We start from the raw sequence: 144,179 nt of genomic DNA, 5'->3' as shown, positions 1-144,179 counted from the left end.
TCACTTACCTCACAAAAATCTTCGCTGCTCAAGCTACTGCAATACAGCGAGCGCCACTACTGCCAGCTAAATCAAAGATTCAAACTATGGAAGGCACTAACTACTGATAGGGATAGTTAGCAAATGAAAGATATTAATAGAGAACAAACAATGTATTTACCTTGATATCATCATATATATAGCAGTTCATGACAAATTACAAAACTCCGCCATCTCTCTCCCCACATCCACCACTGCTGGCGGCTCACCTCCAACTGCGCAACGCTACACGCTGTTCACAGCCAGCTGCCTAACACTACAATGGCGAGTATTACAACAATGCAAAGCAGCCACAGGCTGCACACAGCACAGCCAGTGATTTTCATACAGAGGTGGCGTTACCAATAAAAAAACCTAAACAGCCTACTTACACTCGTACCTTCTTTAACAGCGTGTCAAACGCTTTCCGAAAACCTAGAGATATAGAAACTGCTTATTGTTCTTCAGGCATAATTCGCAGCATATCGTGTGAGAAAAGGATACGCTGAGTCTCGAACGAGTGATGCTTTCTAAAACGATGCTGATTCTTGGACATAAACTTCTCCGTCTCAAGAAAATTTGTTATATTCGAACTGAGAATATTTTCAAGGATTCTGCATCAAACCAATATTAGGGATGATACGGGTCCGTTCTTTTGTCCTTCTTATACACAAGAGTCATCTGCAATTTTTTCCAGTCTCCTGGGACTTTGCGCTGGGAGAGAGATTCTCGATAAATGCAAGCTAAGTAAGGGGCCAATGTCGTAGAGTAATCCTTGAAAAACCGAACTGGGGTTCCATACGGACCTGCTGACTTAATTATTTTCAACTCCTACTGGAACTAAGTGATGTCAGTTCTCTATCTATGTGAGATGTTAGCAACTGCTTATCTGCTCTTTCTAGGAGAAATACTCTCCCAACCTTCTTGACTGATTTATTAACTTTCGTAATTATAGTTGCTATAATGACACCATGATCGCTAATTCCCGTTTCTATACTGACATTGGCAATAAGTTCCGACCTATTTGTAGCTACAAGGTCTAAGATATTTCCATTGGGTGTGGGCTGCCGAACAAGCTGCTGGAGACAGTTTTCAGAAAATGTGCTCAAACGTACTTCGCAGTAGTGCCTTATTTTACCCGCTGCAATGAATCGACATCCCAGTCTTTACTTGGTAGACTAAAGTCGCCTCCAACTGACCACGCATTATCTGGATATTTACGTGCTACATCCAACAATTAACTTGGCTTCATCTAGATCTGTTATACGCAACCAGTTAACTCCACTGTCTCACTCAATTTCGATCTCAATAGAAACAATATTTTTGTCAGCTACAATGAACACTCCTCCTCTTGTGGCCTCTAAATCTGTCTTTCTGAGCCGGCTGCAGTGGCCGAGCGGTTCTAGGCGCTTCAGTCTGGATCCGCGCGACCGCTACAGACGCAGGTTCGAATCCTGCCTCGGGCATGGATGTGTGTGATGTCCCTAGGTTAGTTAGGTTTAAGTAGTTCTAAATTCTAGGGGAGTGATGACCTCAGATGTTAAGTCCCATAGTGCTCAGAGCTATTTGAACCATTTTTTGTCTTTCTGATACACGTTCCATGACTCGTTAAATGTCTCAGAGCTTGGCACTTCGGGTTTCAGCCAGCTCTCGGTCCCGAGAATAATTTGAGCGCGAGTACTTCCCTGGAGGGCTGTAAATTCGGAAACTTTGTTACGAATACGTCGATAATTTACCGACAAAATTTTGACAGTCGATGCGCCTTTACTCTGAACGTGGTCGACCTCTCATGCTGCGTATCGACTGGCAAGTGTTCATCAGAGTAACTTAAACTACCGCCTAGTCTAAGAAACCCTCATGTGCACTCCACAAGCACTCCGCTACCCGAGTAGCTACTTCTTTCTTGTAGTGCACCCCTGACATATCAAGGGCAGTTCTACTACTCCCCAATCGATAACGCAGGTGTAGAAATCTGATGCCAAGAGAGTTGCTGAATCGTTTGGGTGAGACCATCCATTTGGCTCCAAACGGAAGGACCCCATTCAGCTCTAGGAACAATGCTGCAAATTGTTGAGCTCTGCTTGCACCCCACGTGCGAGGCCAGCAGCCTTCACCACTTCCACCAGCCGCCTGTATGACTGAGGATGGCCTCAGAACCCATGCGACAGGCGTCATTGTTGCTGACGTAGTTCCTGTAGTTCCTTCTCTAGATTGTCGCACAGATGACAAAATGGTAGATATCGAAATAGACGACAGAGGGATAGAGAAACAATTAAAATCGCTCAAAAGAGGAAAAGCCGCTGGACCTGATGGGATACCAGTTCGATTTTACACAGAGTACGCGAAGGAACTTGCCCCCCTTCTTGAAGCGGTGTACCGTAGGTCTCTAGAAGGGCGTAGCGTTCCAAAGGATTGGAAAAGGGCACAGGTCATCCCAGTTTTCAAGAAGGGACGTCGAACAGATGTGCAGAACTATAGACCTATATCTCTAACGTCGATCAGTTGTAGAATTTTGGAACACTTATTATGTTCGAGTATAATGACTTTTCTGGAGACTAAAAATCTACTCTGTAGGAATCAGCATGGGTTTCGAAAAAGACGGTCGTGCGAAACCCAGCTCGCGCTATTCGTCCACGAGACTCAGAGGGCCATTGACACAGGTTCACAGGTAGATGTTGTGTTTCTTGACTTCCGCAAGGCGTTCGATACAGTTCCCCACAGTCGTTTAATGAACAAAGTAAGAGCATATGGACTATCAGACCAATTGTGTAATTGGATTGAAGAGTTCCTAGATAACAGAACGCAGCATGCCATTCTCAATGGAGAGAAGTCTTCCGAAGTAAGAGTGATTTCAGGTGTGCCGCAGGGTAGTGTCATAGTACCGTTGCTATTCACAATATACATAAATGACCTTGTGGATGACATCGGAAGTTCACTGAGGCTTTTTGCAGATGATGCTGTGGTGTATCGAGAGGTTGTAACAATGGAAAATTGTACTGAAATGCAGGAGGATCTGCAGCGAATTGACGCATGGTGCAGGGAATGGCAATTGAATCTCAATGTAGACAAGTGTAGTGTGCTGCGAATACATAGAAAGATAGATCCCTTATCATTTAGCTACAAAATAGCAGGTCGGCAACTGGAAGCAGTTAATTCCATAAATTATCTGGGAGTACGCATTAGGAGTGATTTAAAATGGAATGATCATATAAAGTTGATCTTCGGTAAAGCAGATGCCAGACTGAGATTCATTGGAAGAATCCTAAGGAAATGCAATCCGAAAACAAAGGAAGTAGGTTACAGTACGCTTGTTCGCCCACTGCTTGAATAGTGTTCAGCAGTGTGGGATCCATACCAGATAGGGTTAATAGAAGAGGTAGAGAAGATCCAACGGAGAGCAGCGCTCTTCGTTACAGGATCATTTAGTAATCGCGAAAGCGTTACGGAGATGATAGATAAACTCCAGTGGAGGACTCTGCGGGAGAGACGCTCAGTAGCTCGGTACGGGCTTTTGTTAAAGTTTCGAGAACATACCTTTACCGAAGAGTCAAGCAGTATATTGCTCCCTCCTACGTATATCTCGCGAAGAGACCATGAGGATAAAATCAGAGAGATTAGAGCCCACACAGAAGCATACCGACAATCCTTCTTTCCACGAACGATACGAGACTGGAATAGAAGGGAGAACCGATAAAGGTACTCAGGGTACCCTCCGCCACACACCGTCAGGTGGCTTGCGGAGTATGAATGTAGATAGATAGATAGATAGATAGATAGACGTGAGCCATAACTTGAAGACGACTGCATCCTGCAAGCTAGATAGGCGCAGGCAATGCCGCCTGCACATCTCGGAAGAGGCCCCCGCGGCGGACGTACCGAGTGCACACTGGCTTTCTTTCCAGCTCTGAACGTTATCTGCCGAAGAGGCTCCATAACGCACCTAACGTTGGACCTCCAGATATTTTCATTTTTTTCATAACCACAGTCTATTATCTGAAAAGCTAAAATAGGCCATACAAACCATATTTCCTTAGATAGTAATATCTTATCTATTAATTATTTATTTATGATATTTAATTATGTATAACTACTTCTACTACTACAAAACTACTTCATTATACCGTTAACCAATTACCCAGCTACTAATCTACTACAAACACTACAGAATTTGTTCTCTGTTTGTTTATTTATTACGGTGCATTTAACTAATAGATGGTGGTCTCCGCTACTGGATCCGCTCTCATGCTACCCCGGTCAACAGCCATAGTCTGCTGTATTCCTTCAGCGTCGGACAGTGTGTCAGCAGCGTTTCCACCATAGCAAGTAATTCCACCCATCATTGTTACTTCTTAAAGTACACACTTCCATGATCACACTGTACGTTCTGGGGACAGCATTTCTCTCGGTGGCCGCCGACCTCAGTTATCTTCTGTCCATCCGCAGAGTATGTTGTCTAGCCTGGATGGCATCATGATGACTTATGGTTGAATGACTCGCGAAGTCTTCCTTGGCGTTAGATTAGATTAGATTAATTATTCATTCCTGGATACTGTGGCTGCAATGTCGTCCAAGATGCGCCAGGTCGACTCTCTCCTTAGTGCTACTTTGGGATACCATAACCTTAATACCTGACGTCCATTACCCGCTGCATCTTCATAGAGCGTGCAGACCCACAATATGTGTTCTGGTGCGTCCACACTGCCGCAGGCGCTGCTGTCATTCACCTGTCTTCTGATTTTGTATAGGTACGTGGCGTAAGGGCCATAGCCATTGAGGTAATGTATCAATGCACTCACTGGACTAAGAAATCTCATTTTTAATCTCTCCCTGATGTTAGGGAGAAATTCGTATATTCTCCTGCCTGTGCCTGAAGTGTCCCATTCATTTTCCCACAGTTGTAATATACCATCTTTTATTGCCTTCTTCGAAATGGCCTCAGTTGCGAGCACCCTTCGTACATCCATTTGATTGCCTTTCTTTAACCAGTAAAAGGTTCCCCTTTTCCTAATTTCCACGTCTAGTGGGCATATTCCTAGAATTACTAACAAATCATCACTCGGGGTAGTGCAGTAGGCGTCCGTTAATCTTAGTAGCATGCGTCGTTTAACTCTTCTCACTACTGAGGCTGGCTTCACTAGCCGCAATCTATGAGCACAAACGCTCGCACTATATCCTACGACTGATGCTAATATAGATTGGTGCTATACCCTGATTGTCTTCAAGGGAAGCCGAAACTGCCTATTTACAATGTTTATAATTTTATTCATCACGTTTGTACCTTCTCAGCTTTCTTCCTCTACAGGATGTGCAAAGTTAAGGCGTTTGTCCAGAAATACCCCCAGATATCTCGTTAATGTGCTTCTAATCATTACATCATTGAATTTAATTTTAAGGTTTCTTATTAGGTTCCCTTTCAGCAGGGGGTACGTTGTTTTGTGAGGTGCTAGTGGAAATTTGAGACTTCGATACCAGCCCTCAAGTTCATGGAGGGCCGCATTACATTTGTATTCTATAATTCTTCTGGAGTCACCACTTACAACGAACAACACATCATTTGCAAATGCCACCTGTCCGCTTATGTTGTCGTTGTCATGTAACTTTTGTAATATGGGCTCCAGTGCTACATCCCAAAACTCCGGACCACACACTGACCCCTGCGGACAGCCTTTTGTTCAAATGGCTCTGAGCACTATGGGACTCAACATTTGAGGTCATCAGTCCCCTAGAACTTAGAACTACTTAAACCGAACTAACCTAAGGACATCACACATCCATGCCTGAGGCAGGATTCGAACCTGCGACCGTAGCAGTCACACGGTTTCGGACTGAAGTGCCTAGAACCGCACGGCCACCGCGGCCGGCTCAGCCTTTTGTTATTGTATTCGTTATTTTATTTCTGGTCATGTTAAAGAAGCATGTCGCCCGTGGCAGTAATGTTTCAGGCTATTATACAGCGCTTCTGGACACTGAAAATCCCTAAGGCGAACAAAGAAAACCGGCCACCCTAGTTTACCGAAAGCGTCAATAATATGAATCGTTAGAGCGTACGTAGAATGAGTATCTGTCGTTAGCGAGATCGCCTTATTAATTGCTTCTTCAGTTGACTTGCCCCCTTGCCGGCCGGTGTGGCCAAGCGGTTAAAGGCGCTACAGTCTGGAACCGCGTGACCGCTACGGTCGCAGGTTCGAATCCTGCCTCGGGCATGGATGTGTGTGATGTCCTTAGGTTAGTTAGGCTTAAGTAGTTCTAAGTTCTAGGGGACTGATGACCTTAGAAGTTAAGTCCCATAGTGCTCAGAGCCATTTGAACAATTTGACTTGCCCCTTATAAACCCGTATTGGTGAGGGCTCATCCTGTGTAGCAGTCTGTGATCCTGTAATCTTTTGCATCTTTTGAAATATCTTTCCGAGAAGGTACAATGGACAAATTGGTCTGTAGAATGTAGATATCATTGGACCCATATCTTGCCCTTTCCTAATTATTACTACATCAACGTTCTTGCACGGGTCAGGGACCGTTCCTTGCAAGAGACGCTCATTGTACAGATCACACAAATAACTATCTTATTTGTATTACTTTATTTATTTATTTATTTATTTATTGTTCCGTGGGACCAAATTTAGGAGAAGTCTCCATGGTCATGGAACGAGTCAATACATGAAATTATAACACGATATTAGAAACAGATAAAATGAAATAAAAAAAAAAAACATTCAGGTGACAAGTCGTAAGTTTAAATAAAGAAAATCAACAATGTAAAACTGGAATTTGCTTAATTTTTTAGCTCTTCGAGCAGCTCCTCGACAGAATAGGAGGAGTGAGCCATGAGGAAACTCTTCAGTTTAGACTTAAAAGAGTTTGGGCTACTGCTAAGATTTTTGAGTTCTTGTGGTAGCTTATTGAAAATGGATGCAGCAGAATACTGCACTCCTTTCTGCACAAGAGTCAAGGAAGTGCATTCCACATGCAGATTAGATTTCTGCCTAGTATTCACTGAGTGAAAGCTGCTAACTCTTGGGAATAGGCTAATATTGCTAACAACAAACGACAGTAAAGAAAATATATACTGTGAGGGCAATGTCAGAATTCCCAGACTATTAAATAGGGGTCGACAAGAGATTCTCGAACTTACACCATATATAGCTCGAACAGCCCGTTTTTGAGCCAAAAATACCCTCTTTGAATCAGAAGAATTACCCCAAAAAATAATACCATACGACATAAGCGTATGAAAATATGCGAAGTAGACTACTTTTCGTGTTGAAGTGTCACTTATTTCAGATACTGTTATAATGCTAAATATAGCAGTATTTAGTTTCTGAACAAGATCCTGGACATGGGCTTTCCACAACAGCTTACTATCTATCCGAACGCCAAGGAACTTGAACTGTTCTGTCTCGCTTATAATATGCCCATTCTGTCTGATCAAAATATCGGTTCTTGTTGAACTGTGAGTTAGAAACTGTAAAAACTGAGTCTTACTGTGATTTAGCATCAAATTATTTTCCACAAGCCACAAACTTATTTCATGAACTACATTATTTGTTACTGTTTCAATATTACACACAAGATCCTTCACTATCAAGCTGGTGTCATCAGCAAACAGAAATATTTTTGAATCACTTGTAATACTAGAAGGCATATCATTTACATAATAAGAAACAGCAGTGGCCCCAGCACCGACCCTTGGGGAACGCCCCACTTAACAGTGCCCCATTGGGAATGATCATCACTACCACTCTCAATATTGCGGAGAATTACCTTCTGCTTTCTGTTCTTAAAGTAAGAGGCGAACCAACTGTAAGCTACTCCCCTTACTCCATAATGGTCCAACTTCTGCAGTAATATTTTGTGGTGAACACAGTCAAAAGCCTTCGTTAAATAAAAAGAAAACACCTAGCGTTCGCAACCTTTTATTTAATCCATCCAAAACCTCACAAAGAAAAGAGAATACAGCATTTTCAGTTGTTAAACCATTTCTAAAACCAAACTGAACATTTGACAGCAAATTATGTGAATTTAAATACTCCAGTAACCTTGTATATACAACCTTCTCGATAACTTTAGCAAACACCGATGGCATAGAAACAGGTCTCAAATTGTCAACATTATCAATGCCTCCCTTTTTATAAAGTGGCTTCACTACCGAGTACTTTAATCGGTCAGGAAACCGACCACTCCTAAAGGAAAAGTTACAGATATGGCTAAGTACTGGGCTAACATACATAGAACAATACTTCAGTATTCTGCTAGATACCCCGTCATATCCATGAGAGTTCTTGGTCTTTAGTGATTTAATTATTAACTCAATCTCCCTCTTGTCAGTATCATGGAGGAGCATTTCAGGTAACAGTCGCGGAACACATTTTTCTAACAGCGCTATATGATTCCCTGTTGGGACTAGGTTTCTATTTAGTTCACCTGCTATATTCAGAAAGTGATTATTAAATAGTGTACATACATGCGACTTATCAGTAACACGGACATTCCCACTACGCACTGATTCTATATCCTCGACCTGTCTCTGCAGAGCCCGCATCTCGTGGTCGTGCGGTAGCGTTCTCGCTTCCCACGCCCGGGTTCCCGGGTTCGATTCCCGGCGGGGGCAGGGATTTTCTCTGCCTCGTGATGGCTGGGTGTTGTGTGATGTCCTTAGGTTAGTTCGGTTTAAGTAGCTCTAAGTTCTAGGGGACTGATGACCATAGATGTTAAGTCCCATAGTGCTCAGAGCCATTTGAACCATTTGTCTCTGCAGACCAGCCACTTCCTTTACGACTGACCATATGGTTTTAATTTTATCCTGAGACTTAGCTATTCTATCTGCATACCATATACTTTTTGCCTTCCTAATAACATTTTAAGCTCCTTACAATACTGTTTGTAATGGGCTGCTGCATTTAGATTTTGACTGTTTCTAACGTTTTGATATAATTGCCAATTTGTTCTACAAGATATTCTTATCCCTCTAGTCAGCCACCCAGGCTGCCTGTTTGTGCTAGTACCCTGTTTTGAACGTTCTAACGGAAAGCAACTTTCAAAGAGCATGAGAAAAGTCTAAAGCATTATATTTATCGTCTACTGTATCAGCGCTATAAACATCTTGCCACTCTTGTTCCTTGATAAGGTTTACAAAGGTCTCTACAGCAACTGGATCAGCTTTCCTAAATAGCTGATGAGTATATTTAACACGTGTTGCAGCACAAAAATCTTTTAGAGTTAAAATTTGTGCATCATGATCTGAAAAGCCATTCACCTTTTTGCTAACAGATTGCCCTTCTAGTAATGAGGAATGAACAAAAATGTTGTCTATGGTTGTTCTACTGTTCCCTTGCACTCTCGTTGGAAAGAATACGGTTTGCATAAGATTATATGAATTAAGGAGGTCTACCAGCATCCTCTTCCTTGCACAATCCCTTATACAATTAATATTGAAGTCACCACATATAACTAACGTTTTGTATTTCCTATAAAGTGAACCAAGAACCTCCTCTAGCTTTAGCAAAAATGTTGTGAAATCGGAGTATGGGGATTTATAACTAACAACAGTTAGAAGTTTAGCTCCGTTATATTTAACCACACCTGCACAACATTCAAACACCTTTTAAGGGCAGTACTTTGAAACATCAATACCTGTTGAGTTGCAGGCCATGTATAGTGAAACCCGTTCTGCTGATAGACTCCACCGACACCACTGAATGTGACCCATGCTTTCTGTCATCAGCGCACCCCCAAGTCTCATGTTATTACGCCTGACGGCTGTATTAAGATGAGGCCGATCGTGACGCTGAAACAGTTCCACGAAATGCACATTCGTGTTGCCAGTCTGAGTGGCTATCTTTTCCAGGTCACCATCTATGTTATACTCCCCATCCCTATCAATACTATTACCAGCCCCACCCACAATCACTACCTGATCCTCTTTAGTAAAATCCCTACATAACCCTCCCCCCCCCCCCCCCTATGTTAACAGTCACCTGAGCCAATCCTGCATTAGGCTTCACAATGCTGGTGACCTGGTACTCACTCCCCAGCACTTCCTGCAACTGCTCTCCTACACCTCTGCTATGAGAACTACCTAACAGCAGAACCTTCTTCTTCCTCTTCAACTTTGCAACTGTTCTAGCGACTGAGGTCTGCTGCATACTTCCTACATCTACAGCTACTAGAGATTCCTCTCCACTAGACTCTGACAGTTGGTCATATCTGTTGTAAACACCAATAGTAAAACTATCTTAAAATCTTCTTCTCCTAGCAGATCTCTTGCCAACAGCCGGCTCCCATTCCCCAACCCCCTTCTCGCTCCTCATCCTATCTAGCTCCTCTTGTGCGTTTTTCAACTGCACCTGAAGGGCACAGATCTTACGCTCCTGCTCCTCTATCAACTTACTCTTGCTACATAACCTGCAGTTCCGGGAGAGGATCTCACCAGAATGCCCACTGGCTTCCCCACCGCAATCCCCCCAGTGAAAATACTTCGAACAAGTCTCACACCGCAATCCACTACTCGCGAACCTACGGCAAAGCCCACACTTCTCACTCATGGTAAAATTTTACTTTTTCTAAGTTCCGCTACTACAATAAGAAGATGTTAAAAACCTGACTACAACAATCACAAACTTACTCTACAAGGGAAGTAACTACTTTTATTAACAGTATTAATAAACCACAAATGTGAATATAACAAAAGACTATTACAGAAAGAGAATCAAACGTCTAATGACACAGTAACGAAGCTGAAAACAGTTCCCGAAAGGTTCTTCTGAAATTATTTCACCAGAAAACACCAAGAACACCGGGTGAAGACTACTAAAGTTCCTAAATAAACCACTATACACAAACAATTAATTAGTACTTAGCTTTCGATGCGCCGCTACAGCTGCAACTGGTCAGCGCGGAATGTAAACACAGGCAAGAGGTTAAGTTGTTCGATACGAAACACTCACAAATATCAGGTCACAACACAAGAAAGGCAGAGGTGAATGAAGAAACCACTAATACGTCACTTTTATAGTAAATATTATCACAAAAACCGTTAAAATATGTATCTGAAACCTAAAAATATATAAAAACTTGGAGAGCGATCTCAGACGCAGTCACTCGCTTATGACGTCACACCAAAGGAATCCTGTCCGGTCGTCGAGATTTTTTCTTTTTCAGTTTTACAATTATTTACCCAATTTCTTCTTGTGCGAAGGGGTACACAAATTTATTGTTTCTACATTCGTGTCGTAACCTACGCTGATCATCCATCTCGCCCTTCTCCGACATCAGGAAGTAGTGTTTCGATTAGCAGGGCAGTTGACTGTTCCCAACTGCCTGTTACCGTCCCATCATTCCTTTTACGTGTGGGTAAGACTTTTGGCTATCGTATTTTCTCGCAGACTGTTTTACAAACATAAAAAAAAGTTTTGCATCACCCCGATTCCCAGAATTCGTGAAGACAGACGTTGACTGTGGATATTGTATCACAGACACAGTCCCTTCGACTGTTAAGAAATGTCACTAAACCTGCCCAAAGATGTAAACAACCAAGCATGAAAAAAATGGTTCAAATGGCTCTGAGCACTATGGGACTTAACTTCTGTGGTCATCAGTCCCCTAGAACTTAGAACTACTTAAACCTAACTAACCTAAGGACATCACACACATCCATGCCCGAGGCAGGATTCGAACCTGCAACCGTAGCGGTCGCGTGGTTCCAGATTGTAGCGCGTAGAACCGCTCGGCCACTACGGCCGGCAACCAAGCATGAGCAGCGCCTATTAGACAGAGGGGGTCCGACAGCCGATCATTTCCAGTTATTCGACCAGGAAGGAGGTACACGGCACGTGTTGTCTGTAGTTCAACCATGCCTAGACGGTCAATACTTCGGTTAGATTGCGTCCGCATTGTGCCAGGAAGGGCTCTCAACAAGGGAAGTGCCCAAGCGTCTCGGAGTGAACCAAAGCGATGTTGTTCGGATATGGAGGAGATACAGAGAGACAGGAACTGTCGATGGCAGGCCCTGCTCAGGCCGCCCAAGGGCTACTACTGCAGTGGACGACCGCTAACTACAGATTATGGCTCGGAGGAACCCTGACAGCAGCGCCACCATGTTGAATAATGCTTTTCGTGCAGCCACAGGACGTCGCGTTACGACTCAAACTATGTGCAATAGGCTGCATGATGTGCAACTTCACTCCCGACGACCATGGCGAGGTCCATCTTTGCAAAAGAAACACCCTGCAGCCCGGTACAGATGGGCCCAACAACATGTCGAATGGAACGCTCAGGATTGGCATCACTTTTTCTTCACCGATGAGTGTCGAACATGCCTTCAACCAGACAATCTGGAGGCAACCCTGTGAAGTTGAACGCCTTAGACACACTGTCCAGCGAGTGCAGCAAGGTGGAGGTTCCATGATGTTTTGGTTCAAAATGGTTCAAATGGCTCTGAGCACTATGGGACTTAACATCTGTGGTCATCAGTCCCCTAGAACTTAGAACTACTTAAACCTAACTAACCTAAGGACATCACACACATCCATGCCCGAGGCAGGATTCGAACCTGCGACCGTAGCAGTCGCGCGGTTCCTGACTGAGCGCCTAGAACCGCTAGACCACCGCGGCCGGCTGATGTTTTGGGGTGGCATTATGTGGGGCCAACGTACGCCCCTGGTGGTCATGGAGGGCGCCGTAACGGCTGTACGATACTTGAATGCCATCCTCCGACCGATAGTGCAACCATATCGGCAACATATTGGGGAGGCATTCGTCTTCATGGACGAAAATTCGCCCCCCCATCGTGAACATGTTGTGAATGACTTCCTTCAGGATAACAACATCGTTCAACTAGAGTGGCCAGCATGTTCTCCAGACATGAACCCTATCGATCATGCCTGGGATAGAATGAGATTTTCACTCTGTAGCGGAGTGTGCGCTGATATTAAACTTCCTGGCAGATTAAAACTGTGTGCCGGACCGAGACTCGAACTCGGGACCTTTGCCTTACTTTCAGGAGTGCTAGTTCTGCAGGGTTCGCAGGAGAGCTTCTGTAAAGTTTGGAAGGTAAGAGACGAGGTACTGGCAGAAGTAAAGCTGTGAGGACGGGGCGTGAGTCGTGCTTGGGTAGCTCAGTTGGTAGAGCACTTGCCCGCGAAAGGCAAAGGTCCCGAGTTCGAGTCTCGGTCCGGCACGCAGTTTTAATCTGCCAGGAAGTTTCATGCCTGGGATAGTTTAAAAAGGGCTGTTTATGGACGACGTGATCCACCAACCACTGAGGGAGGGATCTACGCCGAATCGCCGTTGAGGAGTGGGACAATCTGGACCAACAGTGCCTTGATGCACTTATGGATAGTATGCCACGATCAATACAGCATGCATCAATGTAAGAGGACGTGTTACTGGGTATTAGAGGTAGAGGTGTGTACAGCAATCTGGACCACCACCTGTGAAGGTCTCGCTGTATGGTGGTACAACATGCAATGTGCGGTTTTCATGAACAATAAAAAGGGCGGAAATTATATTTATTTTGATCTCTATTCTAATTTTCTGTACAGGTTCTGGATCTCTCGGGACCGTGGTGATGCAAAACTTTTTTTGATATGTGTGTATGGTACGCCCCATGGATTGGTTTTTAAGCTAGTCTCCAGGAATTTCTCCCATCGTTCCACTTTTCCTTTAAACATTGTTAAATGTATCAGTATCTATGCAACCTCCGGACTCTTTCGTCGTGGGTCACGCTGCTCTGGTATAGCTTACCGGCGCTTCTTGTTCCGTATGTTAATTTCTGCAATGTCTATGCCCAGATGCGTCGTTGACCTCATACTTGCGCCTTATGAGCACGTTTTCCGTGGCGTCCCGGATTTCCCTTACAGTGATGGTACAGTGTATTTTATTGTGGTCACTCGATGTCTTTCCACTCACAACCTTCCAGCCTTTCACACGGCGCGCCGCTGCCATATTTGCTAAAGTGACGTCAACATTTGACACTGGTCCGACCCTCCCTTCGTAGGTTGGCCGATTGTGAGGTTCATTCAGTATCTGTAGATTGAGTTCCATAATGGCTTCTTCTAGTTGTCTTCCACGGTCATCACTTAGGCGACCACGCCACAATACCGACTGCACATTTGCATCAATGGAGTACACAAGAGGCTTAGATCGTCCTAGGTGACTAATATCGTTTAGTATTAGCAGATACTAAATTGAGAATACATGGCCGGCCGGGGTGGCCGAGCAGTTCTAGGCGCTACAGTCTGGAACCGCGCGATCGCTACGGTCGCAGGTTCGAATCCTGCCTCGGGCATGGGTGTGTGTGATGTCCTTAGGTTAGTTAGGTTTAAGTGGTTCTAAGTTCTAGGGGACTGATGACCTTAGAAGCTAAGTCCCATAGTACTCAAAGCCATTTGAACCATTTTGAAAATACATGGAAAGCAGGATGCAACTCTCCCTTCCGGTTAACATCTCAACGCAGATTACGTGTACTGAACAGTAATGTGATAATTTTGTCACTGGTATTCCCTTGTTAAGTATTATTAATGCCACCACAGGACGTTGCCCCTGTGCGACTACCTGGGCAGTCGTTGACACGCTTGGGATCTTTCCTGCCTTCGTATACGGTTCTTGGAAGCACAATACATCTAACTGAAACTATTCTGCCACTCTTTTAGTCTCATGCAATGCACTGACACTACTCATGGCATTAAGCTGTCCTATCTGTCTCCATTAGGTGTGACGGGTATATATTCGACACTCATGCACTATTCGCCTGTAATCGAATGCTATACTACCTTGCGTCATCACAAAGTGCTTGTACAACGTGTCTAAGGGAAATGATTCACTTCTTCTGGCAGAAAGCTGCTCCAGTAACTTCTCCAGTTTTTCCAGTTCGGGTTGACAGTTTGTTCAGTCTGAGATGAATTCTGAATTCTGTTTACGAAATCAGGTACAGGAAAAGTAATATACTCCCCTTGTGGATGCTTATACCTTACTAGATGTCTTAACGCTGTAGTAAGCGTCATCGGCTCCTCCAGTCCAGTGAGTTGCACAACGTTTTCTATACTTATTTAAATCTGTCGCTGATCTGTTCCGGCTTTTGTTTTATTGTTAACCAGTGAACCGCTCCCCCGTGTGCCTGCTCGGACCTTGCAGAAGGAGCGGCCAAATGTCCACTCACAGGGTGAATGGGTGAGGCCAGACGATCAATCTCGACATTGGACTTCGCCTCGAAAGACGCGAACGTGTTACCACCCGCGACTCACTCTGCTGTGAGGGTGGATCCACATCATCGGTTACACTGGGAGGTGCCTCAGCAGCAGAGCCCGTGGGCGAAAGACGCGACACCTGAGATGTCCATTGCGATACGTCAGCTACACTCCGAGGCGCCAGCCTGTAAGTGGCTGACCAGAGCCAAAACCACGTTTAATTGTTCGCGAACTGCGTCCAGCTCCTCCTGCGTCCTCACACAGCACACATCCTACTCATCCTAGCAAGACTGAAAACGTAAACTAAGACTAACTGAAAAAGTAAACCATAAAAGTAGACAACTCCTAGATATGGAACTTGCTATCCTCCTCATGTGTCACCAATGGACGCTGATGCCTCAGTGAGCTATGTACCTGGCTGCTCAGAAGAAATTGAAACTGTGCTACAGACTGCCCTAATTGACACTTACTTAAGGCGAACTTACCTCTCTTAAGCGGAAGCACGCACGAAAATTTTAGAAATACACTACGACGAAAACATAGGGAAAGATAAACACTTAACTTGCTGCTCTCTAGATGTGTATCAGTCGAGAGCTGTAGCCTCACTGGAGTATTGCGTAACAGCTACTGCAACGGCACTCACAAGGGGACACGACTTCCGGCTCAGGAATTTACTTTAACCTTTGTACGCTTTTAGTAGTCTAAGAGGACAAAATTATGTGCTAGTAGTAAGCCGTACTACTTGGGCGATTTCGAGAAAATCGCAAGAGAAATCTTACGTGTCAGTGATGTACCGGTGCGTTGCGATCCTGAGCACGAGCTGGCGGCGGTCATGTAGTTAGCATTCAAGCTGCCGTCAAGCGGTAGCTCAGCGTATTCGAAAAAAAATAACGCTGGTTCGAGTCCCACTTATTTTTAAATTTTTTTTCACATTTTCGAATTTTTATCTCGTTATAAAATTGCAAATTTTATAATGAGATAAAAAATTTATATACATATAACTTATAAACTCACATGGGAAGTATTTTATTTTATTTTTTAAATATAATCTTCACTGGTGGAAAATGTTAAAATTTTTACTTGCATTACTTCAAGATCTAATAAAATCGGTAATTTTTTTATATAGAAGGCTGTGGATTTCTGTGTTACAAAGGTTAAATTACGTGCTTGTATTGGTAGCACTGTCGAAAACAGTATCGTATCATTTCATAGTATAAACACGCGTTGTATGTCGAAGTGCTAACGTTTTTCCGAGGAAAAGTGACGAATAGATTGGTAAATGGTTCAAATGGCTCTGAGCACTATGCGACTTAACTTCTAAGGTCATCAGTCGCCTAGAACTTAGAACTAATTAAACCTAACTAACCTAAGGACATCACACACATCCATGCCCGAGGCAGGATTCTAACCTGCGACCGTAGCGGTCGCTCGGTTCCTGACTAGCGCCTAGAACAGCACGGCCACTTCGGCCGGCGATTGGTAAATCTCTCAAAAAGTAAAGCATGACACCAAAACGAGGTGTTTTTAAGAAACGTGTGTTTCATGGTAATAGATTTTCGAATAAAGGGAAACATTGTGTTCAACATGTGGCGTGTGAAGTTACAGACAATGAAATACAGGCAAACTCGTCAGTATCTAGAGAAACACACATCAGTGCTTTGAAGATTAAAACAAATCGTTGTCATACACAGTTTTCTCAAAACGAAAGTGATGTAAAGGTAGGTCAGGTTTTATTCTGATAGATTTACACATCCTAACAAAGGGGTCATGTGAATGTGCGTGTTGTAAAATATAAGGAGGGCCAGTTAGTTTACATGAAGACAGTGAGGTATCAAATAGACTAGCCAGAAAGCTTGTCATTAATTGCGCCAGTTGTAAATATACTCATTCATTCTGGAATTCTGATAAGTGTAATGATAAATACTTTGAAGTAAATGTTAGGTGGTTTTATGGATTGAGAGCTATTGGCGAAGGACACACTGCTGCAGAAACAATGTGTGCCGTTATGAATATGCCACGCCCACCTTGTAAAATCGACAAATATGTGGGATTTATTGGAGCTGCTGTAGAATCTGTTGCATGTGAGTCAGTGAAGGGTGTTGCAAACGAAGCTGTTGAAATAAATGATGGTATGACTGACATACCAGTAGCTTTCGATGGCACTTGGCAGAAGTGCGGCTACAGTTGTTGGAATTCTGTTGCTACGGTGACCAGTGTGGATCCTGGAAAGGTAGCAGATTTTCGGATTTTAACCAAACATTGTTATAAGTGTAAATATGGGAATGAAGAAGGGCATATATCTGTGACAGAAATTATGAAGGACTAAGTGGTGGTATGGAGGCCTCTGCAGCTATTGAAATTTTTAGTCGATCTGTGAACGAAAGGGGAGTGTGTTACATTAAGTTCTTAGGTGATGGCGACTCAAAAGCATATAACAGTGTAGTAGCCGCTCAGCCTTATGGTGAGAAAATTATCAGAAAACTGGAATGTGTTGGTCATGTCCAGAAGAGGATGGGCGCCAGGCTAAGGAAGTTGAAACAAAGTTTGAGAGACAAGAAACTTTCTAATGGTAAAACCATAAGAGGCAGGCTGGCACACAAAATGATTGATGAACTACAGCAGCATTATTGGATGGCCATTAAAACAATACTGAGAATTTGTTGAAAATGAAAAAGGCAGTATGGGCTACCTTCTTCCACAGACTGTCAAATGATGAAAAACTAGTACACCACCTTTGCCCTCCTGGACCTGATTCATAGTGCAACTACCGCAATGCCCAGTACTCAAACAGTTCATACAGCCATAAATATTCCATCCCAGCAACAGTCATGGATATCATAAAACCTATTTACAGATATCTCGCAAATCCTGCATTACTGAAGAAGTCTCTGTACGATCAGACTCAAAATCGCAATGAGTCTTTCAGTAATCTTATATGAATTCGCTTACCAAAAAACCTTTTAGTTGGAATGAAGACACTAAAGTGGGGGTCAGTGATGCTGTTATTGCTTTTAATGATGGCAACATTGGTAGGGTGAAAGTACTACAGCATATGGGAATGAATCCTGGAGCAAACTGCATCAGAGAACTTGAATGGATGGACAAAGTTCGCATTGATAAAGCAGAGTATGCAGCACAGTTGGCCACTAAGGAGTCCAGAAAGAAGAAAAGAGCCGGTCGGAGTGGCCGAGCGGTTCTAGGCGCTAAAGTCTGGAACCGCGAGACCACTACGGTCGCAGGTTCGAATCCTGCTTCGGGCATGGATGTGTGTGCTGTCCTTAGGTTAGTTAGGTTTAATTAGTTCTAAGTTCTAGGGGACTGATGACCTCAGAAGTTAAGTCCCATAGTGCTCAAAGACATTTGAACCATTTTGAAAGAAGAAAAGAAGAAAAAAAACTTGGAAAAAGGTCAAGAGAATAATATACAGTATGGTGCAGGGTGATTTCGAGTGACTAAAAATAAAAAAAAATTAAGCATATATTAAGTGAGTTACAGTCTTTTGAAACTTTAGAAGCCGTTCGTGAAAATTTACATTTTCTGTTACATTTTTTCCTAAACCTCAGAAACCACTTCAAGTACAGTATTCAAATTTTCAGGGAGTAATAACATACATATCCTGAGTCTACTGAACTAGAAGAAGAACATAATGTTATGTATAATTAAAATTATTTAAGATAACGTACAAAAAGGTACACAAAACTTTAACAATGTAATTAAAAATTGTATTTCCAATAGCAGTGACTGAAATGCAATTATTGTAGTTCAGTAGACTCGGAATATATAGTTTAATGTCCAGTAAAAGCTTCATGTCAATGGATACAGTGGCTCCTGAAATACAGGGAAGCCAAGTCACTAAATTTAACATTGTCGGGATAGAGCGTTCCAACTCCCCTTACAAGTGCCTAAGAGAGCTGTTAATGGCCCAGATGGAATTATATATGACTCTTTTAGACAAGCTGAACATGGTGCAATAGCCTACAAGATCCAAATTACGATTCCACAAAATCAAGACTAAGAAAACGCACAAGAGGAATAAAACATAATGCTACAACACGGGGAAGATTTCAGGAGAACAACACCAACGAATAACCCTATTCTAACTAACCATGCTGAAATCAGGAACATAATTACGAAAAAAAACAAACAACTCTGCACCAGGTAATTTTAAAGCCATAGTACTGCTAACGAGATATATAAATACTGTGGTCAAAATATATTTTGTATATTGCTTTATTGTCAATACTGGACATAACAGAAAACAAGCCTTGCCACGGTTCGCGCGGTCCCCCCCGTCGTAGGTTTCAGCCCTCCCTCGGGCATGGGTGTGTGTGTTGTCCTTAGCGTAAGTTGGTTTAAGTTAGATTAAGTAGTGTGTAAGCCTAGGGACCGATGACCTCAGCAGTTTGGTCCCATAGGAACTTACCACCACATATAGAAATCAAAATCGATTCTGTTATGCCGGCCGAGGTGGCCGAGCGTTTCTAGGCGCTACAGTCTGTAACCACGCGACCGCTACGGTCGCAGGTTCGAATCCTGCCTCGGGCATGGATGTGTGTGATGTTCTTAGGTTAGTTAGGTTTAAGTAGTTCTAAGTTCTAGAGGACTGATGACCTCAGAATTTAAGTCCCACAGTGCTCAGAGCCATTTGAAGCAATTTTTTGATTCTGTTATGCCAGGTACAGTCACAAGGAAACAAAAATAAGGAAGATAAACAAATTCCCACTTGATAAACACAAACAAAAACACAAAAACGAAACCTTACAAAAGATTCCACTGCAAACACTACAGTTTCTTGTCACTGTCGTCTTGCATAACACATTGTATGGGAACCATTTGGCCATCCTCGTAATTGCTGACACTTCTGAAAGCGTTTAGGAATACTCCTTAGCAAATTGTCCCGATAAGTCTGTAGGATATTGTGCCATTCCTCCACAGCGGCCTGAATGATGCCCTGTAAAGTCTCTGGTGGGACAGGAAGATTGCAAGGCCCATAGATTCTCAATGCAGTAGATATCTGGAGAACGTGGAGGTCATTCCATCCGACTATTTCTGTGCTCTACTAAGAAGGTGTTCACAAGATTATGACGATGGGGGCGTGCATCATCGTCCATCAGCCAGAATTTAGCTCCAATAGGTTCACCAAATGGAGCGACATACGTGTAAGAATGTCGTCCTAGTACTTCTCACCAGTCATTCTCCCATGTATTGGCGCAAGTCGTTTCATGCGACCACACATATTTCCACCACAGAAATGACTGAACCACCGGTATACGATACAGTTAGGTTGGAGACGTTGTCCTCGTTGCCTCCACACACGAATATCAATATTGTCAGGGTGGATATTGTTAAGCGTCTCATTAGAAGAGAGCGTTGTGTTTCGCGGCTGTATAGTACACAACGAGTAGCTTCGTGCCCATCTAACACGATCCCTTCTTCAAACTCGATTTAGAGGAGGAAGCGTGAGATCTTTTCTGGTACGTAATCCCTGCTCATGGAGCTTATTTCGTATCGTTTGTGGTGACATCTGCACACCTATAATTGTTTTTTGGAACTGGCACTGAAGACGTGTAGCTTGTGTTGAGGCTTTCTGCTTGCTGTTATATATAAATATCGGCCCTACACACCTGTTGTTTTACTTCCTCGACCACTTCTGTGACGATCCTCAACAGATTCTGTCGCTAGAAAATTGTCCCATATTCTAAAAACATCACTTTGACTCAGAGCGACATTCGCTGCGACGCCTGCCTAGCTATCTTATTCTCTGCGCCATTAGAGTGACTATACGGCGCTTCAGATCAGACGTTATTGTTGTCGGAACAATCATGAAGCAACACAGCTGTCGTAATGACACACAGCAAAAGTACAGTAGTGTTTACAGGTGACATGGTTGCCATACACTGCACATACTCTCCCTCACGATAGAAACAATGACCGTTTCCGCTAGAATTACAGCAAGCAAACCAATGTATTAATATCATACCCTATTTTTGGATCGCATCGTTCAATATTAAGGTCTCGTCATTATGCAACATTTATTTTGATCACTGTAGTTGCTTCGTAAGCGAGTGCTTCCCAGAGCTATAAAAAACAGCTAAGATGATCCTAATGCTCAAAAGAGGAAAAAAGATTGATATAACAAGTATCTCTCAGCCAATTACGCACACATTGTGAAGAGAATGACGCCATATGACTAGAAGAGTTAGAATTTGTACAAATTGACAGCGGAAATTCATTTCCTTCGGACTACCGAATTTAACAATAAAAACTCCACTGCAGTTTTCTTACATGTGGGCAAGGCACATGGGAAAGTCTGGAGGCAGAACTATGCGGTAAAGTCTCCCTTTCTGACTCTTATGTATCGAGCGAGGTGGTTAGCAGACTGAACTCAGATGCGGGAGGACGGTGGTTCAAATTTCCTAGCCTGTCACTCATATTCAGGTTTCCTGTGATTTCCCTAAATCGTTTAAGCCAAATATCAGTATGCGTCCTTTCAAAGGTCACGGCCGATTTCTTTGATTATCTTTCCCCAATTCTGGGCTTGTGTTCCGTCTTTAATGATCCCGCCGTCGATGGGACGTAAATCCAATTTTTGTCTTTCTTCCGGCTGTTGCGTTGAAACTCTAAGAAGGAAATTTTTTGTGCAAATAGACAAAAATAAATGTGATCCGTGAGATAACCACTGGTTTTCGACGATGAAAAAGTTTCTGTTAGAATGCCGTACAGTCCAAAATCTGTATGCCAATCAGGCAAAATCGCCGTGAGCATTGAGACAATCATTCCACCGTCGCACCAGGTTGAAGATAAGTGTTTGGAAAACACCGTGTCCTGTTGCGTGAAGAAGTCCTTAACGGTCTGCTACACATTCTCGTCAAGCAGGGGTCGTTGACCCTTCAGTGCTTTTTTAAGGGACCAAAGGCATGATAATCGCATGGGGAGAGATCAGGACTATACGACGGATGTTTGATCGTCTCCAACTTGAGTTGGCGTAACTTCTGCGTTAAGAAATTTGCGATATCGGGACGTGCGTGATCATGAAGCAGCAATAGCCCATGTCGCAGTTTTCCCATGTTCGTCGTTCTTTATTCTCCGATGGATGTCCACGGGTGCTAATCCTTCAGTAGCCAAGAAAAGAATAACAGCACTTTCGTCTTGTTTGGATACATGTGGTAATAACGGCATCATTGTTCACGATTCCACATTTACCGCACGCACGTCGAAAAGATCCGAATGCCGTACTAATCCCTTGCCTACTTGTCGGTGCTTATATACCCGCATCGGAGTCGCACTGTGTTGCATATACGCTGCAGAAACGCTACCAAACGGAAAATATTTCATCACCCTTTACATATTAATGATTTCCCAATCATATGAAGACAACTAGATGACGTGAGACAATAAACCAACGAAGGAGAAAAAAATAGAAAAATAAATAAAACTGCAGCAGTACTAGTCCCGAGAAACATAGCAAGCACTAGAAATCTGCGAGTAGAAACGAGAAAAGAATCTATCTGGAAAGATTAAAAATCACAAATGGGAATGAAGTCCCATGCTTCTTGACACAGCGTAGGGGAACGATGCGGGAGACCCTCACCGCCATACTAGGCAAGGTCCTAATAGAGGTGGTTTGCCGTTGCCTTCCTCCGACCGTAATGGCGATGAATGATGTTGATGAAGACGATACAACACCCAGTCATTTCGGGGCAAGTGAAAATGCCTGAATCGAACCCGGGACCCCGTGCTCGGGGAGCGTGAACGCTACCGCGACACCACGAGCGGCGGACAAAACTGACAAGGAAGAAGTAATTAAAGGTGTCATAAGATAATGAGATAAAAGAAATTATCCAGATAGTTATGGGAGAGGAAAATTTAATTGTGATGGCCGATTGGATTTCGGTAGTAGGAAGAGATAAAGATTGAAAAATAGTGGGACAGTATGGACTGGTTGAAAGGAATGAAAGAGAAAGTCGCCTGGTAGTATTTTGCGCAGGATATAATTTAATCTCAAATGGAAAATTTTTGATCACTCTTTACAAATGGTTCAAATGGCTCTGAGCACTATGCGACTTAACTTCTGAGGTCATCAGTCGCCTAGAACTTAGAACTAATTAAACCTAACTAACCTAAGGACAGCACACACATCCATGCCCGAAGCAGGATTCGAACCTGCGACCGTAGTGGTTGCTCGGCTCCAGGCTGTAGCGCCTAGAACCGCACGGCCACTCCGGCCGGCTTCACTCTTTACGTATTAATGATTTCCCAATCATGTGAATACAACTAGATGACTTGGTTTCAGAATCATGATAGGAGGTTAAATATGTGGAGAAGACTAGGAGACACTGGAAGTTTTCAGATTGATTATATATTGATAAGACAGAGATTTCGGAACCAGATTTCGAGGGGGAAGATTAGCACTCTGACTGCAGTTGATTGGATATGGACTGAAGATTAAAACTGAAGAATTTGTAAAAAAATGAAACTTGGATAAATGATTAAACCAGAAGTTTTTAACAGTTTCAAATTGATTATTAGGCAACGATTGACTGAATTTGGGAAAAGAAACACAATAGAAGACGAATGGGTAACTTTGAGAGATGAAATATTGAAGGCAGCAGAGGATCAAATAGGTAAAAGGACAAGGCTAGGCCGGCCGGCGTGGCCGAGTGGTTCTAGGCGCTTCAGTCTGGATCTGCGCGACCGCTACGGTCGCAGGTTCGAATCTTGCCTCGGGCATGGATGTGTGTGATGTCCTTAGGTTAGTTAGGTTTAAGTAGTTCTAAGTTCTAGGGGACTGATGACCTCAGATGTTAAGTCCCATAGTGCTCAGAGCCATTTGAACCATTTTGTAAACCAAGACCACGCACACCTCATGTATTGACGGGCAGTGACCCACCGTGCACTGGGGATGGTGACTGTAGGTTAACTGCATGCAATCAACGGAAGCAGTTACAAGTTCCAAAGTGCTCCCTGTAGTTCAGATAGCACAATGACTGTGCGAAGGAACTTAGAATGGGGTAGAATAATCAAGCAGCTCTTCAGAAGTTACTCCTTTCAGTCGCCAATCCTAAGTGGTGCTTGAGGTGGGGTAAAGAGCGACGCCACATGCCAGTGGAGGACTGGAAATGAAATTTGGAATGGTATACGTTGTACCCTGTGGTAATCCGGTGGAAGGATTTGGGTTTGGCGAATCTTGGATAACTTTACCTGCCATCATGTTTAGTGTCAACAAAGAAGTACGGAGAAGGTAGTGTTACGATATGGGTGTGTTTTCCGTAGTTAGTGTGTGGTCCGCTTATTGCGCTTAACGAAACTTTAAATGGGGTAGGATGTGGACAAATTTTACAGAATTATGTACGGCTTAGAGAAGAGGTACAGGCGGAGCGTGACAATTCACCCTGTTCTAAAGCAGCATCTTTGAGACAATGGTTTGTGGACAGTAACACTCCCGATATGGGCTAGCCTGCCCAGAGCCCTGCCCTGAACCCAATGGAACCCGTTAGGGCTGAATCAGAATGTCGACTTCGCTCCAGACCCCACCGTCCAGTCTCTACCTGTTTTTTCCACTACTGAGGAAGAATGAGCTGCCGTTCCTCCACAAACATTCAGACACCTCATTGAAAATATCCCCAGTGGAGTTGAAGTCGTAATGAAAGCGAAGTGTGGACACATTGCATATTAATGTCCACTAATGGGTGTCTGGATACTTTTGATGTGATTGTACATTTCGTCAAGGACATTTCTGGGGTTAAAATTTCATTGTCTATGAAAGATCCTCCCTTCCATTTGCTCTCACCATCTTTCTTTTGGTGGTAGGGCTTTAGGGCAGTCATAATTCAATTTTGCGCTTAATATACTAAACACCAGTTTTTTACGATGATAAACCAACTTAAGAGCACATGCAACCAGCCCACCTCTACGTGGCTAGGGATTGGCAACGTTTGAGTGGCGACAATGCCTGCATGTCAAACCACAATAGGGACTTAGAGGCTGTATTTGAAAAAGAAAAGTAAGCAAATGGAAAAACTGAATCTGGCAGTGAAACTAAAGTAAACTGTGCTCATCATAAAACATGTGCAATTGTAACTAGTTCGTCTAGAAAATGATCCCTTCTTATTGGCAACAGCAATGAAAAAAGAAGTTCGTGTGGACACTTGCCTTACTGCAAACAAGCCCATTCCCTGACTCAAAGTACAATCGTGGCCATAGAACCTTTCACGGCTGAGCAAAACCACTTGCGGCATGGGTGATTTGAAACCTTGCATAGTGCTGAGTAATATGACCTTCCGAATCTACTCCTTCCATATTAGTCTGTTTGTAACCTCCTCCTTCCTGATCGGCCTACTGAACTGCGATATAATTGTTACCGAAGGAAAATAATACCGGTTAGTAGTAGGAAAGTGTACAACAAACGCTCCTGAAGGAGTTCCCAGAACTCATGAAGATAGACGTTGATTGGGGATATTGTATCACAAACACAGTCCCTTTGACTGTTCAGAGATGTCACCAAACCCGCCCAAAGATGTGATCAACCACGCGTGAGCAGCGCCTATTAGACAGAGAGGGTCCGACAGCCTATCATTTAAGTCATTCGATCAGGAAGGAGGCACACAGCTCGTATTGTCTGTAGTTCAACCATGACTAGACAGTCAATACTGCGGTTTGATCGCGACCACATTGTTACTTTGTGTCAGGAAGGGCTCTCAACAGGGGAAGTGCCCAGGCGTTTCGGAGTGAACCAAAGCGATGTTGTTCGGACATGGAGGAGATACAGAGATACAGGAACTGTCGAAGACATGCCTCGCTCAGCCGCCCATGCGCTACTACTGCAGTGGATGAGCGCTACCTACGAATTATGGCACAGAGGAACCCTGACAAAGTTGAATAATGCTTTTCATGCAGCCACAGGACGTCGTACTACAACTCAAACTATGCGCAATAGGCTGCATGATGCGCAACTTCACTCCAGACATCCAAGGTGAGGTCCATCTTTGCAAACACAACACCCTGCAGCCCGGTACAGATGGGCCCAACAACATGCCGAATGGACCGCTCAGGATTGGCATCGCTTTCTCTTCACCGATGAGTGTCGCATATGCCTTCAACCAGACAATCGTCAGAGACGTGTCTGGAGGCAACCCGGTGAGGCTGAACGCCTTAGACACACTGTCCAGCGAGTGCAGCAAGATGGAGGTTCCCTGATGTTTTGGGGTGGCATTATGTGGGGCCGACGTACGCCGCTGTTGGTCATGGAAGGCGCCGTAACGGCTGTACGATACGTGAATGCCATCCTCCGACCGATAGTGCAACGATATCGGCAGCATATTGGCGAGGCATTCGTCTTCATAGACGACAATTCGCGCCCCCATCGTGTACATCTTGTGAATGACTTGCTTCAGGATAACGACATCGCTCGACCAGAGTGGCCAGCATGTCCTCCAGACATGAATCCTATCGAACATGCCTGGGATAGATTGAAAAGGGCTGTTTATGGACGACGTGTTCCACCAACCACTCTGAGGGATCTACGCCGAATCGCCGTTGAGGAGTGGGACAATCTGGACCAACACTGCCTTGATGAACTTGTGGATAGTATGCCACAACGAATACAGGCGTGCATCAATGCAAGAGGACGTGTTACTGGGTATTAGAGGTACCGGTGTGTACAGCAATCTGGACCACCACCTCTGAAGGTCTCGCTGTATGGTGGTACAACATGCAATGAGCAATAAAAAGGGCGGAAGCGATGTTTATGTATTTTCAATACAGATTCCGAAACTCTCGGAACCGAGGTAATGCAAAACTTTTTTTTTTTGATGTTTGTATTTAATACAAAGGAAATACTGCTTAGCAAAAAATGGATAACTAAACGGTCCCCATTCTATTAGGGCAATGAAAATCCTAAGAAAGGTAATGGTAAAGAAAACTAAACAAATAAACACTGGAGTGGCAACAGAAGGTTGTCGCTCTTTTCCAGAACACAACAAAAATAAATGATTCAGCAAGCACTGCGTTTGCAGTTACTTTTTTTAAAATACTAAATTTTGAAAGCAAATTTGAATGAAGTTGCTAGTTAGATGAATGACTGGCTATAACTGAAACTTTGTTACGTAAAAAATGACTTTCAGTAATCTCAGCGTAACGTAATGCAAAATTTAGAAAAAGTCAAGCAATTTATTTTTGCTTATTGAGAGACTGAACTGTATTTACTTTAAGCAAATGAGCAACTAATTTTGCTTTTAATATAACAATAATAAAATACATATCAAGCCAGCAGAAGTCACTCGCTACGCTAAATACAGAACAAATGAAATTGCACTCTCTTAATTTGTGCTGCATCTTTAGTTATTAGTTTTTCCACCGAAATTTTACGTTACTTTAAGTGATTGAAGTTAACACCCAAGATTGTAAATTAGTTAAACTTCTGTTATGGAATACAAGAATGAACAGTTACTGAGGCAGCAAAATTTGGACTGAAACTAGTCATTAGCAAACAAACAAAACTGGCAGTAAGCAGTAAATCAATTTTTACATTTTTACGACACTCGGTGATTGCTTGGAAAGAAAAGAGACCATGCTTGGTAATAATGTCTGAGGACATGACAACACAGGTGCCCTACAAGTTTTAACTATTTTAGGCTATTATTCATTAACGTTAGTCGAAAATTGTGAAAGAAGTGCCACTGGGTAATGCCTCTACAATATTAATTATATCTGTCAGTTAACAGTCTTACGATGTCGTAGCTGTGCGGACGATGAAGAATGTATCCGACGACAATGCTGAGCTGCTACTGTTGCTGCTGGTGGTTGATAACTACGAATCGTCTCCAGAGCTACGGATAATTATTGGACAGGCAATAGAATTGCAGCATTCCTCCGCCTGTTCACTCCTACCGTGCTCTCCATACTCGCGGGTTAACGAAGTAGGTGCGCCTACACTGGCGCGATCATGCAGGTAGTTGCACACCACGCACGCGGGAGCACCCAAGATACACTTCCGCTCTCTTTCACGACTCAAGCTGCTCTGCTTCCTTTCTGCTCACAGTGCGACAGAGACTCTCCCCACGCAAAGGTAAACAACGGCACAGCTACTGCCATTTCTTCGTTACTGTCGATACATTTAAATAAAGTTCCCTTGGCTATTACCCAGCAATTTACAATATTTTCACTATAATAACAATCAATTATTTACAGTTAGAAATAAGTACACTATTATATCCATCACATATTAAATGTAGTTTCTGCAACAGAAGCTCACAGAGGCAGAATTAGAAGTACAGTACAAGTTATCAACAGATATGAAACGGCGAAAAATTTTGGATGGTGCAAAAGGTATTTTATCTGCATTTTCGGTGTTACATGTTCTCTCCTCATTTACCCGTTCAATAGGATTGTACCTACGCTATGGACTGTTGTTTCGATGCGGTACAGCGGTAAGGTTCATGATTGGTGGGTGTAGGAGGGGGACAGTGGGGCTTATCTGTTAGTGTTGTATTTATTTTTATCATGTAAGAACTGCTTGAGAGTAAAGAACGTTAGAATCCAAAAACTTTATCCACTCGAAATTTTAGACGTCTCGTGGCCGTACTAACACCCAGCATTCTTAGAGAATTTATGTACTAAACTGCTATCGAATTCTATTAATCCAGATATCCGGCAGCGCATGCGTTTCTTGTCATTTTTTCTTTCTGCCGTTATGCCGCGTTTACAGAGCCCTCCCATCAAGTGTGTGCTCATTGGCGTTGTGGCACCTTCTGCCTTTTCCAGCGACCTCACATAACCAGTTACAAGTGAAACTGTAGTTTAATGTACAATGCAAACTAGAGTCCACCAGTCTACTGCTGGTATCGAATCCCAAAGTTGTTACATCTCTCACAGTTCAACAAGCCCCATCGTTGGCTGAAGTTAAGGTGAGCACATTTGTCTCCAAATCATATAAATTCTTTTCGTTTCCTCACTGAGTTTCAACAATTTGCGGGTTGTGTGTCTGATGTTGAGCTGGGGCATTCGGATACACCAGTTTGGGAAACAACTTAGTAAGTGCAGGATAACCAGACCAGTGTATCAGACCAATAATCTTCTTCTTCTCTCCGTCTTGTGCTGTACTTTTTCCTGAACAAGCATGTATAGTCTGTAAAATTTGAGTGGTATATAGACGGAAAATTGAAAACATGTAAAGGACCTTGCGAGATAGTAGTGCGGCGGTCTGTAGAGGAAACGATTTACAGCGACTGCCGCCCAGCAGTTGTATGGCTGTCTGACCACTGATTCAATCGCCTGAGTGCTCGAAGTAACAGGTGTGGTACTTCAGAGCAACTACTGGCTGCCGTTGAGACTGCCATTGGCTGGCTTTTATCTTCAAATGCAGTTCGCAGGCTTCTTCGTGAATGTGACCCGTATGTCTGCACCTGTTCCTCCAGACACTACGGAGGACATCGGCGATGGTAGTCAACGCTCTTTACAGGCGAGTGACCGACGCATACCAATCTGCAGCACGGATCAGTTATTTTCCTCTCAGTATCACGCAAATGCTCTGGTAATGACGTCCATCTGCACGGAATATGTCTAACCTATCGTAGATGAAACAGAACTATATACATCAAAAAAGAAACGGCTTGCGTATTCGAGTGATTAATCGCATCGAGCTCATATTTTAAAGTCTCAATCGACATTTTATGTTCTCCTATTACCCAAAATCCTGCAAGATCCGAGAGGTTCTCTGTGTAGCTACATCTATAATTAATATAAAATAAAATCCTCCATCACGTTTCCTGTCTGTATGTGAAGGTCAATCTTAGGAACTATGGTAGATATTTTGATACGATTTTCACTAATAGTCGTTCACTGGAAATGTTTATGTGTATAATTTATAATTATAGTAATGATAAATGTGTAATATATGTATTGCTATCTGTTCCATATATAACTGGCGTTTGGAGTGACATCTAGTGGCGGTGATAAGGACTACGAGGTGGTCAGCTACAGAGGCGGTAGTATCTGACAAGAAATGCATTTAACGGCCGCAGCAACTCTAGAGAGCAGCGAAGGTAGACTGTATTCTAGACATTTATACGCACCTGTCTACCTACACATATTATAAATTGAAGTTCCAAACGCCGTTTTCCTGTTTGTAAGTGAAGGCTAATCACAGGAACCACTTTAAATATTTTGATACGGTTGTCCCTAATATAGAGACTGATACACGAGGAAGGTTTTGCGTATACAATTTATAACCATTTCGTGCAAATTGGCTGAACTATGATGTATTAAAGACGACGGATGAAAGTCTACCTCCACGTTTTTCTGTCTATATGTGAAGGCTCATTTCAGAAACTGCTGTAGGGATTTTGATACGGTTTTCAATAACACAGGGAGTGATTCTCGAGGAAGGCTTGTGTATATATTACATTACCGCTACGCCAGACAAGTCATCCGGTCATAGATATTTAGTGCTAATCGTGCGAAGCCAGGGCACATCGCTAGTATCTCATACTCTGCAAGTCAAAGGCAGAGATAGAGAGAGTAGTTTTGGTGCCAACACATTAAAAGTTTGCTGCATGTCCCGGTGTCTTGTGTACGACTCCACCAGCGCCTGCGAGAGAGACGCTCATTTGACAAGAGTTACAGGTGGTGGGAGACCATACGACGTACAAACGCCTGAGCTCGAAGAACGGATTCTTCGTACTTTGGATGAAACTCCATTAAATAGTACGAGGAGAAGTGCTAGAAGGGAAAGCGTGAATCACATAACGACGTGGAACATTCTGCATTAAAATCTTGTGCACTCATATCACGTTCAACGAGTGCAAGCATTAAACGAGGCAGCCTTTCAACCAAGAATAACTTCCTTTCAAGGCATGTTTGAGCAATGTGCTGTTTTCCTGCGGTTCTTAGCGTGTACCTTATGCATAGATGAGATCGGCGTTTCACGCGATGGGATGTTTAATTAGTATCAGTCCCATCTGGGCTTGTGAAAGCTCTCATGAAGTGCTACAATACAGACATCAATAGAGGCTTAGGTTTAACATGTGGGGTGGAATAATTTACGGTCACTTAACTGATCTCTGCTTCTTTCCTCAATCTCTTACTGGCCGACGTATACGCTTTCTCAGACATGAGTCGCATAATTTACTTGATGATATATCTCTAGACGTCGTGCGGCGAAAGTGGTGACCTACCCCACTTTCCACAGATAGTTAGCCACTGTGCCAATAACCAGTTTTCGAACAGGTGGACTGGTCGAGGGGGATTCAAAGTATGGCCTGCCAGATCATCTGATTTAAATCCAATGGATTTTTTCCTTTGAGGACATCTAAAATCTTTGGTGTATTCAACTCCCATACCCAGTGCCGATTTTCTGCAGTGGCGTATCCAAAATGGATTTGACCAAACACGGATCACACTAGGAGTTTTTCACAACTTACCGCAAAGTGTGGAAAGCAGGCTCAGGGGATGCATAGAAGCGGGAGGCGGTCACACCAAGAAATTTTTGCAAACGTAGATATGTTTGGTATATGTATAATTTTGTGTGACGAATAATAAATTCTGCGGCGTTTATACCACATCTCTGCCTTAATTTTATTACATTCGGTTATCACACTTTGACGTACAGTGTAGAAAGACATACGTCGCTGTAAGTTAGCAAAAGTTAGGATCATTAGAACCACCCATCCCACAAAGCGACAGATGGCCTCTGAGTGTGAGAACGATAGGGAGAGCATAAGCCATACCGTGCTGGAAGCTATGGAGGTAGTGGCGAGTCAGCTATGAGGTTTGGCGCCAAGAACTGTAGTTTTCATTATTTAGATTTACTGTTTGATCACTGATATATGTCTTCAACTGTGCTGATGACGTTATCTAAAGTGACAACTTTTTAATAAGAAATTCAAGAACTCTAAATTTGCACTCAGAAAATAAGAGCAATATTCAGTTAATGTTGATATTATTGGTGGACAGCATACACCAGTCACAAGCGCGCCCTGAGTGGACAGGCGCCAAACAGTTGAGATAGCTCACAACAAGTCTACGGTCAGTTTCGAAAGAGGCAATACTTGAGTTGGTGTCTGAAGTGCCATTTCACGTGAAAAGGGAACAGTTTGTTAAACGTTGCCTCGGAAAACGAACATGCGCGATAGCGTGTTAACAGTAAGATTGTATGAAGTATTTTCTGTGACCTTTTTCGGTGCTCGAGAAATAAGGATTAGTAGCCGTGAACTTTTCTGTGTACACTAATGTTAGACTGGTCCAAGAAATCGTTCTCCTGATTTTGTGATTTTACGAGGGTAATTCCAAAAGTAAGGTCTCCTATTTTTTTATAAGTACATAGATCTGTTTATTTCTACAATGGTTTACATCAGTTTACAGCTTGAACATTTAGCTATTTTTCGACATAATCACCATTTCTGTCCATGCATTTTTGTAGACGCAGTTTTTGTATGGCCATGTCATACCAGCTCGCAGCCATGCTGTTCAGAAAGTTATGAACCTCTTCTTTCACCTCGTCGTCGGAGCTGTATCGCTGGGACCGCAGTTAACGCTGACAGGTACTGTGAGACTCTGAAAAAACTCAAACGGGCAATTCAGAACCGGAGAAGAGGAATATTGAGCAAAGACGTACACATTCTCCATGATAACGCTCGCCCACACATCGCTCGGCAAACCGTTGCTCTCCTGTAACAATTTCAGTGAAACATAATCACCGACCCACCCTATAGTCCTGACATGGCGCCCAGTGACTATCATTTGTTCTCTAGGTTAAAAGAACATTTGGCCGGAAAGCGATTTAGCTCCGACGAAGAGGTGAAAGAAGAGGTTCATAACTTTCTGAACAGCATGGCGGCGAGCGTACACAAACTGCCACAGCGTCTACAAAAACGCATAGACAGAAATGGTGATTATGTCGAAAAATAGCTAAATATTGAAGCTGTAAACTGATGTAAACCATTGTAGAAATAAACAGGTCTTCGTACTTATAACAAAATAGGAGACCTTACTTTTGTGATTACCCTCGTATGATTTTAAAACATCAGGTGGCATCCAACTATTTCGCTATTCTCATTTTAGTAACGTTGAGACATCCCTATTTGCCATTCCCTTATGCACTGTTCATTACACGCACGTTAGAGTCTGTAGATGCGGGAGGAGAAATTAATGGGGATTAGGAGAACGAGTCATCTTTACAAGGCAACTAGGCGCGCAGTCCGGATCCGCGCGACTGCTACGGTCGCAGGATCGAATCCTGCCTCGGGCATGGATGTGTGTGATGTCCTTAGGTTAGTTAGGTTTAAGTAGTTCTAAGTTCTAGGGGACTGATGACCACAGATGTTAAGTCCCATAGTGCTCAGAGCCATTTGAACCATTTTTTACAAGGCAAGAGGTAAGCAGATTGCCCGAAGTTATGCTAAGGAGAAGCGGGTTCGGATGTTACATTCAGAAACCCACCGTGTAGCATACGAAGGTTACATTTCGCGTGTCCGCAGCTCGTGCTCGTGCGGTAGCGTTCTTGCTCCCCGCGCCCGGGTTCCCGGGTTAGATTCCCGGCGGGGTCAGGGGTTTTATCTGCCTCGTGATGACTGGGTGTTGTGTGATGTCCTTAGGTTAGTTAGGTTTAAGTAGTTCTAAGTTCTAGGGGACTGATGACCATAGATGTTAAGTCCCATAGTGGTCAGAGCCATTTTAACCATTTTTTTTTTTTTTTGTTACATCTCGCATTCCGTTGTGGACCACTGTTACAAGCCTTCCATAACTCGCTAACGAAGGGTTTTCGGGCTCGTGTTCGTATGAACTCTTAGTAATGTTTTGATGTCAAGAATACACCCGTAAAGTCTGTAAAACATGTTTTTATACAGCCTGACTAACACATTCGAGGCGTCAAGTACTAGAGAGTGACGCTGGATTCTAAAAATGTGGCTCACTGATAGCAAAATTAGATTTGTTCTTATAAGTTAAGAGGGAGTAATTTGGCACCCAGTGAACGCAAGTAGTAGTTAATTGCATCTCCGCTAGCCTGCAGAACTTGCAGTTGCGAGTCCGTCAAACTCTGGGAAGCGCAGGCCAGCAGCGGCAGCAGCAGAAGCTGGGTGCGATAACTAGGGACAGTTACGGGACAACTCCAGCTGACGTGCGCTGAATCAGACAGGCCGGGTCCCAGGGCGCCCGGGGCGAGCGAGTGGCGGGCTGCCGGTGCCTGTCACGCCGCAGCTACAGCAGCATCTCTTCACTACACGCGGTGCCCCTCTTATCTTGACCACCCCACATAACTTCTTGTCCATAATTATATATATATATATATATATATATATATATATATATATATATATATATATATATACTCCTGGAAATTGAAATAAGAACACCGTGAATTCATTGTCCCAGGAAGGGGAAACTTTATTGACACATTCCTGGGGTCAGATACATCACATGATCACACTGACACACCGACAGAACCACAGGCACATAGACACAGGCAACAGAGCATGCACAATGTCGGCAGTGGTACAGAGTATATCCACCTTTCGCAGCAATGCAGGCTGCTATTCTCCCATGGAGATGATCGTAGAGATGCTGGATGTAGTCCTGTGGAACGGCTTGCCATGCCATTTCCACCTGGCGCCTCAGTTGGACCAGCGTTCGTGCTGGACGTGCAGACCGCGTGAGACGACGCTTCATCCAGTCCCAAACATGCTCAATGGGGGACAGATCCGGAGATCTTGCTGGCCAGGGTAGTTGACTTACACCTTCTAGAGCACGTTGGGTGGCACGGGATACATGCGGAAGTGCATTGTCCTGTTGGAACAGCAAGTTCCCTTGCCGGTCTAGGAATGGTAGAACGATGGGTTCGATGACGGTTTGGATGTACCGTGCACTATTCAGTGTCCCCTCGACGATCACCAGTGGTGTACGGCCAGTGTAGGAGATCGCTCCCCACACCATGATGCCGGGTGTTGGCCCTGTGTGCCTCGGTCGTATGCAGTCCTGATTGTGGCGCTCACCTGCACGGCGCCAAACACGCATACGACCATCATTGGCACCAAAGCAGAAGCGACTCTCATCGCTGAAGACGACACGTCTCCATTCGTCCCTCCATTCACGCCTGTCGCGACACCACTGGAGGCGGGCTGCACGATGTTGGGGCGTGAGCGGAAGACGGCCTAACGGTGTGCGGGACCGTAGCCCAGCTTCATGGAGACGGTTGCGAATGGTCCTCGCCGATACCCCAGGAGCAACAGTGTCCCTAATTTGCTGGGAAGTGGCGGTGCGGTCCCCTACGGCACTGCGTAGGATCCTACGGTCTTGGCGTGCATCCGTGCGTCGCTGCGGTCCGGTCCCAGGTCGACGGGCACGTGCACCTTCCGCCGACCACTGGCGACAACATCGATGTACTGTGGAGACCTCACGCCCCACGTGTTGAGCAATTCGGCGGTACGTCCACCCGGCCTCCCGCATGCCCACTATACGCCCTCGCTCAAAGTCCGTCAACTGCACATACGGCTCACGTCCACGCTGTCGCGGCATGCTACCAGTGTTAAGGACTGCGATGGAGCTCCGTATGCCACGGCAAACTGGCTGACACTGACGGCGGCGGTGCACAAATGCTGCGCAGCTAGCGCCATTCGACGGCCAACACCGCGGTTCCTGGTGTGTCCGCTGTGCCGTGCGTGTGATCATTGCTTGTACAGCCCTCTCGCAGTGTCCGGAGCAAGTATGGTGGGTCTGACACACCGGTGTCAATGTGTTCTTTTTTCCATTTCCAGGAGTGTATATATATATATATATATATATATATATATATATATATATATATATATATATATATATATATATATATATATATCAAGTAAATGTTATTGAAATAGTAACACAAGGCTGACCTCAAAAATTAACGCCGCGCGGGATTAGCCGAGCGGTCTCAGGCGCTGCAGTCATGGACTGTGCGGCTGGTCCCGGCGGAGGTTCGACTCCTCCCTCGGGCATGGGTGTGTATGTTTGTACTTAGGATAATTAAGGTTAAATAGTGTGTAAGCTTAGGGACTGATGACCTTAGCAGTTAAGTCCCGTAAGATTTCACACACACATCAAAAATTAACGCCTTGTTGTATGCCTAAGAAATGCCGCTATTAATATGTCATAATTTTTATGTGAAACATACGCCTATATTGTGGAACTAATTATTACATTCCTTAGGTACGACATTTTCAACGGTTGTAGGCGCTTCAGTCTGGAACCGTTGCGAATCCTGCCTCGGGTATGGATGTGTGTGATGTCCTTAGGTTAGTTAGGTTTAAGTAGTTCTAAGTTCTGGGGGACTGATGACCTCAGATGTTAAATCCCATAGTGCTAAGAGCCATTTGAACGATTTGAACATTTTCAACGCTCCCCATAGGGTTATAGCTCCGGACATTCATAAGATTCGCTACGTCTATTTTTTACCTCTTATAAGAATCCGAGCATATAAACCAATGAAAATTTATTGCTTTCTATACAGAAGTGTTCCCACTGAATGTAAGTGTGACTGTATTGGAGCGTAGGTGGGTGTAATGGTTGCACGTGTTTTGCAGTTTTGTGTTTGTGTTGAATGACGACTATAATGAGAGTAATCAGATGGCACTGATAACCTCGCTATTTGATCCCCTCCCCCAAACGGACCAACCAAACTAACAATCGAATAGCACCAAGAGTGCCATCGATATTAACGTCCCCATCCGACGGACGGATCACCATCAGCAGTGTCACATGCTCTCACTTCATGAGACATTACACAGAGGTTTGGAATTTAATCCAGAACATTGATGTAAAGACTGGTGATCAGGAACTTTACACCACCAACTCTCCTCCCCTTGCCGGCCAAACACCGGCAGTGGAAATTTCATCCAGCACCTTTATTCGAAGCGGCGTTCCTCTAGGTGTGCGTTAGCGACCTCGGGTAATAACTAACTGACTTTTACTCTCCTGCGCTATCAGAAAGTGTAGGTATCTGGGGAAACGTAAGTCGCTCACTTGCCGGAATTGGCAGTAAACAAATGGAAGCACACCATTGTAATTAATGTTCTGCTAACTTACATTTTCAGTAGATGAGCAGCATTTATGCCTGTTCTCCGTTCGTGTACATCACACTCACCGAAACCTTCGACCGATAATGGTTGACTGAACGACCAGTATGCGTTTTCCTTGTGCCTCCATTTGCTTTTGAACAGATCTTGATGAGACGCAGCGGGTTACCGAATAAAAAATGTAGAGATCTATTTAAAAAAGACATACTGCTATTCATATCTCAGACTGGGTTGTATTAGATCAGTTTTCGTTCCATAGACCCAGGTGAATACGTTACAGTAAACTGGAACTGTTAATATTTACACAATTAATACACTGTAAGAAAGGACATAGTCATGCACCTTTAATAAATTGATCATACACAAAATATCTAAACTTGACAGATGTGACCAAGTGCGGTCAAAACTGAAATCTACCAGACATTTTTCTTAAGCTGGCCTAACAGTCCCCGTTAAGATTTACGTTGATAGAAAAGAAGGAGTTTTTTATCAAAAAGTCTTTCAAATACTGTTTAAACTGTGCTTCATCTGAAACCAAGTTTTTAATGGTTGTTTGGAACTTATTGAAAATGTGTTTTCCCGGATGCAGAAATTCTGTTTAAACTGTGGTTTATCTGAAAGTAAGTTTTTAAAGATTGCTGGCAGTTTATTGAAAATGTGTATTCCTGAATATTGTAGGTCTTTATGTAGACTGTTCTAGTTCCTGGTATTGATACATGTATCGAGCTACTGGTTGGAAATAGGGATATATTACTTGAAACCAATTTCATTGTGGAATAAATATACCGGGATGCAGTGGTAAGAATACAAAGTTCCTTAAACAGGTTTCTACATGATGTTCTTGAATTTACACCACAAATGATTCTTATTAAACGCTTTTGCAAGCTAAAAACTTCAGCTCGGTTTGATGAGTTACTCCAGAATATGATCCCGTATGACAATGTAGAATGGAAGTATGCGAAGTACACAAGTAGGACGAGAAATTTCGCCTTATGCAAGACACTTTTGTTTTTTCTGTTTTGTTTCACCCATATATGTTTCAGCGTTCAGCGCTTTTTGTGCTATCTTCAGTGGGTTTAATTTTTATTTTTAACTGTAAAATTGTTGTTACATATTAACATTTGTGTTGTTTATAACATTATGTCAAAGTTCCATTTATAGCTTAATTGGCAGAAAATGGATGTATGTATTACACTACTGGCCATTAAAATTACTATACCAAGAAGAAATGCAGATGATGAACGGGTATTCATTGGACAAATATATTACACTAGAACTGACATGTGATTACATTTTCACGCAATTTGGGTGCATAGATCCTGAGAAATCAGTACCCAGAACAACCACCTCTGGCCGTAATAACGGCCTTGATACGCCTGGGCATTGAGTCAAACAGAGCTTGGATGGCGTGTACAGATACAGCTGCCCATGCAGCTTCAACACGATACCACAGTTCATCCAGAAAGGCCCGTACAGGACCTGCAACATGCGGTCGTGCATTAATTATCCTGCTGAAATGTAGGGTTTCGCAGGGATCGAATGAAGGGTAGAGCCACGGGTCGTAACACATCTGAAATGTGACGTCCACTGTTCTAAGTGCCGTCAATGCGAACAAGAGGTGACCGAGACGTGTAACCAATGGCACCCCATGCCATCACGCTGGATGATACGCCAGTATGGCGATGACGAATACACGCTTCCAATGTGCGTTCACCGCGATGTCGCCAAACACGGATGCGACCATCATGATGCTGTTAAAAGAACCTGGATTCATCCGAAAAAATGACGTTTTGCCATTCGTGCACCCAGGTTCGTCGTTGAGTACACCATCGCAGGCGCTTCTGTCTGTGATGCAGCGTCAAGGGTAACCGCAGCCATGGTCTCCGAGCTGATAGTCCATCCTTCTGCAAACATCGACGAACTGTTCGTGCAGATGGTTGTTGTCTTGCAAACGTCCCCATCTGTTGACTCAGGGATCGAAATGTGGTTGCACGATCCGTTACAGCCATGCGGATAAGATGCCTGTCATCTCGACTGCTAGTGATACGAGGCCGTTAGGTTCCAGCACGGCGTTCCGTATGACCCTCCTGAACCCACCGATTCCATATTCTGCTAACAGTCATTGGATCTCGACCAACGCGAGAAGCAATGTCGCGATACGATAAACCGCAATCGCGATAGGCTACAATCCGACCTTTATCAAATTCGGAAACCTGATGGTATCCATTTCTCCTCCTTACACGAGGCATCACAACAACGTTTCACCAGCAACGCCGGTCAACTGCTGTTTGTGTATGAGAAATCGGTTGGATACATGCCTCATGTCAGCACGTTGTAGGCGTCGCCATCGGCGCCAACCTTGTGTGAATGCTCTGAAGAGCTAATCATTTGCATATCACAGCATCTTCTTCCTGTCGGTTAAATTTCGCGTCTGTAGCACGTCATCTGCGTGGTGTAGCAATTGTAATGGCCAGCAATGTATTTATTTTTTTTACAAAGAATCATAACAATGATTGTATAACACAGTAGTAGATCGTATAATGCGGTCGTGTTAAATACGTACCTGCGCATAAAATACTGATTGTCACTCCGACTCCATGGGTGGGGTAACAGGGCCGCCAGATTTGGTGCGCACGTGGTGCGCAGCCAGCACTGCCACCAATGCGAGCCCCATATACGCTTCACGCAGAGGAGTCCCATGACCTGCACAGTGAAGTGACGTCTCCTCACAGCTATATTTGTCTCTCTTGTATTAATTACGAGTCTCTAAGATGACTGCAGTAAAATTGACTTTCGGCTGACATCGACAGATTTGGATGTGGTGACAGATCGATTTGTAGCGTAGCCCGTAGGTTAGCTTAGGTTGAAAGGGAATAATTTTGTTGTGACTTGGCAAAGCCAAAGAACGTGAATTTCAAATTAAGGCTATGGTAACAGACTGACATGTAGCGTTAGTTAATGTTTACTTTCATACCATGTTTAATCGTTAGATTTCAGCCGAGTGCCAGTTGAACTGTACTCATTTTAGTTGCTCGTGTGTTAATATGCAAACATAGCCTAGTTGCTACTGTTATTATTCTCCTACGTTTCAACCTGCTGCATCGTCGGGGAACTCTCGCCGCTTGGCATGATTAACTGTGCCTTGTTCTGGGATCAGATACACATCGGTTGACAAATACAATGTTTATTCCTGTTCATGGGAATGTATACTAGTTTTAAACCTCAGTTTTTCATCTCGCAACATGTAAGTAGTCTCAATATTCTTTACAAAGCCAAATTAGTACTGATCTACTGCCAAGGATTTTTCACCCAGATATGATCAGAAAACGTCACTTGTAGTACTCATTACACTGACGTCGACACTGCCTCTGTTTCTCTATTCCCAATACCAGGAATGCTAAGCATGCTCCGGACTACCTAGTCAAATTGTTTTAATTTGCTTACATTTGTGACGTCACAAGTCATAGCCCGATACCTTTGAGGTCATCACGATGATGTCTCAACCTCCGCCCCTTTTTCAGTGTCGTCGCCAGGATGGTGGCTAGCTGGAAATTTAAAAATTAAAGGTGGCGAAAATTTAACAATTGAGCTAGGCGGATGGTGGATAACGTAAAATTATTGATGGGCTCGGAGTGGGAAATTTAAAATTTAAAGATGGCAGTAAATTTAAAATATTGAAGATGGCGGATGGCAGGGAATTTAGAAAATTGCAAGATGGCACGGGTGGCAAATATTTTTTTCAATCAATAACAGTGAACTATATAATATTCTGTCAAAGCCCACCGTTTTCGAAGGTAAGCACAGCGGTATTTAACAAAAATTACGTAAGTGCACGTATATGCACGAGATATGCTCAATAATGTGCATGTCTGGGGAGTTTGGTGGCCAGCGGAAGTGTCTAAACTCAGAAGAGTGTTCCTGGAGTCACTCGGTAGCAATTCTCGACATGTGGAGTATCGCATTGTCCTGCTGGAATTGCCCAAGTCCGTAGGAATGCACAATGGACATGAATGGATGTAGGTGATCAGACAGGATGCTTACGTACGTGTCACCTGTCAGAGTCATATCTAGACGCATCAGAGGTTTCATATCACTCCAACTGCACACGCCCCATACCATTACAGAGACTCCACCAGCTTGAACAGTTCCCTACTGGCATCCAGCGTCCATAGATTCATGAGGTTGTTTCCATACCCCTACACGTCCATCCGCTCAATACAATTTGAACGAGACTCGTCTGACCAGGTAACATGTTTCCAGTCATCAACAGCCCAATGTCAGTGTTGATGGGCCCAGGCGAAGCGTAAAGCTTTGTGTCATGCAGTCATCAAGGGTACATTAATGGGCCTTCGGCTCCGAAAGCCCATATCGGTGATATTTCATTGAACGGATCGCACGCTGACACTTACTGATGCCCCAGCATTGAAATCTGCAGCAATTTCTCCGGAGCGTTTGTACTTCTGTCACGTTGAATGATTCTCTTCAGTCGTCGTTGGTCCCGTTCTTGCAGGATCTTTTTCCAGCCGCAGCGATGTCGGAGATTTGTTGTTTTACGGAATCCTGATATTCATGGTACACTCGTGAAATGGTCGTACGGGAAAATCTCCACTTCATCGCTACGTCAGAGATGCTGTGTCCCATCGCTCGTGTGCCGACTATAACACCACGTTTAAATTCACTTAAATCTTGATAACATGGCATTGTAACAGCAGTAACCGATCTAACAACTGCGCCAGGCACTTGCCGACCGCAGCACCGTATTCTGCCTGTTTACACATCTCTGTATTTTAATGCGTTTGCCTATACTAGTTTCTTTGGCGCTTTAATGTATATTATAATGTGTTAGATAAATGTACAGCCTGCTGTTAAACTGAATGAGCTTCTGGATGAAATAAATGAAATTGATGTATTATATGTTTTTATTTTTTACGCAATAAATCATTTACAATTAAATTTAATCTGCTGATGATGCTAAATAATGCCGTTACAAGCGGGACCTACAGGAAACTTCGATGAAGTAGCACACTAAATAGTCGACGCTGATCGCCATTACCCCAATGATGGTGACTACCATTACACCTCAACGGTGACTGCCATTACCCCAATCGTGGCGACAACCATTACCTCGAATGGTGACTGCCATATCAGATGTTCCTAAAAGACTCGTTGCTTGAAGTCAGACTACTGCAACCGATCCATAAATAGAGAGCCTTCGTTCAGGACGTTGGGAACAAATAGTAAATAAGTCTGGTACAACATTCTTACTGTCATGTTATCAACACAGCATGTGGGAATTAAATGTGAACATTGACGTCTCGCGAAACTGCAGTCTAAATCTACATTAGCATCGTGACGAGGAGTTTAGAAACTCTCTACTGCTGCGTGAAACGAATAACGATAAATACCAAGCAAATGGATCGAGAAATGTCTTTCCAATTATCAAATAACTACCTACTTATAGATTACTGGAATAAGCATCATAACGATACCTATACACTGCAGCTAAACGTCCGGTAATCTACTGAACAATATGTAACACGTTGTAAGTTTCACCATTTAAAGTCTAAGCTTACATCTCGACGACACTGGTAGTTTTCCGCCGTCATTGAGCAAATTTTGTTAATTAAAACTGGTATTTGGTACTTGATTTAGCTGCAGACATTTTAAAAATCTGATGAAACTTCCGCCATTTTGATATTCTCGCGTATTTCTGTCACTCTGATATTTATCCACACATGCTACAAATAACGTTTGTTGCCTACAGTTTAGTATCACATACAGTTAGTAACTTTTCGCTTCTAAATTATCAGATCTAAGTTGAAGGACAATAGGCAATGAATACCACAGACCCAGCGCCTCTTTTTCTCTTTCTATAGAGCTTAATGTTTCGTGGTCCTCATGAAAATTATTCCGAAGTTACTCGATAACAGAATTTTAACAAAGTAAGCAACATTTGTACACCAGCAGAACAATACATAATATTTATATAAAACCAATGCAGTTTTCACACACATTGCATTATTTGCTTACTTACCATGTAAGAACTGTCGTCCGATCTTTAATAACGAAGCTCACAATAGATCATGCCTTCTTATTTTCTGGTATATCAAAGTGAATCTTGGAAAAAGTTACTAATATTCTGCACTGAGTCAAAAATTCTGAACGTTTGAAAACAAAGAGAATATGGAATAACTGTCGATGAAAAACCGAAAACACGTGCATAAGAACCACGTTTGATTTAATAATCTTCACCGATAGCAGTAAAATATTGTCTGTTGTTGCTGCAATGACAATGCAAGTAGACGCATTGTTGGGCTGGTACTGTGAATTTAAAAAATTCTTTACAGGAACTTACACAGTTTTCCTGGAGAAAGTGCCTAAACAACTTCTTATGTCGTTTTTAAGTAACTGTAATCCTGTTAATTCTCATGCACTGGTTTCAGTGCGTTATATTCTTCGACAGAAGATATCGTTTGTGTAATTGTTCAGCCACGTCATACGTCTGGCGACATTTCGAAACGATTTGACATGGATTTGCAGACACAATGACATGCTCTCGATAAAAAATTTACAACACTTGGGTTATATGTAAGAAGACTACAAAAGGCACGCGTGGACGTTTTCGAACGAGAGGGCTGTCAGACTCACAGCTCAGGTTGCATGTGGTGGCGCACTTTGAGTTACGTTGACTGCCGCCCTCATTCACAAATTTTTAATGTTCAGGAGCTTCTGAATTTTGCGTCATATTCAAAAGTATGCAAACGGTCCGAATTCTGTGTCTATTTTACGTTCAAAAGTTTCTGAACGATTTGTTGGAAGTTTAAATAATGCACCGTTATTTATCATAATCAACAATCATGCTCTGGATGTGGGTTAGTTATATTATACTGGAAAAAACAGTGCTTGATGTTTCTATAAATCATTTCATTTTGTTTCATGGATTTTGATTTTTTCCAGTGTATTTGACTCTCGGGTTGGCGAGCATGACACACATGTCCATTAGGCAATGCCAAGGCTGAAGTCACTGACTGAGCGTTTTGCTTGTGATGACAAGTCTTTTCTTGCTGTGACATCCAATCGGCATAATATGACATGCATGTCGATTAGGCATTGGCAGGTCTCAAATTGCTCATTGAATGTTTTGCAAGCAGCAACTTGCCTGGACTTGTGGAGTCGGTAAAATATGAAACTTTATGAACGTGAATGCGTAGACATCAGCAACTGATACTCAGCTGAATGGAGGTTACAAAACTGAGAGCAGACACTCATGGCTGAATCATCATAGTTGTCAGTCAATGCTTTCTTTTTCTTTGTACATGTGCCTAACTTTCCAATAAATGTAGAGCTAACATACAGGGTGGTCCATCTGAATTTTCGAATGAGATTATCTCGAAAACTATACATCGGGTAAAGGTAGTGGGTAAGACAAGTTCGTAATCTCAAAGGAGGACATCAAATGACACTACACGTGACCTCCAGCCCCTGCCCCCTTGGGTGGGGCGGGGGGCAACTTTTAAATCTTAAATGGAAACCTCCATTTTTAATTGCAGATTCGGATTCTCCATAAAAAAGTAATAAAGTTTTGTCTGAAACATTTATTTAAACCATTGACAGATGGCGCTGAAATCGAGAAAAAAGTAAAATTGGGGAAGAACTCCGATTTATTTAGAATTATCCGAGAAAGGCGCATCAAATCGATAAAAAATGCGCACCAATTCTTTCGTTACGCCAAATTAAGCTATTTCTGTACAAAATGTACTGTATCCTACTTTTAGCATTGCCCAGGAACAATGACATGGAAGTAGTAGAATGATGTTCCCATGGGGTGCTTCATTAGTCTGAGTCCCCTTGTCTCTCACATGTTGGGGTGCTTCATTTAGTGTGATTCCCCTTGCCTCTCACATTTTGGGGTGCTTAATTAATGAAATTAGCCACGAAGAAATGGTTTAAAATTATCCCCATTTGCTTCAATGCATAAAGTCAATTGTCTGCGAAAGTTGGCCACAGTTTTGTGCAGCACATCCCGTGGTATGGCTGCACATGCTCTTCGAATGCGTTGCTCCATATCGTTTCGGGTTGTAGGCTGTCTTTCATAAACAATATTTTTTAAATAACCCCACAAGAAAAAATCAGATGTTAAGTCTGGCGAACGGGGAGGCCACTGAATTGGTCCACCGCGTCCTATCCACCAACCAGGGTACCGTAAATTTAAAACGTTCAGCACATTTTTAGCATAATGGGGAGCTGCTTCACCCTGTTGGAACCACATTCGTTGCCTAGTTTCTAAATCAACATCTTCCATTAGCTCCAACAAATCATCGCGGAGAAGTTGTAAATAAGATTCCCCAACAATATTTCGGTCAAAAAAATACGGTCCTATCAAGTAACCGGTTAAAATTCCACACCAGACCATTAACGACCATTTGTGTTGATTGTTAACGGATCTGTGTCAGTGTGGATTGGCAGAGGACCAATAATGACAATCATGACGATTTAATTCGCCATTGTTTTTGAATGTGGCTTAATCGGTGAACATAACGTATCTAAAAAAAATCATTGTCACCTCTTATCATTTCCAAGGCCCATTGGCAGAAATGCACGCGTATTTGCATATCTTTCGGCGTTAATGTCTGTTTCAGTGTGATATGATACGCATGGCATTTATGTGCCTTCAAAATCCTCAAAACAGTTGATTTCAGTATGCCAGTTTGTCTCTGAATCGCACGACTGCTAATTTCGGATCCAGTTTAACACAGGCGAGAACGGTAAGGGTACGAGCGTCATTTTCACTGTATTTGCGATGACGAGGTGGATGTTGCATGTATCCATTTCGAGTTCATCGAGTGCAATTTCGAATAATGTTTCCACTTGTTTGTTGTCTGTTTGAGAAACGACCCACATACAATTGCGCAACTGCAGCGTAATTGTTATGGCATTCGCCTAAAATTAACATCATATCAACGATCTCTGTAGGAGGATAGTGAGCCATTTTCGCTAAAGAATAATTTACTTTGATCAGTTGATGTTTACGGTTCACAATCTCAATGTGAATTGACGTCTGATCGCATTGCACCGACTCTTATACTGAGCCATAGTTCTCAGTTTGGCCACGGTAGTGCCACAGTTGGGTGAGTAATGCAATTGTGAAGAGTTCCCTAACGAGATTTTAATACCATTCCGCCTCCCTCCACCAAAAACTGTGGCGGGTAGGATACATTTTGTAACAAAATAGCTTAATTTGGCGTAATGAAACAATTAGTACACATTTTGTATCGATTTGATGCGTCCTTCTCGGGTCATTCTAAATAAATCGGAGTTATTCTCCAATTTTAATGTTTCTCGATTTCAGCGCCATCTGTCAATGGTTTAAAAAAATGTTTCAGACAAAACTTGATTACTTTTTTTATGGAGAATGCGAATCTGCAATAAAAAATGGGGGTTTCCATTTAAGATTTAGAAGTTGCCCCCGTCCCACCCAAGGGGGCAGGGGCTGGGGTCACGTGTAGTATCATTTGATGTCCCCCTTTGAGCTTACGAACTTGTCTTACCCACTACTTTTATCCGATGCATAGTTTTCGAGATAATCTCATTCGAAACTTCAGATGGACCATCCTGTATATTACTGCTGGCAATCTTCATATTTTTCACCTACTGATTGCTTGCTGTGACTCAGTGATGTTTTTTTATTCAGTGTTGCAGAATCTCGGCCGGCTGTCGTTTGTAGCATCCGATCAAAGCAGTGGTTGAATAACTACAAGATCTGTTTGCAGAGAAGCCAATCGTGAAGAAAATGTAAGTCTGAAATACATTATTGTTGACAATATTTCATCTTACTGCACATCATTCTTCTTCCTGAAATGTTTCTGCTTATGCCGATAGTTCACAGAGCGTCTTCCAATGTTCTTTTTTCTCCTGGAGGCATTCTTTGTACATGTTTCTGTTTCAGAACTTTCTATGTTTATAAGAACAACTACGATGTCTTTCCTAAGATATGCTTTTTCTCATTCACTGTTTTAGAATCTACAAGCAGCTGGAGATACAGAATTCTTGCTGCAACCAGGTTTTGGTAACGAAATGCATCCACACAAACCGCATAATATTGTATTCTGTGCGCTGCAGTTACAGTGATGAAAATTCAGAGTTTCAACTGTACTGAAGTGGAGATTGTATGGAATGGTGCATAAAACAATTGTATCAGCTTGTTGATCGTATACAAATTACTTGTTGCAGAACATGCAGGTGATTGTTAGTGCGAAAGAGGAAGAAGCATTTTGAACAGCAAAAATATGTCACACCTCCAAGGAACACTTCAAGAAAACATTTGAAAAACAGTGATCATTGCCATTTTACTGACAGATTTCGTAGGGCCTCACATGAAAGCTGCAATTTAAATTATAGACCTAATTTCATAGTGCGTTTTGTGTTTCACAATATAACAAATTATGAAGCACATTTTATAAACACAAATCTTTGTGAATGAGTGGATTTATTGATTATTAGTGTTTTAGGGCGCACGTGAATGAGTGGAAGAAATCACTAAAATAAATCCATGCCATGTTTCTGTTAATACTGTCGCCAGGAGAAATGTATCTCATATTTAAAGTATAAAGAGCTAAAAATAACAAAAGAGTATTTCCGCAACAGTAATCATTTTAATTTGATCAACAAGGAAGTAGTATTTTCTTACAAATATTCAAATGATGAATCCGTTTTGTTGCAGGAATTGTTATGGCCAATTGAAGCATTCAAAATCCTGCTGAACAGTGAAACAGCAATCAAATAATTACATTACCAAGAGCATGTAAACGATGGAGCTTACATGCATACAACACATTAGGAGTTTACTTCAACTTATATTTGAAAACCGACGTCTTGGTTTTCGCTGTTGTGCTTGAAAAATCCGCACAATCCGCCTGAAAACATATGAACTACATTCAACACATTATGTAACCTCTCCTAGCTTGTGGTGGGACGCGTTGCTCAAAACTACTGATATAAAAATGCAGCTTATTACGGACACACAACAATTACAATTTGTTGAGCGTGCCATCACATGTGCTATTGATCACTGCTTCCATACACATGCAGTTGCAAACAAGAGGTTCATGTCTAGTTATGATGAAAATAACGGAGAGTATTACATTGCATATCTCGACGTCAATAGCGTCTACATTTAGACAATGATTCAACACCTTCCAGTCTCCGATTTTGCTTGGCTTAGCCAAGAAACACTTCAAACTTCTGACGTGGAAAACGTATGACGTGATTGTGATGTGGGATGTATTTTACAAGTAGATGTTGAATATCCCAATCTTCATTCTGGTCTACCACTGCGCCCTGAAAAAGTGATACCACCAACTAGATTCATGAGATGCAGGCCTAATGTACAGAAAAATTAAAACGTTCTTCTTTGCTTGATAAGAAACACTATGTAATACATTATAGGAATCTAAAACAGAGCTTGCAGTACGATATGGCATTGAGAAAGATTCACTGAATATTGTCATTCCATCAATCAGCCTGAAAGCTTATATAGATGTTAATCTGAGGAATGCATGAATGCAAGAAACGATTTAGAAAAAAAAATTCTTCAAACTCATGAATAGTAATGTTTTCGGTAAAACCATGCAAAATAGGGAAAGATGACTGACGTGAAACTAGCAACAAATTGATAAGGTACGAACATATGGAACTGCTGCACTCACTGCAAAACGGAGTTTCAAGCGCAGTCTTATATTTCATGAAACTATGGTTGTAACTGAACTGAGCAGGTTTAACATTGTTTTTGATACACCTATAGCTGTGGGAATGAATATTTTAGACATTTCCAAGGCACTGCCTTAAAATTTTCATTATGGCTGTATGTTGAATAAATTCGAGCCAAAAAATGTTAAAATGTGTTATGCAGACATGGATACCCTAATACATCATGTAACCACATCAGATATTTATGATGTTATTTAAAGCGTTCTCCATAGGTGGTTTGACAGTTCAGCTTACTCTGATGATAACATTTATAATATCCCACATGTCAATAAAACGAAAGTCATTGTAATGCGAGACGAATACACAGAAAAATTATTGCTGAATTCATACGACTGAGAGTAAAAATGAATGTTTGTTATAAATGTAATGTATGTAATAACCTATGCTGAAATGTAAAGCCATTTAATATAAGAACCCTGTACGAAAATGTAAAAATATTGTCTGAAAATGTAAGAAAACATTGAATGCGAGAGTAATGTAAAACATTTATTTTCATAATAAATTTTGCATCTCAAGTATTTTTTTGTTTTAGTTCTCTTTTCCTTCCCGTTCTCTGCTGTTTACATTTCTCTCATCATTGGGGCAAATTGACACAGTTTTGAGAAGGACACGTCTATACACATTTGGAGCAAACTCATACATTTTTGGGGGAAGTGATACACTTTGCGGTAAGTTGATACACTTTAGGGATAGGCTGACACATTTTTAGGGGCAAGTTGATACATTTTGGGCCAAGTTGATACATTTTTGGGCAGCAAATTGATACATTTTCAGGGCTAATTGATACAGTTTTGGAAGCAATGAAAATACCTAAAAAAAGTGAAATATGTGTGTGTACATAATTTTTGATAAATATTCTGCGGATATTTTGCACATGACGGGATTTGGCAAACAGTTATATATTGCACTATGATTGGTTGAAACAAACTATTTCCCCCTGGCACCAATTGGCATTTTTAAAATTTCCTGTCATCCAATATCTTTAATTTTTTAATTTCCTGCCATTCATCATATTGGTGATGACATAGAGGAAGTGACGTGGCTTGTGAAATTATCATGATGACATCATAGGTAAAGGGGTTTTGTTTGTCATGTTAGATGGTTCAAATGGCTCTGAGCACTATGGGACTTAACTTCTGAAGTCATTAGACCCCTAGAAATTAGAACTACTTAAACCTAACTAACCTAAGGACATCACAAACATCCATGCCCGAGGCAGGGTGCGAACCTGCGACCGTAGCGGTCGCGCGGTTCCAGACTGTAGCGCCTAGAACAGCTCGACCACTCTGGCCGGCTTGTCATGTCACAAATGTAAACAAATTAGAACTTTTTAACTAAATGGTCCAGAACTTACAAAGCATTCCTTATCCTGATCCACCCTGTAAGCCATAAAGGCCTTTCTGAAGGTAGGCCTAGACTGCTTCATCTCCAGTGAGGCTACTGATGGTATATTCTCCAGAATGTGGATTGCTCTTCTGGTTGCTTTTAGGAAGCCCAGTGGGACCGAGAGCCTGTGCAGTGATCTTAAATCTGTGACAAATGCAAAGCCAGTTATCGGTATTTACCGCATTCCAAGGTCTTAAGAATTGTTTGCGTCGCTAGAAAGAAAAGAAAACTTTAACAGCAACAAATCTGCTGGATTCGTATACTAATTCCTAGTAACACATGTCGTAGACTGCAGCACGCAGTGCTGTAGCGTTAGACAGGATACTAAGTCTTAGTTTGCGTTTATGGTACCTATTGGAACCACCGTAAATATATTATCGTCACGGACGGTACAGGGGGAGAACACGTATGTAATTTGCACTGTCTATTTCCATGTGTGAAAGCAGCCAGGCCTAAATGTGGCAAAAAAGTGACTGGTTGCAGTATTTTCTACCTTTCAATCTCTGCAGGTGTGTGATTTGTTGAAATTTAGGTTTATGTTGATGAGTCGTCGCTCAGTCACCACCCACAACTTCTAGAGCCCCTTCAGAAATGGGTCCTCAGCGCTCAAATATCTCTTTGAAAGCAGTGAAGGTTCGCTGAGTTGAAGTGAATCTAGGTGATTTGGGGAGTGCAACAAGAACCCTTCTCCATGGAATGTTCACTAAACTATTTTGACCCAGTATGGGGGTGTTAGCGTGGCGTAGTGTCTTGTTGAATGTGTATGTCACCTGCTGGGTGCTGAAGGGGAAACAAACAGATGTGCATGATACAACAGAGAAAGATGGTGCTGTGGTGCATCACTGGACTTTCATTAGGGAAGACGGAAGTTCAAATAAAGCCTTGGTCACCCAAATTAAGGATTCCTGTGGGTTTCCTAAATAGTTTTAGGTAAATCTCGGAATTTTTCCCATGAGAAGAACACAAGGGATTCCTTGCCCTATCGTTCAGATCAGAGCTTGAGCCCTGTTTTTAATGATGTCTTCGTCAATGTGTCGTTGAAGCCTGATATTCCTTTATTTGTCACATGGTAAGACAGCAAGTTTGTGGTTCGTCTACCGTTCGATGGCGAGAGATTATAGTAGACGTATCAGAGGTCTCCTTTCATCGCCTAACACGTCCGTCACACGAGAATAACTCCAACACTTGTCTAAAACATGTTCGGGTGACAAACAAGGTGTATCACCTTATGTGATTTACAGTGCACTCGTAATTTATCATCGACATCTACCAGCGTGTACTGCAATTCGTCAGTCCATACATAGAGCGTCCAATTTCTGTGGTCTTGTGCACATACAAATGTCCGTGCCATGCGACTTTCCTTGAGTAGAAGTATACATGAGGAGAGATGGCTTCTGTATCACATAGACTCCTATCGCCATTTCATTGTTGCACATGGCTGTTTTCTCCGATTCAAGCTACTCATAACACAGCCTTGAAACAGTGGCACATGAGCTTAGTCTACTCAAAGATGGAGTTCTCATACGTTGAACACTCACGAACTGACCGCAGTCAAATGCGCTGATATCGCACGTTTTTCCCAGCATAAGATCTGATAACATACTAGTCACTATACGTGGCGACCAGAGCTCGCTTTATTCAGCAAAAAGCTATCTCTAAATCACTTACTCAACGGTGTGCAACTACAAAACGAGTATTGAGCCGAATTATCAATTTGCGGATTATCAACTTTGCTGGCTCCAATTAGGAATGTGACTACCATGTGATGGCCTGCTTCCAGACTGAATCATAAAAATGTGACTACCGTGTGATGGTCTGAATCAAGACTGATTCATATTCTAACAGTTCACCCCTAGGGAAAGTTACTCACTGGTGATAGTGGTGTTTCACTATGGCCACTGGATGATGACCAAGATAAAAGCTCTGACCGGGCACCACGAATGCTGGGCAGATATCCACGTCGATATCGAATGTCTCATTTTTATACATAATGGAGCTCCAAACGGATGAAGTTCGAAGCATTTAAAGTGAATCAACTACGCTATCAATTCTAAAGTATTATTCTAGTGTCTGGGGTCAGTACGGGGAAGGTATTGGTAAGATAGAACATAAACACATGAACTCCTAAGGCTAACCGTTTCTGCACTTAAAACAGGCTATAATGTTAGATTGCTTCAGTTTCTGACCTGTAAGTCGTGTGGAATGTAATGGTGTTAATATTCTGATGTAAGAAATATATCTATGATAGTAAGTGATGTCTTCTTTCTGCAACTGTTCAAAGACAAGTTGTAGCAGACCATCCATATCTGGCGGGATGCTGTACCTCATCTGCCATTGTGACATTAGGACATCTCCGGACAGTAACACATGATGGACGGGATGCCTCTTTAGGACCATCAGGAGGAATGCATTCGGCGTTTTTCTGGGATATTTTCGTAAACAGGTCCTGTTAGGACAAGAATTTCCATAAGTCAAGCCGAGACATCACGAAAGCTCCTGGAGCAACAAAAAAAGCGACTGTTAACTATTTCTGTGACACTTTCCGATTTTCTAGAGGGAGACTTAGCTCTTATTTACTTAGACATGTGATGTCAGTATAACACTGATTCAAATGGCTCTGAGCACTATGGGACTCAACTGCTGAGGTCATAAGTCCCCTAGAACTTAGAACTAATTAAACCTAACTAACCTAAGGACAACACACACATCCATGCCCGAGGCAGGATTCGAACCTGCGACCGTAGCGGTCGCGCGGTTCCAGACTGAAGCGCCAGAACCGCTCGGCCACCAGCGGCCGGCTCAGTATAACACTGACAACCTTTTAGCTGCACCTGAGAGGGTGAGCCACTACGTAAACATCTCGCTCAGTGCTGGACCCTCAGCTAGAAGGGTATGCATCAGCCATGGAGGCTAAGTAAACATGTGTGCGGCCAGAGGCATCTCACATGTGTAACAGGCTGTTCTGTTAGGATTGCAAGGAAGAATGCATCCTGTCATCATTTCTCCTTGGAACACTGTAGGGAACAGTTCGCTGATATGTCACTGTCGAAATTCTTAACGATAGTCTGAAAGCGTTTTTACATGCAATGGGTACTTGTGCACTGCATTATTTTCGACTGTTTAAGCGTTGTGGGCGTGTTTGCGGAGCGTTATACATGCATCACTTTGCCAATTTTACACATAGTGAAGGCGTCTGTGCATCAGTGTACTGCATTGTTTTGTGAACATGTCTGTAGGCTGTGAAATGCATTATTCTGACAGTTTACAATTAGTGAGCGTGTTTTCAGAACGTTATACCTGCATTATTTTGGCAATTTACGAGTTGTTTGCGTGTCTTACGTCAGTGTACTGCATTATTACGGTAATTTACGAGCAGTTTGTAGGTCTGTATGCTATTTACTGTGAGCTCAAACACGCCAGGGCTAGTGTTTTGTATCAGTGTAATAAATAAATTACATGAAACCTATCCCTAAGTAAATTGTTCCAACTTCCCACTGAAAATCAATAAAGCACACTCCTTCCCCTCTCCAGCAGCTGGAGACAGACTGAGTCCTTATCCAACCATTTGGACCCGACCGCCATGGGATGACGGCATCCTCAGTTTGCAGTACTGTGTACTAGGTCAGTTGGACTCCGGACCTCATGGAGAACACACTGTATGGATCTACTGTCTATGACAACTCAAACTGTTTAAATAAACACTGCATGCAAAATAAAGACTTATGTCCATCCTATCCAGCAGCCCAGAACAGGCCGAGTCCTCTTCCCGCCAATTCCAAGGAAGAGGTGGTGGTTGGATGACTTAGGTTAGTGGAACTAGCCCAAATGACCTTTTCTCCAGCCAAAATTTTCTCGCCATTTTCTTGTGTTAGTGGAGGTAGATCAAGTGGCCATTTTCAGCCAATATTTGAAATTCCCATCATTTTCTTAGGCAGGGGGTTAGGGGTGGCGGTGAACTTCCCGCCATGACATCATTGTGATGTTGCCACATCTATCGCCACCATCTTGGATCTGCCATCTTGAATAAATCTGACAACAATGCAGTGTGTGGTGACGTTGGCCTTGTCCCACTACTGACACCATAATCGTGTTTCACTGGTGATGCTTGTTCATGGTGTCTGCATAGGGTGCTCAAATCTACCACCTGATAAATACGAGGGTCATTTCAAAAGTCCTGCACTCTGAGAATGCGCGGTCGTTAAAATGGCTTGATCAAGTTAAAATTCGTGTCAGTTGTGAGCGAGACGTTAGGTGTGACGATCGTATATACACTCCTGGAAATTGAAATAAGAACACCGTGAATTCATTGTCCCAGGAAGGGGAAACTTTATTGACACATTCCTGGGGTCAGATACATCACATGATCACACTGACACACCGACAGAACCACAGGCACATAGACACAGGCAACAGAGCATGCACAATGTCGGCACTGGTACAGAGTATATCCACCTTTCGCAGCAATGCAGGCTGCTATTCTCCCATGGAGACGGTCGTAGAGATGCTGGATGTAGTCCTGTGGAACGGCTTGCCATGCCATTTCCACCTGGCGCCTCAGTTGGACCCGCGTTCGTGCTGGACGTGCAGACTGCGTGAGACGACGCTTCATCCAGTCCCAAACATGCTCAATGGGGGACAGATCCGGAGATCTTGCTGGCCAGGGTAGTTGACTTACACCTTCTAGAGCACGTTGGGTGGCACGGGATACATGCGGAAGTGCATTGTCCTGTGGGAACAGCAAGTTCCCTTGCCGGTCTAGGAATGGTAGAACGATGGGTTCGATGACGGTTTGGATGTACCGTGCACTATTCAGTGTCCCCTCGACGATCACCAGTGGTGTACGGCCAGTGTAGGAGATCGCTCCCCACACCATGATGCCGGGTGTTGGCCCTGTGTGCCTCGGTCGTATGCAGTCCTGATTGTGGCGCTCACCTGCACGGCGCCAAACACGCATACGACCATCATTGGCACCAAGGCAGAAGCGACTCTCATCGCTGAAGACGACACGTCTCCATTCGTCCCTCCATTCACGCCTGTCGCGACACCACTGGAGGCGGGCTGCACGATGTTGGGGCGTGAGCGGAAGACGGCCTAACGGTGTGCGGGACCGTAGCCCAGCTTCATGGAGACGGTTGCGAATGGTCCTCGCCGATACCCCAGGAGCAACAGTGTCCCTAATTTGCTGGGAAGTGGCGGTGCGGTCCCCTACGGCACTGCGTAGGATCCTACGGTCTTGGCGTGCATCCGTGCGTCGCTGCGGTCCGGTCCCAGGTCGACGGGCACGTGCACCTTCCGCCGACCACTGGCGACAACATCGATGTACTGTGGAGACCTCACGCCCCACGTGTTGAGCAATTCGGCGGTACGTCCACCCGGCCTCCCGCATGCCCACTATACGCCCTCGCTCAAAGTCCGTCAACTGCACATACGGTTCACGTCCACGCTGTCGCGGCATGCTACCAGTGTTAAGGACTGCGATGGAGCTCCGTATGCCACGGCAAACTGGCTGACACTGACGGCGGCGGTGCACAAATGCTGCGCAGCTAGCGCCATTCGACGGCCAACACCGCGGTTCCTGGTGTGTCCGCTGTGCCGTGCGTGTGATCACTGCTTGTACAGCCCTCTCGCAGTGTCCGGAGCAAGTATGGTGGGTCTGACACACCGGTGTCAATGTGTTCTTTTTTCAATTTCCAGGAGTGTATATTTCTTGATTCCTGTGGCTCTGTCGTGAGTAATTCAGTTTTAAAATGAAAGCCGAAAGCAACTCAGGTCGGATTATACATAGTGAGCGACGTTCCTAATCAAAATCGGAAAGCACCCAACGGTAATTTACGACACTTTGAGAGAGATGTGTGGGAATAGTTCAGCGGATTGTAGCACAGAATCACAGTGATCTGTTCGTTTCCTTGAAGGTCTGGTAAGCACTGAGGACAAACCCAGAAGTGGAAGGTCATCAACTGCAACATACAACGCCTTTCAGGTTATTGTTAATGACATTTGAGAAAGGATCGGCAAAAAACGTGTGAGGAAATTACATATGAGGCCAGAGTATCAGTCATCTCAATTTACAGAATCATAACTGAACAGTTAGATGTGAGTAAATTTGATGCTAGGTGCGTTCCACGTGATATGAGTACAGAGCAGGCAGCAGTCTGCAAAATAATTCCAGATGAATTGCTTCAACGTTATCTAACAGAAGGAGAAGAGTTTCTGAAAAAGATTGTTGCACTTGATGAGACTGGAATACGAGATTTTGAGCCAGAACTGAAGTCTCAGTCCTCACAATGGCAAAGTTCCGACTCTCTATGCCGGAAAAAATTCCGCCGCCAACAATCAGGGGTGAAAATGATGATGCATATGATATGAATGGAGTCATAGTTACAAATAGTGTGCGCCAGGTGACGTCTTTAACAGGCGCCTACTACAAGCTTTGTCGGAAAAATGTTTTGAGCCCGAAAATTCATCGAAGAAGACTTGACATGCTTGTAACTGGTGCCCTCATTTTGCACGGTAGTGCAAGGCCTCATATTGCCCTACCAGTAAGAGAAACACTCGACAAATATGGATAGGATATACTTCCCCACCTACCATGTAGTCCTGATACGAGCCCAACACACTTTAATTTATATCCCAAATTGAAAGAACAACTCCGCAGAAAACGTTTTGATACAACTGATGAAGATTCCAATGAGATGACCCGAGTAATTACACAGCGCAGCAACGAAGGTGCCTTATCCGGAATGTGGAACTTGTCTAAACGTTTGGAAACTGTCATACGAAGGAATGGTGATTATATTGAAGGCCTGTAAAGGTATTTTGAAAAATAAATCAATTTTCTTCCATTCTGTCTTATAGCACGCAGAACTTCTGAAATGACCCTCGTGGTGTGTGGTGATGGTGAACACTCTAAGAAACCCCGAGCTGACCAGTGATGGCAATGGGCGACCCACTTGTTAACTCCACTGCCACTACCCTCTTTCAGGCCTCTATTGGCTTTGGACCTCGTCTGGACAGTGCTAGACGCTAGTATGTGGCCACCTGTCTTGAATCAGCATATACCTGAATTTCTGTCAATGTCGGAACCAACCCCAGGCCATCTGTTGCCACTGGGTGCAATGGAAGGCTCTACCCTGGTCGCTCCTTAACCGTCCAGCATCTACGACGCTGTCCTGGAAATTTCCGTTGCAGGCAGAAGCCACGGCACCAAGACCACTGCAGTTCATTCGACCAACATGTCAAAATAGTGTCCCATAGAAAGATACCATGTCCACCACACCAGAATAAAGCAGTTTCCCAGCCGTGTGTGTGGTTATCTGTTACTCCTACCTGTTGTTATTCGCCTGGCTTTCGACTTTCTTTTTGATACTGTGACTTTTTCTACTATCATGGATGACACTTTATCTGAACGCAGCAGTACGGCTCTCAGATTGGGTCGAGATAGCAGAAAAGTGGGCATGCCCGAGGGTCAGGTGGGTTTGCCAGTGTCAACGTGTTCTAAGCAGATAATTATGTACCAAAAGCACTTGTGAAAGCGGTGACAAGAGTCCGAGTGACGCGAAAGGAAACTCATCCTTGTGCTTGGGAATTTTTGGCCGTCGAGTGGAGCTTCGCAAGGGATTACTTGCTTTCCTGTTGGAATGAAGTTGCGTCTTTTATGGTATTTTCACTGATAGCTGAGCAAACTAAATTATTTACATTACTGAAGCAAACTCATGATACTTAACAGCAGTCTCTAAAAAAATTTAGTTTATTTCCAATGTTTCTAATTCTTTTTGTTTACGCAAATCACTGTGTGAAATCACGTATAGATATAATGACGTGGAAAAGAGATAATACGAGGGCTATCCACAAAGTACATTACGATTTCGTTTGTGTCCGTTAGGGGCGGGGCTAGTGCGGACATCTTGGTGTCATGGCATTCCGCCGCTCAGTCGGCATCCTGCCGTGCTAGTGAGAGGTTCGTGCTGTACTGCGTTGAGTTACTGTGACAGTTTGAAATGTCAGCGTTAATTGAAAATGACGCGAAGTGTGAAGTGCGTGCTGTAATAAGGTTTCTGACTGCAAAAAACTGTACACCGATAGAAATCTATCCGCAGCTTTGTGAAGTGTATGGGGACAACATAATCACTGAAGGTGGAGTGCGTCAATGGGTCATAAAATTTAAAAATGGCGGAACTAACGTGGAGCGAAGTGGAAGACCCAACATAGTGACTGCCCAACTTGTCGAAAAAGTCGATGCCGCGGTCCGTGAAAACCGTAATTTCACAATAACGGAACTCTCTATGAGTTTTCCACAAATTTCACGAAGTTTGTTGCACGAAATCATTACCGAAAAGCTTGGTTACCAGAAATTTTGTGCAAGATGGATACCAAAAATCTTGACAGAGATTTACAAAAATCTGCGAATGGCTGCAGCCTTAACGAGAAAGATGGCGACTCATTACTCGATCGCATCGTTACTGGTGACGGAACATGGGTTAAACATGTGAACTGCGAGACAAAATTGCAGTCAATGCAGTGGGGGCACACAAATTCCCCCCCAAAACCCAAGAAATGCATGCAGACAATGTCGGCAAGGAAGGTGATGGCGGCTGTCTTTTGGGACTGAAAAGGTGTGATTTTTGTGGATTTCCTGGAAAGAGGCACTACAATAAACTCTCAAAGGTATTGCCAAACTCTGCACAACCTCAGAAGAGCAATACAAAACAAGCGCAGGGGAAAGTTGGGCTCAAAGATGTTGCTGATTCACGACAACGCCCGGGCCCACACGGCAAATGCCACTCGTGAAGTTCTCGAATCTTTTAAGTGGGAGTTGTTTCCTCATCCGCCGTACAGTCCCGACCTGGCACCGAGTGACTTCCACTTATTCCCATCAATGAAGAAGTGGTTGGCTATGCAGCGTTTTGATGACGACGCACAGCTTCAAGAAGAGGTAACCACGTGGTTGAAGGCGCAGGCGGCCGAATTTTACGACGAAGGTATTTCCAAGCTCGTCCATCGCTACGATAAGTGCCTTAATTTAAATGGCAACTATGTAGAAAAGTACTATTTAAGTGTGGCTTTCATCTGTATATAATAAAAAAAATTTCCAATACTTTATTTATTTTTAATTCCAAAACGTAATGTACTTTGTGGATAGCCCTCGTATGTTCTCGATGCTCTACTATGCATGGCCCTATTGGGCGTTGTATGCATTTGCCTTCTTATGACCTTTCAGCCTATTTACACAGCCTGCTACAGGGGGACGCAAAGTTTACTGTGGAATCACGGCGCCAATTAGCATTTTTCACATTAACAAACCATACCTAATGTGAAAGAAGAGGTAAATGACAGACGTAAAACTAGTACCAACTTGGTATCGAACCCCAAATACTGGAATTTTTCGTTTAGTACTTACCCACTGAGCCAAATTTAAAAATTCTTATGATTCTTTCTTCTTTGCACATGATATATTCACTTTGTTGCATTGATTTTGCAACGACCTCTTAATTTTGTACAAAACTGTAATTATAAAATAAGTGTTAAAACAAAAGGACATAAATTGTTGTTTTTTATACGAAAAATCTGATCCTTTACAGGCTTTATTATGAATATTGTGATTCCTTAGTTTTGGTTGTTACAGTTGAATATATACATTTGTTGAATACATACATTTGATTTTTTATTTTTTACCTTATGTCTGCCTGATCTCTTCATCATCGTATCTCCAGAGCTATTCCCAGGAAATCTGGAAAAAGTTCCTTTTATTTTGGTTGCAGATGCCATGGAAGTCGACCATTCCGTCACATACATGTCAGAAAGTACAAACTGATGTAATAAGCAGAGACAATTAATTGTAAGTGGCAACTGAATGTTTGGTACACAATATACGATTAACGGATGCAGGCAGTTATATCCGAATCACTTTCTCTGCCTCCTGCGTAGTCACTAGAACTGCTGTTACAATATAATGAAACAATTAAAATGTTCTATATTTTTTCACTACATATTCATTTTCTCGTGCTTTCATTATTACTACCTTCGTGAGCCTTACAAGATTATGCCAATATCACGACGAAGTTTTTTTTATAACGTCCATTGTCAGTCTTCCCGCTATTGCCAGTGTACATTTGTTGTTGTTTCTTGCCAAATAACCCTTAACTAGAACCAATATGAGTTCAATTTAATTGAAATAGCAGTGATATGATGGCAGTCTGAGGACCCTATCCACATAATTTTTTGCTAGTACATCTACAATATAAGGTGGTTTATTGGGAACCATGAGGTCCAGTATTTCACCCTTTCTGAAGTCGCGCGTAGTATGGGAAAGTTCTTTTTTTCTAGAAGTTACTGTTAGTGCCTTATCAAGGATAGCTGAATGATATGAGGCGTTGTTCCTAACTATTGCTGAAGGTTTGGTCAAGTTTTCGATACCTCTTTGATATCAAGTAGAGTACATACGATTCACAGACTCCAATTCTGTATGCCTGAAAAAATTGACAAATCTTAATTGCATTTTAATGCATCGATCAACTGAAATCAAGGAATAATGATTTATATAAATTCTCAGCTATTAATTTTATGGCCACATTACTACAAGAAGTTAGTTTTCTTAGAGAAAAATTAACGCAAGCTTTGAAAAGGTCGAATGTTCATTTGAATTCACATTTCCATTACCAGCCCAGTGATTTGCTTTTATGCTAATGCGTCAGACAGACAGTTTCGTTTCATTTAATCTTGTTGCCACATGCTGTAACTTTTATGCTAGTTTAGATTGGGGTTGTGACTGATGCGATACATCGCATATCAAACAGAAACACGAAAAATGAATTCGGCATAGTCACGGGAACAACTTCTACTGTGGCGCGCAGTGGCATACCTGCGAGTTCCGGCATATAAATTACATTTACTCCATATTGTAGTGATTGCAGTGAGATATGGCTCTCCTTCCACCCTTAAAAGTCCGCAGCTCGTGGTCGTGCGGTAGCGTTCTAGCTTCCCGCGCCCGGGTTCCCGGGTTCGATTCCCGGCGGGGTCAGGGATTTTCTCTGCCTCATGATGACTGGGTGTTGTGTGATGTCCTTAGGTTAGTTAGGTTTAAGTAGTTCTAAGTTCTAGGGGACTGATGACCATAGATGTTAAGTCCCATAGTGCTCAGAGCCATTTTGAACCACCCTTAAAAACAATTTCGGTCTGATGACTGCATTTCTTGTATAGCAATGTATGATCAAAAGTTCAGTGAACGAAAACCGATCACATTTTTCACTGTAAGCTCTCTGAACTAACTGCTGTAGGTTTCTTAACTTCAAAAGATCACAATAAATGTGATGACTAAAGAGAAGCTATGATGTGATACTATAAGATGCGAAAGAATCTAAACTTTTAATCAGATAATTTATTCGATCGTGTGATAAAGAGAGTGAATAGGACGTTTTTCTTTTCAGCATTTTTGTGCAGGAACTAAAACGTTTAACGGTGACTAACTTCAGCAGCATATATACTTTTGCTTTATTTGCATTAAAATATTCGTATCGTGTCACAAATAATTACGTATTGGATGCTCCTTCCCTTATCCACCCAGGGTTGCGACCTGCCGACCTGATGCCTTCCCAACCCCTGCAGGCGAGTCCGCGTCACGTGGCATGCCTTGTGCCAGAAGCAGGCAACGCAGCAAGCACGTGGCGCCCGAGGAACAGCTGCGACTGGCTGACGTCTGGCCTTTAACCTCTCGATTTACTGAAACGTCAATCAAAAAGTAATTTTAATCGGAGTTATAGCATTTGAGAAAAATTTCCACCACTTGGTAATACACACGAGACGTATGGTACTCGGGGTACCGTCCTGGTGATTTTTGCTAATTAGGGACGCATCCATTTTCATATTTTTGCAGGTTCTTTGCACTGGAAATGTTACGGCATGTTAGCGTCATGATTACAGGCACTGCTGCGTGAGTTCGGTATTAAACGTAATCTACTATTTCTTCTCAGGTATCGCTAAAGGTTTTATTACTATTTCGTCCCACGTGGTCCTGATATTAGTGCTTAGAAATGTACTACGAATGGCTTTCCATATACGATTTCAACCTGTCTGTGAATATTTGCTAAGCTTTGGGTAGTTAGATACACTTTGAACAAAGGCTTGAGGTTCATTAAGTGATCTAAAATATCAGGACACCTATTAGTGGACATTAATATCGGTTAAGTCTACCCTTAGTCTTCAGTGTGATAAGTGGAACACACCATATAAAAACGAGAAAACCTCCATATCATGACACCGCCTCCCTCCTACTTCACTTTTGGCCCTACTCAGGATGGCAGTAACGTTCTCCAGGCATTTATCAAATTCCAAAACTTCCAGGGTACAATGTGATTCATCTCAGTATCACTCTCTTCCAGTCATGCTTTGCTTAATGGTGACGCTATTTACACCACCTCAAGCGTCGCTTAACACTGGTTACAGGAATTTGTGACTTATGAGGGGCTGCTCCATCATTGTACCTCGTCCATTTTAACTCCCTACGCACACTCATTGTACTAGGTGGATTGCTGGTAACACTTTGGAAATCACTATTGATTCCTTCGCGGGTTTCATGCGATTTTTTACAGTTACCATCCCCAATACTCGATGGTAATTGTCCGTTAGTACATGAGGTGTGCCTGATCTTGGTTCAGCTGTAGTTGTTAATCTGCGTTTCCACTTCACAATTTCTTCGCCAACAGTCCACTTGGACAGCTTTACAAGAGTTGAAATGTCCCTGATGGATCTGTTGACATCCAGGAACTAGAACATGTCCCAAGCTACTGACTTCTCCTGGCCGACCCATTCTGCTCTTACTGCTTCTCGACTGACAACCCAGTACTTCCTGCCTTCTTTTAAACTGTCGGAACGGCCTCTGCCGGCCGTGGTGGCTGAGCGGTTCTAGGCGCTTCAGTCCGGAACCGCGTGACTGCTATAGTCGCTGGTTCGAATCCTGCCTCGGGCATGGATGTGTGTGATGTCCTTAGGTTAGTTGGGTTTAAGTAGTTCTAAGTTCTAGGGGACTGATGACCTCAGATGCTAAGTCCCATAGTGCTCAGAGCCATTTGAACCATTTTGATCCCCCTCTCGTGACATCTAGTTGTCAATTCACATGGTTCAAATGGCTCTGAGCACTATGGGACTTAACATCTGAGGTCATCAGTCCCCTAGAACTTAGAAGTACTAACTAACCTAAGGACATAACACACATCCATGCCCGAGGCAGAATTCGAACCTGCGACAATAGTGGTCGCGCGGTTCCAGACAAACGCCTAGAACCGCTCGGCCACAACGGACGGCAGTTGTCAATTCCGCGTTACATAGTGGTGTCGGATACTTTTGATGAGGTAGTGTATTTTGACCGTTGCTTGTTTAGCGGTTTCTCGTCGACGGTACCTCGTTGACAGAAATGAATTCGAGATAATATGAGTTGATATAATCTCGCTGACGTCAGCGAGTACCCTGATGTCCACAGGCCGGAAAAATTGGAAGAACCTTATGCATGTTGTGTCTTATTGCGTACTGATGATGTTGATAATCTGTTTGAAATAAACGGTGAACTATGTAAGCACGGGGTGTTCAGTCCGAATCCGCCTGTCGTACATGGCGTGACCGTCGTTGCAAAGGACATTTTAAATATATTTAAGTATCTCATATACAATGACGATGCAGCTAAAATCTGCTTAGCGGTGGGGTCTGGTATTGGTAAAACCGCTCCTATGTGCTACACTTTTGGCACCATATACGTATTGATGTAATACTCATATCGTAGGCCGTCTAACTCTCTAATATGTTGCTCACGTAGGGAGGCGTTAATGAATTGAGCCAGGAACTCCAATTACTTCTTACCGCGTCTCGTAGGCTTGGCGTGATATGCATTCCCAATTGGAATCAGCTTTCCTCCGGCGGAAGCCAAAGTTGCCTTATGATGATTGTTGTATCGGCAAAATTGAGGACTGCCGATTTATGACTATTTAATAATGCCCCACTGATTTTCTGGTAGTCATCTATTGCGCTCTAAGGAAAAATAAATAAATTAATTAAAAATAAAATTAAACGACGTACCACAAAGGAATTGCCCGAAAGGCACGGAAATAGGTAGATGTGATGTAAATGCGCAGATAAACAAATGATTATAATTTTAGAAAAATGGATGATTTATTCAAGAGAAAGAGCCTCACAAATTGAGAAAGTCAATAAGACATTGGTCCACCTCTGGACCTTACGCAGGTAGTTATTCGACTTGGCATTGAATGATAGAGGGATAGCAAGCCAAATTCTGACCGACATGCGCGTTAGATCGTCAAAATCCCAAGGTGGCTGGAGGGCCCTGCCCAAATGCTCCATACGTTCTCAATTGGGGAGAGATCCTGCGACCTTACTGGCCAATGTAGGGTTTGGCGAACACGAAGACAAGCAGTAGAAACTCTCGCCGCGTGCTGGCGGGCATTATCTTGCTGAAATGTAAACCCAGGATGGTTTGCCACGAAGGATAAAAAACGGGACGTAGAATATCGTCGACGTACAATTCTGTTGTAAAGGTGACACAGAAGACAAACAAAGGGGTCCTACTTTGAAAAGAAATGACACGCCAGACCATCACTCCTGGTTGTTGGGCAGTATGGCGGGTGGCAGTTAAGTGGGTAACCCACCGCTATCCTGGGCTTCTCTAGATACATTTTCGGCTTGGAATCTCATTGACTGAGTAGAATTATATAGTGACACGTCCCGCTTCGAGCTGAGCACCAAAGACCAGCGAACTTCTTGAACACATATTGGATATCAATTTGCTAATTTCACAGCTAACTTTCAGAGAGTACTTTAGAATCGAATCAGGAAAGTGAATCCACATAAAGAACCAGCAACAAAAAAACTGGCTTCACAAACGGATATTATTCCTCTATTTTACATGCTCGTACGGCCCTAGATTGCAGACCAGTGTTCACAGTCTTACTGCTTAGGGAAATATTGATAAGTGTGTGTACACACTTCGATTTTGTTGTTGTTGTGGTCTTCAGTCCGAAGACTGGTTTGGTGCAGCTCCTTGCTACTCTATCTTGCGCAAGCCTCCATCTCCGAATAACTACTGCAACATACATCCCTGAGCTTTATTACTTTATTCATCTCTCGGTTTCCCTCTACAATTTTCACGCCCCACACTTCCCTCCAATGCTAAATTTATGATTCCTTGGTGTCTCAGGATGTGCCTCATCAATTGAGCCCTTCTTTTATTTAAGTTGTGCCACAAATTTCTTTTCTCCCCAGTAATATTCAGTACCTCCTCATTAGCTACGCAATCTACCCATCTTCAGCATTCAAAATCTCCCACACTCATCTTGTCTGAATTGCTTATCATACATGCATCACTTCCATGTAAGACTACACTCCAGACAAATACCTTCAGCCTAACATTTAAATTTATGTTAGATGCGCACCAATTCTCCAGAAATGTTTTTCTTACCATTGCCGGTCTACATTTTATAACCTCTCTAGTTCGACCATCATTAACTATTTTAATGCCCAAATAGCGAAACTCGTATACTACTTTAAGTGTATCATTTTCTAATCTAAGGCCCTCAGTATCGACTGATTTAATTAGACTACATTCCATTGCCCTTGTTTTGTTTATTTTGATGTTAATCTTATATCCTCCTTTCAAAGCAATGGCCAATACGTTCAACTGTCATCCAAGACCTTTGTTTTCTCGTGCAGAATTATGATGTTATTTGCAAATCTGAAAATTCTTAATTAGTCTCTCTGAACTTTACTTCTTTCCCCAGATTTTTCTTTGGTGTCCTTTACTGATTGCTCAATGTGCAGACTGAATAACATCAGGGATAGGCTATAATCCTTTCTCACTCCCTTCTCAACCACTACTTCCTTTTCATGGCCTTTGACTCATATAACTACCTTCTTGTTTTCGTACAAGTTGTGAATAACTTTCCTCTCCCTGTGTTTTAACCCGGATACTTTCAGAATTTTCTTAGAGTATATTTCAACGAACATTGTCAAAAGCTTTCTGTAAGTCTAAAATGCTACTAAAGTAGGTTTGGTTTTCGTCAGCATATCTTCTAAGAGAACCTTGCTTGTTCGTACATTCCTCCGAAAATCAAACTCCTCTTCCGCGAGGTCGGTTTCTACCAGTTTCTCTATACTTCTGTATATAACTTCTTTTAGTATTTTGCAACCACAACTTATTAAACTGATAGTTAGGTAATATTCACATCTGTCAGCACCTGCATCATTTGGAACTGGAATTATTATATTCTTCTTGGAGTCTGAGGGTATTTCGCCTGTCTCATACATCTTGCACACCAGGTAGGATAGTTCGGTCGTGGGTGGCTCTCTCAAGGATATCAGTACTTCCAGGAGAATTTCGTCTACTCTGGAGAATGTCTGCAAATGGTCTCTAAGTAGTCGAAAATAACCATATACAGTCAATGATCGATTCAGTTGGACAGAGGACCCAGTTCATTACATGTAAACACAGCGAACACCATTACGGAGCCACCACCAGTTTGCAGTTTGGCTTGTTGACAACTTGGTCCATGGCTTCGTGGGATCTGGGCTACGCTCGATGCCTACCACCAGCTCTTACCAACTGAAGTCTGGCCTCTTCTGACCAGGTCACGGTTTTACAGTCGTCTAGGGCCCAAGCGATATGATCACGAGCGCAGGAGAGGCGTTAACAAAAGCACTCGAGTCGGTCGACTGCTGTCAAAGCCCATTAACACCAAATTTCACCGCACTGGCCTAACACATGTGTTTGCCGTACGTCTCACATTGATTTCTGAGGTTGTATAAAATGCATGTTTGACCATCAGCCACATTTATCACTTCAGTACTGCTCTGTGTACACTTGTTATTAGTATGTTTACTTCTAAATGTCCTGTGTCGTATATTGATATTCATGACACGCTCTACACATTATTAAGTAATGACAAATGTAAAGTTGTGGCTTAAACCATTTTAACCCTTATCCGTGAAGATGATCCATGACTGAAACCGGTCGAGTTTTTGGGTTTAAAATTAAAGCGGCTGATGGTCAAACACGCATTTTGTACAGTCATCATTTGGATTTGCAGCTCATTGGGTTTAACGTGTTTGCAGTTAAAATTGTAGGAATGAAGGTCCGCCAGTTATGCAAAACACCGTTTTTTCCAAGTTTACAAACATGTTTCAGCACCCCTGTGTCATCATCAGTGGGATTACGTTTTATTTAATCTTTACAGTTGGTGTGCATGATTTTTCAGGACCATTTGTGTATTATTTATTACAGGTAGCTTGTCATGTTTTCGTGTGGCAAGCCCTTTTATTCTCAGCATCACGGTGAGGTGTCGTGATGCACACATAAATATAACACGTATTTTCACAAATAAGGGCGTAAAAGCACTTTGCACTTCACCAAAACACAGTGTAATTGTGGTTGTTGTGTGTCCCAGCCCAGTTAGTGAACACTGATGACGGCATAGTGGTGCTGAAACATGGTTGGGTACTTGGAAAAAATTGTGTTTTGCATAACTGGCGGACCTTGCATCCTACAATTTTATACTTTACTTGACGGCTGTTGATAGTCACCATCCACAATTTTCTGACGTTATTTCACGCAGCGTTGCTTGTCTGTTAGAACTGGTAATTCTACACAAACGCCGCTGCTCTCGATCATTAAGTGAGGCCTTCGGCCGCTGCGTGTCCGTTGTGAGAGGTTATGCCTGAAAGCTAGTATTCTCGGCACATTCTTGACACTGTGGATCTCGAAATATTGAATTCCCTAACGATTTCTGAAATGGAATATCCCGTGCATCTAGCTCCAACTACCACTCCGCGTTCAAAGTCTGTTGATTCCCGTCGTGAAGCCATAATCACGCTGGACACCTTTGCACATGAACCACCTGAGTATAATTGACAGCTCCGCCTATACACTGCCCTTTTATACCTTGTGTACAGGAGACTACCGCCATCTGTATACTAGTATGTGCATATCGCTATTTCGAGACTTTTGCCACTCCAATGTATAATAAGTCCCAAAGTTTCCAGTGTCTCCAGGTCTCTTCCACGTATACAGCTTTCTTTCATGATTCTTAAACCAAGTGTTAGCAATGATTAATTCGTGCTCTGTATGCCACTAAGCGGCCTCTTCTTTCATTCCTTTCCCCGGTCCATATTCTGCAACTACTTTTCCGTTTCTTCCTTTGCTTAGTACCGAATTTCAATTCCCAATTACTACTAATTTTTCTCTCCCTTAACTATCTCAATAGTTTCTTTCACCTTATCATAAATTCTTTCAATTTTTCAACAGCTGTGCAGCTAGTGAGTACCGGGTGATCAAAAAGTCAGTATAAAGTTGAAAACTGAATAAATCACGGAATAATGTAGATAGAGAGGTACAAATTGACACACATGCTTGGAATGACATGGGGTTTTATTAGAATCAAAAAAATACAAAAGTTCAAAAAATGTCCGACAGATGGCGCTTCATCTGATCAGAATAGCAATAATTAGCATAAAAAGTAAGACAAAGCAAAGATGATGTTCTTTACAGGAAATGCTCAATATGTCCACCATCATTCCTCAACAATAGCTGTAGTCGAGGAATAATGTTGTGAACAACATTGTAAAGCATATCCGGAGTTATGGTGAGGCATTGGCGTCGGATGTTGTCTTTCAGCATCCCTAGAGATGTTGGTCGATCACGATACACTTGCGACTTCAGGTAACCCCAAAGCCAATAATCGCACGGACTGAGGTCTGGGGACCTGGGAGGCCAAGCATGACGAAAGTGGCGGCTGAACACACGATCATCACCAAACGACGCGCGCAAGAGATCTTTCACGCGTCTAGCAATATGGCGTGGAGCGCCATCCTGCATAAACATCGTATGTTCCAGCAGATGTTTATCAGCCAGGCTGGGGATGATGCGATTCTGTAACATATCGGCGTACCTGTCACCCGTCACGTAGCAGTTTTGCTGTCCAGCGCCATCTGTCGGAGATTTTGTGAACTTTGATTTCTTTTTTTTTTTTTTTGGTTCTAATAAAACCCCATGTCATTCCAAGCATGTGTGTCACTTCTTACCTCTCCATCTACATTATTCCGTGGTTTATTAAGTTTTCAAACTTATACTGACTTTTTGATCACCCATTATATAAACTTGTATTACTGTGTATGTGTTCGGTTCCTATCTGTTTTGCCTACGGTCAAGTTTCACTATGCTGTTCATAGCAGATTTCCTATTTTCGTATTCATTATTAGACCTACTTTTCCAATGTTCCTGTTTCTCTTGCGATCGAAGTTCAATAATTCACGTTACATCTAACTTCAACCCGTCTATTTCCCGTCTTAAATTTTTCTACGTACCTGCCCGATTAAGAGATGTAACATTCCACCCTTAGAATGCCAGATCTGCTTTTCTTGATGACATTCTCCTGAGTGTTCCCCACACAGAGATCTGGATGGAGGACTACTTTGGCACCAGAATATTTTACCCAAGATGTTGCAAACATCATTTTTCCAGACAGTAGAGCTGCTTGGCCCCGGGGAAAATGACGGCTGTGCTTGCCCTTGTTTTCCAGTCGTTCGCGGTAGCAGTATAGTAAGACCATATTGGCGAACGTTAGAAGACCTGGTCAATTGTCCCTTTAATTACTGAGAAGGCTGCTGCGTATCTTCAGGAACCACATGCTTTTTCGATTTTATGTTGCATAAATTATGACGTTATCGAGTTTGCGATAGTTTGTTGTTATTATAGTTATTGAATTAATTGCATGACACATGGAAGTTTTTGGACATAAACTTTTTATAGGCTGTATTTTTATGAATTGTAATTTCTTGGACTTTATGCTAAAGCAACGTACTGTTCATTGATGTAACCAATTATTATTATTATTGCTATTGTTATTACATTAAAATTTTTTGTATGTTTTAAGGCAAGCAAAAACATTATTATTATGTTAAAACATTTTATATGTATTTAGTGTTGTTGTTTTGAAATCGTACGCATACATGTCATATTAAAAACAGGGGCGCGAGCAGGTTATATTTGTGTGGGGAGAGAAACAGAGACAATAAGAGACTGTGATGTTTTCAGGCAGCAGTCAGCCGTTGGTCGGATACGGAATTTAGGTCGCTCCACACGGAAAGTTAATCAAAAAGCAAGGCTGCAATGCAAGGGCTGCAACGTACTTACAGTTATGCACCGCTCGCTGCACGCTGGGATGAAGACTTCGTTCTCACAAAACACTGTAAGCCGACAGCTGACCAGGCGACACAAGGGAAACGCGTCCTCTCCGCACGGCAGCCCGCAGGGAACTAATAGGTACTAGGGGCTCCTGTGAAAGTGCTGGCGAGGGTCTGAATGAGGCGGAAGGGAACTCACCCTCGAGTTGCGGAATGCGTAGCAGCCGAGGGGTGCGGCGCCTCAGATGTCTTGTTTTCCTGCGAGACTCAAGCGACACGTGTCCTTGCATAATCCTAGAAAAACGGAGTACACCTAATCTCTTTGTACTTATGAGACAAATTCATTGGATCTTCACAACTTGTGTAATATATTTTTAAATTAACGACAGTCATTGAAGTTAATGATTGACCGTGAGCAAACGAGTATGGATAGACGAATGTAGAAAAAAAAGGTGTCTTTGAGCGGAAGATTGGTTTTAACACTGCAATGCTTTGCTAAGGATCATCCCTGTCTTCCTTTGATTTTTGACCTAACTTTCCCACTCAGTTAAAGGAGAATATAAAGCTTAACGTGGTCTTCAAACAACGGCGCAACTTAGTATTTTTCACACTAATAAATCATATTAGAGCTGAAAGAAGCGGTATATGACAGATGAAATCCTACGGCAGACTGGGGAACAAATCCCGGACCTTAGAATAGTATTCATCAGGCGGAGTGAACTGCTTTCAGAACTCCATTTTTCTGAAAAAAATAGTGGACGCAGAGTTTCTGGATTTGGTTTTGTGATTGTAAGAGCTTTGCTACTTGTCACCAAGTTACAACCAACAATAAAAGATATAGTGATCTTTTCACTCAAACGGGCAGCATTTTTACCTATAATTAGTATTGATACAACTTACAAATTTTGACAAGTATTGACATACCTATAAAATGCAATTTCAAACGAACGAGGAAACTGAATTCCTTACATATTTATCGTAATGAAATAAAATGAAAAAATGAAAAATGAAACAGCAGGGGAAGGAAAAGGTTTTCAATCTGGGTAATGTAGAAATCAGTAGTTTCCCACGTTCGACAAGATGAATACTGGGCTGGTACCCACATCCTTCCTCAGTACACGATTCATAAACATTTCGAGAAACGTTCCCTGACTTCCACATGGAATGACACAAGGCGCAGACATATGGGTAACACAAATTCTGTCCCAGGGGGAGGGAGGGAGGGAGAGAGAAGGCGGTCCAAGGGGTGGCTACAGGAAGGACATCGGGACACCCTCTACCACTGACGTCGCCATATCCAGATTAACATGCTGATACCTTGTAGATACAAATGACGAAGAAAGAAGAGTAATGTAGAAACCGGTACCTTTAAAGTACATGCTACAGCCTACAACCTTTATGACAGAACCTCTCTTAAGGGACAAGTATGGCACTATATACTTCAGTGAAACTGAAAGAAAAGTAGTAGTCATTGCTTTAGCTATGATAGCAATCTTGCACCGTACAGAAAAACTGCAGATATTAAAATGAAACTTTCTGGTATATTTATTCTATGTGCCGGACTGGCTATTTTGCTTGTGATTATCGTATCAGTTTGGTACTGCGAACACGCTTCATTGACTAACTAGATCCTTCAAATCTTCAGTGAATACTGTTAAATATCCACAGAAACTCTTCGCCATTCCTTGTTTAATACGCGACACTGGGACAAGAGAGAGGCGGAATATCGGTTGTGGCTCTTGTCTTGAGTAGGGCAGTGAGGCGGCCTCGGATAGTTCAGGTGATAAAATCATGGAAGGGCCCAGGGTCGGCTCTTCGTAGGGTAGACAGTTTTAATTTACCTGATAGCTTTATTATAGCATACATTTCGCTACAGAGTTAAACGTTTTGTGTATAAATTGAAGAGTATTGCACAATACGCTTTAAACAGGTCTGTACTGAGCAGACTTATCAGCAATGAGAGAGACCGGCCGGGGTTCAGTAGTCGGTTAGTATGCTGTTCCGGATGCAAAGAGATCTTCATTACGAACTTAAAATGTAGTGAAAGCCTAGTTTGGCAACGTTCAACTTATGCGAATGTAAAATTCTATCTACTGATACGACAAAAAATCTTAAGAAGTTTTGGTCTTGCGTTAAACCAATAAACAGATGAAATCCTATCAGCCAGTCACTCGGTGATTAAACTGATACCGAAACGGGGTATGAAACAGAGAAGCTCGAAATACTTAATTCCCTTTTGCAACATTGTATCACTGAAGAATATTGTACTAAGGCTCCTCTTTTTCAATCATCATACGATCAATGAAATGAAGGTTGTTCAAATAGACGGTCGCGAGGAAGAAAATCAGCTAAAATCGCTCAACAGTGGGAAGGCTACTGGGCGTGATGGGATGCCTATACTGGAACTCTACAGTAAGTATGTGAAACAATTTATTTCCTTTCTATTGCAGTCTAACCTAGGTCACTAGAGGAACGAAGCGTTCGTAGTGACCCAAAAAATTGGTACGTCATTCCAGTTTTCAAGAAACAAACAGGTGTACACAACGAATGGCCTATATCGTTGACGTAGATTTATTATAGCATTTTGGAACATGTTTTTGCGCTAGCGTGTTACGATGTTTCTTGAGGTCGAAGTCGCCTCTGTAGGAATTCCACAAACAAAAATTGTGTGGAACCTCATCCACTCAGTCCGCCCAAAGCGAAATCGAGCAAATCCAGATTGACGCAGAAGAGAAATTGTAACATTCGGTAACCTCGAAAGAAATGTAGGAGAGGTGGCCAGATTAACTTTACCTATTGGTGCAATAACACACCAGAGATGGAGAGAAAATTTGATTCAAAATGGGATATTCATCCCGTGGTATTTGTAAGTGAATGCAGGAAGTGGTTGCCAGAAGAGTTCTCAGAAACAGGAACGATAAGACTAGTGGACGAGCGACTGGTAGGAGAGGTCCGAGGATGGGCAGTCAAGGCACTGGAGGGATGTGATGCATTTGATGAATTCAAGATAAGATTTCGGTCCAAGAACTGGTTTAAGAAGAAGCAAAGGGAGAATTGAATTAATTTAGAATTGCTCGAGATTACTCTACTCTAGATATTCCAAGAAGTAATATTGTGAAATCTTGTGTACGGTAATAGAATACTTTGGACAGCCTGTCGGGGAAGAAGATATGATCTATGACCAATACAGGAAGCTCCGCAAGGAAATGCAGATGAGTGTGAGAGTTACCAGGTGCAAAATAATGCAATTTTTGAGCCGTGTAAATGAAGTCGACGACCGGTGTTGGGGAGATGGAGTTGAGTTCTACAGAGAATGTGGAAGGTCGGGGAATACTTGTTGAAATGCTGTATCGTCCGAAGTCCGAACAGGACACAGCCAGGGCAAAACCACCACAGGTGCAAAGATGCGAACTGGCTCCAGTGCCATAGAAACTCGCTGGTTGTCACGGGCGGCGCTGAGGATGAAGATATCGACTTCGCCTCGGCCACTTGCCGGCCGAATATAATCTGCCAATGACCGGACGACAACGGACAGATGCCTACTTGGGAGATAGAAGAGCAGCTCTCGCCCACTTGCTTACAGATCGTCATCCAGGCTGACTTAGAAAGGGAACGTCGTTTAGTGAACTCGTAAAAGTAAATTGCATTTGCTATGTTCTGTGAAGTTTACCTCGATTATTTGCTCTTAGCCATTGAGGGACTTTTTGTGTTATATTACAAGCAATGTGGCAGACTCATATTTCAACAAATCACAAAGAGAAGTAAACCTTTTAACTCATATGTGTGACTTTGTTACTAATTAGTTGGTGTGGTGTAGAATCTTCGGTCTCCTATCCTGGTCCTTGACCCTGGGGCATAGCTGTGTAATAGTGACAGGGAGAAATTGTCTTAGCGGTGTACTGCACCAGAAGCCGTTTCACGAACTCACAAACTCGGCCTACATTAACAACAGTGGCAACTCGGCCTCCACAGCAATAGCGACGAGGCCTTCACAAAACTAGCGACGAGGGTTTACAAAATATGGGATCCGAGCTACAACAATCAATCTGGTCATGGCACCAGAGGAAGAGGTAGTAGAATGTACGTTCAAAATGGTAGGGATTGTTAGGAATATGTGTGAGGAAAAGCCAATAAATATATGTAACAAAATGGAACACCTGTAGCCGTCCTTTCGATGTTACATATTATACAGCTACCAGCTTTGGTGATTCAGTACACCATCTTCAGGCCTTAACTGATGCTGAGGATGTGAATTCTAAGGATGGTTGCAGACACAACATCGCTGTTTCAGTAGTATACGGAAACCAGTTCACAGATGTTGGCCACTGTTGGGATCGTGAATACGATTGGAGTTCACCCGCTCAGCGTCAGTTAAGGTCTGAAGATGGTGTACCGAATCACCGAAAGTGGTGACTATATAACAAATAACATTGAAAGAGCGGCTGCAGGTGTTCCATTTTATCATATAAGTGAGGAGCCGAAGTCCCTCAGACCTTCCATCAGAAGGATAGACATACAAAAACCCAATAAATATAGACCTCGGAATGTTTATTGAGTGGGAAGAAGACAAGGACATTCGGAGATGATAATATGCGAAGGAGGAAGATAGCAGAGTTTGAAGTTCAACGACATTGGACGTAGTGGGCAAAGAAAGAAAAGTGTGCCCAGATGAAAATTTAAAAAAAAAATTCAGAATGTGGAGGGAAGCTATGTACCATTGCAGATAACTTGGTGCATTTCAGGGAAGCAGAATGTGAAACAAAGAAGCAAGAGAAAAATAAGAATAAGGAAAATGATTCAGTGTCAGAGGAAGTAGATAATGATGAGGAGAATAGGAATGATGGTGTTGCAAGTATTGTGGGTATGATAGTGAATTGAAAGAGGAATCTACCAGTGATGTGAATGAGGACGATACAAGAATTTCGAGAGAGGGCCATAGAATGTAAGTTCGCAACAATATTCAGATTAGGATAGCTTTTGAGAGAGAATATTAGTGATAATGAAACTAGGTACAACAATATGCAACAGATATGTATGGGACAAATGGGAGATAATATTAAGACTGCCTGACTGCCAGGGAGGGAGGGATATACGAAAATTAGTGAGACATATGTCCAGCTCAGAGAAATGTAAAGGAAAGACAAAAAATAAGAGCCATCAGATGAGAATAATATGCAAGCTATGGGTCCAGAGATGGAACAGGGCGATACAGTACAGTATTTATTAAGGGAGGAGATTGGACTGAAATTTTATAAATTAGGAACAAACAGAGAAAAAGGTGAAAACATATGTGGTGGTGAATACCAAGTCTTCTGCTTTAAATCTTAAACAGAAGATGAGTTGGATGAATAAAGAACACGTGACATGTAATGAGTGAGTTAGTTAATAAGTAGTTTTCGAATTACTTTATCATTTGTAAAATGTTAACAAGATGGGGTTGGAAATATAGAAAAGTCGTAGTTAACATGTGCGCAACTTAAATTTTAGAAATCAGTTTTTTTACGCCACTTCGGCGACTTGCGGGTCGATGGGGATGAAATGATGATGATTAGGACAACACAACACCCAATCCCTGAGTACAGAAAATCTCCAACCCAGCCGGGAATCGAAACCGGGCCCTCAGGATTGACATTCTGTTGCGCTGACCACTTTTTTTTTCATTTTGTTCGATATAGTTCGTTGCATTTGGTATGTGTGGACGTCACAATACATCCGTTCAAGCTGACCGTTGATTCCTTGACTCAGTTTTTTTTTTTTTTTTATTACAGAGAACTTGCAGCTCTCTGACCGAACACGCTGAGCTACCGTGCCGGCTCCACTCAGCTGCCGGGGGGCGGACTTAGAAATCAGTTAGAGGAACGAACAACGTAGGGTGTCATTGACAAAGAGGGGCAGAGACAGAACTGAATGTGCTATTTATGTGCGCTACGGTAAAAAGTGAAATAAACTACCGCGAACGAAACATAGTGGTTCAATTGCGGCCTGTATAGAGAAAGTGACGGAGTCATAGCAGTTCCTGTAACCGGATCAGAATGACAAAGTGGTTGACAGCTAGTTATTTACAAAAGAACTGTCACAGTAACAACCAAACAGAGAACGAGCTTGGTAGTGTCTCCTGTTTTGTTCGTCGTTGCCATAGCTCTCTGCGGACGATAATTATGGGCGGTGACGTAAGTGTTACTATTTGTTTCCGTCACGCGCCTTTTTCTTTGTGTTTAATGTTTTTTATATTAATAAGCAAAAAATGTCTGCAGCTAACAGAGAAAGTGAGCAGCAAAGTGATAAGGCTATTACGATCTCACTGGGCGATCTCATTACTGCAAATTAACGTTCAAATGGGTCAAATGGCTCTGAGAACTATGGGACTCAACTGCTATGGTCATTAGTCCCCTACAACTTAGAACTACTTAAACCTAACTAACCTAAGGACATCACACACATCCATGCCCGAGGCAGGATTCGAACCTGCGACCGTAGCGGTCGCACGGTTCCTGACTGCGCGCCTAGAACCGCGAGACCACCATGGCCGGCTGCAAATTAACGGAAAACATCAAAGAATTCAGCAATGAAATGAACTGCTGTTGCTGCTGTCACAACCATATTGGGCTAGCGTGTGTTAGCAAACTGACAGCTTCACTTCTTTCAGCATCTGACTGGCATCACGCTGTTATTCTGATGCAACAGGCAAGCTCCACTGAGAGAGAAGAGTCACCAAAGTATATTCTGTGGGTGCTCTATTTGCTACTGATCAAAAATAAGTAGTGGCACTTGAGGAGTGGACAGAACGAAAGAACAGTTTGCCAATGATACAACGAAAATTAAAAAGCAAAATATTTACTTATATATATATATATATATATATATATATATATATATATATATATATATATATATATATATATTGGGGGACTAAATCTTGTGTTTTTCTAGTATTTATGAAACTGTCGTGCTGTATGTGTCAGGTGAGAGGGAAGAAGCACACTTAAGCTGAAAGTTCAAGTATTTAGAATGAGAGAGGTATGGATGACTATAGTCTCAAGTGAAAGAAAATTTAATCTTGGACAAATTCACTGTCGAACTTCTTGTTTGACATATTTTTAAGTCAGAAGCAAATTGTTTTAAAATGGTTGTTTTTAAATATTTATTCTGTATGTTAAGCCACTAAGATTTGAAATTTTAGTATTTGTTTCATCATAATATATGTCATGTAGAAAAAAGAATTCGTGTGTTAACAGATTCATAGTTTTAAAAAATAGCATGCTTTTGTGGCTCGAGTGTACAATGTGAGTTGAGTTCGCAGCAAAATATACCTACAGACATATTCTGCAATGTAAAATTTTAATATTATACAACACATAATTCGTTTAAAAGAGTTCAAAAATCTCCAAATAAGTCTACCAGCGTTCTAGGATTGCTTTTAGCAAACACACCGTAAGTTAGTACATTTTATAGTATGTTTTATTTTCCTAGGAAAACGGCACGATGAAATGGGAAGCGCGTATAACCTCTTTCCACCTTTCGAGTAATTCCTAAACCAGCCAGTACCATCTAGTGACAACGGGTGGAGGGTGAAGAATTTCAGCTGTCCAAGAGTGGACTAACAGCTAAGGTCGTCGCTGTATAGAAGGGTAAGAATAAGTCCTGGCGAGCGCAGGTGTCCGGCTGTTAACGGTGCGACAAAAGGCCAGCGACTGTGGAAGGGGCTGTGCGGTGCTTCTTCGCCGTGCAGTAAGGGCTGGCTACGCTAGACCACCCTCAGCTCGTTATCACAACACCAGGGATTGCAGTTACCCCAAGACGACCACTAACACGGTAACAGGCTGGCGGTAGAACCTGCTGCTTCCGTCTGGGACAAATCACGTAAAAAAGAAACCACTAACGCAACCAAACTGAAGAACAATACAGATTATTTCCAGAATGAATTTTCACTCAGCAGCGATGTGTGCTCTGATTTGAAGCTTCCGGCACAGTTTTAACCAGCCAGGGAGTTTCAAACAGCGCACATTCAATGCAGAATGGAAATTCATTCTGGAAACAGTCTACCGGGCAGTGACTAAGCCATTTCCTTACAATATCGTTTCTTCCAGGAGTACTAGTCTCGTACGGTATGTAGGAAAACTTCCGTGAAATGGTTCAAATCACTCTGAGCACTATGGGACTCAACTTCTGAGGTCATCAGTCCCCTAGAACTTAGAACTACTTAAACCGAACTAACCTAAGGACATCACACACATCCATGCCAGAGGCAGGATTCGAACCTGCGACCGTAGCGGTCACGCGGTTCCAGACTGTAGCGCCTTTAACGGCTTGGCCACACCGGCCGGCACTTCCGTGAAGCTTGGAGAAGAAATACTGGTGGAAGTGAAACTGTGAGGGGGTGGGGGAGGGGGGGAGGGGGGTGTCGTAATCAGTACGTGAACAGCTTAGTCGCTAGAGCACTTGCCCGTACGAGGAAGTTTCAGTATAGATTACGTTCATACAAATCTCTTCAGTCTCATTATCAGAGCCTTAAACATTTTAAATTCAGTTCCTCTGCGGTGAGTAATTAAGTTTTGCTGCAGTTCCAAACGTAGTATTAAGCAGCTTCTTTAAAGCTTTTTTTGTGTTTCTTTTTTCTTTCCAAACTGCTGGTCCTGCGTTGTGTGGAATGAATTCATTTCCGTTCCGCGTTGATGCACAGTATTACCATATACTTTGTTTGGTTTATGTCCGGGTGATAAATGTTCTGGCGCCACAGTCTGGAACCGCGCGACCGCTACGGTCGCAGGTTCGAATCCTGCCTCGGGTATGGATGTGTGTGTTGTCCTTAGGTTAGTTAGCTTTAAGTAGTTCTAAGTTCTAGGGGACTTATGACCTCAGCAGTTGAGTTCCATAGTGCTCAGAGCCATTTTTGATAAATGTTCTAACAAATGATTGCGAAAATAATTTCAACGGTATTGTAATATAACACGTATTCGTTAAGTGTCCTGGGATGTATTCGTTAAGTGTGCTATTTCCAAAGCATGCTTTTGCTCTGAAGGATGTGGTTAGTCAACACGATAGAAGTGTAAACAGCTTTTAATATACCGTTTGAGTCTGAGTGACAGGAAGAGCCGTATGAATTTTTTTGTGACATATAGAATTCTAAAGCTACAGTAGGCTACTATAGACTACCAGAAGTAAGTGTACACGAGGGTAGTTTCCCTAGCAACCTTGGTGACTTAAGATCGTAACCGCATTACATGTATGTTATGTGTGTTACATACCTATCGGAGGTTATCTCATTTCGAACCCTTCGCTTGCATATGGATCGGTGTCTTACCAGATTCCCCTAGTTTACATAATTATCCTTCTGTCTGTTACTTAAAAAAAATTATTTATAGCCAAATTGAAAATGTCAATCTTTGATTCGGGTTTTAATAAAAAATTATCGATTTGTAACAAGAAAGACAGGAATGTTCTAATAAAAAAATACAAATTTATCATATAGTGTTAGACTACTCAACTTCCACAAAAGAGGTAAAATTAAAAAAAAAACGCAAAACAAAAACATACCAAACATCGCCCAATACTTCGTCGAGTTTATATGAAACGTGATCCTGTTACTCACAAATAGCTTTCGCACTTATCAATAATAATAGCAAACTCTTGCCTTTATCATAATGAAGAATATTTTACTGAGAGCAAAACAACAGTTATCATATACATTTTTTGAGCATGTAAACTGTACTTGCACCAAATGTAATTACATTGTTTGTATAAAAGGACTATCACCTAATTATTATTACTTATTAAATGAAATTTATATTTTTTAATGATATAAAATACACAATGGACTAACACTAAACGATGTGTGGTTGTAATTATGTGCAAAACGAACGGATAAAAACCGAAGAGAAGTCGACGGCTCCCAGTTTCTTCTCACACATTAATTTATGTTTCTTTCCCTACAAATACCACTACCGGTGATCCTACCATTTGCTACGTCATGTATCTACTGTACCAAGACTACCGAACCGTAGTCTAGTTACATGTTATTTATAAAACCAATAACTAAAATGATGGTGAAGGCAAATGTTTCGGAACAGAATCCGACATTTTTCGGAGACAGTGGACATAGTTACTAACAACGTTCATACACAGTTCCTTTTTTCTTTTGACCAGTATTCGATTTTATGTAGCATCTTCTTCGTGTTTCGTATATTCTTCAAGTGGAGAATTTTCAACTTTATCTTTTGTATTAAAATAAAATCTCATAGATGGGTATGATGTGTTCAGAGCTATTTCCTTTTTTCGCATCACACTGTATTCACTGACATAACGCTCAGGACATGTATCATTCAAAATCATTTTCGGAAACATTCTAGAATATTATTTATTTTTATATGGGTTCGACTATGTAAAGTTGTTCAAGTCGTTCTGTGTGCGCAGTTTTATATGATAAGGAATACACGTGTAGTGCCTCACTGAGAGCCTCACCATATTGTACGATCAGAGCTTCAAGTCATTACATTGTTTGCTGCTACTGTATTTCATGAAATTTGAATTCTCTGAGATGCATTAGAAATGAGAACCTTTTGTGACACTTGTTTTAATTGCCTTTTATTCTTTTTTGGAGTTACGGAATTAAATTTTTTTCGTAATAACAGACAGTTCGATTCTCCTTTTTATCCGTGTCAGCTATCTCAGTAATTAGCGACACTGGAAAATTAAAATTGGAACACGAGAGCCATGTAGCAAAACTGCCACTGCAAAGCTAGCTGGGCGTGAAGTGCGCCGTAGCCTGTATGTTGGCCAGGTCGCGCCCGTCACAGCACACACTGACCGCGTGGCCTTTCCGCCGTTAACGTGACAGGTCAGGAATTATATCCCAGGCGAAAGGCCATATGTGGCAGGTGGCAAGCTCTCTCCTCCAGCCCAGCTGTCTGACGGATTAGCATTGTGAAGGATCAGTTCCCTTTGTATGCAGCTCTTATGGCTCAAGTTTGGAGTCCTTGTGCACTTACAACAGTGGATGAAACACACTACTAAAGTAACGAAACCAACAGTGTTTAGATGCCATTGGGTAACTTTCTATTTTTACTTCGTGGTAGGCGCCATTTTTCCCGACAATTTTGTGTGCCAACACATGACGAGAAAGTTTAAGAGGTGACTATGTTCAGTACAGTGGTGAGAAACAGGTCGACGTTGACGAAATTATGTGGCTAATTTTGGTAAAGAGATACAAACACTGGAGAGCAGTGGATGGTAAATGCGTTGCCTCATTATGTCGTATGTGATCCTTGATTTGACTCTTGTGTATTGTAGTCCAAAACGAATTTGTGTAAAACACGATATTAGCTGCAGGAGTTTTGCGATTTTCGGGTAAAATTTCAGTTACTTATAATGATGCCATTTTTCAATATAAAAGCTGTCTGTACCAGACTAACTTCATCAAGCTGGTAATTAGCCAAATTATGAAGCTTGTTGTTGTTGTTGTTGCGGTCTTCAGTCCGAGCGCTGGTTTGATGCAGCTCTCCACGCTAGTCTGTCCTATGCAGGCCTATTCATCTCTGAAATCCATTTGACCCTGCATACTACATTGTTGCCTAGGTCTTCCTCCACAATTTTCACCTCTCCACACTTCCCTCCGTCATCAGACTGACAGTTCCTTGATGCCTCAGACTGTATCCTATCAACCGATACCGCCTTTTAGTCAAGTTGTGCCATAAATTTCGTTTTTCCTCTATCTAATTCAGTATCCCTCGATTAGTTATACGATCTATCCACCTGTCCTTCAGCATTATTCTGAAGCATAAAACTTCAAAAGTTTCTATCCCTTCCAGTCCGCACTGTTCATCGTCCAGGCTTCACTTCTGTACAAGGCAAAATACCTTCAGAAAAGACTTCCTAACACTTAAATTTATATTCGATGTTAATAAATTTATCATTTTTAGAAACGCTTCTCTTGTTCTTAGTCTTAGTTTTATATCGTCTCTACATCGCAATTATTTTTCTTCCCAAATGGCACAACTCCTCTATTGCTTTTAACGACTCATTTTCTAATCTGATTTCCTCAGCATCGCCTGATTTAATTCGACGACATTCCATTACCCTTGTTTTGCTTCTATTGATGTTCATCTTATAACCTCTTTTCATGAGACTGTCCATTTAATTGCTCTTTCAAGTTCTTTGCCGTTTGTGACAGATTCGTAATGCCATCGGCTAACCTCTAAGTTTTATTTCTTCTCACTGAACTTGAATCCCCTTTCTGAATTTGTCCTCGGTTTCTTCAGCTATTCTTTCAGGTCCTTCCACTCTTCTAACTAGAGTCAGATTTCTACACAAGGTGTAAATAACATTTCACTCCATTTATTTTATCCATGCTACCTTAAAAATTTTAAGCTAGCTAATATCATCGAAAGCTTTCTCTAAGCTTGAAAATGCTATAAACCCAGGTTTGCTTTTTCTTCAACCTATCTTCTAAGTTAAGTCATAGGGCGAGTATTGCCTCATGTGTTCATTAATTTATCCAGAACCCAAACTGATCTCCCTCGAGATCGGCTTCTACCAGTTTTTCCTTTTTTTGTAAATAGTTCGTGTTAGGGTTTTGCAATCAGGACGTGTTAAACTGATGAGTCCGTGTTTCCATGATTAAGAATGACAACGTATATGATGGACATGACATACCGGGTGGCTATAATTAAAATGCAGTACTCACAGACGTCCAGTGTGGGCTGTAATTACCGTATGGCAGCGAAACTTTGTAGATATTGTAATGCTTTAATGTGGTACCGATTTATGCTGAAAAAAAATAGTTCCAGTTTTGTCCACTATGAGCTACTCTGGCGCTGTGAATGTGAGAAAGACGTACAGAATTTTTTCCATATGTAATGAATTAGGAATGGGAAGTGGGCAGAAAAGGTCAAACAAGTGAGAAAGGCATAATGTTCCATTTACTATTAACCACTGCTTACAAATTTTGTTCAATATGACGTCGACGAGAAGCTGTATAGCGCCAGATTTGCACCTGGTTGCCAAAATTGGAATTAATTTTCTGTCTACTTAAATCGGTTCCGCATTAACGCATTGGCATATCTATCAATTTTCGCTGCCATACGATAATTACAATCCACAATGGACTTGCGTGAGTACCCGCACTTTAATTATAATCAAACAGTACATTCAGAAGCATTCACGTTCTCGATTAACTTGTAAAGTCACAGGATACCAAATTACCACAAAATTAATCCCACAGATTTGCACAACGTTTCAGTATTTAGGTAAATCGTCCACGAAGCGTAGTAGTAACCGTGTTATTCTGAGTCGTTCAACAGCGATGGAATCTCCTATCTTATGTTTTCTTTGTATTACTGGAAATCACCTGTATTTGCAATTTATCTCGAGCTAAATTAATCAAAATACGGTACCACAGCGTTGGAAGCTGATCGCAATAATACCTTCAATTCCGACCAATGCTCCGCTTTCGGAAGCAACACAGATGCTCCTGCATACTCGACGCAGCTCTGGACAGATGCATTTCCTTATGAATGAAACCTAAACAACACTGGTGTAATATTCTACAATATGCATTACAGAATGTTACACCAGTGTTTTGTGTGTTTCATTCATAATGTATAAAGTATTCTACCAAGATCCGACGGGACAGTCAATCAATGCAGATACATTTCGGTTGCAGAGTATCAAGACACTGCAGCTTCCCCCCCCCCCCCCCCCCCCCCGCACCCCGTGCTTCCCACTTAAATCATAAATTAAATGTGCTTCTGGAACTTCGTCGGACAAATTATCGTTTCTCCCCTGCATAACAAACACGCTGTTGATTAGTAACTTCTACTTAACAGGAACGCTTCTTTGGTACCCAGCTCACCGGGCTAGAAACATCTCCTAAATCCCTTTCTATCAGCTACTCGATTCGTGCAACATTCATCTGCTCCGTCAAAGTAAAACGTCGAACATTAGCAACATATTCAACACAACCGCGAAAATGCAATGGCCAGACACGGTTAAGATATTCACTAGTGGAACGTACATTTATACGTATTATAATTTCCCCAGCCGTATTTTTGCGCCTTTACATGAAGGATAATCGCAGGAACTTTTATAGAGGCTTTGATAAGGTTTTCACTAAAGATAAACTGTTTCACAATGAAGGCTTGTGTATATAATTTATTACCACTACGCCAGACAAGTCGACCGGTCATAGGTGCTTACTTCTATCATTGAAATGCCGAAGCAGGTCTTTCATTCTTGTCTCCAAGCAGGACAGTCATAGTCCCTCTCTCACAAAACGCCTGTTTTTACCAGAGACGCAGTGTCTATCACAAAAACTCTCCATTTCGTCAAATGGCTTGGACTGAACAAGATCTTCATCGCATATAAATCTTCAAGGGTACTGTCAGCTCTTTATCTTCCAGGCATACGAAAGCCTTATGGACATGTTGCTGAAGGTGGCTGGGCTGCATCTGTTTGGAACTTCGGTGAACTTTTCTTGGATTCCATCGCACTACGGCCTCCACAAAAAAGTACGTGGAATGCTTCATGAAGGTCACAACGCACAATTGGTGTCTACTTATGTCTGCTTTCATAAGCCTGATCTTAAGGCGAGGGCCTCGAATGCTTGGAGAGAAGAATGGAAGCAAACACGGGGCCAGAGAGGCCGCCAGTAATGTAGTATGCAGTCTACTCCCTCGAGATACCGTCATTTACGGATTTTATATGTGTCAGACAATATATAAAGTCCATTTTAAGGAGTTTCAGGTCAGATGTTAGTTACTCCTCAGCTAGATAGTGATACTTCACGTCAGACAGTGATTTAAAATATGTGCTCTTTTCGTGTGGGTGCTATGGCGATCAAGAAGCAACTTTGTGTAAGCGGCTAAGAAAATGGAACCACAATGCACCACTAATATCAGTACTTGTCTCGTATCATAAAAAGGGAAAATCTTACAAAATAATAATGCAGGTCCCGGGTTCGATTCCCGGCGGGGTCAGGGATTTTCTCTGCCTCGTGATGACTGGGTGTTGTGTGCTGTCCTTAGTTTAGTTAGGTTTAAGTAGTTTAAGTTCTAGGGGACTGATGACCATAGATGTTAAGTCCCATAGTGCTCAGAGCCATTTGAACCATTTTTTAATAATGCAGGTCTTAACAGATTATAATCTACAGATATATTTCGAAGATGCTATGCGCTCAGTGTGTACTAACCTATATTTATTTTAGTCATCAGATATGCTACTAATGTAATATGCTACTGGCTGCGTTGCATGTACGCTAAATACCAAAAAAATTAAATAAACAATATATTCACGTATGTCATTGAAAGGGATTGACACTTAAAGCACTGGTTCCTGTACGTCCATCTGATTAGACACAATTATCTTTGGGAAAAAACTTGTTCTGTTTTAATTAACATGTTTAACATTTAGAATAATTATCGTTAATATTTTTTATGAAAAAATCGCATGCATGTCCTGCATTTATTTTGTTATCACCTATATCTACGTTCTTTTCTCGGGTGAGAAGTAATGCGAATCAGCAACAGCTACAAGTATACAGAAGTAAGTTTTGAGCACTGCTGGTGACGTTAGCGAGGACATCTTCACGATACAATCCAAAACTGACTGGTCAGCAAAGGCCCGTGTCCAAGTACAAGTACGCCGCCAGCAAATTTATCCGCGCTGAAAAAGATACTGATAGTCAGATCGACTAGGACACCAGCACAGGTCAGCGGTCCTACAACAAACTGCGCTTGCTGCGGGCCCATTATCCTACAGGAGGATATGTGAACCATGCAGTGCACAGACGCCTGGCGATAAATCTGCCTGCTCCGCAGAGCTCTGGTACTGACTTTATTCCCGTGGGGGAGCATTGAAATGAATATACGTGGCGTATCATGAGCGATGAAATTTTCTATTCATTCGGCATAGATTTGGTTTTGTGGTCCGGCCTTTTTTGCCTGTGTTCTACGATTACGTGACAGGTAGTTGATGTATGATAAGCCTGTTGTGCTTGCGACTGTCTCCTTATCGATAATCCGCTTCATCGTAACTCACTGCCGTTACTGCCAAGGAGAAGTACACTACTGGCCATTAAAATTGCTATACCAAAAAGAAATGCAGATGATAAACGGGTATTCATTGGACAAATATATTATACTAGAATTGACATGTGATTACTTTTTCACGCAATTTGGGTGCATAGATCCTCAGAAATCAATACCCAGAACAACCACCTCAGGCCGTAATAACGGCCTTGATACGCCTGTACAGCTGCCCATGCAGCTTCAACACGATACCATAGTTCATCAAGAGTAGTGACTGGCGTATTGTGACGAGCCAGTTGCTCGGCCACCATTCACCAGACGTTTTCAGTTGGTGAGAGATCTGGAGAATGTGCTGGCCAGGGCAGCAGTCGAACATTTTCTGTATCCAGAAAGGCCCGTACAGGACCTGCAACATGCAGTCGTGCATTATCCTGCTGAAATGTAGGGTTTCGCAGGGATCGAATGAAGTGTAGAGCCACGGTTCGTAACACATCTGAAATGTAACGTCCACTGTTCAAAGTGACGTCAATGCGAACAAGAGATGACCGAGACGTGTAACCAATAGCACCCCATACCATCACGCCGGGTGATACGCCAGTATGGCGATGACGAATACACGCTTCCAATGTGCGTTCACCGCGATGTCGCCAAACACGGATGGGTCGATCACGATGCTGTAAACAGAACCTGGATTCATCCGCAAAATGACGTTTTGGCATTCGTGCACCCAGATTCGTCATTGATGTCTGTGATGCAGCGTCTAGGGTAACCGCAGCCATGGTCTCCGAACTGATAGTCCATGCTACTGCAAACGTCGTCGAACTGTTCGTGCAAATGGTTGTTGTCTTGCAAACGTCCCCATCTGTTGACTCAGGGATCGAGACGTGGCTGCACGATCCGTTACAGCCATGCGGATAAGATGCCTGTCATCTCGACTGCTAGTGATACGAGGCCGTCGGGATCCAGCACGGCGTTCCGTGTTACCCTCCTGAACCCCCCGATTCCATATTCTGCTAACAGTCATTGAATCTCGACCAACGCGAGCAGCAATGTCGCGATACGATAAACCGCAATCGCGACAGGCTACAGTTCGACCTTTATCAAAGTCGGAAACGTGATGGTACGCATTTCTCCTCCTTACACGAGGCATCACAACAACAATTCACCAGGCAACGCCGGTCAACTGCTGTTTGTGTATGAGAAATCGGTTGGAAATTTTCCTCATATCAGCACGTTGTAGGTGTGATCACCGGCGCCAACCTTGTGTGAATGCTCTGAAAAGCTAATCATTTGCATATCACAGCATCTTCGTCCTGTCGGGTAAATTTCGCGTCTGTAGCATGTCATCTTCGTGGTGTAGCAATTTTAATGGCCAGTAGTGTAGTTCGTAATAGGTTTAGTCTTGAAAGTCGGAGAGCGTACGTTCCAAGAAGAATCAGGCAATATGTTACGTCTTCGTATCTAAACCTCGTGAAATGACCAGAGCAGAAAAACGAAAGAAATTAGAACTCATATGAAAGCATACTGAAGATTCCGTCGTAGCGAACACAAACAATGTCATAGACCCTTCGTCCGCAGCTCGTGGTCGTGCGGTAGCGTTCTCACTTCCCACGCCCGGGTTCCCGGGTTCGATTCCCGGCGGGTCAGGGATTTTCTCTGCCTCGTGACGACTGGGTGTTGTGTGATGTCCTTAGGTTAGTTAGGTTTAAGTAGTTCTAAGTTCTAGGGGACTGATGACCGTCGATGTTAAGTCCCATAGCTTCAGAGCCATTTCATAGACCCTTCAAGAAGTCAATTGAGAAAACCAAGAAACACTGTCAGTCTACTCCGACGAATAGAAATACAAAATTGACGACTGAAAGTTGATCACAAAATCAAAATACTGAGTCTCTTTGAGACTGTCTTGAAGCAAAGTGTAACTAAGCGTTCAGTTCTTCCCTCAATGCACGAAGTTAAATTTCCACAAAAGGTCTAAGTAAGACACAGTCTACAGTCAATGTATTACAAGAATAATATGAGCTAAATTTTACGAAATGAACGACTACGAAGACAGATCCATCAGGGGCGCCGCGGCCATCCAGAGTATGGTCCGTAGCGGCGGCGGTTGCTCAGCGGCGGAGACGGTGACGTCGTCGTGGGCTTGATCGGCCCTGAACCGGCCGGAATACTGTCCAGCGGCAGGATATCATGGGATCTGTTTTCGATCACGTGTGTTGCGGATGCAAGTAGGTCCTCGCGATCTCTGGCTGCTCTGCTAGAATCGTATAGTGGAAAACCAGGAAATACACTTTTTGGCTGAAAGTGATTGCATGGCAAGCGGGCAACCTACAACGCTGCGTCGTAAGATGTGTTATTGGACTTGCAGGCGTGAGGCCGCGACGTATCACTTGCCAACAGTCTCTTTCTTCCTACTCACTGTTACCGGAAGGAACATTGTATATGGCAGAGTGGGAACTAATTCTTGAAATTACGGAAGGAAGACATTGAGGGCATTAGAGATGGAGCACAAGCTCTGACAGTTTCAAGGATCTTCAAGGAAATCGGCCGTAGCCTTTTAAAGTAACTTTGTGGCATTTGCCTGGAGTGATTTAGGGAAATTACGGAAATTCTAAATCTAGATGTCGGGTTGCGGCTTTGTACCATCTTACACTTAAAGTAACTGCCAATCTGTCCATTTATACACTGCCGAAAAAATGCACCACACTCAAGGAGGTCATTTCACTAACAAGTGAGGTGACTGATTGCTCATCATTGTAGGAGTTAATGATAACAAATTCAGAACAATTGAAACACACATGTCACAGTAAAGGGTGCCCAAACATGCACCATCAGTACACAGTGTACCCCTCTGGTGGCAACGCAGGCGTGTATTCTGGTATGCAAACGATCATATGGCTCTGAGCACTATGGGACTTAACTTATGAGGTCATCAGTCCCCTAGAACTTAGAACTACTTAAACCTAACTAACCTAAGGACATCACACACACCAATACCCGAGGCAGGATTCGAACCTGCGACCGAAGCGGTCGCGCTGTTCCAGACTGTAGAGCCTAGAACCGCTCGGCCACCCCGGCCGGCGAAAACGATCATAAATATGCCGAATGGCATTCCGCTATAGATTGTCCCAAACATCTTGCGCCTTTTGGTGCAATTCGTCAATGGTTCGTTCAGGCCCTGGACGACAAGTAAGTTCCCCGCTCCATCATTCTCCATTCGTATTCAACTGGCGAGAGATCTGGTAATCTTGTTGTTGTACACAACGAAGAGCACGTTGCGTCGCAGCAGCAGTATGTGGGCGTGCATCGTCCTACTGAAAAAGCACATCACCTTCCTGTCGAAGAAGTGGCAGTAGTATGGGGATAACAGCCTGTGCAATGTAGCGGGCACTGGTTGCTTTAGCCTGCAGAAACACCGTGTGTTGTAACTAATGGCTCCCGCACCACGGAGCCTGGGATGAGAGCTACGTGTCGTGAGCGAATGCACAGGTGGAGTAGGCAATTCACCAGGTCTGCGCCATACACGTGAACGTGTATCACTGGCATACAGACAGAATGTATTCTCATCACTGAAGACAACAGAGCGCCATTCCATTCTCCATTCAAGTCTTTCACGACTCCAGAATAGCCGTGATTGGCGGTATATTGTGGTGTTAGTGACCATTGCTGAAAGCAGCTACAAACCATCAATACAATGTGCACAACATGTGCAGCAATCAGTCGATAAGTCCATCTAGTTTCCCGCTAGCCCAAAATGCGACCCCCGTTCAAGTGGCTGAAGCTGTTCAAGAGGAGTACTCGGTGTGTATTCGTTGGTGGGGCATGGTTGTACCATAGAATGTATGTTGTGACCAGTGTTCAACTCCAAACTGAGCACGATTACTGCCCGCAGAGTCAAAACACAGGGTGCACAGGCAGGCTATCTGAGCGCCATCTGATCGCCGATTATCGTGACGAATGAATCACTTGCACTCTAACCCCTAAGTGTGCACATATTGTACCCTGATGTCATTGAATACAGTTCTTGATGGTGTTGCATTTTTTCCAGTAGTCTATTTCCACTTGATTATCAACTATATATTTATTTTTGAGTCATGAGGAGATGTTTTTCGACCTTTAATTTATTTTCATGATGCAGATTTACTTTCGTTATAACATTCTAGAAAGATTGTCTTCCGATCAGTTCCTAGGATCTGGTTTTATTGTTTGTTCACTTCAGAAAGCCGTAAAGGCAGTGAAGGTGTCCCTGATTTCAAGATTAAACATCTCGAAAACTAAGGCCGATAGAAGAGCGCAACAACGGTATGTTTATTGCGAAAGCTGTAAGAATTTTACAGAGAAGTTTCTAAATAATTTGAAAAGCTGATAACAGATGGCGCTGTAATCGCAATACGTAGAGCCTATGAATAGCGCACCGCAACTCAGAGCGATCAGCCACTCCTACCCGATCGCTACAATGCACCAGTCCTCCATCCTTATACCATCTTCACCAGGCAATTTTTTCTCCCACAACAACTGACTCCCTATCCTGCGGCAGACCTAAAATACTCTCAAAAATTGCAAAGCAACTATGGACAATATGGCTACACAAATGAAGAATCTAACTTCAAATTTAATTTACCAGTCGCTAGCTCATATTTGTCAGTACTCATTTTCATTCTTAGTGTAGGAAGTGAGGTTTAGCCATCGTCTTCAGTATTATAGAGGTTAGTAGGAGCAGATTGGTATTATCTAAACGAGAGTTAGCTGTCGCGTGTGCGTCTTATCCCGTCAATGTGCGTCAGCAGATCAGCGTGATGCTGCATGTTGGCCTGTTGGGATACTCTCCACTGGGTAAAAGAGCCTGTTCCGATCTGTACGGTGGACAATTTGTTCTGTCACTTGCAGGTATTATGGAATCGCACAATAAAAGCCCTCGACACTTAACGAGAATGACGCCATGCTTGTTCCATATTTGCCGTAGGAAGCTCACCGATAGGCAGTTTCATTTTGTTGAGATTAAGAGAGCTAAATATGTGTGTTTATTGTAACGCAATTGGTTTAGATGCTCTCTAATTGGCTGTATCATTTTCTTTTTGCCATGTTATTTCCAAGTAATTAAATAGGAGAGGAGAAGAGCCGGGGGAGAGGATGGGAGTTTAAAATCAGATTTGACCCAAATTCACAATTATGCTCTAACTCCTGTCCCCTAAAACCCACCCTAGTCACTCGAGTTTCCCAGTCTATAGCTGGTAAGTTCAAATCTGCTCCTAATACTACAATGTAATTTTAGTGTCCTGTATTGCATGTGATTCTGTGAAATTATAGGGACAGCAGTAAGTAGAGCAGTACTCCAGCCCCGAGTAATGTTAGCGTGGTGCCTGGTGTGCTATCCTGAGAAACTCTCGCGACAGGAGAGAGCAGTGAAATGCACTAGATCCATGCACTGTTCGTATGATGCCTAGAGTATGATCCTGAGAATGTAGTTTAGTACACCAGATCCATGTAATGTTAGTGTACAGCCTCGTGTGTGGTCCTTTGAATATATCCCGACTTTGAGATGCCACTGATGTGCCACAGATGTTTCATTAGAGATGAGGATTTCCTCCTGAACATCTTATGAAGTATTAATTGATACAGAAGCCGGCCGGGGTGGCCGAGCGGCTCTGGGCGCTACAGTCTGGAACCGCGTGACCATTACGGTCGCAGTTCGAATCCTGCCTCGGGCATGGATGTGTGTGATGTGAATTCAGCAGGGTAGCAGTTCAAATACACGTCCATCCATCCAGTTTTAGGTTCTTCTTTGTTCCAAGAGTCATTTTGGTACATTCAGGAATGGTTCCACTGAAAAGTACGCGTCCAAATACCCTTCCCCTTCCTCACCAACTCGAGATCGACTACATCGTGGACATCACGTTAAAGCCTAATCGTCTTTTCTTCCTTTTTACAAATAACTGACCTGCAGAAAACGTATTAAATTCAAATTTTAATCGGTGATAAATGAATACACAAGTGCGCACCTAGTACATAATTTATTTCCCTAACATGTAAGCCGATGGGATAGAAACCAGGTACTACACAACTGATTCACTAACGTAGGGCTTGAGTTCATAAATAAGCCAATCAGTGCTGTAACGAAAATATTTTCCTGATAAAAAACGTAAAGAAATGGGTTTCTGGAGTTGAGTATTTCTCAGTTTAAAAACTGTCATCTCACCTAATATAATAACGTCGTGTGGCTAGAGCCTCCCATCGGGTAGACCGTTCGCCTGGTGCAGGTCTCTCGAGTTGACGCCACTTCGGCGACCTGCGCGTCGATGGGGATGAAATGATGATGATTAGGACAACACAACACCCAGTCCCTGAGCGGAGAAAATCTCCGACTCAGCCTGGAATCGAACCCGGGACCTTAGGATTGACATTCTGTCACGCTGACCACTTTTATTTTATTATTATTTTTTTTAATCTCATTTTGCTCTATATTGGTCGACGAATCTGTTCGTGGCGGACGTCCGATGACAGCCGTTCAGGTTCTTTGTTGACCCGTTCACTCAGTTTTTTATTACAAAGGGTAGCTAACCCTCTGACCGAGCACGCTGATCTACCGTGCTGGCTCCTCATCATCTTCCCCTTTCCGCTTTCTTTTTTCTGTTATAAGTCTACGTTGCATTTTGAGAAACTTACAACAAATTACAAATGCATCTCGATAGTTCGGTTACAAATTATTAAAGTGCTACACTACTCTACTTCTGAACAAGAAAGCGTTAAATCGAGTTGTTGCCGTCTTGGGTGTTTACCTTTTGCGACTGTCGTCTTTTCTATTCTCGTAGGAGCGCTTTAAAAAGAGCTTTCACAAACTCAATCTACTCTTGTAATTAAAGGTAGTGTCGCTAGGAATAAGATATCTCCAAGAGGGTGGAGCACAGCGACGGGTGGGGTGGGGGGCGGGGGGAGGGGGGGGGAGGGGGGGGGGGCTGCAGGGCGAAGCTGAACCCAGCTGAATGAGATTTCTGCGGATCGATGGACAGGGCGGACACCTGGCGCCGGACACGTGTACCTGTGGCGCCCGCCTGCCTGTGCCTGCGTCACCCGACCTATCCCTATCAGGTTTCTTTCCGGCACAGCGCCCACCACCTGCGCAGCGGCCTGGCGTTCAACAGGCGCTACTAGCAGCCACGGCTACACGCCATACAGTTTCAGTAAAAGACTGCCAGGCACTCCCTTTGGATCTACTTTGCGCTCTCATTTTCCTTTGTGCTTTAGTTCCGTGGGTGGCACCTTTTGAACTTACACCTTTTTCTCTTTCCTACGAACGCCTGATATATAACTCAGTCTCTGCACTTTACATTCTCACTGTTTCGCTATATTTTTGTAAAGAATGATCAAAGGTGTTATAAACCTGAAGGCTGGTTTGAAAACAGTGCTTTGCTAGGCATGGCCCTGTTGTACCTGCATTCCTCTGGCCTTTGAAATAATTTAAACAGCCATATACAGGGGGATCTACTGTTTCGCGTGGTCTTCGAATCACGATGCAGCTTGCCATTTTTTGTATTAACAAATAAGCAATGTGTGAGAGAAAAATTCTAGTTTGCAGTTTTTAATGATCATTTTAGTTACATTATGCTAAGCGCCTATCTACGATTACTGAAACAAAAAGCAAAGGCGTTTGAAACTTAGTTGTGACTGTTGCTGATATTGCGTAGAGCTGTGCTATCTTTCACTTGTTGAGGATCTTTAAAACACAGTCTGTGTGAGAATCATCAAAATACACGCTGACGTTCGAAACATTATGACTACTTTTTTAGTAAACTGTTGACCCCCCTTTGGATACAATGCAGGAGCGATTCTGCATGCCATGGGTTCGTCGAATCCGTCATAGTTTCTCTGAGATGTCTACACAAAAGTCACTAAAATCCCGTACATTACGTGCCTATGTTTTGTGTGCGCGGGGATGTCGCCCGATAACGTCCCAGATGCGCTCCATCGAGTTCAGATCAGGCGAGTCTGGTGGCCAAGACGACATCGTGAGTTTACTATCACGCTCCTAAAACCTCTGTTCACGATTTTGGCTTTGTGCTAAGGGCAGTTATCTTACTGGAAGATGCCATTGTCATCCGTGGAGACATCAAGCATGAACGGATGTAGGTGGTCCGCTGTAATGTTCACATAGCTGACACTATGCTTTCGATTACTACCACTACCACAGGTTCCATGGAAGCCAAGGTGAATGTCCTATCCGGACTCGACTATCAGCGTGGTGTAGCGAGAAGCACAAATGTGCTTCATCCTTCCAGGCAACAAGTTTCTCTTGATACATCGCCGAATCTCGATGACCACGTACGCACTGAAATTGTAACTGAAAATGCCGATGGGTCGACATAGGAACGAGTAGAAGCCGTCTACTGCGAAGTCTCACGTTCAACAATGCGCTGAACGGTATGCTCCGAAACGTTTGTGCCTGCGCTAGTATCGTATTATACCGTCAGATATGTCACAGATCGCCACCTATTCCGTTTTACAAATGCGGGCAAGCCTCCGAGTTCTACGTTTGGCGATGAGGCGTGGACGTTTAACACGTCATTCTACCAGTTTACGTAAATGCTCTCGACAGAAGCACGCTAACGGCTGACCATCTTCGCCGTTTCCAAGATTCTCGTTTCCAGGAGCCGAGCCATAACAATCTGCCCTTTTGTGAAAGCCGCTTATGTCGGTGGATCTCCCCACTCGCGGTACGTATCGTCGTTATAGTAATTCCTCATTCGTCCCTGTTCCGATTATATACTTTTCTAACGTGCACGCTTTCAATCTTGCGGTGAGAAATGGTCATAACATTTTGACTCATCAGTGTACTTTGAATGACATAGGTCCACAGGTACGCTAGTGTCCTAACTTCATCATAAACGAAGTACATTTTATTTCCTGAACATAATGTTAAGAACACCGTGGAGCTTATTCGTATGACAATTTTCGTACAACAGTGTCCGTAAAATGTGGGACTAATTAATAAAGTTCCGAACAGGAAAATACACATTTTAAAAAAGGAACGAAGGCGGAAAACTTGGTTGTCCCTAGCTGCCAGACAACCATCGCAGTGGTGTTGCATATTGTCTAGAGTTTGGTTCAAGGAGTCTATCGACTGTCGACATCTTTCATGAGATAGAACCATTTGGAGGTCCGGAAGAGTTATTGGCAGGGCTGTTTGTCTCCGAGACACGCTCTACAGGATTCAGATCCATCTGCTAGAAATTCCTTCCAGCTCGATGCGGTCGGGCAGTAATGTCTACGAAGGGAAATTATGGATCAACACCACTTTGTGAAAGTGGCACATGTGGATCATCTCTCTACTTCTAGACGTTAAGAACAGTCCCAAGACCATGAAGCTCTATACACGCAGCCAATATGGTACCAGTTCTCACCAAATCTGTCACCATAATGGTTTCCTCTCCCGAAGTTCCTGTGACTCTATCGCCTGCGACTCTCCATACAGATAAATGCGCGATGGGACACGCTCTAACGATCAAAGCAGAGCTCATATATACAGACCACATATCTCAATTAATTCATGGCCCAGTGACGATATTACTGACTCCAAGGGACAAGGTTCCATCTCAGTATTGCCACAAGCGGTACGCTGCGAAATATATGACATCTAAATATTTGTTCTGTGTATAGTTTGTCGGGAAGCGCACGTTTCTGAGAGAGGTGTAAGTCTTATAAGTACTTATTTTGTAGAAGTTGTTGGATTTCGGGATGAAGTTAAGGATAAATATCGGTCGGGTTGTGTTGAGCATGCTTGCGGCCGCCGCGCGGGGTAGCCGAGCGGAGTGAGGCGTCTTGTCACTGTTGGCGCAGCTCCTCTAGTCGGAGGTTCGAGTCCTCCCTCTGGCACGGGTGTGTATCTTGTCCTTAGCGTAAGTTAGCTTAATAAGTTCGTACCGTTTTTCCGTAAGATTAATAAATACAACAGATACACATAACAAAGACTTTAGTCATCAATAATATACTCACCTTCGCTATTCGCAACAGTCTGCCAACGCTGGGATAATTTTTCGATTGCGCCTGTAGAAATCACGTGGTTTTGAGCTGAAGAACTCGTCGAGACATGTTCGGAGCGTATATGCATCCGGAAAGGAAGTACCGTGGTTTTCCGATAGAGAGCGGAGAAGGTGAAAATCCGAGGATGCAAGATCAGGTGAACAAGGTATAATGTTTTTTGTCAGCCTAGCCGAATGTGGTTACTGTGGAGTAGCATCACTTAACGCAGCCTTCCTGGTCGTTGTTCTCGGACTGCGTCTGCAAGACGTCTCAGTTGTTGTCAATAAATTTGAGCAGTGACGGTTACACCTCGAGGAAGCAATTTGTAGTACACCACACTGCCGCTGTTCCACCAGATGCAGAACATTATCGCCGGCCACAGTGGCCGAGCGGTTCTAGGCACTTCAGTCTGGAACCGCGCGGCCGCTACGGTTGCAGGTTCGAATCCTGCCTTGGGCTTGGATGTGTGTGATGTCCTTAGGTTAGTTAGGTTTAAGTAGTTCTAAGTTCTAGGGGACTGATGACCTCAGATGTTAAGTCCCAAAGTGCTCATAGCCATTTGAACCATTTTGATAACATTATCTTTTGTGGATGCGCGCAGGTCTTTGAACGAGAAGTTGCTGCTTTGTTTGGGCTGAACCATTCCCTCCTTTTCCTTATGTCAACGCAAAGACACAATTTGTCGTCACCAGTAACGATACGGGATAGGAATGGTCGATGTTGTTCATGAGACAATCGACGACGAGACAGCAGAGAGGCACATATGTCCACCCGCTGATTTTTGTGATTTTGATTTAGTGCGTGCGGTACCCACTCACACGATTTTTGAACTTTCGCCAATGCATAGAAATGTCGCACTATGGTGGAATGATCACAGTTCAGCACATTTGCCATTTCCCCAGATTACTGGCTTGGATCATTGTGAATTAATACATTTAAATGATTTTCATCAAATCCCGAAGGTGTTCCTAAACGTGGAGAGTCACTAATGTGAAAACGATTCTCCTTGAAACGAGAAAACCATTTCCTTGCCGTGCCCTGTCCTATGGGATTATCCCCATACACGGCGCAAATGTTTCTGTCTGCCTCCGCTGCTGTTACTCCTGTATTGAACTCAAACAAAGGAATATGTCGGAAATGTTGCGATTTCTTCACTTGCCACTCCATTTTCTAGCGTCCACGGCTCCACTCACTATCTTCAAACGACAATATGACAATATGTAAACTCAAATGGGAACAGTGACACAAATAAAAATTGACGATCGATAAATAAACCCATATCTACCGGAATACCAACACGTAAAACCAAAACGCTACAAATTTAAGTACCGGCTTCACAGTATTGTGTTGTAAGCTTCATCAACAGACACAGCTCTGCTAACAGAAAGGTGGTATCTCGATTCAGGTGTTATAGGTCTGATTCGTTATCTTGTAATCGCGTATCTATTCAAGCAGGAAGAACTCTTTTTCTAGACCCATGATAATTCCGGTTTGCGGAGGAATCTTTACGCTGATTTATGGTGAGTATTTTCTCTTTTCATTTTTCCCTTCTGATTTTAGTTTTAGACACTACTGTAGTTGTAGTTTGAGTAAGTAAATTGGTATTATCAGTACGTAACTTATACTTTATATGTACACAGCAGCTGAAGTAGATCAGAACAAGCTTGGAATACATATCAGTGTAGTAAAGTAAAACGTAAAATTAATTTTTTTGCGACAAATAACAGTAAAGTTCAAATAAATAACATGGTCATATTCCTTCGAGCCGCAATCTGCGGAAAAGAGTAATTTGGAAACACAAATATTTTCATTCTTCTCAAGCAGACATTGTCGCAAGCGTTAAGAGTGGCGCATCTAACGGCATTCCAATCAAAATGTGAGTACTTATGTTCTTTCGCTACTACGAAAAAGCATCCTTTGACAGTAGCGCCAACGGGAAGTTTCTGAATGTGAGACCTTCTGGACAAACAGTAAAATAGTTAAGCTATGCAGCGTGTAACTTTTTGACCGTAAAAATAATACCTTAAAAGTGGTCTAATCAAACTACAGCATTAAATAACGATAATCCAATTTCATAGACACAAAGTAATTATTTAATGCTGTCATCTAATTCAGTATACCTACGTGTATATCTAGAGCTATACTCTGCAGTAATTTTTACAGTGTGTGGTGGAGGGTATGTTGTGTATCGCTGTCAGTTATTGTTCCTGTTGTAGATACTGCGTGGAAAGAACGGCTGTTGGTGCGTCTCAGTGTGAACTCAAAGTTTTCTAATTTTACTCCTCACGATTTTCATGTGGAAAAAAAGGAAACACTTAGAAAAATTGAAGAACAGGAGTTGCTTTATGTCAAATGTTTCTTTCCGTTTCGGACGTGATGGTTATTTGACATCACACGAACTACAGGATAATCTTTTACATCACGAAACCATCACAGCTTCTCGTGTAGTCGCAGCAAAGTGAGAATACAATGTTTTTCCTGCTTGTGAGAAAACATGATGTTCACCATCAAATCCTTTGAAATATGACTGCAATCTCTCTATATTACAACCATTGTGTATGATACAGAGTTACATGCATAGTGTACGCTCTGGTACAAAGAGTATCTTGTCTGATGGGACTATTCGATGCACGTCACACATTGAAACACATAATCTACATCTACATGATTACTCTCAAATTCACAATTAAGTGCCTGTCATCGAACCACTTGAAGCAATTTCTTATCCGTTCCTCTCTCCAACAGTGGGCGAGAAAAACGAACACTTCAATCTTTCCGTGCGAGCTCTGTTTTCTCTAATTTTATTGTAATCTCTTTGAAACAGCTGTAGGTAGATACACGATGAGAGGAAGAATACGTAAATGGTAGGACAGAATGTGTATAAACTATATCGTGTTATTCATTGTAATTTGATCATCGTTCAAATAAACACAGTTTGTTTAAAAATAGGAAGCTTTTTCTTATAAATTATATGATGTAATATTATTTTATTACACCAAATGTTTGCATATGGGGAAGACGATAGCCCTGTAGCCAACTGTCCTACTGAGGGACATACGAGAACTTTCACATCTCTGCTATATACACACAGCAGGGTCATTATTTCTGAGTATGTGGTACGAATTAGTGAACCATACCTATGTAAACATACAGGTTGAAAGGATTATTGACTTTCACAAGGTAAATAAACAGTTTTCTAGGATTTCTTTGAAAATTTACAGTGTAAACTTTGGCTCTGGTCGTGTTGCTGATTATGTGTAAATATTATTAAAGGAAATTTTCTCTTGCATAGTAAAACAATTTTGTAAGAAAAAATATCTTTAAAGAAAATATTTCTTATTGAAATGAAATTTTCCAAAAAAGCACAGCGATTACATTCTTCAAAATGCTTGGGATTAAGGAGGAAATTGGTGGAGTTCGATTAACAGCAAATGTCTTCGTCTTGTTGTAGTATTAAATACCTGCCTCAGCAACATGGTGCCTAAAATTTAATGTGAAATTCACACGGAGAGTTGCGCGTAGTTGCTAGGGGAGAGTGTACTTTAGAACACATTTTATACTTTCGCCTCGCAGCCATGTAGTAGAAGTTTAATATACTATCTTATTCCATTTTGAAATTATAGCATTCAATTTATATGTAATGCAGTCTTTTTCTGAAATTACAAGAAGTACTCCGGAAAATTAACGCTTTTCCAAAGCTGAAAATCTGTTCTAAGATACAACATGGTCGTATACTTAGGAACTATTGTTCAATTCGAGTTAAAAAGTGTTGCTATCGAGAAAATCTTGTCAGTACTGTATTTAATAGTTTGTGTGTTACATTATTAGTTTACTACACGAAAATAATCATTAAGTGAAATCAAATTAAGAAGAAGTATTATAAAAAACCAGTTAGAAGTAAAAAACGTTCTGAAAGAGAAGCTGTAGGCAGCTGAATAAATTTCCATTTTCAGGACAGGCAAAACTCTTAAGAGCTTAAAGAGACCCATTTAGTTTGCAAATGTCACGTGTTCAGCGGCAGAAAACCCTTCGTTTCAAGATGGTGCACGACCGACGAAGTATGGCTTAACGGCCCACAAGTCATGTAACTGATTTTTTAAAAAATACATATTTTTATTCATCATAAAAGTCTGCAACTAAAGAATTAACACTATCCTCCAAATAGCTTTACTATATTATACAGCACTTAAATATGTACAGCTCGTAATATTTACAAAGCAAATCATAGCTCATAAGGATAAAAACAGTTGTAAATGCCGGAAACTCCCTGTGGCAGTTTTTACTGTGGATTCCTCCACGTAAATCTTAAATCAGTCGCTAGATTGAAACACCGACGAGGAAACATCGTGTGTGCGTAGTTAAACTGTCATCCAGGTACAACACTCTCCCCTACACTAGACTCACATATGGGAGAGATGGTGTTCAAATGAGTTTATGTTTCCGGAGTTTTGAACGAATGGTTTCCTGAAAAAAAAAATGACAACTGGTGATTTTTAATTTCTTCTTCAAGTAATTCCAACTAAACACCATCTACAGTAACATCACCAGAAAGTCTCTTTTCCTTGAAATTCGGATCTCCGTGTTCTGTTCACACATATATTGCGTACTAAGAATTCTAAAGGATGGAAATAGGAGGAATGACAGCCTAAGACACAATGCGATTCTTGAGACTGTTACTATCTGACGGTGTCATGTTACTTAAATATACGTGACCTTTTCAAAGTATAAGTTTTTCACATCTTGAAAACGAAAGCGAGTTGTGTTCGTATGATGATTTTGTCGCACTTTCCTTGTACATTTTTGTAGCAAATTTTCATCGTTTTTCTCGTGCAGATAAGCGGTACAACTGTGATTGCTGTTGAATAGCGCGGAAAAACTAACAGATCATTTCAAGCTTGAAAGGTAATCGTGCCTATCAATATAATTTGTAAAGAATTTGTACTTGAAATTTAATAGCCAAGGCTTATGGTCCTTCAGGTTATTTTTATGTGTAGAAGGAACAAATGAGGGAAAGAGAACGTCAGAAGTACACTTTTAGGCATTATAATTTCTACAGGAAGATCTGCAGCGGATAGGCACTTGGTGCAGGGAGTGGCAACTGACCCTTAACATAGACAAATGTAATGTATTGCGAATACATAGGAAGAAGGATCCTTTATTGTATGATTACATGATAGCGGAACAAACACTGGTAGCAGTTACTTCCGTAAAATATCTGGGAGTATGCGTTCGGAACGATTTGAAGTGGAATGATCATATAAAATTAATTGTTGGTAAGGCGGGTGCCAGGTTGAGATTCATTGGGAGAGTCCTTAGAAAATGTAGTCCATCAACAAAGGAGGTGGCTTACAAAACACTCGTTCGACCTATACTTGAGTATTGCTCATCATTGTGGGATCCGTACCAGGTCAGGTTGACAGAGGAGATAGAGAAGATCCAAAGAAGAAAAAAATGGTTCAAATGGCTCTGGCACTATGGGACTTAACATCGTAGGTCATCAGTCCCCTAGAACTTAGAACTACTTAAACCTAACTAACCTAAGGACATCACACACATACATGCCCGAGGGAGGATTCGAACCCGAGACCGTAGCAGTCCCGCGGTTCCGGAGTGAAGCGCCTAGAACCGCACGGCCATCGCGGCCGGCTCCAAAGAAGAGCGGCGCGTTTCGTCACAGGGTTATTTGGTAAGCGTGTTAGCGTTACCGACATGTTTAGCAAACTAAAGTGGCAGACTCTGCAAGAGAGGCGCTCTGCATCGCGGTGTAGCTTGCTGTCCAGGTTTCGAGAGGGTGCCTTCCTGGATGAGGTATAGAATATATTGCTTCCCCCTACTTATACCTCCCGAGTAGATCACGAAAGCAAAATTAGAGAGAGTCGAGCGCGCGGAGGCTTTCCGGCAGTCGTTCTTCCCGCGAACCATACGCGACTGGAACAGGAAAGGGAGGTAATGAAAGTGGCACGTAAAGTGCCCTCCGCTACACACCGTTTGGTGGCTTGCGGAGTGTAAATGTAGATGTAGATGTAGAAGACAGCAAATAATAAAATTTTGCCTGTTGGGCGTATACAGTATGACATGAAGAATTCATGATTAAATTTGTACGTAATTATGGACGATACTGGGTGCAGAAATTGATTCGCAAAGCTACCAAGCTGTGGCATAACTCGGATGGGTCCAACTGATCTTGGGTGACAAATACAGGTTAGTCATTTCATGCTGTTTCAGCTCTATGGCAGAGTTCATCAACTGTACTCGTTGGCGAACAGCGTCATATCAGTCTCTCGGTAACCGATAACCAAATACACTTAAAAAAAAAAAAAAGAACGAGACGCACTACGCATGGGACTTAAATCGGTAAATGTGATGTACATTTGCAGACGAACCAATGATTATAATTTCAGAAAAACTGGATGATTTATTCCATAGAAAAAGCTTTACAAATTGAACAAGTCAGTAAATTGTTGGTCCACCTCTGGCCATTATGCACGAACTATTCGGTTTGGCGTTGCTGACAGAGTTATTGGATGTCTTCCTGAGGGATCGTTAAAACCACGAACTGGTTGGAGGACCCTGCCCATAACGCTCCATACGTTCTCAAGTGGGGAGACATCCGGTGACGCTGGTGGCCAAGTAGGCTATGGGAAACACGAAGCAGTAGAAACTCTCTCCGTCCTCCGACGGGCATTATCTTGCTGAAATGTAAGTCCAGGATGGCTTACCACGAAGGACAACAAAACCATGCGAAGAATACCGTCGACGTACTGGTGCTGTAATGGTACCGTGGATGACAACCAAAGGGGTTCTGCTATGAAAAGAAATGGTTGCCCAGACCATCAGTCTTGGTTGTCGGGTCATACGGCGGGCGACAGTCAGGTTGGTATTCCACCGTTGTTCGGGGCGTCTCCAGAAACGTCCTCGCTGGTCATCGGGGCTCGGTCGGTAGTGGGACTCATCACTGAAGACAGTTCTACTGCAGTCAATGCGATTCCAGGCAGAAGACGTGTCTGGAGATGCACCGGACAGCAGTTGGTTACTACCCTCTCTGTCGACCGCCATATGGCCAAACAACCAGGAGTGATGGTCTAGTGTGCCATTTCTTTCCATAGCAGGACCCCTTTGGCTGTTATCTTGCTTGTGTGCTCAGTCCTCTCTACCAGACCTAGAAGCTTGTAACCGGTATTTACAATTGTCAAGTATTCGGAAAAACGAAAGGACTCTGAAATGCTGGCAGTACGCATTACATAGGACGAGAAGATGTGCATACAAGGATAGAAGGAGCCAAACATTCGGATCAAGCAACGATCCGTGCGTTACTTCAGGTCAGTGGGCGCTGAAGTCCTCGATGCCATGCCCCAAACCGTTATTTTATCATCATTTCCACCGCCAATTCAGGATAGCAATATTGGCAGACATGTTCAAGCTCTTTCCTTCTCCATTAAGTTTTCCAGACTCCAGGTTCCTTACCTCAAAATGTTTAGCGGGACATCCACTATATCCGGTTTAAATTTTCTACATTTTCACTGAATTCAAATAGTTCAAATGGCTCTAATCCTTATGGGACTTAACATCTGAGGTCATCAGTCTCCTAGACTTAGAACTACTTAAACCTAACTAACCTAAGGACATCACACACATCTATGCCCGAGGCAGGATTCGAACCTGCGACCGCAGCAGCAGCGCGGTTCCGGACTGAAGCGCCTAGAACCGCTCGGCCACAGCGGCCGGCATTTTCACTGAAACACCCGCTATTGTACAGTAGTGCGACATAAACACAGGAAGAAATTGCCAGTGCCTTAACTGCTTATTACTAGTAAGTAAAGTGGGAAGGATGTAAGGAAAAAGTGTTGCATATACATGAAAATATATGTGTTCCGAGTCACTTAAAATGCATCAACATATTGCGGCAAAACGTGTACGGCAAAACAAAAATTGTAATTATTTAGTTGCACATAAGACTTAGCATCAAAGTCATTAATATAATCAGAAAATTTAGACGTTATTGTTTGTCTGTCGACAATGACAATATGTAGACACAATTTTGTAATAAAGAAGTGCTAAATTCACGGCAGATACGGATCACTGACTACGTCCACCCACAAGTTTACCACAGATCTGCGTTGATGACTCTTCACAACTGTAGCTTGAAGATTCTCAGCTGCTCAGACACGTCCATTGCGACTACTGATCATTCCGTCTGAGGTGAAACTAGTTGCATCCGAGAACCGTACTTAACAGGAAGATGAGAATTAGTCAAACTGCAGTGTAGCACCCACTGGTTCAACACGATGCGAGGTCCAAAGTCAGCAAAAGTTAAAGTTATCAATATCTGTGAACGATAGAGTATAGCTGCTGTTTCATGTTACACTCCACAAAGTACTGAATTATTTTATGTTCGACTAACTGAAAGCTTCTCATCATAGTAAGCACTGCTTCTTCTGAGACGGGAATCCGTACAGTTCGTGATTTGCGGTCGCTGTATTGTGATACCGATTGCCTAGGCTGCCCCAAATTTGGATCAGTGTTGGAAACATGGTGTGCGTCGGACGTTTCCTACGTACGTACGTAGCTCGCTATAACCTGTCACCTTCCTTATAGTTTTAATGATTGTCTTTATCTAAAAGTCATGTTTGATAATTCCATACCCGAAAACACCACTATTTCATTAGGGCTAACTGATTATAGGCTTGAAAGTGCAAAGACAGGCTGCAGTCGTACAGAGCTTCCATCATTACTGACGATATAAATGTACACATCGTTCTCTTAGCAGTCTATCAGTGGATTTTCCCGTCCCCACCTGTCGTGATGAACGTCTATATGTCGGTCGTGTTCGTCTGCTACATAATATTAGCAACTACATACATATCAGATAAATTTATTGCATCATAAAACAACGATCTGTAGATCATTGTATTCCAATAGTGAAGATATTCCACAATTAGGTTTCGCATCGTGTAACTTTTGACTTGGGTACACTAATTCCGTCCCGGTGGGTATGGGGTGGCGGCAGGAAGGGCATCCGGCCACCCCTTCCAACTAACCATGCCAAATCCGTACTTAACCCTGCCGACCCTGCGCACCATGCGGGATACAGGCGGTAGCGAAAAGAAGAATCGTATAACTTTTGACTCACTCATTTCTGCACCAAACTTCGTTCCCTAGAATATTGATACATTTGAGGTTTTCCATCATCCCTCAAAGATTGTAAAGTTATCATGGATAACTCCTGTGTATACTACTAACGATGTCACTTAATGTGAATTTAGGAAAATATTTAACTAATTAATATCTCAAGTGCAGTATTATAACATGAGTATATAAGAAATATAAAAGTTTTTATTTTGACGCTATGTGGTTGTGATTACTTACAAATTATTTTATGATTTTTGGCATCTATAGATTTACGTATTTACAGAAAATATTAGTTTTGTACGTGAACACATTATATAATTGTACTGATAGAAGGAGTGGCTTATCAGTGCCACTATTGGCACTGAGTTCCTTAAAACATGAACTACATCAATGTTATGATTCTTTGTCCATTGACATGAGAGAAAGGCACTTAGCAATTTCTGTGTTGCGTACCACACTGGCTGAGTTTCGTAAATGCCTGGTAATAGTTGCCGTTTATAGCTCAATACAAATTAATTTTATGTTTTATGCAATATTTCTTCATATTATAGATGAATTTACCCTCCTTGTGTTCTCAGAGAAATTATAGATATATATGCGCAACAGACTATTGTGATAAGAATTTTGGATTTGGTCATTCTATATCCACAGTCACAGTTCAAATGGCTCTGAGCACTATGGGACTCAACTTCTGAGGTCATCAGTCCCCCAGAACGTAGAACTACTTAAACCTAACTAACCTAAGGACATCACACACATCCATGCCCGAGGCAGGAGTCGAACCTGCAACCGTAGTGGTCGCGTGGTTCCAGACTGTAGCGCCTAGAACCGTTCGGCCACTCCGGCCGGCAATCACAGTTCAAAGGAATAGTATTTTGTTTATGACGCTTTTGGTCGAGGCTTATGTGATAGTAACAGGCCTAATAGCCGAGAAACTATTCATATATTAACAAGGACAGCCTTTGGTTGCTAACCAGTCAGGATAAGCCTAACATTCTGAGTTTATTCCAAGCTACTAGTTAATCCCAACTTACATTGCAGACAGAAAGAGAGTTTCGATACGGTTATAGGTTGTGCTAAAGTTGCTGGCAACTTGACGTTTCTTCAGGCAGGACCATAGGGCGCCAGGCGGACGACAGGGTTTGGATTAAGTGGGGCGAGCACACGGCAGGCATGTGCGCGCCGTCGACATTACGCTGGCCAAACCTCCCTAATCAACAGTTACAAAGCGCCGCTGCAGCCCGGCCGGCCGGTACGCACGCGCGTGACGTCACGGAGCTGGGTGTGGCCGGCGGTCGATAGAGGCAGCGCGCCGGGCCCGGAGCTCCGAGCTAGCAGCGGCCGCACCGCCGGCGCATGCATTATCCACGCTTTTAAATCGAAACCCACAAGGAAATGTAGGTCCAGGTCTGGTGACTCACACGCTGCCAGCCAATCCGGGCAGCCAAGATTCCCAGGTTATGTGCCGTCTCTTCTGTCGACACTTGGAATTTTGATAACCTTTGCGGACTGAGTCCAAAGTGAGCCAGGAAGACACTTCATCTTTCACTCCATATTACCTTATCCCGTTTCAGTATAGAGCGAAATTAAATATTTCACATTTAGATAGACCGTGTAAAGAGCATTGAGTGTGGAAAAAATTCAGTCGAGTCTCATTTCTCACACAGGTAGAATATCACAATAATAATGCCTACATCTAACCTTTGGAAGTCACTATAAAGTAGACGACAGCGGATACTCATTATAGTACCATACAATAAAGGTTTCCCTTGGTACGTTCACAGATGGAGGCTGGCAGAAATGACTGATCGAGTTCTCATTACTCTTCATTTTGCTTCGTAGTTTCTTATGGAGTGATGCGTAAACAGCTAAAAAATGACAGATGATCACGCCCGTGAAACGGCTCTTAGAATTTTACAAGCAGGCTTTATCGAGACATTAAAATCTTTCTTCTAGTGCCTGATGGTTAAGAACGTGCTACATTTCTGTTATATTAACCCAGCGATTAACCCTTCGAGAAATTTTATTAATTTTTATTTAAAGTACCAGTGCCTTTAGCATAAAAGTACTGGTGCTGTTGTAAGGCAGAGGTATCTAGTGGTACACCGATGTACTTCTACGAAATTAGTGCATTGTAGCAGTTGCTTATAACGTTCAAAACAACAATCGGAGCGGCTATTGTCCTACGTGGTTATAGGAAAAACTGACATGTGGTTTTTTGGTAGTACCATGTTGAGGAGATATTTTACAGTCAAAGTAAGGATATTTAAAGTCATTGTGACGTAAATTTGACATCGCACTATTGCGTTTATGAGTGGTTTCGAAATTAAACTACCGGGGCAGTATCTATTAGTTTTGATACAAAATTTATCAAATATTGGGACTATTTTTGCTTGTTATTTAGGACTATAATTTGTATTAGGCATTATGTGTTAATGCAAATTTCGAGGTGTGAGAGTGTGACAAGGAAAACTGTGAATTTGTATTCAAATATATCACATGAAATGAAGGATGGTTAAAAGTGTATATCCTCGTGCTTCCAAAGTGAAATCGTCAGCTTCAAACAATTTCCTGTTTACTTTTTGCCAACTTCTTCTTGTATTCGTTGCTTGCTATGGTAATAAAAGTTAATTTTGTGAAATTAACAATATGTTCCAAAGTGAAACCACCTCCTTAAAATAATTGAGGGTTTACTTTTTGCCAACTACTCCTTGTGTTCGTTGATTACACTATGATAATAAAGGTTACTTTTGCGAAAAATTTTAAAATTACTTTTGTTTTCATGCTGTTGGAACTCAAAGGGTTAAAGTAGTCTGCGTCCATTTGTACTTTTCTTCTCTGCACATGTCTGTCTTCCCTGTTACTTCAACCAGATGTTACTTCCATCCCTTGACGAGTAGTACTCTGTCGACAGTACAAGTGAGATACGAACCAAACTTTCCTAGTACCCCATGAATGAATGAAGGGTCTCATTTTCTGTATCTACAACATAAATTGATGCTTTGTTTCCAATTGCTGTCGTTGAGATATGAATGAATAGACGGAGGGCATTTACAAATGCCGCTAAAAATGAAAAAGAATCAGATATATAAGTCCATAAAAATTGTTAACTGTAGCGCTGATGCTAAATTTTATTTGATCTACTGAGTAAAGTTCAATTTAAAATTCAACTGTAGTGTAAGAACTTTTCTGATGTTTATATACACTTGTATAATATTTTTTGAAGCTCCAAATTTCAGTTTTCATATGACATGGTTTACAGCCATCGTTAAACTACAACCCACCATATAACTGGCTTAATAAATTATCCTGAAGATCGAAGGAAATCAAGGGCATATGTTCTCAAATAAAACTATGCCTAGCAAAACATGGTTGTTTAGCAACAAACCTTCAGGTTGAAGATTAGTTTATCTTTTTATGAGGATATAGGTGTACCAAAATTTTTGAAGTACTCATTTAAGGCTACGTATCTGTGAGAAATTCGAGAAATTTTCATTTCTACAGGTTATATTCTACGGAATTTTTCTTTCGTACTAGCTAGGTTTCGAGTTATTACTTTCTAATCCAGCAAAATACTCTGAAAACCATAGATTTTAATACAGCGCTATAAGGAGTATAGAGGAGTGAGATTAGTAACTAAATTAGACATAAATCTCGATTGTCTATATTGTCCTCATTGTGAATGCAACAGTTGAAGAAACCGTTATCAAAGGAAATTCTGGAGTTGTAGACGAAATTTTTCTGTGTCTTGGGATCTTAATGGGGCCAAGACAGGTAAGTAACTAAACTGGGTTTGGTCATGAAGACTCATTCTGTGACACCTTTCTGGTATTTGATTTTAATTTTTTACCTTTTATTTTAACTGCGAAACCTGTCGTCTGCGTTTTCAGTGCAGAATTTTAACTTTATTATAATCATGTTGATAGCGTTTAGTCAATGTTGTGCAAAAGTGAGGTTAGTTCGTTACATTCTCCAGCTTGTGTGGGAAATGTGGTTTACTTGAATCATGCAGGTTATTCCTTATACCTCGAAAACTCCAGAATAATCATCTAAAACAACGGAACCATTTAGACCAATGAAGGCTATCAGTCTTATTCCTTTCATGCACCATGCACATGAATAACAAAAAAATGGCTCTGAGTACTATGGGACTTAACTACTGTGGTCATCAGTCCCCTAGAACATAGAACTACTTAAACCTAACTAACCTAAGGACATCACACACATCCAAGCCCGAGGCAGGATTCGAACCTGCGACGTAGCGGTCACGCGGTTCCAGACTGTAGCGCCTATAACCGCACGGCCACTCCGGCCGGCCACATGAATAACAATTCTAGCCAGTTTCGGCCTTAGGCAATTTTCAAATGTGTGATGCTGGTGATGTGTGTGCGTCGTATTTAAAAAACTTGTTTCGTGTTATGTTGAGACAACCACGTTCCTGCACATACATATGTCAAATGTGACAAGTATAGCCTTGAAAATACCAATCAACTTACAAGCATAACTGTCGCAACACATCATGTAGGCAAAAGTCTTACTGAAGGCAAGCTTATTAGTCTTTGCGTATTGGTTTAAAAGCACACCGTGTACTCCTCCGCACTGGCACATAAACATAACTGTTTAAAGTTATTTATTAAAGAAATTTCAAAGCTTCTTTGATCCAGAGTCCTAGGCCGAAGGAGAACTTAAATTACAAACGGTTGTGCTCAATGCGTGAGACTTTCTGTTAGAAACATTGAAACAAATACTCTGTTGAGTGTGCGACTTTTTTTCAAATCATGTGGATTGTCTCACTGCTGTACCACGCCAGCAAAAGGTTGGCACGTGTAAAAGTTTTATTTTTGGAGTGACGACATACGAGTATTGATAACTTAAGTTGGTTAGCAACCAGTCCAGTATATAAGGGGCATGGTATTGTCGTCTGTACATTATGTCCTCTGAATCGACTTCGAGAACTTCTATTGTCGCTAACGAGCTGCCAGAAATAGTAAGTACACTTCTATTACACCGCAAGACCGCTACGGTCGCAGGTTCGAATCCTGCCTCGGGCATGGATGTTTGTAATGTCCTTAGGTTAGTTAGGTTTAACTAGTTCTAAGTTCTAGGGGACTAATGACCTCAGCAGTTGAGTCCCATAGTGCTCAGAGCCATTTGAACCATTTGAACACTTCTATTACAATGGAAACTTTGTACAAACCTGCACGAATTGCTGTTTGTGGAAGACTGCAAAATGCGTTGGATGTTTTTCAATTGGATGTAATACAAACTATACGGAAGATATTCTGTTGGAATTTCGTGTTTCGAAATTTAATTTCATGTTAAATTCGTATAGGTTGCCAGAATGTTATATATTTAATAAAAGTGAGAATGTTCCAATGATTTGTGAGATCGTAAATGATGGTTCAAAATGGTTCAAATGGCTCTGAGCACTATGGGACTCAACTGCTGTGGTCATAAGTCCCCTAGAACTTAGAACTACTTAAACCTAACTAACCTAAGGACAGCACACAACACCCAGCCATCACGAGGCAGAGAAAATCCCTGACCCCGCCGGGAATCGAACCCGGGAACCCGGGCGTGGGAAGCAAGAACGCTACCGCACGACCACGAGATGCGGGCGTAAATGATGCATTAGAAGCTTGTGCAAAAATAAGAGCAGGAATTCCAGTTCCATGGGAAACACTTGGTTTAATCACAATGTCTTCTTTTGACATTTGTACATTCTGGCAAAGTAGATTCAAAATTAAAGTATTTTTTTACGAAGTAACTTACAAGCATTTTGTATATACTGTTTGTACCGTCCTTGAAGGCAATGATATACTTAATGACGAGATTGAATTGCAAGCTGGCACAGGGAGATGGACTCTTAGGCGAATACATCTTTACCATTTTGAACAATTTGACGCAATTCGAAAGTTCTTCATTAGTCTCGTCCTTTGGTTTCCAGAGCTTCTCCGAATATCTGAGATCTCTGAAAGATGGTATTTCACTGACGTTATTGTCCTCAGAGGAGAGAACGAAGAAAAAAATGCGTCATCAGTCTGTGTCCTATTTCATCCAACATAATTGTAGTATAAATATTTTACAATTTCCTCTGTAGGTATAATTCGATAACCGGAATGTAAATCTGTCCAGTTTCATCAATATCACAAGCTGACTTAAGCACTTTTCTTCGTAACTCATTATAAGATCAGTGGCAACTGAAATACCTCGAAAAATATTTGTAAAATAATTTCATTGCGTTGGTTAGTCAGTCTCTTCGAGGGGAAAAATGTTTAAAAATATCTTGAATACAAATTTATGTAAATATCCTCGAATGCAGTAACTGATACCTCAGGCTACGAGATGCAAACAGCTGAAGCAAAGTAGCAACACTTAAAATCACATGGTCGATTGGCGGTTCCATTACGTTATTAAAGCTAACACATAGCGATAGTTACTCAGATTAAATATTTACTTGAAAATTTCAATCTCCAGTATGAATTAACGAATTATATTTAAATAATAGGTAAAGCAATAAAATAAATCCAAAATTTACTATGACATTCTGCACCTCCTATGTTAGGAAGTTACTTGCTAATCAGCAGGAAAAGTGACTCATCTTTAGCACGTGCCTCAATCAGTTTTATCACGACAGATGTGACGGAGAGTGGTGACTACGCAAGTGCATGCAGCGGTAGTAACGATGGTGAAACCAGCGAAGTACTGATCCAAGTAGTCCCTTGTTCTGATCTCTTGCGTGCCGCATTACTGAATTCCAGCAATGGCCAATGGACTGCTTTCCATCTTGTGACGAATGCTTGCAGAACTTACAAATGACTCACTCTACAGACTGCCTGAAATACTTTAATAGCTCTCTCCAGGGTTTTACAGGCTATTTTAGGTCCTTCTAGGTTGCTTTCTCGCACCGAGGCTTCCCATCTTCAACATTAATACGAGTTTATTTTTCTCCCACAATTCTGGACACTGTTATATGATACTTTCTTTGTGCGTTCCGTCATTACTTGATCCCTGGTTTCCATTTTCCTCTCGACACTCATGTTCAGAAAAAATAGAACACCTTGAACGACTAGGGACAGGATATTCATATTGACAGAACATATACATCACTGTGTTCTGCAGAAATGGTTAGCGTTTGATCCATGTCGGCCAGCGGGTTCAGGGCCAACATCGATATCGCGGCACAACACCACCTACCGGTAAAATGTACCTGGAGCTCTCGTTGTCGACACCTTATCCGAATGGCATTCCAAGACAGATCTGCGTCCTCTTCGGCTCTGACCGACTCATCGTGAACTATCAGGGGTGTCGATCCGTCCCCGTTTGTTACGGCATGGATTACCTGCGCGTCGTCTACTTCTCCGCTCACAGAAACATTCTAGACTGCAATGGTGTATGGCACGACGTCACTGGGGCCAGGATGGCATAATATAGTGTTTTTGGACGAATCCCGGTTATGTTTATTCGAAAATGATGGCCGCATTTTCGTTCGCCACAGACAGGGGGAGCAGCATCACAGTGGCTACATTTGCACGACATACAGCGCCAACTATAGCCTTTATGGTGTGGGGTGGTATTGGGTACACGTACAAGACTCTGTGACCAGTGTGTCTTACGTGAATGATGTAGTGCGACCCATTGCCATACCCTTTCTGCACAAAACCCCAGACGCTATTTATCAGCAAGACAATGCACGACCACATGTTGCTGCACAAACACGTACCTTCTTGGTGTCACACGATGTCAGCCTTTTGTTCTGGCTCGCCAGATTACCAGACTTGTAGCCAATCGAAAACATGTGAGATATGGTGAAAGAACGAGTGCAGCTCTGTGACCCATCACAGATGAACTTCGGAACCAGGCGAATGCAGCATGTATGGCTATACCACAGGACGCCATTCGCGCATTATATACGACGATGGCATCACGCATGGAACAAGTTATCAGGGCCCGTGGCGGCCCCTATGTCTACTAGGCAACAGAACACCTACTGAACCGATGGGACTGAAATGATAGTCATTTCTGGAGAAGATACTAATGTACATGTTCTGTGATGAAGAACATCCTATCTGTAGTTGTTCAATGTGCTCTGTTTTCTCTGATCTTGAGTGTAATTCTGTTACCAACCTTGAGGAATCCCTACGTTACGAAACATTGTTCTCTTGGTTACAGCGGTTGTCAGTCAACGAGATATTCCTTTCTGGCGACACACGGCTGGATGAAGTTAACAAATTTTGACAGTACACTGGCAAGTCGGATTGCTTGAGCTGATACGTTGTCTGTTGTTGAAACAAGCTATCACAACGGATCTCAAGGAAGCGAGCAATCTGTGACACTAGCTAGATGTCTACCCTTCTTCTCGCAGAGCTCCAACTGCTATGAAAAAATCGGGCGAATGGTTGCCAGCGAAACGGCGTCCTATTCTACTTACGAGTGGGCATGCTTCGGGCACCGTAGTGATACGTAGACGAGGCAATTTATGTGTGGCGTGCGTCTAAGTTGGGATACAGTCTGTTTACTACGTTATATTTGCCTAAAAATATATTTTAATTTTTTCGTTTTCATATAGTACAAGGCTTGTTAGAAGGGAAGCGGAAAAACAATATCCGCTAAGTCACAACGTCGACGAAGGTGTGGGTTCAGTGATCGTGGCAAACGGCCTTTGAAAAGATTTGTAACGGAAAATAAGTAGACGACAGCTATAAAAGTCAATGGAGAACTAAATTCCGCAAGTTCGAGCACTGAGAACACCTAAATAACTTGAAGGGAGTTCCAGGAACAGAGAACTGTAGCCCGAGCTGGAATTCCAAAACCACACATCAGTGATGAGAAATGCCCGTAACGGGAAAGCGTGGCGCCGAACCCATAAAACCTGGACAATGGAGCAATGGAAGAACGTCAGATAAGTCTTGTTTCATACTGTTTCCAACTTTTGGCCGAGTTTAAGCCCCAAGAACGAAACATGGCGGAGGGTTCGGTGAAGATTTGAGCAGCAATATTGTGGTATTCCATGGGCCCCGTGGTTACTCTTCAAAGTCGCGTTACTGCCAAGGATTATGAGAGCATTTTGGCTGATAAGAGACCAATCTCTTGGTATATTGTTTGTTCCTCAAAAGTGATGCTGTGTTCCAAGACGACAGGACTCCTGTTCACACATCTCGCATCGTTCAGGACTGGTTTTGTGAGCACGAGGCTGAATTGTCGCATCTCCGCTTCCCACCACAGTAACCACATGTTTATGTTATTGAGCCTTTGTGGTCCGCTTTCGAGAGAAGGTTGAGTGATCGCTAACCACCTACATCATCGTTACCTGAGCTTGCCACTATTTGGCGGGAAAAATGGTCAAAACTTCCCTCCAAATCCATACAGAACCTGTATTTACCCATTCCGAGACGACTGGAAGCCGCTATGAAGGACAACGGTTTTCCTACACCGTTGGGTTGGGTTGTTTGGGGGAAGAGACCAAATAGTGAGGTCATCGGTGTCATCGGGTTTGAGAAGGACGGGGAAGGAAGTAGGCAGTGCCCTTTCAAAGGAACCATCCTGGAATTCGCCTGGAGCGATTTGGGGAAATCACGGAAAACCTAAATCAGGATGGCCGGACGCGGGATTGAACAGTCGTCCTCCCGAATGCGAGACCAATGTGCTAACCTCTGCGCCACCTCGCTCGGTCTACACCTTAGGCATGGTAATGTGCTGTGTTTTTTAGTGTTTCCATATTTTTGTCGACCCCCTGTAAGTGTTTCGCAGCGAAATCTGTGATGTAATTACATCCTTACAGCTGCACGTCATTATCTTTATTTTCCTGACAGAAATCTTACAATCAGTATCTGTTTGTGTTCGGCGATAATTGGAGTTAAAGCTTTTAATTTGTTTTACCTATAAGAACTAATCGTCTACAAACAAAAGAGGTTTCGTAAAAATCTTTAAATATTATAAAAGATGAGGTGCTTTGCCCATTCTTCTGTTACAGTTGGCCCATATATAAATTTGAAAGTATTGGTGATGCAGAAACAACCTAGTCTAATGCAACTCTGTACTTTATCATCTTGTGAGTTACTACTCTCATGGTTCACTTATGCTAGGGCTACCCCTGTTTAATAAATTAAATTCATTAGGTAATTCATTTCACAACACCTGTAATTAAATTCACGTAATTCTATAGGGAGCGATCTGATTGTCTCTAAGGTCACTCGGTACAGATCTTTCTGAAATCCACAGGCTGATGTCGATGGCTGCCTTAATCTCACACTAAGTCATCATTTTGAATGAAGCTTATGCCCATCTAGTATTCATATACCTTGGAAGCAATAAAATCATAAGAGAAGGATTCCTAAATTATGTGACTATTCCACAAAACTTTGCACCGAGCGAGGTGGCGCAGTGGTTAGGCACTGGACTCGCATTCGGGAGGACGACGGTTCAATCCCGCGTCCGGCCATCCTGATTTAGGTTTTCCGTGATTTCCCTAAATCACTCCAGGCAAATGCCGGGATGGTTCCTCTGAAAGGGCACGGCCGACTTCCTTCCCCATCCTTCACTAATCCGATGGGACCGATGACCACGCTGTCTGGTCTCCTTCCCCAAACCAACCAACCAAACTACAAAACGTTGGTGATACCTCTCTCTCTCTTCATTTTCTCTCTCCCTCACGCGTTCTCTCTCACCCTATGTCTCTCGCTCTCTCTCTCTTCCTCTCTTTCACACACACACACACACACACACACACACACACACACACACATGCAATAAAGAGATAAAACAGTTGTTTCCGAGGAATAAAAATAGCCTTTGATGACTCAAACGGTATTTTAGTGAACATCAGATACACTAGTACAAAAAGACAAATGAAGATCTCTACTGACTAAGGTAGAAAAACCATATTTTCAGGGCCACTGACAGACGACAATAACAGCAGCCACTCAAACCGCTGTACTGTGATCGCGGTAAGAGTCACGGAAACGAACATTGTCCTGGTGAAAAATGGAGCCACGATGCTGTCGCATGAGAGATAACACATGAGGACGCAGGACGTTGCATGACGTACCGTTATGCTGTCAGAGTTTCTTCAATTCTTACCAACCGTGACCTGAAATTAAACACGATGGCTTCTCACACGATGATACCAGGAATAACACCGTTGTGCCTCTCCAAAACGTGTTTATATACTTCTACAAAAGACCTCATTTATAATATTCTTCGTAGATAGGATTTTAATATTTATTTTATTATATTACATTACTGTATGTGTGCTGTCGGTACGTACATCGTCCGCTTTTTTATCTCGGCACGCTACCCAATATTCCCGAAAGAGACGTTAAACAGGACATAAATCTTAAAATATGGGAGCGGTCTGGGTGGGTAGGAGGAGGGGGAAAGGTGGCAAGGGGGAACAAGTGCATATAAATAACTTGAGCACTGCAAACTGGAAATTGCACTGTCTAGACCTTGCAGAATAGGGGTGGGGTGGGGGGAGGTGAAGGAAGAGCGGAATAATCAAGGAGTGCGAGGGGTTGTAGCACGGTCACTGCAAATTATTTATGGTATTTATTTTGCATCAGTATCTTAGGTGAGGTATTATTTAGAACGAGTGCAAATAATTTATTAAATCGTTCTGCAATTGCACAGAATCATATGCAGTATTAGTTGCTAGGAGACCACAGATTTGTCGTTGAACAGTCTGAGAATACTTGTGATTCTCTCTGACTGAAAACCAGCTACAGCTTTATTAGCATCGGTGATTGTTAGGTTGTCGGTTTTTTATGTCAACTTCCCGAAATTTTCGGAGTGATGCAACAGAATGCTCGTGTTATGCCTCTATCTACTTGCTTTCGTGTAGCTTATTCAAAAGCATGTATTTTACAGACTTTTGTGCTTTGTATCTCTCAACCCTTTGTGTATATGCATAGAAAAATATAGAATATCTGAATGGACGGTGCGACAGGACAAATGAACACAAGCGATCACACGCTGCGCACAGTGAATGACCTGGCTGGCACAACAAAGCCACAAAGCTTATCATTTAAATTTTTTTTTCACCGCACGTGGTTATTCAAAGGAGTCCTCAGCTAAAGAGCTGGTGCGAAATCCCGCCACGGGCAGATGAAAAGCGATTACGCTCTGTGAAGTGCAGTTTCCGTGTACGCTTTTAACGGGACAGCGGCCCTCGTAATTACTCTGTTACGCACCTTATACACCGCTCTAGATTTGGAACAACTGTGTACCGGCTCTGAGTGTCACTGTCCCTCCTGTGACGTGCCTGAGAATCGAGTTATATCATATTACGTCTGATCAGGGGTTATACTCAAAAAAGTTGGCAAAGTAACTTCTTATGCGGTCAGGAAAGACGCACACATGTTCCAAATGCACAATTCATTTTATCTTAGTACATATCCACCTCTGCTCCGAAAGACACTGTAGGATATATCTATAAACTAGCATCGTGTGCAAAAAGTACCAATTCTGCTTGATGAATGCTATTCAAACATACAAGGAGTAAGAGTGAACCCAAGATTGAAGCCTGTGGAACTCCTTTCGTGTGGCATAACTTTAATAAATTGTATACACAAACTTTCCACGTGATTTAGCTTATGTATTAGAGGAAACCGTACCAAAATCCCTACAGTAGTTACTGAGATTAGCCATCCCATACGAAGAGAAAAACTTAGCGGAAGGCTTTAATTCATAATATGTATAGATGAACAAAGTAACCCATACTACTGTCTCCCCATCCTTTGTCATTTGAAAATGTTGTGCGGCAGCTGAAACTGTCATTATGACTAGCCGTTAAATGAGGGAGTGTGCTAGGAAAAGCAGTAGGGCTATGTTTATTGCCTCATCTTAGATGGTAAACTCCTGAAGTTTTAAGAACACGCATTTCCGCGATGCTTAATATTTTTCTTTCGCTGAGGTTTGTACTCATTTGTGTGGTGCTTTCGCGATTGCTAAATAAGCACGAGACGAACCATGCATCTCCACTGTGAACTTTCTCGATCTCTTCCATTAGTAAAACGTGGCAAGGGTCTCAGATCGACGAGCGGAGAGAAACCAGTGACAAACTAAAGTTTTGAGGCGCTCCGTAGTACGTGCTCAGATAACATAATTGTTACAGCACTGCCCGCGAGAGATAGGTATGCTGCCTGGAGTTCTCATCCTGCACACAGCTATAACTTGCCACAAAACGTTCATCGGACTATATATGGTGATGGAACGTACGACAGAATTCTAATGATTTGCTTTAACTAAATAAGTAACGTCCTTAGTGATACATGTAATGCATCACTGACACAGTGAATTTTTCCAGACAGATTAAATTATGCAACTGCTAATCATCTTCATAAGAAAGATGACAATAAAGACGCGAATAAATATCTTCCAATTTCCCTACTAACATGATTTTCCAAAATATTCGAAAAAGTAATGTACTCAAAGGTAATCTCACATGTAAGCAGAAATAGTCATATTAGCACATCACAGCTTGGATTATAGAATTATTGCTAGACTAAGAATGCTATCTATACATTCATTCACAAAATATGCAAGCCTCAAATAATAAAATCTTTATACGGTATTTAACTGCACAGCTCATTTTGCTCCTAACCAAAAACTTAAGTTATATGGATTTGATGGCTTTACGAACAACTATTTTTAATCATATTTAACAAACAGAATGCAAAAAATTGTCAATCGGTCTACTCTTGAGGGGCTATGCAGCCGTATTTTTATTGAAAGGCATTGTGACGGATAATTCAAACTATGTTTGAAGGAGAGAAAATTTTAGTGGTTGGATGGACAATAAAAAACTCCAGGTTTCAATTTTGGGTCTACTCCTATTCTTTGTATATGTAAATGACCTTCCTTTTAATATTCATCAAGCAGCATTAGTAGTTTTTGAAGACGATACTAGTGTCATAATAAATATCATTAGAGATAAATCAACAAAACAAATTTTTAATTGTGTTTTTCAAAGAGTGATTCTCTGAAAATTTACTCTCCCTTAAGTTTGAGAAGACACAGATATTTAGTTTTGTAAAAGAAATAAGAGCCATACAAACAGTTGTTGTAGCACAGGGGCAGGTGCCGTAAAGGGGGTAGAAAGCTCCAAATTTTTGGATACACGAATTGATGAAAACTTGAACTGGAGGAAGAATATTACTGAGCTACTTAATCAGTTAAGTTCAGACAGCTTGACGTATAATTACTAGACTTGGAAACAATCACATTAACCTTCAGACAAATTTTGCATATTTCCACTCAGTAACGTCTTATGGAACAATTTTATGGAGTAATTTATCATTTAGAAACGAATAACTGATTGCCAAAGCCAGCAGTAAGTATATTTCGTGTTTTTTACCCATAGCCATATCCAAAAAACGTCTTCAAGTAGTTAGGCCGTTTAACTTCATATTCACAATATACACATTCGCAAATTAAATTCGTCTTAAATAATGCATCACAACTTGAGAAGAAAAATAACCTTTATTACTGATTAATCATAGAAGCTGCCAATTGCTCAGAAAAGAGGACAGTATGCCCCGACAAAAACTTTGCCCAATAACATTGTGAGTTAACGAGCATTGCGCTCTCATTTAAAAATGTGGCCGAAGAAGTCAGCCTACAGGAATTTTAAAACGATCTCTGTCGTCGAGCACCGTGTGCCACAAAGGGCGCAGATTCACCACGAGATGAGGAAATTCACAGGCGTCTATTGTCTATTGAGGCCTAAGCGCTGTAGTGTGCGAGTGAGACAGACGAGAACCTACATCATAGGGTAACCCAGTAGAAGCCGTTGTGGCCAAGGAGACGTAACAGTAATAAATGTCGCGGACCTAATATTGGCCATAAAGGGAAACATTTATGAAAACTATTTAATTTTGTAGTAACGCAACATGTCTATAATAGTTTAGGATTTACTGTTAAAGTGAAATTAACAAGTTTTGTAACAAAGACCTGAATGCTAAAATCAGAACGCTTTGGTCGATCTTAAAAATGACAAACGTTGTAAATATCAGCTCTGTAACTTTATTCGTTTAAAAGATATAGTAAATTTAAATTATCAGTTTATTCAGTTAAGTATCAGATCATCATTTACTACACGCAAAACACATTGAACGATAGCAGCATGACACCTTATTGAATCATTAGGTAATAGATTATTTGTTGTAAAGTTTAGCGCATATTAGTTACTTTTGTTCTTTATTTATTTATCAGAAAGCACCTTGGTGAAAGGCTACTGGCCGTGGCATTCAAAGCTAAGAAGGAAATTGGATTGGTTTTACGTAAAAGAATTTAACGTTTATTATGTAATGGATATTATTGTTACTTCCCCCCCCCCCCTTGCACCCCCCCCCCCCCCCCCCCGTCACCACGCCCATGAACCATGGACCTTGTCGTTGGTGGGGAGGCTTGCGTGCCTCAGCGATACAAATAGCCGCACCGTAGACCACAACGGAGGGATATCTGTTGAGAGGCCAGACAAAACGTGTGGTTCCTGAAGAGGGACAGCAGCCTTTTCAATAGTTGCAGGGGCAACAGTCTGGATGATTGACTGATCTGGCCTTGCAACACTAACCAAAACGGCCTTTCTGTGCTGGTACTGCGAACGGCTGAAAGCAAGGGGAAACTACAGCCGTAATTTTTCCTGAGGGCATGCAGCTTTACTGTATGGTTAAATGATGATGGAGTCCTTTTGGGTAAAATATTCCGGAGGTAAAATAGTCCTCCATTCGGATCTCCGGGAGGGGACTACTCAGGAGGACATCGTTATCAGGAGAAAGAAAACTGGCGTTCTACGGATCGGAGCGTGGAATGTCAGATCCCTTAATCGGGCTGGTAGGTTAGCAAATTTAAAAAGGAAAATGGATAGGTTAAAGTTAGAAATAGTGGGATTTAGTGAAGATCAGTGGCAGGAGAAACAAGACTTCTGGTCAGGTGAATACAGGATTATAAATATAAAATCAAATAAGGGTAATGCAGGAGTAGGTTTAATAATGAATAAAAAAATAGGAATGCGGGTAAACTACTACAAACAGCATAGAGAACGCATTATTGTGGCCAAGATAGACACGAAGCCCACGCCTACCACAGTAGTACAAGTTTATATGCCAACTAGCTCTTCAGAAGAAATTGAAGAAATGTATGATGAAATAAAATAAATTATACAGATAGTGAAGGGAGAAGAAAATTTAATAGTCATGGGTGACTGGAATTCGGTAGTAGGAAAAGGAAGAGAAGGAAACGTTGTAGGTGAATATGAACTGGGGAGAAGAAATGAAAGAGGAAGCCGCCTGGTAGAATTTTGCACAGAGCACAACTTAATCATAGCTAAAACTTGGTTCAATAATCATAAAAGAAGGTTGTATACATGGAAGAGACCTGGAGATACTCGAAGGTTTCAGATAGATTATATAATGGTAAAACAGAGATTTAGGAACCAGGTTTTAAATTGTAAGACATTTCCAGGGGCAGATGTCGACTCTGACCACAATCTATTGGTTATGAACTGTAGATTAAAACTGAAGAAACTGCAAAAAGGTGGGAATTTAAGGAGATGGGATCTGTAGAGAGTGGGTATAGAGGTTGTAGAGAGTTTCAGGGAGAACATTAGGGAACGATTGACAGAATGGGGGAAAGAAATACAGTAGAAGAAGAATGGGTAGCTTTGAGGGATGAAATAGTGAAGGCAGCAGAGGATCAAGTAGGTAAAAAGACGAGGGCTAGTAGAAACCTTGGTTCAAATGGTTGGTTCAAATGGCTCACAGCACTATGGGACTTAACATCTGTGGTCATCAGTCACTTAGAACTACTTAAACCTAACTAACCTAAGGACATAACACACATCCATGCCCGACGCAGGATTTGAACCTGCGGCCGTAGCGGTCACGCGGTTCCAGACTGAAGCGCCTAGAACCGCACGGCCACACAGGCCGGCTAGAAACCTTGGGTAACAGAAGATATATTGAATTTAATTCATGAAACGAGAAAATATAAAAATGCAGTAAATGAAGCAGGCAAAAAGGAACACAAACGTCTCAAAAATGAGATCGACAGGAAGTACAAAATGGCTAAGCAGGGATGGCTAGAGGGTAAATGTAAGGATGTAGAGACATATCTCACTAGGGGTAAGATAGATACTGCCTACAGGAAAATTAAAGAGACCTTTGGAGAAAAGAGAATAACTTGTATGAATACCAAGAGCTCAGATGGAAACCCAGTTCTAAGCAAAGAAGAGAAAGCAGAAAGGTGAAAGGAGTATATAGAGGGTCTGTACAAGGGTGATGTACTTGAGGACAATATTATGGAAATGGAAGAAGATGTAGATGAAGATGAAATGGGAGATATGATACTGCGTGAAGAGTTTGCAGAGCACTGAAAGACCTAAGCCGAAACAAGGCCCCGGGAGTAGACAACATTCCATTAGAACTACTGATAGCCTTTGGAGAGCCAGTCCTGACAAAAGTCTACCATCTGGTGAGCAAGATGTATGAGACAGGCGAAATAACCTCAGACTTCAAGAAGAATATAATAATTCCAATCCCAAAGAAAGCAGATGTTGACAGATGTGAAAATTACCGAACAATCAGTTTAATAAGCCACGGCTGCAAAATACTAACACGAATTCTTTACAGACGAATGAAAAAACTAGTAGAAGCCGACCTCGGGGAAGATCAGTTTGGAATCCGTAGAAATGTTGAAACACGTGAGGCAATACTGACCCCACGACTTATCTTAGAAAATAGATTAAGGAAAGGCAAACCTACGTTTCTAGCATTTGTAGACTTAGAGAAAGCTTTTGACAATGTTGACTGGAATACTCTCTTCCAAATTCTGAAGGTGGTAGAGGTAAAATACAGGGAGCGAAAGGCTATTTACAATTTGTACAGAAACCAGATGGCAGTTATAAGAGTCGAGGGGCATGAAAGGGAAGCAGTGGTTGGGAAGGGAGTGAGACAGGGTTGTAGCCTATCTCCGATGTTATTGAATCTGTTTATTGAGCAAGCAGTAAAGGAAACAAAAGAAAAATTTGGAGTAGGAATTAAAATCCATGGAGAAGAAATAAAAACTTTAAGGTTCGCCGATGACATTGTAATTCTGTCAGAGACAGCAAAGGACCTGGAAGAGCAGCTGAACGGAATGGACAGTGTCTTGAAAGTAGGATATAATATGAAAATCAACAAAAGCAAAACGAGGATAATGAAATGTAGTCGAATTAAGTCGGGTGATGCTGAGGGAATTAGATTAGGAAATGAGACACTTAAAGTAGTAAAGGAGTTTTGCTATTTGGGGAGCAAAATAACTGATGATGGTCGAAGTAGAGAGAATATAAAATGTAGACTGGCAATGGCAAAGAAAACGTTTCTGAAGAAGAGAAATAACAACGTGGTAATTTAAGAGTCAGGAAGTCGTTTTTGAAAGTATTTGTATGGAGTGTAGCCATGTATGGAAGTGAAACGTGGACGATAAATAGTTTGGACAAGAAGAGAATAGAAACTTTCGAAATGTGGTGCTACAGAAGAGTGCTGACGATTAGATGGGTAGATCACGCAACTAATGATGAGGTATTGATTAGGATAGGGGAGAAGAGGAGTTTGTGGCACAACTTTACTAGAAGAAGGGATCGGTTGGTTGGACATGTTCTGAGGCATCAAGGGATCACCAATTTAATATTGGAGGGCAGGGTGGAGGGTAAAAATCGTAGAGGGAGACGAAGAGATGAATACACTAAGCAGATACAGAAGGATGTAGGTTGCAGTAGGTACTGGGAGATGAAGAAGCTTGCACAGGATGGAGTAGCATGGAGAGGTGCATCAAACCAGTCTCTGGACTGAAGACCACAACAATAACAATGATTGTTACTTTATTTAGAACGTGAAAGTGGTCAGCTGTAGCCAGTCATATGGACGGCTCCAGGAAAGGGAACTGCCCCCCTAGTCAGCTGAGCGAGTATTTTCAGCGCGTGGGAAACGCGACACGGGGAGTGCTGGTGCAGAATCGAAAGCGGACAGTTCGGTTGGAGACACCAAAGTGGACGCGAAAGCGGACAGTCGGTCTTTAGGCAGTTAGGAAGTGAAACGACTAAGAAAATTTCGCGTTGTGTAGTATTGCGGGACTTAGTCTCTGAGCGGTGAGCAGCCGCGCGCCTGGTGTGAACTGTAAGTTTTCGCGTAGATAAATTGTATTTCGCGATGATCGGACTGTGTCAAATGGATATGCACTCGAGTGTAACAGTAACTCTAAATACGACCACTTTCGCTATTGGTTTGCTATCTGAATAATCATTATTCTAACCAAATCGCAACTGTGTGGCCTACATCATTTATGGGTCGTTAATTTAGTTCCCGATTTTACCATTACTGTTGTTATATGTTATGTTAACTTTGTATTTCGCGAACTTGCACATCAGCCAGCAATTTAACCAAAGGGTCACAAGTGTCTAATTTAGGGTGTGTAATGCGATACGTGCGGTTAAACCACTAGACGAGTTTGAGCCAAGACATTTCGACGAAGAGGAACCACATGTGAGCCCGAACATCTTTGTTAGCTCGCAACATGAAATGTCGAACAGGTAGCAAAGTAAGTTTCAAACATATCACAAAATAGTTTCTTCTTTACAGCTTCTATTCCGTAGACGAATTTTTATTTAAGAGTTGGTATCCTTTAAAAAAAAACGTTGTTTTAATTGTAATCACACGAGTAGGACTGAAAAATATACCCGTTAATGTTAAAACTACTAATTTTAAACTGCTCATGTATACGTAGTCTGCAAACTGAATTGTTTCACATTACTTTGGTAAAAAAAGAAAAATCGTTGAGATGATCACTTACTACACTCAGCCAAATAGTAAAAATGAGTCATGTCGGTACCCTAAAATCGGTCGGACGAGTTATTTGTAAGTGTTCTCCTTCGCGGATGAGGATTAAGTTCTTAAGTTTATTCCACAGAATTTTAGGCTGCAACAATAGCAATCTCACAACTGAATTACGTGGTAATCCGGCGCTAAGTGTCTTCCGATGGATCAAACGATATATTTTACGGTTTTGGTGAAAACAATAATCATTTTGATAATGCTATAGTGAAGCAATATGTTTTCGCATATTATTTTACGTTGGGTGACTATGGTGCTCATCTGCCAATTTTTCCATCAAGTGATGGTCATGTTCAGAATTTTCCGCCTTTTTCAAAATTTTCCTTATACTCAACCTCGATGTATCTGACTGCGACATCTGTGAACAGCTTCACAGCGCTATGGAAATTACCTAACCAAAAAAAAAAAAAAAAAAAAATCAAATGGCTCTGAACACTATGGGACTTAACATCTGTGGTCATCAGTCCCCTAGAACTTAGAACTACTTAAACCTAGCTAACCTAAGGACATCACACACATTCATGCCCGAGGCAGGATCGAACCTGCGACCGTAGCGGTCACGCGGTTCCAGACTGAAGCGCCTAGAACCGCACGGCCACAGGGACCGGCAATTACCTAACAGATCAATTATATACACTAGTTCAAAATGAAAAATACACACATTTAAAGACGTGGGAAAGACACAACATATTAGTGTGGGGAACTGACAGGGGACAGTCAACGGAATAACTGAAAGTGCTATACTGTAGACGCAGTAGGAACCATGTACATAGCTTGGAAACACTGAGCACATAATACCTGTGCTTGAAGTGCCAAATCACTGATTTGTTATTAGGAAGATCGCGCTGGATTAGTAAAGACAAGGAACTGTCGACGAGCACGAGTCGTGCAAGTGATTGAATTTCTACGAGGTCGTGTTGTGGGTTCTATACAGGCGGAGACGTATCTTGGTATTAAATGGTGATCCCCGAAAATTGAATTCTTTAGATTGCTGTTGCATTCGTTTGACATCGGACTCTAGATCTTGACATTGTTGATGAGTAGTGTTTCTTTCAACGTATACGTTTCACAATAACAAAGGCTTTAATAGTGTTGCTAGGTGACATGTATCCTATCAAACACCCACTCTCACCATTACACATAGATAATTCGTTACCTACATAAAAATAATGAACAATGTCTCTTAAAATGAGAAACAACTTTTATTACACACTGTAATTATTATATTTGCAGGTTAACATAATGTCCCCACGATATCTAAAGTTCACCCACAACAAATTTCATTCACACGATTTCATAACTTCACTCGGGTTAGCCACTGCTGTATAGATTCAGTTTGGTCTTCGTAAAAACAATATATGCTTTCTCCTTTCCGCACAAAACTAACGTGAAACGACAATTATTACTTTTCGTGTCCACTTTCCGCACTCGGGTATGTGGTTGCGCACATCATGCTTGCATGCGACCCGTCCTGCAGGCTCCGCTACACTAGACTACCGCGCGGCAAATTGACAGGCTCAAATGGCTCTGAGCACTATGGGACTTAACAGCTGCGGTCATCAGTCCCCTAGAACTTAGAATTACTTAAACCTAACTAACCTAAGGACATCACACACATCCATGCCCGAGTCAGGATTCGAACCTGCGACCGTAGCAGTCACGCGGTTCCGGACTGAGCGCCTAGAACCGCGAGACCACCGCGGCCGGCCAAATTGACAGACGCCGAAACACACCTATACAGGGATGATGGGGCATAAAAGGGCCACCTGTGGACTCTGGTCGGGTAGAGACAAGTATGAGCCAGATTCGTTACGTAGGAATTGTATCGGTATCTGTACCCTTGCAATCTGCTGGAGGATGGATGTTCTTTCTGCAGAGTTGTCTATCACGTCGAACGTATGGTGTCTGGTGCACATGTGAGGGGTCGGAGGTCCAAGGAAAGGACAGATATTCGTCAGCCGGGATCTAGACGCTAGAGGTGTAAAAATACACGCCGAAAATTGTCTCAGAAGAGCAGTCATCGCTGATCGCTCCTTAAATCAGGGCCACTGTTACAATACTTGTGTCGATTAAGAGAATCAGTTACTGTTTGCTATGAGATGAGCTACGGACAAGCGTGCAGCTCACCACACTTCTTCCTACTCTCAGTCAGCGTATCATCAGCGAAACTTTCAACTGTAGGAGTGAAACCATAGAATTTTGTTAACTAATGAGAGTAGGTTCTGCCTTTATACATTCATCGTAGGTGATTTCCCTAAATCACTCCAGGCAAATGCCGGGATGGTTCCTCTGAAAGGGCACGGCCGACTTCCTTCCCCATCCTTCCCTAATCCGATGAGACCGATGACCACGCTGTCTGGTCTCCTTCCCCAAAACCAACCAACCAACCATTCATCGTAGTAGAATGAAGAATTTAATACTTGGGGAAAAGAAAAGAAATGCCGTTTCTCTTAGAACGAATCATGCTGCTGCGTTGAACAGCTACCTGCAAGCATGTAGCTGAGTCGCTGATGGATTGGTATTTATTCTCCGTGTTTCACTGTCCCTGTTAATACACATCACTAAAAAAAATATCGCACTAGGCTGATCTGGGAGAGCTCTATCGAATGGTCCAATGGACACGTCAAATTTATTTATTTATTTATTTTTTACATAAACAAACCGACATTTTCCTTGGACACTGGGCATCGCCGCATGCTATTTGTTTGGGCTGACTCCAGGTACACAGTGCAAAAACGAAATTGCAAATATCTGCTGAAACACCAGAAGAACTTCGCCCGACGTCTCTGGTAAACCGAAAAAGTCCTATGAACATGTGTCTGTTTTTCGATTGTTACGAAACTGGAGCGGGTTGAATACTACACACGTTCATGAATGGATTTGAAGACAAGTAATATTACTTACCGAAATGCTGTGTAGGTGCCATGATGGACAGAATAATGGTGGGACAGATGACTGATCCATACTACAACATCAGAGTGTGAGGCCGTCCAGTCAGTTGAGGAAAGGGAAGATATTACTTTAATGTTACAACAGACTTCCACCACCAGCACCCGGCTCAATAATGGTCAGCTCGATATTCCACAAACACAAGTTACATACATTACATTCCGAAGGCTTGTATCCATCTCATGTGCAGCCGGTGCAATATCCAAATCCACGTGACACAGTAAGCACACAACAATTTTGTGAATGGTTGGCTGTACACAGAGACATCGTGCAATACACTTTGTTTACAGATGAGGCCACATTTACACACAATGATAGCATGAACACTCGCAGTTCTCATACAAGGGCGATGGAAAACCCATATTACACTACGGAAAGAATCCAGTTTAGTTTCTCAGTGAACTTCTGGTGTGGTGTGATTGATGACCTGGTGATAGGGCCTGTGTTCCTGCCAAACTGCGTGACAACCGCAGCATACGCACATTTCCTAATAGAAGACCTACCTGCACTTTTGGAAGACGTGACATTAGAGAAACGACGGCAACTGTACCTGCAGCATAATGGATCACCGACCCACTGCACCAGAAAAATATCCCAATATCTGAATAATACATTACCTCAATGGTGGATTGGCAATGGCGAACCCATTAACTGGCCAGCCAGATCACCCGACCTAACCCCATGTGACTTCTGTTAAGGCCTGGTTGAAGGTGGATGTGTATGCTACGACGGTGGATACATGTGAAGAACTTGTCGGTCGCATCACTGACACCGTTGTCCGCATTAAAGCCCGCCGAGCCACACAACACACTCTCCAATGCCTTGGCAAGTGCATTGAGAGGGATCAGTCATCTGTCCAACCATTATTCTGTACAGTATAGCGCCTACACAGCATTTTGGTAAGTAATATTCACACTTCTCTTCATAATCATTCATGGATGTGCATGGCATACAACCCACTTCAGTTCTGTAACGATCGAAAATCGGACACATGTTCGTAGGACATTTCCCGTTAATTTTTACATGGAGAATCACCTCATAAAGTATGTGACATTCCTCGTGAATCATCCTATGTCAACAAAAGTCTTGTATCACTCCTCAATATCGAAATTAATGCCACAGGAAACAAAAATTGATTCTGAGACATACTTATATATTCATTTTCAAAGTTTCCAGATCACCAAATAAAAAAAAAAACATTTTTGCAGCGACAAAGTTGCCTATTTCCCATAGGGGATTTTTCGCAAGACTACTGAGTAACATCGAAACGTGGTGTAACGTTCTCCTGTCCTGCTCGGATGCAGGCGTGAATCAGTACATTGCGCAGACTATGTAGGTATTGGCAGCGTACCAAAATAGCTCGTTTCAATCGATCCCACCCCTGTTAGATTGTGTTCACGTCCAGGGATGGGCTAGGTCACGCCATTATATTGATCCTAGCATGCTGAATAATCGTGTTCACGATGCCAGCACGACGAACATGTGAGTTATCATCCATCAAGGTGAAATTATCACCAAAACGTTGGTGATACGGTCCCACTATTGGTTGCAGAATCTCTTCCTTGTATCCTAGAGCAGTGAGATTTCCCTCAACAACTGTGAGATGTGTACGGTGACTCCATGTAATGCCACCTCAGAACATCTCTCCACCATTACCTTGTTGCACTTGAGGGACGCAGTGTAGGAGGGGTTCGGTATTAGCGGGTCGTCCTCGAACGTGTTGTCTGTGGTTATCAGTGTACAAATATATCCGAGTTTCGTCCATAAACAAAATACCCAACGCCTAGCCTGTGGTGTGCATTCTGCATAGTTTCTTACGCATCTGTTACAGAGTCCATAGTGCTGTGAACGAAGTGGTGCTCATCATGGTCGGCGGGAGTGAAGATTCGCGTTATGCAACCATCACCTAACGGTTTGATGAGATACATTATCTGTCGCCTCTTCGAACCCCATATTCAATTCTGGAGCACTCAGCCTACGGCTGCTTTGACTTAAAAATCGGAGATATCGATCATCGTGTGCTACTGTCGAACGTGGACAACCTGTGCAGTAAAGTCCTGAACACTAACAGCGAATTCGAAACTATTCCACGTCTCCACCGCATCAGTTTGACTCTGGTGTACACGTTGAGCATCTTCCTTGGTTAACAAGGCCTTTGTGCGTAACATGATGATGCGGATCCGACCATTGGTCGCGAATGTCCATCGTAGCGTGAAGGATGTTCACTCTGCTGTTTCCCGAATGTTGCGTTAGACAACATGCTTGGCGGTAGCCGTCAGCGCGGGCCAGGGCAGTACTGTCGCTGCTGGAGTGGGTCTATTGGTTATTCTTCGAGTTTTACAATCGCAGTTAATACATATCGATAAAACAGTTATCGCACTAGACTAATCTGCGACCGCTCTAACGAATGGGCATATAAAATTCCGCTGTAAAAACAATTCAGTTTGTAACAGGAAACGAACCGACGCTTTCCGTTGACACTGGTCGTCGTATTGTGGGGCGGCGGGTGGCATAATAGAATAAATGTTTTGTATTTATGCTGTTTGCCGTTCTCAACACTGGCTCCCTAACTACAATATTGGCTACTAGAAAGTGATTAGCAAAACGTGAAGCCTGTAATTAGAATTCCTAGTGCCCACTTCATCTGAGAAATACATTTATAGCTACAGCTTATAGCTCTGAGGAATTAGGAAATTGTCTGGGATTCACAATCAAAAACCATTCTCTCTAAAATGTTCACTATATTCTGAAAGTCACAGACCAAAAAGAATCCACACAATCCAACTACCAGAGCAGTTCAGAGTCTAATGCGCTGATGCCACTATAACTGTTCAAATTAAATGTTTAAGTGAATGCTCGCCATAATTTGATGATAATGTTCATCAAACGCCATGCTAATAATGGTAGAATGTCTGTCCTGCGGCGGCACGTGAAAATACGATATACGCAAACTAAAGATAGATCATTAACGTCATCCCAAAATTAACACTTCACTCGAAAACGATTTCATGGTTACGCGTATCCCGAGTAACTTATTACTGCATCCGAGGCTGTTTATTTCAACGATACCGACGCAACGCGACTCCCGGCACAGGTGGTGCACTAATCAGCGTCTGGAGAGAACTGAGGCCTGCCTCTTCTCGCGCAGCGTTCTTACATATAAAGCCGCGGTGCGGACAGCTAAGGGAACGCCTGATCAAATCTGCTCTCCCGACTAGCCGCTGGGCTAGTAATGCACCACTTTAAGTTATCGAATAAATCATTGCTTCCTTTGCTGATGGCCGATGAAGCTTTCAATTTAATTGTGCAATCAGCACACAAGTAAGTAATCATAATAAAAGTCTGATGTGGCTAAGTCAAATATTTTGGGAGAGATAATTAATTTAATTACATTACACGCAGTAGACGAGCTCTGAACTTGCCCTTTGGAGATACGCTTTCGCTATAGTTTTATAGTTATTCAGTTGAAACTTCTCACATCTTTATGATTATAGCGGATCTCCCTTCTACTTAAATTTAAACATCCTAGCTTTATTTATTCGCCTACTTAAACCAGAAAATCATGAATTTCAACAAAAATTTTAATTTGTGAGATCCAGAATACTGTTTCTACTGAATTATTATGCAAAAGGAATCTAGATATAAATTTTTAAGTTTCTAGCTCTTTTCTGTTGCGCCAATGATTTTTACAGAAAAACGTCCAAATTTCGAAAATGGTTAAAGTTATTGAACTGATATTCAACACATGTTGATTTAGTATTACTCCTGACATGCTAGAAACGTTTCAGGTTATTTACTTGATTTTTAAAGTATTGCGCAACATTTCTGACGTCAGAGCTAGTTACAGCGGACTGGCTGGCACACAATGGAAAGACTGATGTGAATTTTATAAGGCGTGAGTAGGCTGCTTCCCTACAGTATGAGCACTATTGTTTTTGGGCTGACTCCAACTACACAATAAAAAAAAACAAACGAAATTGCACATATTTGCTGAAACACCAGAGAAAATGGGCCTGACTGCTCTTAGGGGAGGCACCCTACATTTACCTCACCATGCAAACAGCAAAATGTTTTCTACTGTAATTAAATAAATAAATATTTGTTTGTTAATACAGAAAATTGAGTTTCATAATGCTTTGAGGTGTTTCTAGTCATCTCTCGTTATAACAATCAATATGCTGCAACTTAACTGCGATGATAATTTCTCGTAGGCATCCTATTACGGTCGAAGCCTGGTTCAAATGGCTCTGAGCACTATGGGACTTAACATCTGAGGTCACCAGTCCCCTAGAACTTAGAACAACTTAAACCTAACTAACCTAAGGACATCACACACATCTATGCCCGAGGCAGGATTCGAACATGCGACCGTAGCGGTCGCGCGGTTCCAGGCTGAAGCGCCTAGAACCGCTCGGCCACACTGGCCGGCTCGAAACCTGGTATCGGATCGTCTCTTCAACCACGACGAATATGTTTGGCGCGTCTTTCACTATGCGGCCAACGGAGCAATCAACGGCGCAGTAAACCTGTAGACGTACTTTTGGCGTTATTTTTCGTACACCGGTACAGCGAGAAAAAATTTCTACCGTGTGGATCATACCTCACAACGTGGTAAGAAATTTGTTAATATTTAGCACAACACAGCTCAGCAAATGAACAACCAAGGTGGCCGTTAAGGTTAAAACAATAGTTATCTGAAACCACGACCTTTTGCAATTTTGACAGTTCTGCGTCAATTCGCTACTGTGGGCTGAGATTTCGTTCTTACAATGATAATTGGTTTGGGATGTCAGTGGATAATATCGACAATTCCGGCTACTAAAAACAGCAGATTCATTCGGATGTTGCGGCAGCTACATCGAAGAAACTGCAGAAATAAAGGAAGGAATGTTAGGATGTAACGCCTCGTTAATCACGAGGTCACTAGAGGTGGAGCACGATGATTGATGTGGAAAATTGTTGCGTCCTATTAGCCACTCCAACATTGGCCTTAATCGATTTAGACAAACCACGCAAAACGTGAATCTAGATTCCATACGGGAACTGCTCCAGTTTCGATTCAGATGGAGATTTTTAATCCTGTGGTTTGCAGTGATAAGTCTCCCATAGTTCCATTTTTGCTCTGCATTCCAACTAAATATTGTCATAATACATATACCGGGAGTAATCTAGCACTTCTTCATTGTGCAGTAGATGCTGCTCCTGATTCATACTTAGTTTCATAATCTTGGCGTCGACGACGATATTCTCTTAGTAACTGATACAACAGACACTTCATTAAGAAACATGAGTCTATTATAAACTCGCAGCAGCTACTGGACGAGGTGGCGTTTTTGATAATGCAGTGGACTTGTGCTCTGGAGGAAGGGTTCAAATATTCGTCTGGCTCCGTGAATTAATTTTCCACGGTCTTCCATAAATCGCATGAAGTGAATGTCGAGATGGCATCACGACACAACCATGGGGGAGGGTGTCTTCTTCCCCATTTTTGTCCACTTGGGGTGATGTTCTGAAATCTCTCATACAACGCTTCAGAACACGTGATTTTGTTCCGACAATCGCTACCAAGCGTAATGCTACAGGAAATTCACAACACATTGTACTTAGGTAGGAACTATGAAATTTACTTCGCCATGTGATGTCATAATTTTGATGGGTTTCTAAGTAGTGCATCTCACTGCAAAAATAGTGAGTCGGCATCTGAGACAATCGGTTATTTCCAGATTTGTGTAGCCAATGTGTTCCATTTCTTGTTACGCAAGCCCTGACATCAATACTGCGAAAAGACAATGTGGAATTTAATTTAAATTATTACAGTTTCAGATAAATTGGATGATTTATAGAAGAGAAAGAGCTGCACAAATTGAGCAAGTCAGTAACGCTTTGGTCCACCTCTGGCCCTTATGCAAGCAGTTAGTTGGCTTGGCATTGATTGATAGAGTTGTTGGATCTTCTCTTGAAGGAATTCGTGCCAAATTCTGTCGAGCTGGCGCGTTAGATCGTCAGAATCGCGAACTGCTTCAGGGCCCTACCGATAATGCTCTCATTTGTGTAGATATTCGGCGGTCTTGCTGACCAAGTAGGGGTTTGACAAGCATGAAGACAAGCAGTAGAAACTTTCGTTGTGTGCAGGCGGGCGTTACCTTGTTGAAAGGTAAGCCCAAGATGATTAGCCACGAAGAGCACCAAAACGCCGTGTCCTATATACCACCGACGTACCGCTGGGCTGTAATTGTGCCGCGCCTGACAACCAAGGGGGCCTGCTATTAAGAAAAGATGGCACCCAGACTGTTACTCCTTCTTGGCGGACTGTATGGTGGTTACACTCAGAGTGGTACTCTCCGCTGTCCAGAGCATCTCCAAACACGTCTTCGGCCGGGAAACTCATTGAATGTAGTAGATATGTCTTCAGTGATGAATCTCGCTTCGAATTGAGCCCCGACGACTAGCGAAGACGTGTCTGGAGACTCCCAGGTCGGCGGGGGATACCAACCTGATTGGTGCCCCCTATACGGCACGACAACGAGGAGTGGTGGCCTTTTTCTGTTGTCGTGGAATGTATATACAGTCTGCCTCAGCAATGATTCTTGGGATAAACTTGTCCCAATTCCTCATTCTATTCAGCGTACCTTCTGTGTCATCGCACGAGGCCTGAGTAACAATATTGCCAGCGAAAGATATTCCCCTAGCCGAGTTCAGACAGTGGATTTACCGATAACGGCAGCATGAGACCATCAGACCGCAGAAATTTCTCGGTCCCAGTAACATGCAGAGCAGCGATAGTCGACTTCAACTCTTTCCAGAACGTTCAAAACGGATGATAGTTCTGAAACTGCAGGAGTCACTCAACAGGACTGTGCCTACGCGCATACAAAATCGTTTCTGGGCCGCTGGCAGTTCAAGACGGTAATAGGTCTCAAGCGACCGCCGAGATTGCAGTCGACGTTTAATAAATTCAGCACAACGACGGATGGCTCTTGAACCAACAGTTTACGGTACTCGCATATAAGGTAGAGCCGTTAAACGGTCACAAAAACTGGTTCAAATGGCTCTATGGGACTTAACATCTGTGGTCATCAGTCCCCTAGAACTTAGAACTACTTAAACCTAACTAACCTAACGACATCACACACATCCATGCCCGCGGCAGGATTCGAACCTGCGACCGTAGTGGTCACGCGGTTCCAGACTGAAGCCCCTAGAACCGCACGGCACACCGGCCGGCCAAACGGTCACATCAGTCATACAATCCATTAAGTCAAGGAGTTACTTGGCCAAATCAAATGTTAGAAGCTTAAGTGCAGCAAAGAGGGTTGTACAGTGTCTACATCTACATCTACATGGATACTCTGCAAATCACATTTAAGTGCCTGTCAGAGGGTTCATCGAACCACCTTCACAATTCTCTATTATTCCAATCTCGTATAGCAGCGCGGAAAGAACGAACACCTATACCTTTCCGTACGAGCTCTGATTTCCCTTACTTTATCGTGGTGATCGTTTCTCCCTATGCAGGTTGGTGTCAACAAAATATTTTCGCATTCGGAGGAGAAAGTTGGTGATTGGAATTTCGTGAGAAGATTCCGTCGCAACGAAAAACGCCTTTCTTTTAATGATGTCCAGCCCAAATCCTGTATCATTTCAGTGACACTCTCTCCCAAATTTTGCGATAATACAAAACGTGCTGCCCTTCTTTGAACTTTTTCGATTTATTCCGTCAGTTTTATCTGGTAAGGATCCCACACCGCCCAGCAGTATTCTAAAAGAGAACGGACAAGCATAGTGTAGGCAGTTTCCTTGCTAGATTTGTTACATTTTCTAAGTGTCCTGCCAATAAAACGCAGTCTTTGGCTAACCTTCCCCCCAACATTTTCTATGTGTTCCTTCCAATTTAAGTTGTTCGTAATTGTAATTCCTAGGTATTTAGTTGAATTTACTGCCTTTATATTTTACTGATTTATCGTGTAACCGAAGTTTAACGGATTCCTTTCAGCACTCATGTAGATGACCTCGCACTTTTCGTTATGTAGGTTCAATTGCCAATTTTCGCACCATTCAGATATCTTTTCTAAATCTTTTTGCAGTTTGTTTTGATCTTCTGATGACTTTATTGGTCGATAAACGACAGCGTTATCTGCAAACAACCTAAGACGGCTGCTCAGATTGACTCCCAAATAGTTTATATAGATAAGGAACAGGAAAGGACCTATAACACTACCTTGGGAAACGCCAGAAATCAGTTCTGTGTCATACGCTGATACCATGATTAGGGACATGTTAACGCAATAGATGAGGCTATTCGCAGGGAGGCGTTGAGGCTTCCATATCCGTCGTTGTAGACAGTGCTGATGATGGCAAATACTATTGAAGACTCTCTCCATACTGCATCAAAATTACAACTAATACCGGAAGTAGCAGCGATGGAATCTGATCTGTCACACTTGTCAATAAACTTGGCCGCCTGAGATACAGTAGACCATTCCACACTACCATAGTTTACCAGGTAAACACAAGCCAAAATCGTATCACAAATGGTTCAATTGGCTCTGAGCACTATGGGACTTAACATCTGAGGTCATCAGTCCCCTAGAACTTAGAACTACTTAAACCTAACTAACCTAAGGACAACACACACATCCATGCCCGCGGCAGGATTCGAACCTGCGACCGTAGCGGTCACGCGGTTCCAGACTGAAGCGCCTAGAACCGCTCGGCCACACCGGTCGGCAAAATCGTATCACAGTCATTACGTTACGCGCAGGAAAGGAGGAGATTTTGAATAGGTGCGTCTAAATAAATTACGCGAACAACTTAATAGGAGAAAAAGCGAGGCGACTGAGCTGAATGCTGTCAATAATGTAGGTAATCATTTAGGCGGGAGATAGATGCATGCACATTTTCCTTAGTATGCAAGGGCGAAACGCGCTGTTAGCACCTTCCACGCACAAACAATTAGTCACTCCATTACGGCCTTACGACTGCACCAGCAGTCTTATAAGCTTCTTTTGGTGTGGGCAATGTACGACGCAGACTGTTAGCTTTCTCGTTTCCAGTTCGTAGGAGTCGATTGTACACTAGCTCTTTAAAGCCTATGCTTTTGTTCAATATAAAACCCTTAGCTAATTATATTGAAGTGCACAGGTTAGCGAAATAATACACAAATTAGAAAACTACATGAATAAATCTCGTGCCGGCCGAAGTGGCCGCGCGGTTCTGGCGCTGCAGTCTGGAACCGCGAGACCGCTACGGTCGCAGGTTCGAATCCTGCCTCGGGCATGGATGTGTGTGATGTCTTTAGGTTAGTTAGGTTTAACTAGTTCTAAGTTCTAGGGGACTAATGACCTCAGCAGTTGAGTCCCATAGTGCTCAGGGCCATTTGAACCATTTTTTTTGAATAAATCTCGTGGGATTAATAATGTTGTCAAAACAGAATAATTATCGTTTAAGTCTAATAATTACATGTTGCAAATAATTCACACATTTGCAAATTGTGGACTTACACAATTGTGGATGCAAATGACACCAACGAATAATAATAGTTAATATAGCGCAGCGGGGCAACGGAAAAAGAGACATGCGTGCGATGTTCATTTAAAAGCCCATTAATTACTAAGTTCTATGAAAACGCTCAAAATCCGACAGCTTAGTTTCTCACAGTTAATTGTGACATAAAAATAAAGTTATTTATCCTAAATAATCACTGCGAAACCCTGTAAAGAAGTCTATAACACGCTAGTCTCAGTATTAAGAGCAGAAATATATTTAAAGTTCTCAGCTGCCTGACGTCATACAAATAAAGTTCGTATCAGTGCTCAAACTCAGTCACCGGAATCACCTTCAGATATTCTCTAAGTCCAGCGAAAAGTTAAAGTACAGGCTCTCGATCAACCATAGATACTTTTAGTCCAGCGAAAAGTTGGAATATTATCCTCCGCTCACCAAAATTATTCTGAGAGCAACGATCGGCATCCAAACAAAGCTAAAGTCTTTTACTATCGCGGTTCCTTCACCGTCTAGACCATCTCGACTGCCGCCAAACACACCTACCGCTCGCCAATGTCGAAAGCCTTCACGAACAAAAGACTGAAAACTAAAGCCTGTGTTCTCGCTGCTGCTTGCCTTAAATACTTTCTGTGCCATCACATACTACTAAATTTACGTTTAAATTGAAATAACGACCGCCTTTCAAAACTGTTTGCGGGTATATATATATAGTATTAGAACAATGCCAGAATCATTACGGTCATTTTGCGGCCTCTCATTAGAAAAATTACACTATTACATATGTTATTATTAATGTTCCTAAACATGGTTGTATCCGGTTTTACAATATGAAATAATTAGAATCAATTATGCTGAGCTTAAAGAAAGTGCATCCTTCTGCCATCCACCTATATATTATTTGATGCAAATGTTTGATTTTTACTATTCGTACGATATTAATGTAACTTTTATTAGTGACCATTTGTATGTATGTTGTATGTTAACCGAGGACCTAGAAACAACGGAGAGGTTCCATCCCCGCCGCAGCTGCAGCGGTCCACAACCACACGACGCCTACCGCAGTCTACATCACCCCTTCCCCGCCCCACATCGAACCCAGGGTTATTGTGCGGTTCGGCCCCCGTGGAGCCCCCCAGGGAACCTCTCACACCAAACGAGTCTAGCCCCTATGTTTGCGTGGTAGAGTAATAGTGGCGAACCGTACGTGGAGAACTTGTTTGCGCGGCAATCGCCGACATAGTGTAGCTGGGGCGGAATAAGGGGAACCATCCTGCATGCGCCGAGGCAGATGGAAGACCGCCTGAAAACCATCCACAGACTGACCGGCTCACCGGACATCGACACAAGTCCGTGCGGATTCGTGCCGGGGACTAGGCACTCCTTCCCGCTGCGCAAAGCCGTGCGTTAGACCGATCGGCTAACCGGGCGGGCCTAGTGGCCACTTACAAACTTAATCATTTAAAGATTATCTGACAGTTAACTAAGGTAGTCATTATCTAGGATTATTTGGTAATTATGGCTGTCGCACATTTACATATCAATACTTTATAGAATGTCGATAACTGTTTCCATGGTGAAAATTAATGTCTTCGAATTTTTTATATGGAAACTCTCAAAGATTTTTAAATAAAAAGTTATTTACATTGTATATCTTTATTATTCACACACACACACACACACACACACACACATATATATATATATATATATATATATATATATATATATATATAATAGTCTCCCTGGTGACGAGCACGTTTCTCCCACGAGAGACCAGTTTGTTGATACCATCACTGTAGAACGTTTGACTTTGTTCCTAGAGGCAAAACCTTTCCTCTGTTTGCATCGCTTCGTCACTATCAAAGGGAAGTCGTCGAAGGTGTTGTTTAAGTTTTGGCAACAGATGAATATCGGACGGGGTCAAGTCGATACTGTATGCAGGATAATCGATGAGAGTGAACCCAAGGTCTCAGATTGTTGTATATGTCACAGTGCTCGTGTCTGGTTTGGTACTGTCATCCTAAAGGAGAGGCTGCTCCATATGTGGATGAACTCTTCTAATTCCAAACTCGATTACAGCACGCTGTTTCTAACGGAGCGACATAGTTCCGTTACACACCGCCATGTTACACTCTACAATTCAGGACACACTAGTGGTAGATGGCTGCAAATATGTAGACATGAAGCATAACATTGTAGAAGGTTAATAACGTTTCTTTTACTTGCAAAGCTTTAACAGTTTTCACATAAAATCTTCAAAGTCATTACTTTTCAGCGCGCTCCCGTACATATAGAAGATGAAATGTAGCCTACTGTTACATTTGCTGACGTTGTGATCACTCCAATAATTTAACTGTAATTAATTTTTATTGTGCAGGATAATAGTCATCATTGAAAACAGTTTTCATTTTCTTAATGGTTATCGTAGAAACATGTTTAAAGTTGCAATGAACGCTTCGGCGCGATCTTTAATGTTTATTTGGTTTTATTCTGTCATGTTTGTTAGATCTGAAAGGCAATATCAATCTTATATTTCGCTCACTGAAGGTGACATTATGTCTTCTCCAAATGCCACATTAGTGCCTGCGTGGACCAGCTGGGGAATACCCCGCACCCACTGGCCACTCAGCTTATTTGTGGCCAGTCCTGGCAGGCCGCGCCGCGCCGATAGTTAAACCTCAGCCAGCTCACGCTACACGAGCTGAGTACCCGTCATGTCACAGTTCGCCAGTGGCTGAGGACCACTCTGAGCAAATCTCAGAGAATTTTAACCTCCTTACACGACTCGACTCGGTACCGAGAATATATTTATAAATTCTCTTTCTTTGCATAGTACATTACCAATATGACAGTAGTATATATATGAATGCATGCATAAAATGTGTAGGTTGGAACTTAAATAGTGGTAACTTTTTTTCACAACCGATACAAAAGAGTTACATGTTTGCATCTGTTATTGTCCTTCCAAGTAGTCACAAGCGTTGTGCAGAACCCGTCGTCAGCGATGTGGAAGGAGTAGTATACCGTTAGCAGAGTCTGTTCTGTTGATGGTGCGAATGGAGCGGTCTAAAGTTATGGTGATTGTCGTGTACGACTGTGATGGTGTTATCCTAACGCATTACGTTCTTCCACGGAAGACCGTCAGTGCACAGTATTACTGTTCGTTTTTGGAGCATCACCGGCGACCAGCTTTGCGAAAGAAGCGGCGACACTTTCTGCGCAACCCACGACAATGCGCGGGCACATACAGGGCAAGCTGTGGCTGCTCTGTTCGGTCGATGGGACTGGGAAGTACTGTACCATCCACCATACTCTCCGGACTTAGAGTCCTTGTGACTTTGATTTGATTCCGAAGATGAAGGAACCACTTCATGGCATTCTCTTCAGAACTGTTCCAGAGATTCGGCAGGCAGTGGACCGCTCCATTCGCACCACCAACAGAACAGGCTCTGCTAACGGTATACTAGGCCTTCCACATTGCTGGCAACGGGTTCTACACAATGCTGGTGACTACTTTGAAGGACAGTGACAGGTACAAACATTTAACTCATTTGTATCGGTTGTGAATAAATAGTTGCCACTATTTAAGTTCCAACCCTCGTATTTTCCGCAATCAAATTGGAAAATTGCTGGCCATTTTTGGAATGTGTACACTATCCAGTCAGAAGTATCCTGGACACCACTATGTAATTTGCAATTGACCGCTATATATGACGCCACGCGATCCGGCCAGATTAAAGGGAGGGGTGAAGTATTCTGTTGTCAGTAGAGAAAAATGTGTCGGGCAGGAAGCCGGCCGTTGTGGTCGAGAGGTTCTAGGCGCTTCAGTCTGGAACCGCGCGACCGCTACGGTCGCAGGTTCGAATCCTGCATCGGGCATGAATGTGTGTGATGTCCTTAGGTTTAAGTAGTTCTAAGTTCTAGGGGACTGATGACCTCATATGTTAAGTCCCATAGTACTTAGAGCCATTTGAACCATTTTGTAGGGCAGCAGAGCTCATGGACTAACATGGACTAGTCATTGGATGTCATGTGAGTAACAGATCCATCAGGGACGTTTCATCCCTTCTGAAGCTGTACAAGTCGACTGTTGCTGATGTGACTGTGAAGTGGAAACGTGAATGGTCACCTACAGCAAGACCAAGACCAGGCAGACCTGATGTACTTACAGACGAGGACTGTCCAGCGTTGCAGAGGGTGGATGCAAAAAATCGCACGAAATTAATGGAAGGAATAACTCGTGAGTTCCACAGTGCTACCATCAGTCCAGCTAGCGCAATAACTGCTCGTACGGAGTTAAAACGAATGGGGTACAACGGTGGAGCAGCTCCTCGTAAGTCACACATTTATGTAGTCAACGGTAAGCGACGCTCGTGGTAGTGCAAAGAGCGATGCCATTGGACAGTGGATAACTAGAAACTAATGATTTGGAGTGATTAATAACGCTTTAGGCTGGAACAATGCGATGAAAGAGTTTGAGTTTGGCGAATGCATGGAGAACAGTATATACTATCATACACTGAAGCGCCAAAGAGACTGGTATAGCCATGCGTATTCAAATATAGAGATCTGTAAACGGGTAGAATACGGCGCTGCGGTCGGAAACGTCTATATGAGACAACAAGTGTCTGGCGCAGTTGTCAGATCAGTTACTGCTGCTACAGTGGCAGTTTATCAAGATTTAGGTGAGTTTGAACGTGGTGCTATAGTCGGCGTACGAGCGATGGGGCACAGCATCTCCGAGGTAGCGATGAAGTGGGGATTTCCCGTACGGCCATTTCACAAGTATTCCGTGAATATTAGGAATCGTGTAAAACATCAAATTTCCGACCACACTGCGGCCGGAAAAAGATACTAAAAGAACGGGACCAACGACGACTGAAGAGAATCGTTCAACAAGACAGAAGTGCAGCCCTTCCGCAAATTGCTGCAGATTTCAATGCTGGGTCAGGAACAAGTGTCAGCGTGTGAACCATTCAACGAAACATCGTCGATTTGGGTTTTCGGTGCCGAAGGCCCACTCGTGTACCCTTGATGACCGCACGACACAAAGCTTTACGCCTCGCCTGGGTCCATCAACACCAACATTGGACTGCTGATGACTGGAAAACATGTTGCCTGGTCAGACGAGTCTCGTTTCAAATTGCATCGAGCGAATGGACGTGAACGGGTATGGAGACAACCTCATGAATCCATCGACCCTGCATGACAGCAGGGGAATCTTCAAGATGGTGGGGGCTTTGTGATGGTATGGGGCGTGTGTAGTTGGAGTGATATGGGACCCTTGATACGTCTAGATACGACTCTGACAGGTGACATGTACGTAAGCATCTTGTCTGATCACCTGCGCCCATTCGTGTCCATTGTGAATTCCGACGCACTTGGGTACTTCCCACCCATTCGTGTCCATTGTGAATTCCGACGCACTTGGGTACTTCCAGGAGGCCAATGCGATATCCCACACGTCCAGAATTGCTACAGAGTGGCTCCAGGGACACTGTTCTGAATTTAAACACTTCCGCTGGCCACCAAACTCCCCAGGCATGAACATTATTGAGCATGTCTGGGATGCCTTGCAACGTGCTGTTCAAGAGAGAATTCCATCCCTCGTACTCTCACGGTTTTACGGACAGCCCTGCAGGATTCATGGTGTGAATTCTCTCCAGCACTACTTCAGACGTTAGTCGATCCATGGCACATCGTGTTGCGGCACTTCTACTTGCTGGCAGGGGCTCGACACGATATTAAGCATGTGTACCAGATTTTTTTTTATCTTCATGTATGTAGTGCCAACAGTGAAGTGTGTTGCAAGTGGTGTTAGGTACGGGGGTGACCTTCGTGGTTAAAATTGGACCCCTTACTGCACTTCGCTAAATGCGAAAGGATATGAACACATTTTACAGCATTGTACACAGTGCAGAGTTGGGTAACATTTCGGAGATGATTACTGTTTCATCAGTATGACAATGCAACTTGTCATAAAGCAACATCTGTAAGGCTATGATCTGAGGACAATAACTTTCCTGAAAAGGACTGGTTTTCTCAGAGTTCCGACGTGAACCCAGTGGACCAGCTTTGGGATGAGTTAGAATTATTTCGACTTCGCTCCAGACGCTAGCGTCCAACATCGCTACC

Source organism: Schistocerca nitens, chromosome 3 (assembly GCF_023898315.1).
Source record: "Schistocerca nitens isolate TAMUIC-IGC-003100 chromosome 3, iqSchNite1.1, whole genome shotgun sequence".
NCBI lineage: Eukaryota > Metazoa > Arthropoda > Insecta > Orthoptera > Acrididae > Schistocerca > Schistocerca nitens.
Note: the sequence above shows the minus strand (reverse complement) of the source record.